At 38.8% G+C, this 144,179-nt stretch overlaps 1 protein-coding gene across 1 annotated transcript; it reads right to left on the bottom strand.

Moving 5' to 3' along the window:
- Positions 1-22,781: 22,781 nt before the first annotated feature.
- On the bottom strand, positions 22,782-98,729 carry large1 (LARGE xylosyl- and glucuronyltransferase 1). The gene is made up of 15 exons (XM_026363538.1): positions 98,184-98,729; positions 87,505-87,691; positions 78,031-78,329; positions 74,160-74,242; positions 71,794-71,917; positions 71,391-71,562; positions 49,180-49,284; positions 46,445-46,557; positions 43,861-43,986; positions 40,346-40,501; positions 33,436-33,599; positions 31,006-31,284; positions 30,625-30,771; positions 26,602-26,797; positions 22,782-25,470 (listed from the first exon to the last, which is right to left on the bottom strand). Exons 2-15 carry the CDS (start codon positions 87,608-87,610, stop codon positions 25,273-25,275), a joined length of 2,268 nt encoding a protein of 755 aa, XP_026219323.1. The 5' UTR covers positions 87,611-87,691; positions 98,184-98,729; the 3' UTR covers positions 22,782-25,272.
- Between the last annotated feature and the right edge of the window lie 45,450 nt (positions 98,730-144,179).

The following is a 144,179-nucleotide window of genomic DNA, read 5'->3' on the forward strand; positions in this document are numbered from 1 at the left end:
AACCCCAAGGGGGTGCGCGGTGCTATGCTAGGGGGGGCTTGTGTGACGCCAGGAAACGTGCTTTTTGGTCGTACCATACCTGCAGAAAAGTACAGGGAGAGGGAGACAGAGAGGAGGAAACACAACTACAGGAGTGAGAAGACACAAAGTTAATGACGTGCAATTGTGGCATTTGCATCGATACAGTAGAAAGGAGAGGAGCTCAGTTTATCAGTAGAGGTCCCCCAGCAGACTATGCTATATCAGCATAACTAAGAGATGGTTCAGAGTTACCTGATCCATCTCTAGCTATAAGCTTTATAAAAAAGGAAAGTTTTAAGTCTAGTCTTTAATGTGGAGAGGGTGTCTGCCTCCCGAACCTGAACTGGGAGCTGGTTCCACAGGAGAGGGGCTTGATAGCTAAAGGCTCTGCCTCCCATTCTACATTTGGAAACTCTAGGAACCACAAGTAAACGTGCAGTCTGAGAACGGAGAGTTCTGCTTGGAAGATATGGAACTATAAGGTCTTTAAGATAAGATGGAGCCTGATTATTAAGAGAGTTATAAGTGAGGAGAAGAATTTTAAATTCAATTCTGGATTTTACAGGGAGCCAATGGAGAGAAGCTAACATAGGAGAAATATGATCTCTCTTGCTAATTCCAGTCAGAACTCTGGCTGCATTATTTTGGATTAACTGGAGGCTTTTTAATGAGTTATTGGGACATCCTATTAATAAGGAATTACAATAGTCCAGTCTGGAAGTAACAAATGCATGAACTAGTTTTTCAGCATCACTTTGGGACAGGATGCTCCTAATTTTAGCAATGTTTCTAAGGTGAAAAAAGGCAGTTTGAGAGATATCTTTGATGTATGAAGTGAAGGAGATATCCTGATCAAAGATAACTCTGAGATTTCTTACAGTATTACTTGAAGCCAATACTAACTCATCAAGGGTGAGAACGTGATTAGACATAGTGTCTCTAAGATTTTTAGGCCCAAACAGTATAACCTCTGTCTTGTCTGGATTTAGAAGAAGGAAATTGGAGGGCATCAAGGCCTTTATGTCTTTTAAGCATGCTTGAAGTTTGACTAATTGATCAGTCTCTCCTGGTTTCATAGATAAGTATAGCTGGGTATCATCTGCATAACTGGAAATTTATTTATGATTCCTAAGGGGGACATATATAAAGTGAAAAGAATGGGTCCAAGCACAGATCCCTGTGGAACTCCATATCTAACTTTGCTGTGCATGGAAGATTCATCATTAACATGTACAAACTGATAGGTACGATTTAAACCACTCTAGTGCTGTTCCTTTTATCCCAATGACACGTTCCAGTCTGTGTAATAAAATTCTGTGATCTAGTGTCGAATGCAGCACTAAGATCTAAACAAGACGAGTATAGAGAGTAGACCATTGTCTGATGCTAATAGAAGATAATTAGTGACCTTTACCAGTGCTATTTCTGTGCTATGATGTACTCTAAATCCTGACTGGAAATCTTCATACAAGTTATTGCTACGCAGGTGGTCGTACAATTGCTTAGACACTACTTTTTCAAGAATTTCAGAGATAAAGGGCAGATTGGATATTGGTCTATAATTCGCTAAGACCCCTGAGTCCAGAGTAGGCTTTTTGAGTAGGGGCTTGACTACAGCAACCTTAAAAGCCTGTGATACGTAGCCTATTTGTAAAGATAGATTGATCTGATCTAATATGGACGTGCTGATCAAAGGTAAGACATCCTTGAGGAGTCTAGTCGGGATGGGATCTAAGAGACGTTGATGGTTTAGAGGAATTAATTACTGAAAATAATTCAGAATGATCTACGGGGAGGAAGCAGTCTAAGTATGAGCGTGGTCTTGCAGATGAATCTAAAGTTGTTGTACAGTCCATGCTGTATGCAGGGAGGATCTGATAATTTTTTCTCTAATAGTTATGATTTTATTTGTAAAGAAATTCATAAAATCATTTCTGCTGAGAGTTGACGGAATACTAGGCTCAACAGAGCTATGACTCTTTGTCAGCCTGGCTACAGTGCTGAAAAGAAACCTAGGGTTGTTCTTATTTGCCTCTATTAATGAGGAGTAATATGAGGTTCTCGCTTTACGGAGGGCTTTTTTATACATTATTAAACTATCTTTTCAGGCTAGGCCAGATTTATCTAAATTGGTGGAACGCCACCTCCTTTCCAGCTTATATGATTTCTGCTTTAAGCTATGGATTTGTGAATTGTACCATGGAGCTAACTTCCTCTGACTCACTAGGCAAGGAAACATGGAAACTGTGCGGCACCCACAGAGTCACACTTTGAATTGAGTGTGTCATTACACTGGAGTGACATGCTTCACCAGCTCCATTTGGAGGTTGGTTGATGTGCTTTCCACGTCAATCAAAAACTGATTACTGAGCAGTTCAAATCTGTATTTCTGTGCTTCAAAGTCAGCAAATCTAGTATGTTTTCAGCAAACTGTGCACTTGGCTTGTTTCGTTTGGCCATTTTTGGGGAGGGTTGGAATAAGTTTGTCCAATGTGACTGGTTGCATGGATGCTAATGATTGTCAGCAGAAAAGGAGGTAAGTTGGCACTTACCAGTCTCGACTGACGTGCCAACATACTAACAAGATCTGGCCCGAGTTTACTCAACTCAATGAATTAGGTTGATAAAATGTGTATATTAGTACACCTCCCAGCATGCAATGGTTGAGTTAATACTCTCTAAATACCTAAGAAGAACAGTATTTTATTAACATAGTAATCATGGTAACTTTCTATGTGTCTTTAATACACACATATATTAGATCACAGTTATTTTCTTTCACAACAGTATAAACTATAAGAACCATGATAGAAGTGGGTGTTAAATTCAGTCCCTACACCAGCACTCTTCAAATTTTTAAAGGCGCTTGGTGCATCTTAACATGATTGTTATGTATTCATTATTGTACATTTTGGCCCAAGCAGAAGCCTGTATATTATGTTAAATGCAGTACTATGTTAAATGAAGTGTTATTGTTGTTCTCCTCTTGCTGCTGAAGATCACAGATTGCCCTGCATATCCTTTCTTATTCTAATGAAAGGTAAAAAATTTCCCAGCAGATTTCCTGGACATGTTTTTTAGTTTAGGTTTGTTTAGGTACACAGTGCACATGAAGGACTTAGCAATGGTTTTTATGATGTCAGCATTAGTGTTTAGCTTTGAAAGAAAACGGTCTATAAAAAGGTCTAGTAACAGCGCTTTGAGTTCAAACTAGAATCCTTCTGAAATATCAACTGTAATCTCAGTTAATTAAATCATATTTAATAATAAATCATATTCAATCAGTCTGGTTCCTCTACCAAATACACAAAACAAAGTTTCAATGTTTCCCCTGTTTCTTTATGAGGTTAAATGAGGCATATCATTAGTGACTGCAGATCTACATGCTGTTATATATACATACATACATATATATATATATATATATATATATATATATATATATATATATATATATATATATATATATATATATATATATATATATATATGCTATATATATATATATATATATATATATATATATATATATATATGTATGTATATATATGTATATATACATACATATATGTATATATGTATGTTTGTATATATATCACACATATATGTGTGTGTTTGTGTGCATTGGTTTTTGTTTATTCAGTTTGCATGTAGACATGAGAGACACACAAATTATTTAATTTTAATATGATTATTTAAAGTTTTAAAGTTGAATTATGGTAGTATCCTAAAATTTATTATAATTTTTTGGAGTCCTCCAAAACACAACAACATAGAAATCAGACATATGAATTGTTTAATCAGCTCCCTCTTGTTTTTATTCTTTTTCCTCCTCATAACACAACTTTAATAAAACCCCTGGGTTTGCCTGAACCTGTGCATAAGAATCTTAATAAGGATTTTAAACACAACCTTAACATTAGTGTCTATTTAATATTTACCCCTAGCCTCTCACTTCCACAAATTAATTTCCTATTAACCTATTTTAGTTCATCCCCAACTTTTACCCCTCATTTCCAAGTCCCTTCCCGAATCCCTATTACTCACCCTCACTCTTCACCCCTAACACTAACCCCGTGATCTTATCCCCTACCCTAACCCTAACCTTAATCATCACTTTTTACCCCTTATCCTAACCTACTAACTAACTTAACAACAACTAAGTTTCAAAAATACAGAATAAACTGTATTTAAAATTACATGAAAGTGGGGTATGCAGAAAAATATATGGCATTTACTGTGACACCAATCCGGAAGGAGTTGAGGTGGGAGTAATTTTATATGTGGTACATCTTTGAACAATTACTGCCCAGGGATCGACTGAGAGCAGGTTCCCAGAGGAAGGCCCATACATTTCAAGTCCCTTGTGAGGGGGCACTGGTTACTTGCCTTTTTCCTATCCACCTAACCATAACCCTTACCCTAACATACCCAGGATCATTAGACAGGCCTGCTTTGAAAAGCTGTCTCAGAGTCTTCTTGGGGGTTGTAAGGAAAATTTTGTCAATTTTGCAATTTTTTGATAAGAAATATTATAAGAAAAACCTTTTTTTTTATGTTCCAGCTGAACCGAATTATATATGGTGCAACTTTATCAGAGTTTATTGATGAGTCGGGGAATACAGCCACCAGCCAGTGCACTGCTGTTGACTCTCTCCCCTGCTCTGTGGGGGGGAAGTCAATTGAGACAAAGTACTTCACCTAACCCTAACCATTGTGCAACTTAACATTGATATAATATTGATAGAACATTGAAAATGATAAAAAAAAAAAAAAAGGTATTGAGAAACGAACTCCTTCAACAAAAGGTGTATGGACTGAAATCGGGGAAGGACCGTGCACAATCCTGTCTCAGGCTACTTTATGGTCTTTGACAGGGTTTTTTTTATACCCCTAATCACTGGATACTTATGCTTAAATCTAAATGTGGCTTACTACTTAACTGACCCTAAGCCTAAGTTTGACAAACCTGCTTCATACAGCTTCATACAGTCTTCTGGGGACTGGAATGAAAAGGGTTTGGTAAACTATGTTGACCAATATTGATTATTATTATTATTATTATTTTGGATCCAAGTGCCAAGCCAATAAACTCTATCAGAAGCACATAATGAGTGAAACAAATGTGCCTGGGGACATAAGTTACATGCATCGGCCCGTGCCTTGACGTTGACTCTTTACACCAAACAGCACTTGGCATATACCAGGGCGGGGAGACTCAAGTGAGACACACTAATTCACGTAAACCTACACCAACTATTTAAACACTTTAGAAAGTTATTATATTACATCGTGGTGTTTTCAAGATGATTATGGAAGACACACTTATCGTTCTGTCAGCTTACAGGGCTGCCATGCTGACATGATCTATACAATCTATTCAAAAGCTGATAAAAACAGTATATTTTCCTAGTGCAGTTTAAAATTAGGATTTTGCAAACTGTCAATATTTATCTTCATTTAAAAACAAACATCCAGATTTTCTGTAGAAGGTCGAGGAGTAGTTTGACAAGTTTGCATTATGGACTGGGGCTTTTATGAAAAGAGCGACAAAAACAATTTTTAAATAATTTAGCATATAGTGCCTCTTTGAACTTCTATCTGGCTCCTAATGATGTTATCTGGAGGATTGTTTCCAGTTTAGATGACATCCTCCTAACTGCAATTATGTAGTTCATTTACAAGTAGAAAGGTATTTTAATATAGGGAAGAAAGGGGGAGATTTAATACAGCTCATATTCTTGTACTTTCCAAATTAAAACCATAAGACAGAAAAAAAGAGTAAAAAAATTGTAGGAGCTATGCAGCACAAGCAGCTTGAGTAAGGACAGGTTTCTATAATGATAAATAACCAAAGGTAAAACTAAAGAGGTCACAATTGATTATGATTGAAACAATTATGTTTTTATAATCTCAAAAAACTCAAAATCGTTTTTCATGTAAATTTGGGATTAGAGGTACTTTGAGTAAAACAAACAAACTTTAAGTCTGAAAGGAGCTACTAATTTGCACTGCCACCTAATCATCATAAACACAGCCTAACTGGCCCTTTCCCGCTACATTGACACATGTTTGGGGTGAGCAAAACTGCCAAACAGGTGTCTGTGGAAAATTGTATAAAACACTGCATTTGCACCAGCTCTTGGCATTGTACCTGCAGTGCTGGGGGACAGAGCCAACTGTGTGCACCAGACCACATGCGCGCGTGTGTGTGAATAAGGTGATTAGTGATGCAGAGCTGCTTTGCATCCCTGTTGTTTGTTCTCTTATCAGAGGGTCTCAGCACTCTGATACTGGATGGCCTTTTGTGCAAGACAAGCAGCAGTGTTATTACTTCTCACTTGAATAGAGAACTTTGTAATGAATAATGATGGAAATTCAATTATTGACTAAACTATATTGTAGAACTTGCTCCATTGAGTTGAATCATTTCTGTGGTTCTGGAGACTATACTCTTAGTGATGAAATTCTGCTTGGCACTGAAAATCAGCATCCCAAACTGCAGAAACAGTGTGTTGAACAGCCAGGGAGGATTCATAAAAGATGAAAAATTCAAGATGCACTTTTTACACACACATGATTTTCTGGTGCATGTAGTCACACACCAAGTGTGTTAGAAGTGCACCCCCTCCTTTTTTTTAAAAAACATGATCCTGTTTTGTCTTTGAATGGGTCATTTGAAATTAGCTCACAAACACACCCCACAACAAACTTGGCTTAATGGTTTATGGCTGCAGGATTTATTTCAAGACTAAAATCTTATCTAATATCTGTCAAATATAATATAATTAACATATATCAGATATAATATCTATCAAACAACACAAGAGGATTGATTCACAAGAACTAACTTTTAATAAAAATTAAAATGACTCCTCTCACAGAACAAAATAAAAAGAAACAATCAAATGTGGACTGTTAAATATCAGAATCTCTCTCCTCTAAATCTCTGTTAGTGAATTATTTGAGTGACTGGTGACTATCAAGTAGACTTATTTTGTCTTACTGAAACCGTGCTGCAGCAGTAAAAATATGTCCATCTGATGAGTCAACCCACCCCAAGTCATGTTAATTATCATGTTCCTACAAGCACAGGTCAAGGTGGAGGAGTAACAGCAATCTTCCACTCAAGTTTATTATTCAAACACAGACCTAAACATAGTTTTAGACTTTATATCTGATTTAGTTCTTAGTGCAGATAAAGTCATGATAGTGGGTGACTTTAATATCCATGTACATGTTGATGATAACTGATGTTGATGATTTAATTCACTATTAGATTCCATTGACTTTAACCAAAATGTAAATAAATACGAGCACAGGTCAAGGTGGAGGAGTAACAGCAATCTTCCACTCAAGTTTATTATTCAAACACAGACCTAAACATAGTTTTAGACTTTATATCTGATTTAGTTCTTAGTGCAGATAAAGTCATGATAGTGGGTGACTTTAATATCCGTGTACATGTTGATGATAACTGATGTTGATGATTTAATTCACTATTAGATTCCATTGACTTTAACCAAAATGTAAATAAACCCACTGTCACAATTAAGTGAAGCCACGAGGCAGGGGTAACAGATTTAATAACAGGTAAACTCAAAAAGCAGGAAAACAGGTGAAACAATCTGTAATTATGGCCAGGGAGAGTGGGGAGTGAAGTGGTCCATATATGGGCATCAAGTAGTGACTGGTGAGTAGAGCAGTGGCAGTGGAGTCGGTGGAAGAGGGAGAGAGGGGGACAAAACTCAGCTGGGCAGATAGCAGGCAGGAACTGTAACACCCTCTGGCTGTTTTAATCACACCCTTGATCTTGTTTTGACATATGGTGTTGAAATTGATCATTTAATAGTTTTTCCCCCAAACCCTTTTTTATCTGACCATTTTTTAATAACAATTTAATTTTGAATTGAATTTACAGTACCAAAATTGAATTTACAGTACCAAACTTTACTTCACCTCAGTAGATTCACTACAGTAGATGTTTATCTGAAAATGCTTTTGACAAATTTAAGGAACTGATTTCATCTTTTATTTCAGAGCCATGTACCAACACAAAGGAGGATCCTAACATTACTCTAGCACAAGTCAACTATCTTGTTGATAATATTGCAGCCTCACTCTGAACAATACTCACACTGTTGCTCCTCTAAAAAAGAAGCTAGTGAATCAGAGGAGACTAGCTCCATAGTACAACTCACAAATCTATAGCTTAAAGCAGACGTGTAAGCTGGAAAGGGGGTGGCATTCCACTAATTTAGATGAATCTTGCCTAGCCTGGAAAGATAGTTTAATAATATACAGTACTGTGCAAAAGTCTTATGCACCATTTGCTGTGTCCTTTTATGAACAATGACCAGTATTTATTTCTCTTTTTTTTTACATTAAAGAAACAAAAAGTGTTTTTTTGGCTTTTGCCTTTCCATAAAAAATATTTCTGGTAAAGCTTCCTTAGGCTGCGGAAGGACCAACTTGGCATCCACATGAAGCTGCCAGATGCTGAACCAGGTCCTTGCTGGACTTCTGATCTCTCAAAGAAGAAACTCTGGGAAACTTCTTATCAGATCTTCCACTTCTGTTTTTGTCCTTGACCTTTCCAGATTCCTTTACAGAGGTTACATTTATTATTTGTCACTTTAGCCAACATAATGTTAAAACAAACATGTTCATACTGATATTTTTGTGTTTTTTATCAATGTGAACATATTCCTATGTATTCTAATCAAGTGACTAGAATATAAATAGGTATATAGTTATAATAGCACTGCCAAACCAAAGAAAAATATAATGGTGTCTAAGACTTTTGGATAGTACTGTATATAAAAAAGTCCTCTGTAAATCTAAAACCACATATTACTCCTCATTAATAGATGCAAGTAAGAACAACCCCAGGTTTTTTTTCAGCACTGTAGCCAGGCTGACAAAGACTCGTAGCTCAGTTGACCCTAGTATCCCCTTAGCAGCAATGATTTCATGAATTTCTTTACAAATAAAATCATAACTATTATAGAAAAAAATCATCAGATCTTCCCTGCATACGGCATGGATGGTCTCATATGTACAATAGCTCTAGGTTCATTTGTGAGACCACACTCGTACTTAGACTGCTTCCTCCCCGTAGATCATTCTGAATTAATTTCAGTAATTAATTAATTTAAACCATCAACATGTCTCTTAGACCCCATCCCGTCTAGACTACTCAAAGATGTCAGCACATCCATATTAGAGCAAATCAATCTATCTTTACAAATAGGCAATGTAACACAGACTTTTAAGGTTGCTGTAAAGTTAAACCTCTACTCAGCCTACTCTGGCCTCAGGAGTTTTAGTAAATTATAAACTAATATTTAATCTGCCTTTAATCTCTAAAATTCTTGAAAAGGTAGTTTCTAAGCAATTGTAACCACCTGCACAGGTGGTTAATAACTTGTATGAAGATTTCCAGTCAGGATTTAGAGTACATCATAGTACAGAGACAGCACTGATAAAGGTCACTAACGATCTTCTATTAGCATAAGACAATGGACTACACCCTACACTCTATACTCGTTAGATCTTAGTGCTGCATTCGGCACTATAGATCACTTTATTACACAAACTGGAACATGTCATTGGGGTTAAAGGAAAAGAACTAGGCTGGTTTAAATTGTATCTAACCAAAAGTTAGATACAGAGTTCCACAGGGTTGTGTGCTTGGACCGATTCTTTTCACTCTCTCCTGTAGTTGTGCTTCCTCCTCGCGGTCTCCAGCTCTCTCTGTACTTTTCTGCAGGTATCCTCGACCTATATATCTCCAGAATCCAGTTGAACTGCCCAATGATTTTGCTGCTTGTTGTGGTTTTTGTTGCATGCTGTTCTTTTCTCTTTCCTCTTTCCACTCACCCCAACCAGTCGTGGCAGATGGCCGCCCACCGTGAGCCTGGTTCTGCTGGAGGTTTCTTCCTGTAATGCTTGCTTAAATGAGATTGTTAGGTTTTTATATCATGTTTTATACAGTTCTACTCTGTAAGGTACATGAGTGCCTTGAGATGACTTCTGTTGTGATTTGGTACTAATAACAAAGAAAATTTAATTGACTTTAATTTTATCTGCAGGCCTGAAAACTTTTTAAATATTTTTCACGACAATGGTGGATTGGATGGTGATAAAGTAGCATGTTTATCTTACACCAGTATAACTTGCAGCTCAGCTGGGTCTGTTGCTGCTACAGTATCTCCATGATCTCACTGCTGTCTTTCTAACTCCTAGTGCTATCTATTTTTTCTTCATTCGTGGTTTACAAGTGTCACAGCCATGTCAGCAAAGACGGTGTAGGTGGGAGCACCACCTCAAAAGCAATTGTTTTTGAGAGCACCTGTTTGCAGACATGAAAATTATCAGTCAGTTAAATAATGTCTTTCCCATTTAAACTCATAATACTGTAAAGAGATTCATAGACCCTGAGGAAATCTCAGTGTGTAAAGATCCAAAACCAACACGTCCTTAAGTTCTGTCTCCCACACACTATCCAGTATGTTACAATGTTTCAGGCATATTTTGTCTCTGTTCCATTGTCTGTTTCTGTTGCAGCAACAAACTCTAAACTTGCTTCTCTTCACAAAATATAATTCTGTTCATCAGTGAAAAGACTGATTTGTATGTAGTTTTGTTAGATAAAGATTCAAGCAAATGAACAAATCACAGATTTTGTTTTATAACTGTTCTAGAAATGAGGTTTGTATGTTGAAAAGTGTGCTGTTTGTTCTTTATGTTGGTCTTCAATTCATTTACACGTACATTTGTCATCTATAGACATTTTGTACAGTTTGTCTACAAATAATGTGGACAATAACTCTTAACTATGTTTTAGAAATTCCAGATAGTGTTGTATCAGGCAATGACACATATGTTTCATTCGCATCTCCACTGCTATGTGGGACAGATATTGAGAATGTTCCCTCATACAATGAACCAGCACTGTATCTCAAACCACATTAACAGCAACAAAACATATGCATAAAATGTCACAGCAATTTCTAAAATTTCAAAAGTATTTCTCTAATAATAAATACAAGTGAATTATAATTTATGTTTTATGTTTTAGCTGTTGTTCTGTATGGCATAATGTCACACATGTATCACAGATGAGAGCATGAGGGGATGTACTCCCAGGGGATGTGATGTAGGAGGAATAGTTTGGCTTTTGTTATAAACTGTGTGCATGTTGCTGCTGGCTGTGCTGCCCATTGGGGAAGGCCTGCAGATAGTGATTGATTGCTTCAATTGCCCCACTCCAGACAATCTGCATTACAGCTCTACGCGAGGAGACTGCACCAGGCACAGAACATACATCACAGCTCTCAGTACATGACAGCTTTCTGTGTATGGTTGCATGTGGTAAGTGTGTACATATATTTATATGACATTACCTGTAATAATATTGACCACTAGGTGTCATTATGGAAACATGATATAATCTGAGGTTTCTACAGGTGCACTATAATTTTAAACATGTGAAAAGCGTCATATCAATCTATTTGAAAACAATTACTAACTAACTAATTCACAATTGATGATCCACAATACTGTATATGGTTGGCTGTAACAACTGTCCTTAGGCTGAAATGGGCTGTGGGAACCTTGTTACCACCAGAAAGATCACAACATTAACCGCGTAATGTCCTTTGGTTCTCGACCATGGTTTTAATATCAGACATATCAAAAAGAGCACAGATTAGTCCAACTTGTCATATATCAGCACGGGGACAAAAAAAAGCAGTAATGATCAGATACAGATCAAATTCAGCAAAAATACAGGTCAAGGTCAGTGTCAAACTAGATAGTAACAGTCTCTTTTACCTGAGGGAAGTTTTTTAGACTCAAGTGTGGGTAAGGTGCAAAAGGCTAATCTGGAGGTTATGGATAGTAAAAAGACAAAAATGTGACAGTAAGTAACTGAAGTTGGTAAAAAAGGCAAGTTTTACAAGGGTCACTTTAAGTTATAGCAAATGTCAGTTTCATGAAACAAAGTTTCATGAGGTTCGTCACTCACATGATGTGAGGCAGCTTATTTCTATAGTAGAACTATGACCATGACCAAACCTGTTTTGGTTTTAAATGACTTGTCATCATTCAGTATTTCAAATGTCACAGCTGCTAAGAAGATGGTAGCCTTATCACTACCTCTCTGTTAACCACTAGAATGTCTCTTTTCTGGACACTATACTGTATAGTTGGAACTCTCCACTAGTGTATTTAGAATAACATGGCAATAAAATAACTGTCACAACACAGGGGTTACAATTCAAAATATTTCAATACTGCAAGCAAGGTGACATATTTTTTTAAATATAATTTTAGAAAAACTAAAAAGTAAATAAAGAATACACATACAGTTCCTATACAAAGTATTCATCCCTTGGATGTTTTAACCATGCTAAAAGTTTTCAATAAAAAAAAGTAAAAAAATAATAAAAAAAATATTAAATAAAAGTAAATAACAAATTTTCGAAAAATACCTCATTTGCAGGGTTGCTTGGGGATTGTGTGTAAACAGTCCTTTTCAAGTCCATCTACAAATTCTCTATTGGATTGAGGGCTGGGCTTTGACTCAGCCACTCCAGAACATTCACCTTGTAATAATAATAATAATAATAATAATAATAATAATAATAATAATGAATACTTTATTGATCCCCTTGGGGAAATTGTGGGCAGACAGCTGCTAGACGGTTCACATGCCTATTGTGAACTCTATTTGTGATTTAACACAAGTTTTCTCTTAACTTTCTCCTTGCCACTCTGCCATAAAGCTTTGACTGGTGAAGAACACGGGTAACAGTTGTTGTGTGTACAGTCTTTCCTATCTCAGTTGCCGAAGCGTATAACTTCCTCAGAGTATTCATTGGTGTCACTTAGTTTGTGTGGATGGCCTGTTCTAGGCAGATTTAGACATGTGCCATATTCCCATCATTTATGGTGATGGATTTCACTGAACTCCGGGGGATGTTCAATGCCTTGGAGATTTTTTTGTATCCATCCCCTGACATATGCTTTTTAATGTCTTCTTCTCTGAGTTGCTTGAAGTGTTCTTTTGTCTGCATGGTGTAATGGTAGCCAGGAATACTGAATAACCAGTGACTGGACACAAGTTTTTTTATACTGCAATCACTTGGGACACATTCACTGCTAGCACCAAATATCTAGACCTCTGTTGGATTAGGTCAGTGATTTTAAAGGGGGTAAATATTAATGCAAACACTGACCGTACATATTTTTATTTAATTGTCATTACATTGCAGAAACCTGTTTTAACATTGACATCAAGTATCAAGTATCTCAGTATTTGTAAATATATTTTTTTGTTAAAGTCACTAACTTTTATTGACCATGACTGATTAATGTCAATAAAAGAATAAAACATCCAAGGGGGTGAATACTTTCTTTAGGCACTGTACATAAAAGCAGTCTTTTTTTTTTGCACTCTGAATATCTATTTAGTTTCAACCCAACACTAAATGAACTACTGTGTGCCATAAATCTCAGCATGCAAACTGTTAAATTGATATAGTAATACAAAACATAAAATCACATAATGTTTGAAAGTTTCAATATTTACTTACACCCCAACTTTCCACAGTGAGAAGGTAGCTACATAATCTGTTGTTTGTATGTTAAGTTAGTTATAGGTTAAGCTCCATTATCCTTACTCATCACACCATTTATACTTGCCTAAATTAATTATATTTAAATGTTTATATAGCGCGAAATAATAGAATTATCTCAATGCACTTGACAAAAGGAGAAATGAACTTTATAAACTCATAGAGAGAACCCAACAAACCCTGTTGAGCAAGCACTAGGCATCAGTGGAGAGGAAGTTTAAGGAAGAAACCTCCAGTAAAACCAGGCTCAGGGTGGGCGGCCATCTGCCTTGACAACATGATAGTAGACAATATAAAGGAAATAGATAGGGTACAATCAGGGAGCATGCCAGCAACTTCCTGGTGCATCCAGCCAGTGGGAATCTGAAACATTCAGCCTCCTCCCATGATGAGGACCTAGAAGAAGGATAGAAGGCTGCTCTCTCTCTTCTCTTCTTCTATCTCATGAAACAGAAACACTTCTTTGATAGCACTTTGATGTTTTTCTTCTTAAGCCAAAGGACTAAATGTAAATGGTCCTTTACTAAATGTAAATGTAAATGTAAAAGAGAGAGAGAACAGCACACAGCCTATGTGCTCATGTGCTTGGGAGAAAAAAAACAGAGTTATGGGGCAGTATTTGTCTCGATTAATGCTGTGATCTTGTCTGCAGGTCTAAATGGGCTATGCTGGAATACTGGTTCAGTATTTCATTGAGGCTGAAACACAGAATACTGGTACATGACCATGTCACTAATTGAATGTTAGGGCATATAAATGCGTTTTAAGTTTTGATTTAAAGACTCCACAGAGTGGGATTGTCTGATGTCAGCAGGTAGGCTAATCCAATGTTGGGTTACAGTGTCCTTCTCGTTGCCCCTCTAGTTTAATTTATTACTTTGTCCTCATCTATCATTTCTTAAGATATATGTTTTGAAGTTGGTATATGACTCTGCTGTTAGTAAGATGTTTTAATTGAATATGAACATCTGAAAAGGTAAACAGTAGTAAAAACATTGACAACTATTTGACCAGAGATAACCTGCCATTGTTACCCTGCTAAGATAGAGCCATATAAAAATCAAAGTGCTGTAGGTGCACATAGATTCTTTACACTTTACCCTTTACTAACAAAAAACACACTCACGTCAAATGATTTTATTATCTGAAACTCAGCTAAAATTTTTGGATTAAATTGAAATAATGAGCAGCTCCTTCTAAACTTTTAATAGCCTGTGCAATAAAAGAAATTGTGTCATGGGTCCTTTAATAAAGGAAGTTAAGGAATTGCTGTAACAGGGACAGTCAGACATCAGGGAGCTGACAAACTGGGTTCTCCACTCTCCTTGTTCTCATTTCATTTAGTCAGGTCAGCCCACTTCCCTCAGTTTCAAGTCAGCTTCAGCCAACAGCAAGCAGGGGCAGGTCTAGACATTTTTAAAGAGGTAGCCAAACTGGGGCAGATAACTGTGCTTTTAGAAATTAATATACCAAATATTATTAATAATGAATTTGTTCGTTCAAAGTAAAAGAAGATGATTTTGGTCATTTAAATCTGATTTTGAATGATAAATGTATGTCCCATGATGCTCACCTCCACTGGCCTGCCTAATAATGTGTGGCTCAAGCACCCTGACAGAAAAAGTTGTTTTGGGTTGTGTCTCTTAGAATGCAATTGAAAATGATGCATTGAAATTGAAAATGTCAGATCGAGATGTCAGGTCTTCTAATCAACTCTATCATATTTCTGGAGAATTAAGACGCACCACCTAAAGTGGGGTGGATGCCGTCTCTCCTAATCAGCCCAGGTTTTCTCCTAAAAGTTTTCCAATTGTCTATGCAGCCCACGTTGTTTGCGGGACATCACAGATGTGCGGTTAAATGACGACATTACTGGTCAGACTGGGAAGGGGTCCAGAGAAAACTACAGAGTCCGACATCGTTTTTGCAATGTTACACACCAATTCCACGTTAATTTTTGTGACTTCCGATTGGTGTACTTAGGCGTCATTATCTCATGTGTGCATTATTATCTTACTGTATTTACATCTATCCTTACACTGGAGTTTTTAAGTAAACCTGGTCGTGGAGAACCTTTGGCGAGTGTCTGGTGTTATGCTTCCTACGAACTGTCACCCAATTCACAGCTGCTTGAGAACTGCCGGAGGACAGCCAACGGGAGCAAGGCTGGGTGGCTTGTTTCCATGGTGCAGAGCCGAGTCTCCAATGCTGCAAAAAAGTAACTACGACTCTTACTCCAGTCGCTGTGCACCAGAACTACGTATTTAGTTTGTTAGGGGTGGCTGTGGCTCAATAGGTAGAGCAGTCTGCCAATCATAGGATTGGTGGTTCGATTGGAAAAAAAAAATGGACTGGACTAAGAACTCAGCACCGGCTGTACTCTCTGAGGAAACTCAGTTCCTTCAAAGTCTGCAGCACCATGCTGCAGATGTTTTATGAGTCTGTGGTGGCCAGTGCTATCTTTTATGCTGTTGTCCGCTGGGGCAGCAACATGAAGGTGGCTGACACTAACAGATTAAACAAACTGATTAGGAGGGCTGGCTCTGTTCTGGGAGTGGAGCTGGACCCTCTACATGTTGTGGCTGAGAGGAGGATGCTGTCTAAACTCCTCTCAATCCTGGACAATCCCTCCCACCCACTGCACAGTTTGTTGGCTGGACAAAGGAGCACATTCAGCCAAAGACTTATTAACATTAAATGCTCCACAGAGCGCCATAGGAGATCCTTTCTACCTGTGGCCATCAATTTGTACAATTCCTCCCCCCTCTGTAAGGGGTGGGGGAAATGATAGTTGTGTCATACACTTGCTTTCAATCCACATAGAGTATATATATTGACCCAATTTCATTTGTCCATTTTACATATTCTGTATATATATTGAATTTTTCTGTATTGATGTTATTGGTTATGTATATTTATGTTGGTGTTGGATCTTTCATGGTTGTGGTTCCTTTTCTTTTTGTCTGTGTTGAGAACAATGGTAATAAGGCAAAACAATTTACCTCTGGGATTAATAAAGTTTTTTGAATCTTGAATTTTGAATCTTAAAGCATACAAACTCAGCGAGTCAGCGTCGACATCAGGAAGTGATGCAATACGCCTATCGTAGGAGGAGCAGCAGGATAAGAGTGGAATCCCATGGCATAGCTACCGTTCTTGACGAAAAGTGCTCAGTTATTGCATGTTCCAATCCACACCGAAGTCTTTTTAACTTACTGTCAGAGCAAGACAGGAGGGTTGAAGAAGGAATAAATTCCGGGATTAATTTGCTACTCCTCCAACAGTAAGTTCGTTTATGATATATTGCTGCGTAGTAACTGTAGTGAATTATCAGTCTATGCCAACTGATGTGCTTTTCTTTCAAACATGAAACGGTCCTACAGTTTATTTGTTGTCAGTCTGTAGTTAGTTTAAGAAACACTGAGGTTATGTCTCTTACAACCATCAGATCTGTTTGTATTTCACAGCTAAGTTGGCTTGTGGATTTGGGTTACGACACCCCTAACACAGGGGTGTCAAACTCAAATTCGCAGTGGGCCAAAATTAAAAAACTCAATCTTTATTGAAAAATTAACCACAATAGTGTATGTTTTCCCATCTCTCCAGATATGTAATGTTGAACCTCTTCATATGGAAGCAAACTTTAGTTTTGCGTAAACAGTGAATCTGGAGCAATCAAAGCCAAATATTATAAACAAATGAGAAATTTAATTTGAAATGGTGGTATTCGTTTCTTATTATGTAAATGGTAAATGATCTGCACTTATATAGCGCTCTTCTACCTAGCTGTTACTCAAAACGCTTTATACTGCGTCTCATTCACCCATTCACACACCGATGGCAGAACTGCATGCAGTGTGTCGGGACGAAAATGTGGAAACTGTGCAGCACAGAGTCATCCTTTGACTTGAGCGTGTTACTACACTGGCATTCAATCAGCTCCATTTGGAGGTTGGTTGGTGTGCTTTCCAAGTCAACCGCAAAAAAATTACTGAGCAGTTCAAATCTGCATTTCTGGGCTTGAAAGTCGCCAAATTGCCCGGTAAACGGAATACGCTGATCTTTTTTTTGAGACCTCTGCACTTGGCCTCTTTCATTTGGCCATTTTCCAAGTTCCTAAATCGTCATCTCCTCCTGCTCTAAATGATTACAAACCAGTCGCCCTCACCTCACATATCATGAAAGTCCTGGAGAGACTGGTTCTGACCCATTTGAGACCTCAGGTTGAGACATCACTAGACCCACTACAGTTCACCCATCGCCCCCGGGTTGGAGTAGATGATGCTATTGTCTACCTGCTTCAGCGAGCTCTCTCACACCTGAACAAGGCAAACAGCACTGTGAGGATCACGTTCTTTGATTTCTCCAGTGCCTTTAACACCATCCAGCCTGTCCTGCTGAGAGAGAAGCTCCTGAAGATGCAGGTAGACTCCTCCACAGCCTCCTGGATAACTGACTACCTGACAGACAGACCACAGTTTGTACGACTGCAGGGATGTGAGTCTGAGCAGGTGGTCAGGTATTATTATAATCATTAAGATGGTGCAGATCTTTTACCAGTCTGTTGTAGCCAGCGCGATATTCTTTGCTGTTGTCTGCTTGGGCAGCAGCATCAGAGCACCAGCGACACTAAGAAACTGAATAAACTGATCAGAAAAGCTGGCTCTATGCTGGGGGCTTCTCTGGAACCTTTAAAGCAGGTAGTGGAGAGGAGGATGCTGCACAAACTGCTGAGCATCATGGGGAACAGCTCACATCCTCTCCACAGCCTACTTGTCAAACAGAGGAGCAGTTTTAGTCAGAGACTTCTCCAGCTCCGCTGTGACAAGGAAAGGAACAGGAAGTCATTTGTGCCAACAGCCATCAGCCTGTACAATGGTTCATTGAGAGAGAGTCAGTGTCCACTCTGACAGTTTAACAATATGTAACTAAGTCACTTTCCATTCAAGTACTGTATGTTATTCATACTTTCATTTGTGGATTGTCGTTGTGTAGATTTTTTTACTGTTCAAATGTTTTCTGTGTAATGGCTGCTGCACCACCAAAATTTCCCCTTGGGGATCAATAAAGTATCTATCTATCTATCTATCTATCTATCTATCTATCTATCTATTTTTGGGGAAGGGTGGATTAAGTTTGTCCGATGTGACTGGTTGCATGGATGCTAATGATTGTCAACAGAAAAGGAGGGGGCGTTTGGCGGTCTCAATGAACGCACTATAAACATTCTGGGGTTTGTAGTATTAGCGGTGTATGCACTATATACTGGCAGGCCAGCTCTAATACACATTCAATTCAATTCAATTCAATTCAATTTTATTTGTAGAGCGCTTTTTACAATTGACATTGTCACAAAGCAGCTTTACACAACCAAAGAACAGTACATGAACAGTGAATGTGTATGAGTCATAATAATGTGATTGTCCCTGATGAGCAAGCCGAGGGCGACAGTGGCAAGGAAAAACTCCCTGAGAAGGCAACAGGAAGAAACCTTGAGAGGAACCAGACTCAACAGGGAACCCATCCTCATATGGGTGATTACATGCTGTGTAGGCAGCAGTCCAGTATAACAGTTAAAGTCTTTTAAGTTAATATGGAGTCCAGTTAGTTATTGCAGGCAGACTAGTTCCATTCCTTGACTATCGAGCGTTGAGTTGAGACCTCCAAGAAACAGCTTCCGACGTCCGCCGAGGCCGGGACCGACATCATAGTAGCTTGTGACCAATCCAGTCTCCAAACACATCCCAAAGGGCAAACGGTGGATCCAGGCGACGAGATCTCCAGCCAGAAGTTGGGCATCAGGACGAGTCAGACAGGTCCAGAGGGCAAAGGGTGGAATAACGTGTAGCTCGACAGAGAGACAGGAAGAGGGAAAAGAGAGAGGGAGAGGGAAAGAGAGAGAAGAGGAGAGATTGCAGTTAGTTGTATTCACAGTCAGATAAAGTTTGAGGTGAATGTATATTTAGTGTAGTGCAGCAGGGACTCCGGCAGGACTAATTATGACAGCCTAACTAAAAGGGTGGGTTCAGAAGAAAACACAGACATGAGGGCGCACTGGGATGTAGAGCAACCAAACACTTCACCATCAACAAACCCGAGTGATCAGTGAGAGTTGGGAAGACAGCATCTAAACATACCAGTTCACCATAATGCTCTACGTCCATGAGTCCTTCCCAGATCTATTTACTCAAATGCTTGACTAAATAGGTAGGTTTTCAGCCTAGACTTAAACACTGAGACTGTATCTGAGTCCCGAACGCTATTTGGAAGGCTATTCCATAACTTTGGGGCTTTGTAAGAAAAAGCTCTGCCCCCAGCTGTAGTTTTTAGGATACGAGGTACTGACAGGCAGCCAGCATCCTTTGAGCGAAGTAGGCATGGTGGATCATAAGACACTAGCAGTTCACTTAGATAATGCGGCGCAAGACCATTTAATGCTTTAAATGTCAAAAGTAGTATTTTAAAATCAATGCGAAATTTCACGGGGAGCCAATGAAGTGTAGATAAGATAGGCGAGATGTGATCGTATCTTCTGGTTCGAGTGAGGACTCTCGCTGCTGCATTCTGAACTAACTGAAGCTTGTTTATGCACCTGGTTGAACAGCCAGACAGTAAGGCATTACAGTAGTCCAACCTAGAGGTGATGAAAGCATGGACTAATTTTTCTGCATCATTTAGTGACAAAATATTCCTTATCTTGGCAATATTTCTGAGGTGAAAGAAGGCTGTCCTGGTGACATTATCTACATGAGCTTCAAATGAAAGACTGGAATCTAGAATCACACCAAGGTCTTTGACTGTTGCACTAGATGTAACGGAAAGGCCATCTAGAGTTACGGTGTGGTCTAACATCTTGCTTCTAGCTGCAGATGATCCTATAACTAGTACTTCTGTCTTATCAGGATTTAGCAGAAGGAAGTTAATTAGCATCCAGTCTCGTATATCCTTTACACATTGCTCAACTTTATTAAGCAGTTTGATCTCATCTGGTTTTGATGAAACATATAACTGTGTGTCGTCAGCATAACAATGAAAGTTAATACCATGTTTACGGATAATGTTGCCCAGAGGAAGCATGTAGAGGGAAAAAAGCAGGGGGCCTAAAACTGAACCCTGTGGAACACCAAACTCCACTGGAGAGCATGTGGAGTAATCGCCATTTAGATCTACATACTGATAACGATCAGTCAAATAGGACCTAAGCCAGGAGAGGGCCGTTCCCCTAATTCCAACAACATTTTCTAGTCTGTGAAGGAGAATACTATGGTCAATGGTGTCGAAAGCTGCACTGAGATCGAGTAGCACAAGCATAGAGACACTACCCTGATCAGAGGCCAATAGGAGGTCATTTACTACTTTAACAAGTGCCGTCTCTGTGCTGTGATGAGGCCTAAATCCTGACTGATAGAGTTCATGTATGTTATTTCTATGAAGATACGAGGATAGCTGCCCAGCTACTATCTTTTCGAGAATCTTTGAGATAAAGGGGAGGTTTGATATCGGCCTGTAATTTGACAGCTGACAAGGGTCGAGATCAGGTTTCTTGATTAGCGGTTTAATAACTGCTAATTTAAAACACTTTGGGACATACCCACAGCTGAGTGAGGAATTTATGATTGTCAGCAGGGGTTCTATTATTTCTGGCACTATCTGTTTTAGAAAGTGTGTCGGTATAGGGTCTAATGTACAGGTTGAAGATTTTGCAGAAGAGATGAGTGAAATTAGTTCATTCTCTTCAAGAGGAGTAAAGTAATCTAGGTACTGATCTGCTGAGGTTAGCTCGTCACCTGCGTCAACTAAATTGTCTGGTTTTAAAGCTTGAATTTTCTGCCTTATACACATCCATCTTTCCGGCCAAATATAATTACACCTGGCCTGGGCCTGAATTTGACACCTCTGTTCTAACATCTATGCTAAATGTGCTTATTGTGTTACTAGGTTATTTCATGCTTAGTTGTTACTTCTTGTAACATTGCTATTACTATAACGATATTGCAATTATTTTGTATTATATTGTATGGTTTCCTGTCAAACAGAGACATCACTGTGGACTGTTGGTACACAGCTATCTCTGAGGAGTCTTCAGCCTCACATGAGTGCAGACATTAGCAACATGCTACAATTAACACAGTTATTTATACAAACTTGTTTACTGACCTTCCAAAACGCAGGGCTGGTTGCAATACAAGAAGGACAGTGGCCCTCGAGGACCAAAATTGGACACCCCTGGTTCAGGGTATATCCTGCCTCTCACCCAATGATAGCTGGGATTGGCTCGAGCAATTCTTAAGAGAACAAGCAGTTAAGATAATGGATGGATGGATAGATACATATGAACATCTTTGTTGAGTGGCAACAGATGCATTTATTTTATTCATTACTTTCGACTCTTAATTGCAGCAGGTGCTGTTTAGTTGGTACCATTGACCTAGGTTAATTCAGAATGTCTTCCTGTGCAGTTCATCTAGAAACAGATTGTTTTTTTGTTTTTTTTTAATTAACCAAACAAAAACAGTTAAGTGTCCATTTAAACATATGTCTGTAGTCATACCATTTGTTTTTTACGCCAATCCCAAGCAGAGAGGTGAGAAAACAAAGACCCTGAAATCATGCATGATATGACCTTTTTCAGAGATTCCACCAACACAAGCTTCCGGCATGTACAACTGCAGTGAGAACTGTACACACATTTATTACGGACATCAATGGCAATGTTTGCCTTTCAGTGATTTATTTCTGGGTCAGAATGACATTCTGTGTATCTTTAATAGAAGAAAACACCAATAATTTGGTGTCTAGGAGTTCTGAATGACAGAATTTATCAGAATCTTTCATTAGATCCTCACTACTCCTGTTTGTAACACAACAAATATTTGTGATTTTATAGGCACCACCGATTCTTTCAGTTATTTTCTTAGTTCCCCCAGACTGAGTGGTGCTGTTTGGTTTAGAGAAACTGAGTTTGTCATGGAACACTGGGCTTGCCCCTTTAAAGTCTAACTCCAGCACCGCTGTGTATATTCTGCATGTGGGAGGCATAACACTTAAGGGCTTTCAAGGTTAAAAGGTTAAATTAATAAATCAAGAAAAATGAAAAGACGGGACAAAGGAACAGCATTGTTTGACTCTTTGCTTTTATTCAGGTAGCAGCATCAGTCATCACTGTCCTACTTACACACTGCAGCTCCTTCCAGCCCTAAAAAGCCACAAACATTCATAACAGAGTCAAACTTCTCTCTTACACAGGCACGCGCACACACACAAACACCTGTGTACTGAACAAACTCACAATCAGACACACAGCTTATTCAGTGATGCAAAGACTTGCATGACCGCCCCAAGCCTTTCTGCAGCGTTCCTGTACAGAATGAGAGTCTGCTGTCATTAGAAAGAGAAAGAGCAAAAGATAGAGATAGAGAGAGAGAGAGAGGCCTCTTGTTTAACAACAGGATGCAGCGGGAGAGGAACCTGACTGGACTGAAATGTTGAGGCTTTAATGGTCTGCAAGGAACATTCCTCAACAGACTATCTTAGCTACTAATTGGATCACTTTTTTGAGATACATTTTCAAATTGAGTAAATCCATGTATTTCTTTCTCCTACTCTGTGTAACCACACTAGTCTGTTAGCAAGTGCAATTGTTTCTCCCAGCACTGTGAAGTGAAAGTAAGGAAGTGACTTCAGCACTGGTAGTCACACTGAGAGTGGACCGAGCTGTTGTAGCATTGACCTAATCAGTCTGAGTCTATCGCTGTATTTTATCGTTAGTCATGAGCTACTTACTAAATAGTACCTAAATAAAAAATAGCTACTGTGCAGGTGTCTTTTTCTGGCAATGGTCTAACTTGCACATGGTCCAAGAATAACTTTTGTTAAAACATTTGGCAGACAAATTTAAGCCAAATTAAATCTGACTATGTTTCAATGTTGTAAACCAGGGTAAGAATTCACACTGACATTCAAACATTTGACATCTATGGACAGCTACACTAACTTTATCATTTCTCTGTCATGGGTGTTGCATTTATCCCTCTAGACGTAATTAGGTAACTACATACATAATGTGGCTTTGCAGTGAGGTTATGATATATTTTTAATCACATAATATTATAACATTGGGTTTCAGTCCTCTCTAGAGTCGCTGCAAAGAAATGTGAAGAGATTCTTTAGAGGTTATTTTTTAGCTATGACCACCATGATGTCTTTGGTCTGTGCTTGACAAAGGGCAGTTATTAACTTATTTCAGTTTTTAGTACATGCTCACTATCAGACTACAAAGTACTGCTAACATACACTGCTTAGACAATTACTGGATAACACTGCAGTGAGTCAAAGCTATTCTGTCATGTCCATTCCATTAGCATCAGCAACTAAATGCAGTCCCCCATTAGGCTTTTCTTTCAGTGTAATGCTTTGGATTTTTTGTTTTAAGTAATGTAAGAAATCTCAAGGGTATTTATGTTCTAGTTGCCAAGTTGTTTTATCCAGAATGTAAACTGGTGAAGGTCTGGTTTCACTTTAGTTGTCTATAATAGCCTATAAGTATATTATATATATATTATATAAGTCTAATAGACTATAAGTCATTAGAGGCCTGAATAAGAAAGAAAAAAAAAAGAATGGAATGACTGAAACTCCTGAACATAAACCACTTATAAGCAGAAGAGCTTCACAAAGTCTAAACTCTCCTTCCTATCCTCAGATCCTCTGAGTGTGTGGATGACACAGTAGCTTCAATAACCCTCCATGCATCAGCCATTGCGACTCTTAACTGTGATTAAATAATACTAGTGCTGAAAAGTAAAGTATTATTTACTTTCAGTAAATGATCATCAGTGATGGGTGTTTTGGTTAGTGTGGGCGACTTCAGCAAGTAACAGGACTGTCAGCAGGTGTGTGTGTTTGCATCGATCACTGACATCAATTTAAAATACCAAAAAAAGTCCACCGCACCACCTGCTATTAGATTCTGTAGTCATTGCAAAACTGGTAACACTTGCTAGCAGCAGGCTCAGGCTAATGTAGTGATGAGATTTCAGTATCTGTGTGGATATGTTTACAGCTTTGTCTTATCTTGGTGCCTGATGATGATTTGCATTTGAGTCAGGGTGTGCTGTCCATCAAATTGTTGTGTTTTTTTTTGTTTGTTTGTTCACACACACACACACACACACACACACACACACACACACACACACACACACACATAATACACATAGCCCACAACTCTGGCCTTACAAATATGGCAAGGCATGAACTGTCTGCCTTTCTTTGCTTACTGTCTGTTAGATTCCACAGCTGGAGCTCAGGGCCCACACAGCCAGGGCCGAGGTACAGAAGTCGCTCATGTCATTTTTCACAGCTTTAACATCCTTGCAGAAGTGAACTTCTCCTGGATTATCTCTTCTCTTCACAGCAGAGGGTAAGGAATAATTAAAAAGACTCTTGAAGTCCCACACTGTGCAATGTTCTTATAAAGTTTGACGGACTCAAGTCTCAAAATATCCCAGTGGCCGTATAGGAGTCATCCATTTCTTTAGCCCCCCTCCCTAGCCAGTGAAACATATTAGTAGTTCAGAACCAGCAGTGTGAGGGTCTGCAGTGGTGGCTAGCTGTTATTCTCAGCTGTCATGTACTTAAGGGCAGCGAAGCCAAAGCGCCGTGACATGTTCTGTTGGAACTCCTCCTTCAGAGTTTTGAGACAGACCCGGTACTGCTTATTAGAGCGGAACTTGGTGATGTCGAAGCTAGGCGCATGAGGCATGTGGATCATGTAGGCATTGGGCAGAACCACAAACTCATACTCCTGCAGAGAGACAAGAACGAGGAGAGCTTTCATTGTCAAACACAGCCTCTAGATTCACATTCATTGTCCAATGAATGAAAAGTAATCATAAATAATTAATGAAACACACCTTTGTGCAATTATAGCACAATCTGGTCTTTTGTTGTTGCATTTTTACTTGGTCCGTATGACCACTGCTTTAAGGTGGCTAATGTTAGCAAACCACTGATACATATCACAGTATAAGCTTACTGTGACTAATGCTGACAAACAAACGCTCCTGTCTTTTGCTGCTTGCTGAATAATGCTGTTAGTATTTTTACTTCACATCATCATCCACTATAGTTGGGGTGGCGTGTAGCACAGTTGGTAGAGCAATTGTTTATAAACCTAAGTGGTTCTACTGGCCATATCACGAGGACAAGACAATGAAACCCCACAGTAGCGCTGTCATTTACTGCAGATGTCCAAACAACAATTCCCCAAGGGGATCAATAAAGTATATCATTGTTGTTATTGTGTACAGTACAATTACTGCTTTAGAACTTCTGCTATTACACACAAGTAATGTAATAACTATAGTATTTATGTAACACTGGATTTATGCTATAATTAATTGCTGTATAATGATTTGTAGACAAAGGCATGTGGGATTTACAGAGAGACACACACTCATATTGTCTAATTATCAAGATCTCATCCTAAGTGCCTGAAACCTGATACGTACCACTGGTAGAGTAATGTGACAAGGACAGATTAAAATTTTGATAACATTGTGGAGATAACCAGAGAGCATGCATCACAGCTGTAGAAATTCTACAAAATACAAAGAGCTGAATCAGATGATTTCCTTTGGTTTTTCTTTTTAATATAAAAATAACAAATTAGTGGTGTAAGGATGTGAAAACCTCTTAATCTGCCTAAATGTACACTCGTGATTGTCTGGAATTTTATTTTTATAAGCATGATTTTATTCCTAAACTGGGTAATAAGTGTGATGTACTTAAATTTGAACACATTTACTGTAGTGAACATTTTTTGCTCCGCTGTGTGGTTCAGTATAGCTGTATATGATATTTACACCGAAACATACACAGAACCTATAGGGTCCTAGTAAAGAGATGGTATAATTAGATTAAGTGAGTTGGTTACCTGTGCGTCCAACTCCATGATGTGAGCCACCTTGTTCCAGCCGAACCCCACAAAGCGCCGGTCATACTCAGGACAGTCCCTCCTCACCATGACGTACGGCTCAAAGTCTGCCTCCCATTGCACCCTGTAGGGTGTGGTGGCAGTCCGCCATTTGGCAAAGTTAGTTGGTGCGTGACCTTTGGTCCACACATGATACCTGGTGTCAGAAAAAAGACAAGGCTTCCATCAAACTACTATAGGAGTAAGTGTGATTTACAGTTTCTAAAGTACTAGGTGTCATTCCAGTTAAAATCTGTCTGTAACATGGAAGTTCTTCATCTAGACTTATCTTATTATTATTACTACTTATTATTACTATTTAAAGATGTTTACCTCACACAAGAAGACCAAATTTATTATGAAGGGAAAAGCTGTGCTCCTCTTTATTTTTCTTGTCTGTGCTACTAAAACACCTACCAACAAGATAAAAGATGAATTCACTGACTGCAAATATAAGGCAGGCGAAGCAAAATAAATGTGACTTAAGGAAGTGTGACTGTCTGTAAGGGCTACACAGATAAGAAAAATCCCCCTATACCCCAACCTTACAGAAAATTACACAAACTTGTTGTCGCTTTTCATTGGTATCTATGTTTCAAGTATAAAATAAAAATAAAATACACTGTGTCTCTGAGGTCTCTATCAACTAAATAGAGGCACATTCATGGCCGATGAATATACATATATTGTTCAAAATAATAGCAGTACAATGTGACTAACCAGAATAATCCATGTTTTTAGTATATTTTTTATTGCTACATGACAAACAAGTTACCAGTAGGTGCAGTAGATTCTGAGAAAACAAACAAGACCCAGCACTCATGATATGCATGCTCTTAAGGCTGTGCAATTGGGCAATTAGTTGAAACGGGTGTGTTAAAGAAAAATAGCAGTGTCTGCCGTTGACTGTACAAACACAAAACTATTTTGTATAAATGTTTTTGTCTCTAGGATTTAGCAGTCCTGTGAATCACTAAACTAATATTTGGTTGTATGACCACAGTTCACAGCAACTGCTTCACTTCTGTGTGGCAACTTTCTGATCTTACCACTAAACTAACCAGCCGGTAGATATACGGACCATGACAGCAGAGTAGAAACATTGGGAAAACCACATCTCACCTAATATTTCTAATGTGTCAGGTTCACGTTGCTTTATAGGCCTACAGAGAATTAATAATATCAAATACACAGGCCGGTGAAATATTAATTTGTTCATTATGTGTTTTCATGAGAGTTGTTTTCTATAATTTTAAACGCATTGGATCAGAGGTTAGTCTGTAGCATGCTCATGATCATCATACATTTAATTATTTGTTCTTCAGAACTTCTCTTTCTTGCTCCTGTTCACGAAAAACTATTATGATTATTATTTATGACAGAATTTGAGCTGATATGCAGCTGAGAGCCGGCAGCGTCGCTTGGAAAAACTATCATGTGACCTAAGTGTGACCTCCACCGTAATCAAACCCGTGGTAAATGTTTAAAATATTATTTTTTAAACTGTTGCAAGTCATGCGTTTTTAACGTGAAGGTTGGAATTCTTGTCTTTAATACTCTGCAGTAATTCTACTAGTGTGTACTTAATCTGGAAACCTCCATGAGTCTATGTAACATTTTCATTTCAGCTTTGTTACCGAAACCTCTGTTCCGGCACATAATCAATTATGTTTTATTAATTATCTGATATTAATTTGTAAATAATATATAATTATGGTGGGTGTGGTCTCACATCCGGGGGCGGGGTTGTGACGTCAGGGTCATCCATCAAATTTTGGCATAAAGTTGTCAGAATATTCTCTTGTTTGGGGTCATTGTCTTGTTGAAACAACCATTTCATGGGCATGTCCTTATCAGCATAACCTCTTCAAGTATTCTGACATATGCAAACTGATCCATGATCCCTGGAATGCGATAAATAGGCCCAACACCATAGTAGGAGAAACATAGCCATATCATGATGCTTGCACTACCAAGCTTCACTGTCTTTACTGTGGCCTGAATTCAGAGTTTGGGGGTTGTCTCACAAACTGTCTGTGGGCCTTGGACTCAAAAAGAACAATTTTACTCTCATCAGTCCACAAAATGTTCATCCATTTCTCTTTAGGCCAGTTGATGTGTTCTTTGGCAAATTGTAACCTCTTCTGTACATGCCTTTTTTTTTTAACAGAGGGACTTTGCAGGGGATTCTTAAAAATATATTAGCGGCACACAGACTTCTTCTAACTGTCACAGGTAACAGGTACAGGTAACTCCAGACTGTTTTTGATCATCCTGGAGCTGATCATTGGCTGAGCCTTTGCCATTCTGGTTATTCTTCGATCAATTTTAATGGTTGTCTTCCACGTCTCTCTGGTTTTGCTCTTCATTTTAAGGCATTGGAGATCATTTTAGCTGAACAGCCTATCATTTTTTGCACCTTTTTATAGGTTTTCCCCGCTCCAATCAACTTTTTAATCAAAGTACGCTGTTCTTCTGAACAATGTCTTGAACGACCTATTTTCCTCAGGCTTTCAAATGCATGTTCAACAAGTGCTGGCTTCATCCTTAAATAGGGGCCAATTGGACAGTCTTAAGAGCGTGAATATCATGAATGCTGGGTCTTGTTTGTTTTCTGAGAATCTACTGCACCTACTGGTAACTTGTTTGCCATGTAGCAATAAAAAATATACTAAAAACCTGGATTATTCTGGTTAGTCACATTGTACTGCTATTATTTTGAACAATACTGTATATATACATATATACAAATATTATATTATAACCTATTAACTGTGTTGCAGCATTTACTTTTATTTATTCCACTGGTGAAGGAGATCAATGGCATACACTCATACATTTTCTTTGTAGGAGAAATATGTCTTTTCATCAAGCTGTGCTAACTTGTTTTCTCATTAGTGACTGAGCTAAGCTAATTAGCTAAAAAAAAGATTTTTCTAAATTATTTTATTTATGTTTGGTTGAATAAAATGGTGACCAGTACAGGACAGAATACCAGGGGAAGGTAAGGACTAGATACTAGAAACAACAGTAGAAGTGTATAAAATGGAGGGAGCTCTGGGAGCTGTTATAACTAACTAGAATTAGTGACTTGAAACTTAGCTTGCTGGCTGCAGCAACACAAGCTGTTTATTTTGCAAGGATGAGCAATTGTCACTTTGCAGTGTCTGCCTCTTCAAAAGTGAGTCACCATGCTTGTGCAACTGTATCAACTTGTTAAGGCAGTAAATGGTAAATGGTCTGCACTTATATAGGGCTTTTCTACCTAGCTGGTACTCAAAGAGCTTTACACTGCGTCTCATTCACCCATTCACACACCGATGGCAGAGCTGCTATGCAGCTTACCTGACTCACCGGGGGCAACTTGGGGTTCAGTATCTTACCCAAGGACACTTTGGCATGTGACGTGGCAGCTGGGAATTGAGCCACCAATCCTATGCTCGACAGTCAACTGCTCTACCTATTGAGCCACAGCCACCCCATACCTGAATATATTTTTTACATTGTGTTTAGGATATATATTTTTCACTTAAATAAATTTAGTCAGCTGCTTGGTGGTACCAGAAATTAAGATAAATGTTGTGTCTCAAGGAAATACTAAACAGGCTATGTATTCTCCACACGTAAATATGGATCTTATCAATTTTGTAAAAATGTGTTATTGTGTTTGCTTAGTTTTTATGTTAAAGTTTTCTGTGGCAGTAATTCAACTGTACATTCTAATGTCACTCTCCATCTTTGTAATTGCTTAACTTTTCACTCAATTTTACTTGATCTATGTGCTTTATGAGCTCCGCTTGAGTGTAGGCGGGTCTCTTTTAGTATGGGCGCGAGAGCTAAGTAAAGATCTAAGTTAATGAGTGCAACAATAGGAGATTTAATTAATGAATGATAAACAATTCATTCATTCTGCACAGACAGGGAAATGACCAGCTGCAGTAGAGTTGAACACTGGCTGGCAACAGAAACAGAGATGTAATTTACCTGAAGGTGAAGAGGGTACCCATGTCCAGCTGGGAGAGCAGCTCAGCCTTAGATTTTGGGTAGGAGAGGCGATATCGCAGCGTCTCAAAGGCTGGAACCACCAGAGCTTTCTTGGTGTTGGCCATGTCTAGCTGCACTACTGATTTCCTACACACACACACACACACACACACAATCACACACACACACACACACACACACACACACACACACACACACACACACACACACACACACACACACAAAGCATGTTTGCTTTTTTAGCTAAAGCAGGAGTCCTGCACATGTAATAATAAGCTGCTTTCAAAAGCCAACAAATGTGGAATGCTTGTTTAAGTGTACTGGTGGCTGCTTTTTATCTGTTACTCTGTTACCCCTTACCTGAGATATTCAAAGAGGCCATACATGGGCAGGAAGTCGATGTCTGATAGGAACATGTAGGGTGTGTTGACTTGTTGCATGGCCACGTTACGCAGGAGGTTGACTGGGTAGAACTGTCCCTCTTTATAAACAATGTGATAACCTACATTCCCACGGCTCATCAGCACCTCTGAGCCCTGAGCATAGCGTAGGAACTGCTGGGCCTCAGCATCAGACAGGTACAGTGCCAGGCTGATGGGGCCTTCCCAGTGCTTACAAATGGCCTCCAACATCTGGAGCCTGTGCCGATGTGGGAAAGGTAAAGAGAAAGGCCATGTAATCAGAACATGTGCAATGCAAATTTCTAGTTGCTTCTGCTTCTTTGCAACTAGAACAAAATAAGGAGTTACTCAAGCTTGGCCGGAACCTTGGATGTGAAAATATTTTATTTATATTAGTTAAATTTAAGAATTCCTGAGAGAACCTGCACTAGAGGGAGACTTTGAATACCTGGAACTTTAGATTGGGAGAAGTGCAGTTTGCTTGTGGTTACAACTAATTAGCACAGGAAAGACAACCAATTAGTGGAATCATTTGGTTCAGTGCTTTTTTAACTGCATGCTCAATACCATTTTCCTGTGTTATTTCATGTTAATTCACATAACCTTATTTTAATTAACTGGAATGTTTCTAAATGATTTCTGATTTGAAAACTATGATATATGATACTATGAATAAAATCGTATTTCCCCTCTGGACCTTGTGGAGAAGAATGCTGAGAAAGGCAGTGGTTATTGTGGTAAAGTATGTGAACCTGTGTGTTAGTAACAAATTTTGCACACTGACATTAGTGACTGTAAGAGAGCCCTATAGTTTCCTAGATGTTACACTGGGGCTTTTTGTAACTTCCTGGCCTATTACACACCTTGCATTTGGCGTGTTCCTTTTTAATCACCCACTCCTGAGGAGGGTAACATTGGTGCTAATGAAGATTTTTAGTCATCCAGATTAAGTTGTCTGGAAGCTGTGTCATGGCAGCTAGACTTTCTTCTTGTTAGGTAGAAATGTTTCACTACTCATCCAAGTAGCTTCTTCAGTCTGAGGAATGTTGGTAGGAGACACTAATTTTACCCTGCAGGTTTTCCTTTACATTGCCCATCTAAGGAACCTATTCAGGTCAGGTTTTGAATGTTCTCAGCTTGTACATGATCTGCCTGACAGTCAACTGGTGGAGTCAATGCTGTTTAAAATCTCTTCAACTATTTCCAGCCTGGTGAGGATTAACAGATCTTCAGAAATCTCCTTCTGTTTGAGCCATGATGCACTTTTACAAACCTGTGTTGTCGGGACCATACTGCGATAGTGAAAACCCAGATTTCTTTTCTTAAATTAAAGCAAGACCTCTCAGAATCATACCTCATTGTCATCACATACACTGAAACCCCTTAATCTAATTTCCCCATGGCAGATTGTTTATGTTTGATTTCTCTGTATTTTCAGAATACATTTTCTTTATTCAATCTAACAGTAGAGTGTTTCAAATACACTAAAAGCTGAACATTGTATTGCTCATCAGATACTGCAGATTTGTCAATATGCCCCAAAGTGTCTTAGCTTAGCATTAGTACAACACTGACAAAAATTCTGCTTCATTACTTGTAAATGACCACCATCAAATGAAATACAGTACAAACCTGATTGGGTGCTCATTAAAACGCTAAGCCTAGATTCTGTAAAGGCTTTCATATGTGTACATGTACATGGAAAATACCAGGAGAAATGGTTAAAATGGTATGGTGGGTAGTTGAGGAGTCACATTTGAAAGTGTAACACATATTTGTGTCACAAATGACAGAATAGATTTGCAAATTTAGAGACAACTATAGGTAAATACATGTTAAATTTCAACATATTCATTCCGTTAAATATATCTTAATGTTCCTAAACACAGAAATGCTGGAGTCTCCTGCATAACTGAATGTTACACTCTTACACAATAAATATTTTTAACTGTTTCTGATATGGTGGATGGGTCCAGATATTACAACAACCATAAAGCCTGGCTGCTGTTGCAATCAGGACTTGAATGTTCACTGCAATTGTTAAGAAAACTTAGCTGCTGAATTAGGCACATATGACCCAAAAGTGAAAAAGTGAAGATGCTTTTGCATAATATTTAGTTTTAAATTAAATTAAATTAAATTCTTATATATTTCTTTGTGTTAGATTAAATTATTATTATTATTATTATTATTATTATTATTATTATTATTATTATTATTATTATTATTATTATTATTATTATTTCACACAAAATTTTCACTTTTGGAAGCAATATTACTACATAAATACAACATTTTCAACAAGGATCTTTCAGAATGCTGTCTCAATACATACAAGTAATGACTTTTAAGCTGACTGATTTTTGTTTCTGCAAGTGCAGAACCATACCTGTCCATAGAGAGCTGGGCTACTAGAGTGACATCAGTATTGTCAGAGCTGGGTTCATACTCATAATGGAGGAAGTAGAGGTGTGTTCGGTGGACTGTAAATCGTTCTCGACGAAACTCATAGCAAGGATCATCTTCATCGAGTTCTGACAAAGTCTTCTGGAGCTGCAGACAAAGAGGAGGGGGAGACCAACTGTGAGACAGTGTATGGGACACAAAATCAATGCCTTTCAGCGACTGTTCTACACTTAAAAGTGACAACACATCAATGATCCCATGAAATGTTTCGTTTTAAAATCACTCTTTAATTACTCAATCAAAAGTGCTACATCACATGGAAAGCCCGGACGCAAGATAAGTTGCGAGGATCAAATTAAGAGACTGAGAGAATTGGATAGCATTCCCTGTTTATACATGCAAATTCTTTGGGTTGGGTTGGTAATGCCAGATGAGTAAAAGTACATTTTGAAAGTTTTCTGTGTCCCATTTTGCCACTGGATGGCACAGACCCAGGATCTAATCCTACATGTCAATTTAGTACCAAGCTGATCCACTGTCATGCAGATAAAATGTATTGTAGTTCTCTAGTTAATCCTCAGTGGTTTGCTCTTTTTAACTTTCTGATAAAATGTCACACAAAACAGTTGCACTAGCATTGCTGAGCACAGGACTGGAGCATTCTGCACAGTGAGTGCAAACCGTTTAAAGTGATGTGCTAATACTGCAACACATCAACCTATATATAAATGGTTGCCATTATTCTGTTCTTAGGTTTATGATGTGGCTGGATGGTGTAGTGGTAACATTGCTGCCCTCTATGCAGGAGACCTAAATGTAAATGTATCAAATTTGAGTTTAAATGGAGATGAGGCCAGGAATTCCCTGAGGCTCAACAAAGCACAGTCACATTTTACTCTGGGGAACAGTGGAAAAAAGTAGCTGAAGGTGCCAGAGGTGAGTGGCCTTGCTCTGTTTTAAACACTGATTACTAAAGCTGCAGTTACCACTGTGGCCCTGAAACAGCCTGGTCTGCAATGTGTGGTGGAGCCAATCCCTCAGTGACTTCATTAGTTTAAACATCACCTTAATGAAATTTAAATCGCTACTCAAACTCTGAAAATCTAGTGAGCAAACTATTTCCTGAGTTAGGGACACATTCACACACCCAACCCGTCCATGATATCCTTCAGCATATTAGATGCTTACGGAGGTATAAAGGATCAACTGACTGAATGATAAAAAACATTTAAGTTAAAAGTGTTCTACTTATTCTGAATGGATATGTTGGAAGGTGGCGTGAATGTCCTGATTCTTCCACCCAGTTTTACAACATCCTCAAAACTTTGAATACAATTTAACACCAACATTTATGGCAGATGTGAGATACCCATGTGTTTTAGTTACAGAAGCGTCCATCTGTTCAGTCCACATGGACATGGACAGTGATAGAGCTGTCACTGTCCCCAGTCTCGCCCTTTTTTCATAGACAATAAAAAAAAAGACCTTGGCACGGCGTTAACTACAGATCATATTTCAGGCAACTGTCACTAGGATAAAGTAATCAGAACTTCTAAAATATTATAGCAACTTGATTCTGGGTTTTAGGACTCAATCCTACATGACACTATTGATACTATTGATACACTTGACTCAAAAGAAGCACTCGTCTGCTCAAAACTTTACACCAAGATGTTTGTCTTTGCATGTTATAAACTTGTTATCAATGTGAACTCTTAGATTAAATTGTAAAGGACTTACAGCAATCTCTGGAGAGATCAGTGTTCTCTCATTAAAACATAACTAAAATCTAATGATATCTACACTATATGGGGTACCAGAGGTGTGAATTTCTACCATCCATGCCCATATTAAAACTGAAAAACCCAGAGAAAAACTTGTGGGGAAATATAATAGTTATGGTTCATGAGTCACAATATGCACACAGGAGTTCCACCAACAGCAGACTTCAGCTGGTCAACCACAGAGAGCAAATAGATTAAAAAGGTGGTGTTCACTGTAAAAGGTAGTAGTAGTAGTTAGATACACGTCTCATCTGCACCATAGAACTGATGCATTATTAGAAACAATAGTACCGTATTTTCGGCAGCCGCACCTTCAATGAATGGCCTATTTTAAAACTTTTTTCATATATAAGGCGCACCGCATTATAAGGGGCATAGAATAGACGCTACAGTAGAGGCTGGCGTTACGTTATGCAACATTAGATGGAGCTGCGCTAAAGGGAATGTCAACAAAACAGTCAGATAGGTCGGTCAACCTTTATTAATAGATTACAAACCAGCGATCTGACAACTCTGTTCACTCCCAATATGATGTTGATGATGTGCTCTGGCCGTGTCATGCCTTTCAGTTCAAGTGACAAATGAATAACAATAAGTTGTGACAAAGGCAGCTAAAAAGTATTATAGTATTGTTCTTAAAATTTGTCAGAGTGAGAGTTGTGTAATTAGCTTCATTCAAGTCAAGCTAGCATGTGCGAGTGTAACATACAAAATGTGTAACGATGTGTATTATTTGTTAATTTAGTTTCTATTTCTTTCAGTTACATAAAGAAAAGATAGGATAAAATGCAGTTGAGAGCAGTGTACTCAGTCACAACTCCAGTAAAGACAAGAAACTGCACCATTGATTCACTGATGTTAATTCTCTCGCTGCTGGTCTATTCCCGTGTTCTACTGCGTGACTGATCGCCTTGAGTTTAAACTCTGCGTCGTAAGCGTGTCTCTTAATAGGAGCTATTTTGGGGATTTTGCACAAACACACAAATGGAAATGAAATGGTGTTATGACGAGTTTTGCATGCCTGCCGACATCTGTATCACCCACTGTAATCAGGGAGGAAGATGCAGATTTCGGCAACTCAGAGTTGCCAAATATTGCACCCCCATTCCCTATTAACTGTAACACACGTTAGCTTTGCATTATTAAAAATTGCTAAAGCAGATTAGTAGTGTTGTGTGTACAAGATGTGCAAACTTCAGTCTGATTTGAGCCACTCACACTTTTGCGTGTGTGAATTTTCACTGTCATTAAAATAATCTAAAAGATGGACAAATGACAGCATTTTGTTATAACGTGTGTTACAGTTAATAAGGGAGGGGTGCAATATTTGGCAACTCGGAGATGACGAGATCTGCATTCTCCTCCCTGATTAGAGTGGGGGATGCAGATGTCGGCAGGCATGCAAAACTTGGCATAACAACGGCACGCTAAGCGAAGTCATATATCCCAGCATGCACCGCGCGCTACTTCTTCTATGAGGGAAAATGGAGTCGGCGGCTGTTTACCGTAGTTGCGAGACCTGTTGCGGCTCAATATTGATCCATATATAAGACGCACCAGATTATAAGGCGCACTGTCGGCTTTTGAGAAAATTTAAGTCTTTTGAGAAAATTGAAGGCTTTTAGGTGCGCCTTATAGTGCAGAAAATACGGTATATCTGTTGAGTTGGTGATAGATGTGTCAGACTTCACACAACACACTGGTAGCAGAGATAATCTGTATTCTTATAAACAGCCTATGGATAGCACAGACATAAAAGAGAGGAAATTCTACTGGGAAAAGTAGTGGGAAAGTCATTACAGAAAGGTTTACGTATGGCTGTAAATCCTCTTTGTTAAGGGACAAGGCCAGTGATCTTAATCTTTTTGTTAGTGTTAATAAATCCCATAGAAGATAATAATCTGAATAATAATAATCTTACTATGACTACCCTTAAAGTCTGTCAATCCATGATTTGATTTAGCTTATTTATCTGTCCGAATTAACTTAATTACAAACAATATCAGTACTATATTAAATTCAATACATTTTGTTTATATAAAGTCAAATCTCAACAAAAGTAATCTCAAGGCACTGTACAGTGTAAGGTTTAAGACCATACAAAATATAACAATATAACTAAATTCTATATACAGAATTCTGCAGAAACCCAACAATTTACATTTAGTCATTTAGCAGACGCTTTTATCCAAAGCGACTTACAAGTTACAATCCCACTTGTTGAGAAGCACTAGATGACAGTACTTTGAATAGAAAAAACCTACAGATTCAGGGTCGACGGCCATCTGCCTCGACCTGTTGGGATAAGTGGAAAGAGTAGAGAGAAAAGACTATACATGGTCGACAGGTTAATAATGTTGTTCCACAATCATGTTTCACAACTTCTCAAGGTCGCTGTACAATTCTGGTCTTTCCTATCTTGCAGCTGTTGCAATATACTTTCTTTTTTTGTGGTATTATCTTGCTCGACACTGCTGTGGCCTGAACACATCTGCACCAATAATCTCCGCTAGTTTGAGTTGCTCAGCTCTTGACAAATAGTTAATTGTGTTTTGTTCATGGAGTTCCATATGGTTCTGTGCTTGGAGCGATTCGTTTTACACTTTATATATGCCCCACTTAAACAATATTATTAGGAATACATTTCCATTGCTATGCAGAAAATTAACCAGCTATATTTATCTATTAAACCAAAAGAAACAATTAATTAATTAATGGATGTCCCCTCCCTGAACTGCCACCTTACTGTGGTTTGCGTGCCCAAATGACCCTAGGAGCTATGTTGCCGGGGGCTTAAGCCCCTGGTAGGGTCTCCCAAGGCAAACAGGTCCTAGGCGACGGGCCAGACTAAGAGCAGTTCATAAGCCCCTTATGACGAGTAAAAAAATCAAGGTCGGGTACGTCGCCCGGATTGGCGTCACCGGGGCCCCACCCTGGAGCCAGGCCTGGGGTTGGGGCACGTAGACGAGCGCCTGGTGGCCGGGATCTCTCCCACCCTAGGTCAAAGGTCTATGATCGACTATGTGGTTGTGTCATCTGACCTCTGACCATATGTCTTGGACACTCGGGTGAAGAGAGGGGCTGAGCTGTCAACTGATCACCACCTGGTGGTGAGTTGGATCCGGTGGTAGAGGAGGAAGCCGGATAGACTTGGCAAACCCAAACGTATTGTGAGGGTCTGTTGGGAACGTCTGGTGGAATCCTCTGTCAGAGAGGTCTTCAACTCCCACCTCCGGGAGAGCTATAACCAGGTCCCGAGGGAGCCTGGAGACATTGAGTCTGAGTGGACCATTGGTGCATCGGCAGCAGTAATGCGGACGGTGTACCGGTCCGTCGTGGTGAAAAAGGAGCTGAGCCAAAAGGCAAAGCTCTCGATTTACCGGTCAGTCTTCGTTCCTACCCTCACCTATGGTCATGAGCTTTGGGTCATGACCATGACTCATGACTGAAAGGATAAGGTTGTGGATACAAGCGGCCGAAATGAGTTTCCTCCGCAGAGTGGCTGGGCGCACCCTTAGTGATAGGGTGAGGAGCTCAGTCACCCGGGAGGAGCTCGGAGTAGAGCCGCTGCTCTAGAGGGGCCAGTTGAGGTGGCTTGGGCATCTGTTTCGGATGCCCCCGGGACGCCTCGCAGGGGAGGTTTTCCGGTACTGTCCCACCGGGCGGAGGCCCCGGGGAAGACACAGGACACGTTGGAGAGGCTATGTCTCTCGGCTGGCCTGGGAACGCCTCGGTGTTCCCCCGGAAGAGCTGGAGGAGGTGTCTAAGGTGAGGGAAGTCTGGGCATCTCTGCTTAAGCTGCTCCCCCGCGACCCGGCCCCGGATAAGCGGTGGAAAATGGATGGATGGATGGATGGATGTCCCCTAATTTCCTTCTAGAACTGCCTTTGTCCACTTGAGAAATATTACTAAAACTAGGAGCATCCTGTGTGAAAGTGGTGCTGAAAAACTAGTCCATGCATTTGTTACTTCCAGACCAGGTTATTGTAATTCTCTATTGATAGGATGTCCCAATAACTAATTAAAAAAGCCTCCAGGTTCTGACTCGAATTAGCAAGAAAGATCATATTTCTCCTACATTAGCTTCTCTCCATTTGCTCCCTTTTAAATCCAGAATAGAATTTAAAATTCTTCTCCTCAAATATAAAGCACTTAATAATTAAGCTCCATCATATTTTAAAGACCTCATAGTTCCATTATGTCTGCTGAGGGATCTCTACTGATACACTGAGCTCCTGTCTCCTCTATCCATTCATATGCTACAATTGCATGTCATTAACTTTGTGTCTTCTCTCTCCCGTACTTTTCTACAGGTATCCCCAGCCCCCAGACCTGTATATCTCCAGAGTGCAGTTACTGGCCCTAGCAAACTGCCCCGTGTTTATGCTGATTGTTGCTGTTGTTTTTGTTGCCTGCTGTTCTTTTGTGTCTCCCCTTTCCATTCACTGGTCGAGGCAGATCCCTGGGCCTGGTTCTACTGGAGGTTTCTTTCTCTAATGGGAACTTTTCCTCTCCACTGTTGCCTAGTGCTTGCTCAAATGGGGTAGTTGGGTTTTCTTTATAATTCTTTATTCTTAAACCTTACACTGTAAAGTGCCTTGAGATGACTTCTGTTGTGATTTGGCACTATAGAAATAAAATTGAATTGAATTGAATTGTTGTTTGTGTTTTTAACCTCTCTTGAAGCTGCAGTATAATAGGCAGAAGGATTGTGATGGTCCAGGGCTCCCTTCAAAGTGCTCCTCCACCAAGATGGAAATCAAGCATCATACTGCATAATTTCCCAGCAAAGAGAGGAGGTGCCTTCACACAGATGCTGGTTAGGACCTAGCTTGAGTGTGTCTGTGTCTCACAGTGTGGAGCCTGCATTACCTCCAGCACCCACAGCTAATTGTTACAGTTTTTACAGAAATCTTTTTCTTTGGTTCTTATACAGTCACCTCTCTCAACACACCCAGCACATGAAGAAGACTTGAGAAGCCAGGAGCTACAATTTCCAGAAAATAAAGTTATGTTATCTGTTACAGTCGATTAGCTAGTTCACTACTACCCTTCATATCAGCACTGAATAGGCACCACAACTAAAAATACAGAAGTAGTTCTACTTACATTCTCACTGTTGTGGTCCACCTCACTGGGACAGCCAAAGAGCTCTCGCCGCAGCAGGTTGCCATCATACTCCAGAAAAGTTAGATAGAGATTCCGAAAAAACTCCACATGCTTGTTCTTTACTCTGAGCTTCTTGGGAGAATTCCAGTGGATCACCTGTTAAAAAAGAGTTGCACCGGTTGTAAACAGCTGCATTCTATAATTTGATACAGTATCTGGTCCAGGGGATTTTCAGTCAGCATGATTCTAACCTAAAGTCTAATTCTGTTTTTGACCCTTGACTGTCCCTTTGCAGCAAAGCATTTTCAAAACACTAAGCAGCAATTTGTATTGATAGGTCTACCATGTTATATTATATTAGCAGAAATTTAATTTAGTACTTATAAAGATGTTTTCATAATGTAATCTTCTGAAATGAGGTTCAACGTGTTTTATTTAGCTTGCAATGGTGAGGTTATGTTGCTGTAGCTCATCAAAGTGATTGTAAGCTTCTTTCACTAACAGCTTTAATTGCTCTGGATCAAATTTTCTCTTGCGTTTACATTGGTCATTCACCAAATTTTCCATGGCAGACACCAGTTAAATGTGCAAAATCCTCATTTAAATACCACCACCTTCACCCTGTTTGCATTTGCTGTCACTCAAATACAGTCCCTAAAAAGTATTTACCCCCTTGGATGTTTCATCCTTTTATTAACATTATAAATCAATCATGGCCAATAAAAGTTGGCGATTTGACAAAAATACTTCAGTAAAAATACCTTGTTAATGCCAAAAAAATATTTAAGTTGAAATCAGCATTTGTATTAATATTCACCCCCTTCAGGTCAGTATTTAGTAGATGCACATTTGGCTGCAATCACAGCATAGAGTATGTGGGCCATGACATTTTTCTTTGTAAATCTACTTAAGCTCTGTCAGGTTGCATCAGGATCGGATGAACAGCCCTTTTCAAGTCCATCCGCACATTCTCTATTGGATTGAAGTCTGGGCTTTAACTTGGCCATTTCAGAACATTCACCAAGTTGTTTGTAAACCATTTCTGTGTAGCTTTCACTGTTTCACTGCTTTCGGTCATTGCCGGAAAACATCTTTTCCCATGCTGTAGTTTTCTTGCCGACTGAATAAGATTGTCCCCCAGCACTGTCCTAAATTTTGCCACATTCATTTTACTCTCTACCTTATCAAGCCTTCAAGGGCCAGCTGCCGAAAAGCATCCCCACAGGATCATGCTACCACCATCATATTTCACAGTGGAGATGGTGTGTTTGTGGTGATGTGCAGTGTTTGGTTTGCACCAAATATAGCGCCTTGTGTGATGGCCAAAAAGCACCATTTTGGTCTCACCAGACTAAAGAACCCTCTTCTACTTCACCATGGAGTCTTTCATATGCCTACTGGCGAACTCAAGTTGTGATTTAACATGAGTTTTCTTCAACAGTGGCTTGCTGCTCTCCCATAAAGATTTGACTGGTGAAGAACCAGGGCAACAGTTGTTGTATGTACAGTCTCTCCTATCTCAGTTCCTTGTAACTTGTAACTCCGTCAGAGTAGTCATCTGTGTGGTATAGAGGCCTCTCTCACTAGTCTCCTTCTTTCACTGTCACTCAGTTTGTGTGGACGGCCTCCTAGGCAGATCTAGACATATTAACATGTGCCATATTCCTTCCATTTATGGATGATAGATTTCACTGAACTCTGGGGGATGTTTAGTGATTTGGATATCTTTTTTGTATCCATCCACTGACTTAATGACTTAATGTTCTCTGAGTTGCTAGGAGTGTTTTTTTGTCTTCATGGTGTAATGTAATTGTGGGACTACTAGCACCAAGTATCTGGACCTCTGTTAGATTAGGTCAGTCATTTTAAAGTGGGTGAATATTAATGTTAACACTGATTTCACTGTACATATTTTTATGTAATTTGCATTACTTTGTAGAAACCCGTTTTCACTTTGACATTAATATGTTTTTTTTTTGCGAACGAAGAAGTTGCGAACTTTTATCTTTTATTGACCATGATGGATTTATGTCAATGAAAGGATGAAACATCCGAGGGGGTGAATACTTTTTATAGGCACTGTAGTTTTTCTTATTGAATCTCCCACAAAGCAGCCACCTACAACACATCAAAGATTGAGCAATTTGCTGTAGTACCTGCTATCTGGGATCTTAGTATAAATCAGGCAAAATATCTCCGTTTAATACTCAGTTTAAAGTGAAAAAAGAAGACTAAGGTTAAACAGAGGTTCAGTGCATTTAATGATGAGAAAGAAAATAGAAGACAGAAAATAACATAATATATAGGTGTTTGACATGCCACCTTGGTACAGTAGACGAATATAAAGTCGGCATATAGTAGTGATGCCCACCATAGATTTGTACACATTGGAACCAGTATCCCACAGTTGCAGTTTATTGTCTACACCATTTTAGAGCCAAGGCCTAAAATAAAGGGTTTGTTGTGTTCACTTTGCTCTACTACCTCCAACCAAATGCTAGCTAGGCTCCCCTCTTGCTACTTAATGAACCACAAAAGGTAAAGGGTATGCGTTGCTAAATGATTTAGCATTTATCTCATAAAGCCGAAGTTCTGGGAGTCTGATTTGTTGTCAGTCTAGGAGCATCCAGCAGTCAACTGTCATTCCCAACTGTCAATCAGTGCCCACAGACCTTCAAAACCTTCTACCCTATAATTTTATTATTGGAGCAATAATCACTATTGATTTGTGAAGTTTAACCACTGCACTCATTAGAGGAGCTAAATTAAATGACTGAGACCTTAATAATAATGGAAATTAATTATTTATTTAGTATTACTAGTTCTGAATGAGACAGGATTTTAAAACATTTCTAAATCTTACAACAATTCAAAAATTGTTGTAACTTATTTTAAGTTCATGAACCCTGTGGAATCACTCAGTAATTAGCACTTGATGGAAACCTGTTGGTCCTGTTGTCTACAACTATTCCTTAAAAACCTTAACTAATTGTTCAGGTGAGATGAATCCTCGATTGGTAACCACTTAATATTGTAGATCGTAATAGATCTTAATTTGATATGAACTCATTTTAAATGATAATGTATGTTTGAGCAGCTATTTAAACAGAGCTAACAGTGGTATAACCACTACAAACACACTCAGACCCTACTGACCATTACAAGAACTGGAGACTAAATCTGTACAGATGGTTGTCTGTTTTGGAGCCTTGCCTTTTATGAACAGCTGAAGTCTGAGGAAATGCTTTTCATTGAATAGGCAAGAAGCTTAAGTCAGCAATATATTTGAAGTTCTATATTCTGTAGATATACACTCACATTTGTCCACATACTACAAAGTACTAACTGGCTTGGATAGCTTGTCACATCTCCTGGAGCCTGGAAAACACACAATGTCTTTTCAAGGTAAACAAAATCCTGCTTTTACTCTGCCTAAAAATAGAACTAATCATGTAGGTTGGCTTATGATTGATGTTTATGTTGAGTGCATACCCACTGTGACTAACAGGCCTCACCTTGAGATCTGAAACATCTTTGTAGCACTTCTCAGACCGGGTATGGTCAGACAGCTGGACATTCCAGAAGCAGGGCAGCTGGTGGACCAGGAATGGGTTCTGCTTGATCACAGCATTAAAGATGTCCTACATACAAATACACAAAACCATCAAATAACTCTAAAATAACTCTAACCAAGTATTTCCTCCTTTATTATCATTTTCTATTTTTGAGATTATTCTGTTCATATAATTTCTCTGCACAAGGGATATGCAGTCATGCTTAGATACACTGCTGATAATATCAAGTAACATTCTCTGCCAGTCAGTAATGTTGCAACATCCTTTAAAATGCAGCAATTTATTGAATAAACAGAGAATGTAACATTATTAGGCATGTGGCTGTAACACGTCATATCTCATAAAGCTATCAATAGGAAAAGAAAGTAGCAATAATAGCATTATTTTTAGCATTAACAATAGTACAAGTTCATGGTAATACATGACCTTAGACTGTGTGTGTGTGTGCGTGTGTGTGTGTGTGTGTGTGTGTGTGCGTGTGTGTGTGTGAGAGAGAATCTCATGATAGAATTATTCATGGTACACAACAACGATGTGAACAGGCATACTTTCAGCATGCTTAGAACAAGTAAGCAAATAAAAGATATATCAAAATACATGTTAAAAACAGGTTACGATTTAAAATTTAAGTTTATGTTCTAAAATGTGCTAAAATTTATAAAAATATAAAACAAACTAAATCTAAAGCACATAAGCATATATTAAATGCAGAACAGGTTCCATTGTAAACACTATTGGGGACATTAAGATTAAGGCAGTTCTATTTTACGGTTTCCACTGTGTGGCAACACTGACTGCTGGAGGTGGCAAATGTTCAATGTGCCAGTAAAAATGAGCAGACAGCAAACCGATATAAACAAGATGAGGTTTTAACATGGGGTTAGAAATTAAGGATGGTGGAAAATGATTACGTGACCATGAGTTGAGCAATTACAGAGGTCCAAGACATCAAGTCCAAGTTTTTACGGCTGAAATATATCATCCATCATATTATACTCTACAAGCAGTGTGCTTCAGTTCAGCCTGGCAGATTTGTTATTTTTGAAAACATTTTGACACAGTACAACATCAACATCCCGTAATTGATTTATTCACCTTAAATAAAAATATAAACTAGCTCATTCTCTCTAGATGTTACTATTGTGAGGGCAGTTTAACAAACCCAACTCTCCCTGTGTCTTGTTAAAGTTTTGTACTCCAGATATTCTAGCTTTAATTCTTAATTTATGTGTAATCACAGTTGTAAAGCCAAATACTGCAAATAGCTTTGAGGCTATGTCCTTTGATTACATCACAGAGCCTTTTTAGACAAAGATCCTTGTGAGATCATGAGACAAGAGTCTCAGTGACAGATTCCAGCGTCCTAATGGGAGACATAAAACCTCTACAGCCACATAATGAACACTGTAATAAAGAGGACTGACAGCCCATTGGAAGAGCTTATACGACAGAAGGCAGATGGAATGCTGAAGTGATTTCCAAAGCCCTGTTCGTTTTCCAAACTGCATACCTTGTAGGATTTTACTTAATGAAGATTTAATTAAAATCTCATAAATGTACCTCTCTAATACGCTCTGAATAGCCCCAAGATAACACATAGACCCTTGACCAAGGTTTCAGTGTCTGACCTTACGATGTTCGATTAGGAATTCCGCACTGGTAGCGATAACACCTGTTTCTGACCTTCAGGATACATGGGGAAGAATAGAAGTAGTACTAATACATATATCACCATTTTTGAGTGGGTATTTTATAAACCACAGTGGCACAAGATGAAACGTTTAGGTGCAACATTTCTTCCGTCCTGTGGCCTAAACCATGATTAGAAGTGCTCATTGTTGCTCTCTTACTCTACCACTTCTCGTCTCTGTAGATAAAATGGCTTCAGTCAACACACACTGACCGTATTGTTTAGTATCACCTCAACTGACACTTACAGCACACTGTATTCAAGGAATTATGTCCACATTGTATTAATATACTGCTCAAAAAGTATTAAAGGAACACTCTGAAAACACATCAGATCTCAATAGAGAAAAAAATGTTTTTGGTTATCTATACTGATATGGACTGGGTACCGTGTTAGAAATAAAAGGATGCCACATTGTTTGAAAATTGTACTTGTATTCATGCCTGACAATGTTGGGGCATGCTCATAATGAGATGACAGATGATGAGGTGCAGCATCCTAAGTAATAATGTAGAATGTAGGATGTGTTGTCAGGCCATGTTCATCAAAATTGTTTATAGTATAGCAGATTGGCATAAAACCTATTCGCACTTTTCAACAGCATAGAATTTGCATATATTCAAAGTGAAAGCATAAATAAAGCTTTGCACTGCCAAATATAGTGGTAAGAGGTTAAACCACTTCCCAGGCCACCTTAGGAAGTGGTTTAAGTAATCAGATTACAATTTGGTGATCAACTTCAACACATTGCCAAAGATGATTTGCCTGTGTGAAATGGCAACTTTTACCTAAAGCTGACAAATGCAGTATGTCTGAGGTGTAAAGACATGTTACCTGGTCTGCCAGAGAGGTGGACAGCATGCTCATTAGCTCCCTCTCTGCAGTCAGCCTCCACATCTGCTCCCATCTGAGCTTCCGTAATCGATCCAGGAGAAGCAAAATCACACCTAGAAAGTGCACACACACACACACACACACATATATATATATATAAAACATGCATGCATGCAGCAGAGATATGGTAGCTTCAGAAAAAATAGATTAGTATCTTGCTGTCTGGTTAAAGTGATAAAATACCATCATGAGGCTCTGACTCATAGTTTTGTGTTTTCTGAGATAAAGGTGTCAATTTGAAGCTTAAAGACAAAGTGACACTGGATGTGTCACCTTATGAGCTTCAGTTTTCTGCTCTGTCCACCAACAAAAAGGGAAAACTAAAACATCTCATCAGTTCCCTGGCTGTTGAAAGAAATCTTCCTGGCTGCTACAAATAAAATCAAGCAGCCAATTTCCAGAGGGAGAGACATGGTGAGTAATTTTTCACATTGGAACAAACAAACCATCTTTCATATCGTGCTGTGCTCCATCTGTTGCTGTGGCCCTTGCCACAAAGCCGCAACCACAGATAAACTGAAGGTTTTCTGTCAAAGCATTGTTTTGTGTACATGCAGCACATACTCCCAACCCCTCCCCCCAGCTGTGTTAGCTCTTGCTGAAATGTGTCTGCTGTAAAATTCACAGAGCTGCTGCAGCAGGACGTGCTGTTTGTTTTGGGTTGTAGTCAATATAAAGATTATCCATGTGCTACAAACAGCACAGAGAATCACGCATCTTCAGAAAGAAAGCCTGCTGCTGAATTTGAAAGAAAAAAAAACAATATATACAGGCAGGGGAAAATAATAACAACGTGTACTGGAAACCAATCACTTGCACGATCAACTGCTGGGAGGCTCTGTGAAATGATGCCCCATACCTTAAAATATTTTTTTCCATACAGCCTTTTAACAAGCCTGGTGGATATCTGCATATTTTATTAATGGCTGTGAAAAATACACTCCATTCTTACACTGAGAGAAACAGCCTCAATCAGCCCCACTACCATGCTTTAAAATGTGAAGACTATCTCAGAGGAAAAGTGAACATAAGTGAACAAAAGAATTAATGCAATCTGGTAGCTGACCAGTGTTGGACATTTTACTGCAGTCAATACTCTGGCACTGCAGTACTTTATTCATTATTATTCATGTAAAACATACTTTACATTACTTCACTTTTGTTACAGGCAGCTCCATCACCAGTGCCTTTAAACAGCTGCTAATCCACACACACACACCAGCATTTGTATTTGAGGACAGTGTATATCACTTTTAAGGCCAGTGTATACAGTACTTGCCATGTTCATGTTCCCAAAATCAAAGTAGACCGTTGTGCAAGCAAGTATTTCCTTGGCCTTACACATGTACAGAAAGAAAGGATCAGAAAGGTCCAAATGAACATGATTCTACTTACTTTACTTAATTAATTATAACCATCACCATTACTGTTTTTTTTTTTTTTTTATTTTATTATTCTAAAAAAAGCACTGGGTGTCTGTGTGTCTCTCTCACAGTGTTGCCAGCCACCTCCCTGAAGAAGCAATCTTTTCTGTAAAAAAGAAAACTCACTTGATTTCAGCAAGAGGTAGGGGCACCATGTGGGAGTCATGAAGAAGATCCAACCCCAATATTACCTGCACTATATACTGGGATAAAGTCCGGGTAATCACTAGGTCGTGTGTCTCAGACATTTGCATTTTGACATGTCTGAAAGATGCTAATGAGAGCCATGAAAGTAAAGCAGAGCAGTCAATGTACAAGCTAAACAATGAGCTGAAAGTCATCATCTGAAACTGCTGAGCAAAGGTGAAAAGATGCACATTCAGGAGATAATTATCTGTAGCTTCGTCACTATGAGCAATGCCTTTCACATTATCACAGTTATTTTAGCATTTCTTTAGTATTCTTTTAATTATCCGTTGGAAGGAAAAAAGGACCACATGCTACAAACCACTGCAAGCACCAAATAAAACATCTTATCTAATATGTATTCAAATGTGTATTTTACCAAGACTGTCTTTTACTTTACAATATGTGACCTGGAACCATTTGGAGGGGAAGAAAATGTGCCCAAATGCCATCATCACAACTAAAGGAGTGGTGCAGAATGTATGGGGTCACAGACAGAGAAAACATACATAGGAAACAACATGTTTCCTGCCTTGGGTGATCCCAGAGGTTATGTTTCTCTTCACCACAAAACTGTCAAAAGACAGATTACCAGAAAATCTGTGACACTAGCTGGACAGCAGATTCAATAACGTACTATGCAATGTTATGGTTGTCACTACAAACGTACATGAACTATATGTATATATGCATATACAACACTGTGTTGTACTCTCTTACAGAGCAGCACAAACTGGCCACAACAGAAAGGAGGGAAAGACCCTAGATCAGAACTAAGCAAAAGGACAAACGCATGCGGGTGTCTAGTTTCAAGAGGATCTAGAAGGCAGAATATTTTCTGGAACCTAACTAACATCCTGATGTGCTTTTGTATTTTGCAGCTCTTTACACAAAACAGTCAAAAATCAAGAGTTTTGCATATAGATTTTCATAGGATAATGAATTAAAGAAATGCCTACTAAAACAAACACAGACTGCTAATCTCTGTAGAATAAGTGTGTAATATACAATAAATGTAGGAACAGTTTTAGATGTGACCCAGCTAACATGTCATTGTGAACTTACCAGTGTTGAACCCTCTTCCCAGAGCTGGCCAGGGCCGATGGTTCTTCCACAGGTTCCCCAGGTACCAGTCACTCTGGTTCTCCACCAGACCCAGGACCTGCTGACCTGAACACAGAAAACACATCATCATTATTATTTCATTATTGACTTTTTTATCTAAAGATTCTCACAAAGATAAACTTTTAAATTTTCTCTCAGAGAACATAATATGTGATGGGGGAAGTTATATAGTTAAATTATAGAGTATATTTTCTTCTTTTGCTGTTCTGTCTACTCTAACATCTGATACTTTAAAATGGCATCAAAATCATGTAATCAAGTATATAACAATAGATAGTTTTGTATGTGCATGTTTATTATGTTCATAAGTACTATATATAAGTGCATAGATAGTGTATAGATAAGTGTTCATAAGATGGATTGCCTGAGGGAAGAAGCTCTCTGCGCATGGATCTCTAGCCTCAACCAGACGGCAAACAGTTCAAAAGGTAGTGGACTGGATGTGAGGGGTCTAGAGTGATTTTTTTAGCCCTTTTGTTGACTCTGGATAAGTACAGTTTTTTGAGAGTAGGGAGGGTTGTACCAAGGATTCCCTTAGCAGTCTGGACTATCCAATGTAGTCTTCTCAGGTTAGAGTGCTATCTATAATGGTGAATGTGGGGAGAGCATGGGGGTTTCTCCTGAAGTCCACAATCATCTCTATTGTTTTGAGTGTATTAAAGTTCAGGTTGGTAAGACTGCACTTGACAGTCAGCTCTTTAGCCTCCTGTCTCTAAGCAGATTTCTCACCATCCTAAATGAGGTCGAGGAGAGTGGTGTCATCTGCAAACTTTAGGAGCTTGACAGAGGGGTCCTTTGAAGTGCAGTCGTTGGTGGAGATTGAGAAGAGCAGTGGGGAAAGAACACGTCCCTGAGGAGCTGATTATACAGGTGCTGGATGTAAATTTCCCTAGTCTCACTAGCTGCTGTCTGACTGTCAGAAAGTTGTTGATCCACTGACAGATGGAGATGGACACAGAGAGTTAATCTGGGCAGGATGAGGTTTCGGTTGATAGTGTTGCTGGAGTCCACAAAAATTCAATTAAATTCAATTCAGTTTTATTTGTATCGCGTCAATTCACAACAGAAGTTATCTCAGGGTACTTTATAGTGCAAGGTTTAGGACCTTACAGAGAATAATTAGACAAAAAATGATAACCCAACAATCCCATTTGAGCAAGCTTTAACAACAGTGGAGGGGAAAAACTCCCTTTAGAGGAAGAAACCTCGAGCAGAACAAGGCTCATAATGGGCGGCCCTCTGCCTCGACCGGTTGGGGTGAGTGGAAAGAGAGATAAGAACAGCAGGTAACAAAGACAACAACAAGCAGCAAGAACATTGGGCAGGTCAACTGGATTCTGGAGATGTACAGCTCCAGGCCAAGCATACCTGCAGAAAAGTACAAAGAGAGGGAGACAGGGAGGAGGAAACACAACTACAGTATCAAGTATTGTTCAGAGTGAAGCATCAGCACTATTAACAAGATAGTCCCAGTAACGTTGATATAACTGCCCTCCTCTGTGTTGGTACATAGCTCTGAATTAAAAGATGGAATAAGTCCCTTAAATTTGTTGACAGCATTTTCACATAAACATCTACTGTAGTGAATCTTATCTGTAGATGTAATAAAGTTTGGTACTGTAAATTCAAATGCAATTAAAAAATGGTCAGTTAAAAGAGGGTTTTGGGGAAAAACTATTAAATGATCGATTTCCACACCGTATGTCAGAATAGGATCAAGGGTGTGATTAAAACAGTGAGTGGGTTTATTTACATTTTGGGTAAAACCAATGGAGTCTAATAGTGAATTAAATGCAGTGTTGAGGCAGTTATCATCAACATCTACATGGACATTAAAGTCTTCCACTATAATGACTTTATCTGCACTAAGAACTGAAACAGAAAGAAAGTCTGAGAATTCAGTTAAAAACTCAGAGTACGGGACAGGAGGACAATACACAATAACAAACAAGACTGGTTTTTGATTTTTACAGTTAGGATCAGAGAGGCTAAGAGTGAGGCTCTCAAATGAATTCAAACTATGTTTAGGTCTGGGGTTGATTAATAAACTTGAGTGGAAGATTGCTGCTACTCCTCCACCCCAACCTGTGCTTGTAGGAATTTGATCATTCACTAACAGGGATTTAGACGAGAGAGATCTGATATTTAACAGTCCATATTTGATTGTTTTCTTTTTATTTTGTTCTGAGAGGAGTCGTCTTTATTTGTATTAGGTTCTTATGAATCACTCCTCTTGTGTTGGTTCTTGATATAAATAATTTAGGTGGTCGGGGAGCAGACACCGTCTCTATGGGGTTATGGTAGTTTTTGGGAGGTGATGGCTGTAAGGAAGCTGCAGAGAGGTGTCTAAGAGTGTGTCCTGGGCTCCACTCCACATGTCAGGGTTTAGGTCATCTAATAAACTCTGCCATATTTCTAGAGATTTGAGACGCACCATCTAAAATGGGATGGATGCCGTCTCTTCTAATCAGCCCAGGTTTTCTCCAAAACGTTTTCCAATTGTCTATGTAGCCCACGTTGTATGCGTATTGTACGTTGTATACCATTTAGACAGCCAGCGGTTAAATGACGTCATGTGGCTTAAAATGTCGTCACTGGTCAGATTGGAAAGGGGCCCAGAGAAAACTACGGAGTCCAACATCGTTTTAGCAAAGTTACACACCGATTCAACGTTAATTTTGGTGACTTCCGATTGGCGTAATCGGGCGTAATTAACTCCTGTGTAAATAATAATTTTACTGTATTTACGTTTATCCTCACACAGGAGTTTCAAATAGGACTCGACCTCGCCCGCTCTGGCCCTGGGAATACACTTGACTATGGCCGCTGGAGTCTCTGACTTCACATTTCTCACTATAGAGCTGCCAATGACCAGAGTGGGTTTCTCAGCAGGTGTGTTGCTGTTTGGGGAAAATCGGTTAAAAACGTGAACCTGGTCGTGGTGAACCTTGGGCAAGTGTCTAGGCTTATGCTTCCTACAAACCGTAACCCAGGCGGCCTGACTTCCCGGCTGCTCGGTACCTGCCAGGGGACACCTAACGGGAGCTAGGCTGGCTTATTTTCCATGGTGCGGAGCCGAGTCTCCAAATCACTCAGCCTTGCCTCCAATGCTGAAAATAAACTACATTTATCACAAATCCTATTCTCACTAAAGGAGGGTGAGGTGAAACTCAACACATGACAAACCGAGCAAGAAAGAGCAGGAGAAGAAGAGGGAGAAGAAGAAGAGGTAGAAGCAGCCATGGCTAACAAGAGTAGAGCTATAAGACCTCACAACACAAGAAAACAAGAGTATTGAGTATTATGAACGGTCCTTAAGCAACACACGCCAGTAGTGCTGTTCACTAAAACTATTAATTTAATTTTAAGTTGGTTAAAGTTATCAGAACAAACACAGAGCAACTGTGTGTGCAATAGCGAGTCAGCGTCGACAACAGGAAGTGATACGATATGCCTACCGTAGGAGGAGCAGCAGGTCAGCCAATCATTCACCAATCAAAGGATCTTTAAGTCCCTCGTCTGTTGAGATGTTGCAGAACATAATGCAGTCCCAGATTGACTGCATCATCCACAGACCATTTTGCTCTAACTAACGAACTAGCAACAAACTAACAAGGATCCAGCAAGGGTGCAGTAATGTCCTTCAGGTGGGCAGCAGTTTTTCAATGACTTCATGACCACAGACTTTAGAGCCACAGGCCTGTAGTCATGGCTTGACGGAGTTGTCCGAGTTTTGCAGTGAACCATGGTTTGTCGTTGTAAGTGAGTCCTGGTAGGAATGCACATACATTCTCAGAAACTGATATTAGACGTTACAGATTCCGTGACCTTGTCCAGATCATTTACACTCCAATTAGTGAGGTCGAAACAGGCTTGTAAATCCTTTTGCCAGTCTGTGATCTGATGATGTTATAATCATGAACAGCACATCCTCTTTAACACAGTTACATCTGTACACCACCTTCCATCATATCCCGTAACCACCGGATTTCCCGTTGATTCTGCGCTGCGGTCTGCTTTAAACAGCTGAAAGCCCAGCAGAAGTAGCTCGCTGTCAAACAGATTTTTCCGTGAAACACAGAGCAGCAGATTGTGTAAAATCCTTGTTACTTGATGAGCGCAGGAGAAGTTTGTTAGGTAGAGAGCGGAGATTCGCCAGGTGAATGCCTGACAGCACCATTCTAAATCCGCGCTGTCTAAGCTTCACCAGCGCGCCGATTCGCTGTCTGTGCGTGCTAAAGCGTTTGATCAGTGCCGCTGCTCCGCCAATAGTCGAAAACAGGTGAAATATTGGGTGTGTACTGCCGAATGTCCATCAATTCGTCTTTGGTGAAAATAATTGTAGGAATATATAGCTAAAGACAGGACAAACTAACAAAAACAACTGGGGAGCACGCCATGTCGACATATTTGCAACTTGTCATTCACATTAATTGCAAACATATGATCTGCTTGCCAAACTGCAAACCTGCAAAACTGTATTTATGATTGCAGTTTACTTGTAGCCTATGGAAACATAATTGATAGGTGTTCTGATACCTGCTGATAAGAGCCAACAATAAAACCACAACACCTTGTTGTGTTGTCTAATTGGTGTAATCACTCACTTTAAAACTCCCCCAGTCTGAAGTTGTTTGTAAGTAGGTCTCACCAACCTGTCTTAATATCAGAGAGTATAGAAGTTTGACCATTTTAAGACCAAATCCTGTATTCATGCCTAAGTAAGAACTTTCTCTTTTAAATCTAGTGTGTTTACATTAGAGGGGGTTCTCTACTCCTTGCAGAAAACAAAATCAAATTGCCATTTCTGTCTATGGGACAAGTTTGAGTTTTGCTTAAATCACTTGGTGTTGAATGTGTTCAATGTCCGGCAGACCACTGTCATGAACAGGTTCATGTGTTTGCTGCAGACAGTTTGTAACGATTGCCTGTTTCTGTAATGCCAACAGAAGTTTTATTGTGCAATATATATTTGTATAAAATTCGATCTGCCAAAATGACTAGTGGAAGTGACTGTGTTACATGCCATTGCTAAAATTCACCTGCATTTGGAAAGTTGCTACATGTTACTATCAGGCCTTATCATGACTAACATCTGTGTATATAGAATTGAGTCCTTACTGTACAACATTGGCACTACACTGATCACAAAATATATAAATAGAAACTTGTGTTTTTACAGTCCTAATTCATAATTATGCTAATAATAATTCCTACAAATAAACTAACTATATGATTTATAATCATTTTATAGCATTGTATACCTGCATTGTATAACTTAACATGTGAGGAGACAGACTTGCAAGACAGGTCAAATTAGAATAAAAACCAATCTCTTGAAAAGTAAGGGGCTGGTTATCCTATCTGACAGTTTGCAGTAGATTTAAATATGCAGTTAATAAAAGCACAATTTGTTACCACTGGCTTTATCTGGACATAAGATGATATCTTGTCATGATCTCCTGATAACTGGCTGTCTCTGGCTTCCTATCCATTTGATAAATAGAGGACGGAGAGGTCAACTACTTAAAGATAGCAAGCAGAAACATAATCCCCACAAAAATTGGAGTCTATAAGTGAGTAAACAACATGCTAAGAGAGAACTTTAAGGAAGGCATGGTCGGGGAGATGGGTATTAGGGAGGAGATAGAAGCCTGGAGAGTGGGATTGGGTGTAAAAGTGGCAGCTTTAATGAAAGCTGTAAGGAAGATTAATGAGAGCCTATTGGAGCAGGCAGCAGAGAGCAGGCAACCCCTTTGAAAGACTGCAAAACAAAGAACACAGATCTGGTAAGAACTTGACAAGGCAGCAAAACAATTACAAGTCAAAAGCAAAACACTTTTTTTTTTTTTTTTTTTTTAAATGGGACTTCATAATAATAATTGATTTACTTTGGCTTCATAAAAAAAAGTGCCTAGAGTAACTTCATTTCACTGTCAACAGTGATGCTGACAAAATTATCATGCACACCCCTTCTCTTTCTAATTTACTTCATATTTTTAATAAAGGTTTCTCTTTTTATTGCAATTATCCGACACACTTGTGTAATTATCATTAATGCAATTTTTTTCATGTTGGAATTCCCTGACAAAGCCCACTATTGTATTTAGCACCATTTAGCAACACTATTTAGAATCACATGCAGTATTACACTTCTCAAACTATTTGTCTGTTTTACATCTTTAGCCACTGCTTACGTTTTGCGAAAAATTGTGGACATAACAGCACTACCATAACAAAATAGATGGTTTAACAAACATGAGCAGTCAGACAATCACAAAGTTTGGAAACAACAGTTTATCCAGTCAACATTGTTTCCTAAAATACTCACTTTTTAAGGTTGTACTTAGGCAGTTACATGGTTAAGGTTAGGAAAGAACTGTGTTTTGGCTTAGAGAAAACATGAACAGTCACTACATACACTCTACATACTTCTAACCTTAACCAATGTGACAACATCTTGTCAAAATTTGAACCCTACTTGGGCTCTGGAGTCAAACTCTGGTCTGCGGATGTGATCACTGTGCTGTAAAGGGGAGTGATGTTTCGACTGAATTGAAAGATTTGCTCGCTATGAAGGCAGTACATAGTGATAGATGTAGTAATACAGTATACTTTCCAGTATACTTGTTAAGTGGTAATGCTGTTTTTTTTCTGGTAAACAAATCATTAAAAACTGATAAACTGGACTGTTAAGTGGATTGTTGTTCCTGGACTGCATTACACTGGCAAAAAGACCTGTCCTGCCCATAAAGCTGCCAGCAGACAGGAACACATAAACTGTGCATATCACAACAGTAATGATGGGAAAATGTTTATTATCATATGAAGGAAAGCTGTCTGTTAGCTCAGAGTTCAAATAGTTTTTTTTTTTTTTTTAGATTTTTACCTTGATGGGGCAGGAATTTAATGTTAATTAAGGTAAGACGCTCACACTGTCAAACTGTTACTGTATGTTTAAGGCTGTTTAATGAATGTCGTTACTGCTAAGTTCTGTATTTGACATGTTTAGAGTTAATAGTCCTGGAAAACAGCTGAGGGGAGCAGATGGATTTTGGTGGAAAATCTATATCATTGTTAAGTATACATTCCAATTAGGAATATTCCAGGGGGGAAAAAACTAGAGTAGCATTTTTGTGATTTTTGTGATTGAAGCTGAAGGCTGCATTCACTTCAATTCCATTTTTCAATTCAATTTTATTTGTATTTCTTCTCTGATAGTTATAATTTTATTTATAAAGAAGTAAGTACAGTACGTTATAAGTAATTCCTGCTGAGAGTTAAGGGGATACTAGCTCAACAGAGCTATGACTACTTGTAAGTGTCAGGATTCAGGCCTCATACCTGCCTGTTTAGACGTTTTTGTCTCCCCCTTCTGTTTGTTTTCTCCCTTCCTGCACCTCCACCTCCACTCAACCCATGGACTCTTAATTGACTGATTCATTTCACCTGTGTTCCCCTTTTTGTTTTATAAGCTTCCCTCAGTCCTTTGTTCTCTGCTGGTTCGTCACGTTGTGTTGTGTGTCATGTTGCATAGTGTCCTCAGCAACTCTGGTTCGTCCGTCATCTTCCTCGTTTGTTTGTTGGACTGTTTCCCCACATGTGAGTTTTGTTTGCCTGCGACTGCAGTGATTTTCTGTTGTCACTTTGTATTTTTGGTTTTGGCGTTTGCTCCTGTGTTGCCTTGCCCTCGACAGTAGTTTTCTTTTGTTACTTTTGTATTTTTTTTGTCTGTCGGTTTTGTGCTGTGTAGTCCTGTGTTAAGTTAGTTAAGTTATTTGTGTGTTTAGTTGTTTTATATTTCTTTACCTGCATTCCTGCGTTGTTTTAGGTTGCTACTTGGTCTGTCGGTTCCTGGTTTTTGTTAGTTCTAATCCACCGTGGTTTTGGGTCTTTTTGTGTTGATACTTTGTTAGTGTTTGTTTGGTTTCCCTGTGTCCCTGCCTTTTGTTGTTAATAAATAGTTCCTTTTGTACGTACCTGTTTACTCCGTGTCAGTCCGTTCCCTCACAGTAAGCCTGGCTACATTGTTGAAAAAAGCCTGGGGTTGTTCTAATTTGCCTCTATTAATGATGAATAATATGTGGTTCTAACTTTACGGAGGGCTTTTTAAAAAATATAATATTAAACTGCTAGGCAAGATTAATCTCAATGGACTGCCACCTCTCTTCTAGCTTACGTGAATCTTGCTTTGAGCTACGGATTTGTGAATTGTACCTATCGACGATGATTGATTTAAAATATGTCAATAAAATGATTAAACATCCAAGGAGGTGAATACCATTTATAGGCACTGCATTTGAGTTTTTCCTGTTGTGGTTGTGCTCACTGTTAATGTTATGGTTGTTTACTCAGTGTTGGTTAACCACACTGGTTTGGTGAAAATGTCACTAACAATAAATAGATCGGTTTGAGCAAACTTAAAATAAAACTCAATTTATTTTCCCTTTAAATTACTGTATGACCACTTGGGCACTGATACAGTTTTACAAAACATGCGAGCCAGAAGTAGTTTATTCCCACACAGCATTTATCATTTGCTAGATATGTTAAAGTTAACAAGATAGAAAAACTGCATCTCCAGCTCAAAATTAGCTTGACAAGACCAAAGAGTGGGATAAAAAAACTAGAACGAGCTGAGGGAAGCTCAAATGCTCCAAAGAGTTGAGGAGAAGTTCAAAATCTCTATGCATTTGTCATTAAAAGGAGATAACAGAAAAAATACTGATTGGTACAAAACTAAGCAGCCTATAAACCACCACTTTTCAACCAGCAAATGAACAGGTAAAAGGATTAATTATAATGATAATGACATACTTTATTGATCCCCTTGGGGAAATTGTTGTTTGGACAGTGGATAAAGGTGCTACTGTGGGGTGTTGGTGTGTTGTCAAAGGAAACCTCGACACACCACTGACCCTGGGGTTTATAGACGACTGCTCTACCAACTGAGCTACATGTTGACCAATAATAAAACAATTCAAGACTCAACAATGTGTTCTTTTGAAATCCCCAAAGTGCTACAATAACTTTGACACCTCTGTGCCAGACTTACAAAAATCTGCTTTAAATCCAAACATCCACAAAGAGAAAATGTGACCAACTGACCATGAAGCCCTAACCACTGGCACTGTCTATAAAAGAGTGAGTTTCCAAGGCTTTTTGGTGACAGTCAAGAAAAAAGACTCAAAATTGATAAAGCTCTGTTTCTCTGTTTCAGCAAGAGAAATTTTAGAATTTATTAGGAAAATATTCCATCAAAACAAGGTAATTCTTTAACACTGTTCTATTCAAACAAAGCCACTGCATCAGCTTTTTATTTTCCTTCAAAACAGATTAATTCACATTATGTTTTGGAGTTGCTACTGATTCTGTAATTTACTCGCTGGCTATCTGGCCTATGGGCCTCTAAAGGATTAAAGTCAATAAATGCCATTTAGTAATTACAGCCTAGGTAGAAGGTATCACAAAACTGGGCATATGGGTGCATGTCTCACTAGGCAAAGTCCCCACAAAGCAAACCTCAGGCCATCCACAATCTATTTCCCAGCATGCAGGCAGCTAATAGGGTAGTTTTTAAATTAGCTGTGGAGAGGTACCAGGACATCAGTGGGAGTTTTGAGTGCTGAGTCAGTGGTGCTGATACAAGTACAGATGAATGCCAAGGTCAGCAGGCACAACACTCCTCACTCCAGCAGCTCATCATCCTACTGCACCTCCCAGGGAGCTTTATTTAACAGCCTTATCGGGAGAGATGTTAAACAAATCATACCTGAGAAAGTGTTTTGTAATGACATTTTGTTCCTGTGGAGGTTGTTTTTTCCCCAAGTTGGTGGAAATATGTTGTGATAATATGAACTGAAATTCATGAGTCCAAATAAAATGTGATTAACAAATTAACTAATTATATTATTAATGTTGTTAACTTTACATAGCGTGATATGTTGTACATGTAATATTGATCTAAATCTTAGATACCAGTGTTGCATTATGAGCATTAAACTGCAGCCTTGTGAAGCATGAAGAGAACCCAAGGAGATGAGGTTCACACAAATTAGTTACAAGTGAAGGCCTCAGTCATCTAAGTCCCAAGTCACAGAGAGACTTTGCCACTCAGGAACAACTGCAATTCCCAGGTATTAAGCTTCTGTAGGCTTGTTAACCTTTTTAAACTTTGAAAGCCTAAACGCACTTAACTGATTTTGGATATTCAATTCAATTCAATTAAATTTTATTTGTATAGCGCCAAATCACAAGAGAAGTCATCTTAAGGCACTTTACAGTGTAAGGTTTAAGACTTTACACAGTACAATTGTTTTAAAAATTATAAAGGAAACCCAACAATCACATATGAGTTAGTTGTGACAACTGGTCTAGTTAGTCTGAGTCTGTTCAAGTCTGAATCTGGTGGAGGTTTCTTCCTCTAAAGGGAGTTTTTCCTATCCACTGTTGCTTAAAGCTTGCTCAAATGGGATTGTTGGGTTTTCTATTTATTCTATCATTTTTATACAATTATACTCTGCAAGGTCTTAAACCTTACACTGTAAAGTGCCTTGAGATGACTTCTGTTGTGGTTTGGAGCTATAGAAATAAAGCAAAATTGAATTGAATTGCCATTATTATTTTATTTTGCTTATTGCACCTGGTGCGTCACCAGGTTATATGTTTGGAGCTTGCTGAGCTTCACAGAACTAGAGAGCTTAAATAAACCACTTGGTAAAATAAGAGGCTAGTTAAGTGAGCTTGTATGACGACGCAAGTAACTGTCTCTATCACAGCACCCCTTAACAATAAGAAATCAGCTACAAAGCCTTAGTATCCCAAGGAAAGAAATAGGAAAGAAAGAAAGAAATAGTTTCTCAATGCTTACAAAACTGCAATACACTTTAGTGTTCCTGAGTCAAGGAAGGGTGGTTAGGAGGTTGCACTGCTAAACCATCATCTGCCATTAGCTTTGTTGATGACAAACGTCAAGGGATTTAGGTAAGGCATGATGTCACTTTGTGGTGTATGATGTTATCATAGTAACACGCTTGTGTCATTCAGAACAGATAGCATTTAGCGTATTAACTACAGTAGCAGGACAGGTTTCAATTTGGTTCCCTGCATACGTCCTATGTGCATTATTGTCCTTTTGAGAATGTCCAGAAGCATCACAATATTTATGCCCTGGAATATTCTCCCTGCTGATTTGGATAATATGGAGAGTCACCCTGGATAAAAGGGGAGTATACCTGCCTTTTAACATCCTCAAAATGTAAGGATTAAGTACAGAAGGCAGCTGCTGAGAACATTTACATAATTCAACAACTCTTAAAGCTCAGCTGATCCTCTGGAGACAACCTAAAAAGCTAACTCTCACCTGCACAGCCTCCACGTCATCAATCACACAATTCCCCATATCCTTCCCTTTGATCTTCTTTGCTATCTTTGCAGCTCACACGCTTTCACCTTATGTATGTATGGTTTGTTTGCCCACCGCTATCAAAGTGTACCACTAAGGCTTGAGCTATCCTTGCTGTTAACTACGTAGTGACACACACACACCATAGCGTAGCCTGCATTAATTTGGTGCATCAATTGTGCACATCATCAGAATTAAACACTACGTACAGACAAAATGAAATACCACTATGGGGCAGTATCAAATGAACTAAGCAACAGCTTTGATTCACACAAAAATTATAGTTAGTGTTGAAAAAACATCTAGTTATTTTTCATAACTACCTGCATCTACAGTACATACCTGCCAGTTATGCCATCCCCGTCATTTTCTCAGTTGTTATCTTAACTTTCTGTCATCATGGCTTCTCTTCACAAGGAAATAAATCTGTTGGTCAAGGTTCATTAAACTCTAGCCTGCATCATTTTAGGTCCTCCAGACATACACAAAACACACAAAGGACTATAATCACATGTATACAGCCTAAGCCATTTAAAGAGTATCTCCAGGACATCCGTCTGAACAGGGTGAGAGTCACCCAAATGGGGCTAAGAGCAGGGCAGCATGGCTTATATCATGAACAATGTTTAAATTAATGCTTAAATTAAAGCACAACTTGTCATGAACATTAGCACCCATTGTTCTTAAATGCATTAACAAACTGCTCTGCAAATGATCGGCAAATTAGCAAGCTAAGTAAGCATGGGCAATTGGCAGAAAAGTTTATGCTGTAGTGTTCATTCAAATGACTCCACAGTGAGCACAGACATTTATTTCATATCAACGTGATAAGTTTGTTTTTATGATTTGTATAACCACTTCAGGTGGTTAAACACCTGTAGCTCCATCTCATTAAAGTGGCCATATTATGTTTAATTTAGGGTTTAGATTTTATTCCCATGCCATATCCCCTATTATAGCCAATGTTGGTGCATAAATGGTTCATGCATAGAGATATTTCTGTGACCACCTAGCCTAGTAATACAATGAAGCTTAGGAAACACAGAAGCTTGAAAAAGTTTGGAAGATGTTTGAACACTCTACTTTCTTCTACTCTACTCTTGAAATCTCTACCTGCCAATTCGGCAAGATGCAAGTGCATCAACATCTGGGGTTAGGATCTGAGCCTCCAAATGGATCCAGCTCCATTTAGAGGTTGGTTGGTGCGGTTTCCACGTCAACTGCAAACCGATTACTGAGCAGTTCAAATCTGCATTTCTGGGCTTCAAAGTCGGCAAATCGCCAGGTAAACTCGAGTTTTTTTTAACTAACTGTGCACCTATGCTCTTTTATTTGGCCATTTTTGGGGAGGGGTGCATTACTGTAAGTCTGTCCAATGTGACTGGTTGTATGGAAAGATTGTCAACATACAAGGAGGGGGAGCTTACTGGTCTCGACTAATGCGCCAACAAAACATTCTTTGAGATTTGTAGTATTAGCGGTGTGTGAGCTATATACTGGGGGCCTAGCTCTACTTTACATTTGATATGATCTCGTGGGCCAAATATAATTACACCCCGGGCCAGATTTAGTACCACAGTAGCTGTAGATGTAAATTGTAAAATCTTGCCCCAACAAAAAAAGGAGATTTCAACAAATTCAGTTAAAACTTGAAAGATAGATTAAGGAGAAATTCTTTTTTTTTTTTTTCAAATCTTAACATAAACGCCAATCAGAATAAATTGACCTTCAGGTTCTCTCTTTAATGTCCGAGACTCTTTTCAGTTGAAGTTTGAATATTTTGTTTTCTAATTTTGTCACTTTCATCATGCACTTTAAAGTAGTTTTTTAAAGTGTTGCTTGAGTTTTGACATTGCTAGTTAAACCTTGACAAGAATGTTCTGTGGAATACATCCTCAGTTCAAACTGTGCAGGGGCACTGACAGATTATTTAGCATGTGGTGAGGTTCAGAACTATATCTGACCACTCTCAAATGAGTTTGGCCGCCAGGGAAAGACATCTGTGAATCAAGAGATCCTCTTTTCAAAAGCCTTGGGCCTGAGGGTGCAGGATGTCAGAAAGGTTAGAATCCTAGTGTCAGTGTATAGAGCTTGTTCCAGCTCAGCAGCTCTGTGGAAAGACTTTATCACACCAATGATGGGCAATTATTGCTTAGGTCACTCAAAATTATATCAAGTCCCTTTCTTGCTGATAAGTTTCGGTTTTCCCTAGTCCTCCTATAACACTTCTCTTTCTGCCTCCATGTCCGGTATCTCCCATATCACCTCAGAAAACTGGGGGTAAATGGTAGGATAGAAAAGATGCAAGAGTGAAAGAAGAAGCTGTATGACAGCTGGTAAAATGGCTTCTTAGTCATTACTCAGAACAAAATAACAAGACAACAATCAAATGTGGACTTTTAAATATCAGATCTCTCTCGTCTAAATCCCTGTTAGTAAATGATTTGATAATTGACCATCAAATAGACTTATTCTGTCTAACTGAAACCTGGCTGCAGTAGGATGAATATGTCTCTCTGAATGAGTCGACCCCCTCAAGTCATGTTAATTATCATGTTCCTAGAAACACAGGTCGGGGTGGAGGAGTAGCAGCAATCTTCCACTCAAGTTTATTAATCAACCCCAGACCTAAACATAGTTTGAATTCATTTGAGAGCCTCACTCTTCAAATCAAATCAAAAACCAGTCTTGTTTGTTATTGTGTACCGTCCTCCTGTCGCTTACTCTGAGTTTTTAACTGAATTCTCAGACTTTCTATCTGATTTAGTTCTTAGTGCAGATAAAGTCATTATAGTGGGTGACTTTAATATCCATGTAGATGTTGATGATAACTCAACACTGCATTTAATTCACTATTAGACTCCATTGGTTTTACCCAAAATGTAAATAAACCCACTCACTGTTTTAATCATACCCTTGATCTAATCCTGACATACGGTGTGGAAGTTGATCAGTTAATAGTTTTTCCCCAAAACCCTCTTTTATCTGACCATTTCTTAATTACATTTGAATTTACAGTACCAGACTTTACTAACCTACAGATAAGATTCTCTACAGTAGATGTTTATGTGAAAATGCTGCTGACAAATTTAAGGAACTGATTCCATCTTTTATTTCAGAGCCATGTACCAACACAGAGGAAGGCAGTTATTTCAATGTTACTCCAGCACAAGTGGACTATCTTGTTAATAGTACTGGTGCTTCACTTGGAACAATACTTGATACTGTTGCTCCTCTGAAAAAGAAACTAGTGAGTCAGAGGAAGTTAACTCCATGGTACAATTCACAAATACGTAGCTTAAAGCAGAAATCACATAAGTTGGAAAAGAGGTGGCGTTCCACCAATTTAGATGAATATTGCCTAGCCTGGAAAGATAGTTTAATAATATATAAAAAAGCCCTGCGTAAAGCTAGAACTTCATATTACTCCTCATTAATAGAGGCAAATAAGAACAACCCTAGGTTTCTTTTCAGCACTGTAGCCAGGCTGACAAAGAGTCATAGCTCGGTTGACCCTAGCATTCCCTCAACTCTCAGCAGCAATGACTTCATGAATTTCTTTACAAATAAAATCATAACTATTAGAGAAAAAATTGATCAGATCATCCCTGCATATAGCATGGACTGCACAACAACTCTCGATCCACGCTCGTACTTAGACTGCTTCCTCCCCGTAGATCATTCTGAATTAATTTCAGTAATTAATTCCTCTAAACCATCAACATGTCTCTTAGATCCCATCCCGACTAGACTCCTCAAGGATGTCTTACCTTTGATCAGCACGTCCATATTAGATCAGATCAATCTGTCTTTACAAATAGGCTACGTACCACAGGCTTTTAAGGTTGCTGTAGTCAAGCCCCTACTCAAAAAGCCTACTCTGGACTCAGGGGTCTTAGCGAATTATAGACCAATATCCAATCTGCCCTTTATCTCTAAAATCCTTGAAAAGATAGTTTCTAAGCAATTGTACGACCTGCGTAGCAATAACTTGTATGAAGATTTCCAGCCAGGATTTAGAGTACATCATAGTACAGAAACAGCACTGGTAAAGGTTACTAATGATCTTCTATTGGCATCAGACAATGGACTACTCTCTATACTCGTCATGTTAGATCTTAGTGCTGCATTCGACACTATAGATCACAACATTTTATTACACAGACTGGAACATGTCATTGGAATCAAAGGAACAGCACTAGAGTGGTTTAAATCGTATCTATCGGATAGATTTCAGTTTGAACACGTTAATGATGAGTCTTCCATGCACAATCAAGTCAGCTATGGAGTTCCACAGGGATCTGTGCTTGGACCGATTCTTTTCACTTTATATATGTCCCCTTTAGGCAATATTATTAGGAAACACTCTATAAATTTCCATTGTAATGCAGATGATACCCAGCTATATTTATCTATGAAACCAGGAGAAACTAATCAATTAGTCAAACTTCAGGAATGCTTAAAAGACATAAAGACCTGGATGTCCTCCAATTTCCTTCTCCTAAATCCAGACAAGACAGAGGTTATACTGTTTGGGCATAAAAATCTCAGAGACACTATGTCTAAACACATTCTCACCATTGATGATTTAGTTCTGGCCTCAAGTAATACTGTAAGAAACCTTGGAGTTATCTTTGATCAGGATATCTCCTTCACTTCATACATCAAAGAAATCTCTAGAACTGCCTTTTTTCACCTAAGAAACATTGTTAAAATTAGGAGCATCCTGTCCCAAAGTGATGCTGAAAACTAGTCCATGCATTTGTTACTTCCAGACTGGACTATTATAATTCCTTATTAATGGGATGTCCCAATAACTCATTAAAGAGCCTCCAGTTAATCCAAAATGCTGCAGCCAGAGTTCTGACTGGAATTAGCAAGAGAGATCATATTTCTCCAACGTTAGCTTCTCTCCATTGGCTCCCTGTTAAATCCAGAATTGAATTTAAAATTCTTCTCCTAACTTATAAATCCCTTAATAATCAGGCTCCATCTTATCTTAAAGACCTCATAGTTCCTTATCTTCCAAGCAGAACTCTCTGTTCTCAGACTGCAGGTTTACTTGTGGTTCCTAGAGTTTCCAAATGTAGAATGGGGGGCAGAGCCTTTAGCTACCAAGCCCCTCTCCTGTGGAACCAGCTCCCAGTTCAGGTTCGGGAGGCAGACACCCTCTCTACATTTAAGACTAGACTTAAAACTTTCCTTTTTTATAAAGCTTATAGTTAGAGATGGATCAGGTGACTCTGAACCATCTCTTAGTTATGCTGATATAGCTTAATCTGCTGGGGGACCTCTACTGATAAACTGAGCTCCTCTCCTCTCTCCTTTCTCCTGTATCAATGCAAATGCCACCATTGCATGTCATTAACTTTGTGTCTTCTCTCTCTTTTAGTTGTGTTTCCTCCTCTCTGTCTCCCTCTCTCTGTACTTTTCTGCAGGTATCCTCGGCCTGGAGCTGTACATCTCCAGAATCCAGTTCATCTGCCCAATGTTTCCTGATGCTTGTTGTTGTCTTTATTGCCTGCTGTTCTTTTCTCTCTTCTCTTTCCACTCACCCCAACCGGTCGAGGCAGATGGCCGCCCACTATGAGCCTGGTTCTGCTGGAGGTTTCTTCCTCTAAAGGGAGTTTTTCCTCTCCACTGTTGCCTAAAGCTTGCTCAAATGGGATTGTTGGGTTTTCTCTATAATTTTTTGTATAAATATTTTCTGTAAGGTCTTAAACCTTACACTGTAAAGTGCCTTGAGATAACTTCTGTTGTAAATTGGCGCTATACAAATAAAATTGAATTGAATTGAATTGAATTGAATAGAATTACTATTGATTTGTCATAAGCCCTTACAGGGTGATATTTAACAGTGTGATCACAAAAATGCACAATGTTGATCTGTTTCTCACATATACATTGAAGTGATGAGAGACAGTCCCCTTTCTGATGTTTTTTTCTCTTTGCATATTTATCACATTCATGATTCAGGTCATGAAATATAATTTAATATTTTATATTCTACAAAAGATTAGGCCAAAATTCCTCCACATCAATGTGAAGGACTTATTGCCAGATATCACAAATACTGGATTTTTAGGTTTAGGGGGCAATTACTTTTTCACAATTGGCCAGAAAGGTTTGGACAGCTTAAAAAAGGAAATCATCAATTAAAAAATGCATTTGCAGTTACTCTGGTTATCTTTGTGTAAAAAAACAGTGATGGAATAAAAGCTTTATTTTAGAGGACAAAAGAGTTTTGTGCACATTATCTTTACAGGGTCCAACAACAGTTTGTGGCGATGGAATACCTCTGTTTTCACCCCTCATTTAAAACTCAAAATCTGTACCCAAACACTGATGTGACCACTAAAGTGTGTAAAAGGGTGATATTAATTGTAAACAGATCCTTGAAATAACATCCCAACACCCCAGGTGCTGATGGCTGATGGTATTTACATCCCAGAGTCCCGATTTGCACTAACCAATGCAAATTGAGACTCAAATTTGGGCAGTAGCTCAGGTAGTAGTGCAGCTGTCTACGAACCCCAGGGTTGTTCGATTCCTGGCTCCTCCTGGTTACTTGCTGAGGTGCCTTTGGACAAGACACTGAAACCCCGTAGTAGCACTGACATGTACTGTCTGGCAGTTGTCCAACCACAATTTCCCCAAGGGGATCAATAAAGTATAAAAAATAAATAAAAAAAAGTTTAATCAAGGGAAGATGAGAAAGGTTAACTGCTTTATGTAATGAATGTGAGAGACAGCCTAGTTGAAATCTGCTGCTTTCCTTTTGATTCCTTTGTGAAACACAGCTGTTCTTGACTCTTCTCAACAGTTATTTGCCTCAAAAGGAGAAATAGCTGATTATTGAGTCAACAACTTCCTATAACTTTAATAAGCTACCGGGACTTGAGTAAGAAAAACAAAGCATAAAAACACATTGCTGGAAAATGAACTACTTCAGCAGAAGCGGGTGCACCACATTTACACACAGGAGGAGGAAGGGAAGTGCCAAGTCTGTTAGGTTACACTGTATGCTATATTTGTGCATTGGAACAGCAATGTTTTCAGATGTATCAACAAAAACAACATGCAAATGCTAATGCTAACTGTTTCCTAAAGCTACTTTTTAAAATTCAGATATCTTAAATTAGACATGTTCTGAATAAAGACTTAAGGAAGTACACTTTGATGCTCACTGCAAAAATAAGACAGGAAGACAAGGGTTTAAAAGGCACTATTGTATTCTCATACATGGTTTTGTAGAAAAGGAGACCTAGAGACTATACAAAACACCTAAAGGATGCAGAGCTGGTCAGCAAACTCCCTGAGCAGTCCAGGACTGATGCTGTCGGGACCTACAGCTTTCCTGGTCTTTAGCCGCTTCAGTTCTCTCTCCACGTGATCTGAAATAAAAGCCATCTTCTTTTTCTTCTTCAGTAGGGCCTTAACCTCAGGGGTCACCCAGGGCTTTTTGTTAAAGAAACACTGCAACCTCTGGTTGGGCACAGTGTTCTCCACATAGAAGTTGATGTAGTCTGTGATGTGTTGGTTTAGGCCATTGATGTCTTCTCCATGATAGCAGCAGAGTGTCTCCAAGTCTGTGGTCTCGAAACAGTCTCTCAGTGTCTCACTGGCCTCATCAGACCACAATTTCACAGACTTCTGTGCAGGCTCTCTTTTCACCTTGGGTGTGTATTCAGGGAGCAGATGTACCAGGTTGTCATCAGAATTGCCCAGTGGGGGGAGGAGGTTAGAAGTGTATGCATCCCTAATATTAGCATTCAGTAAGTCCAGCGTCTTGTCTCCCTGGTGTGACACATGTACAGTAAACAAGCAATAGATCCCCTACAGTTTTCTGGTTGGTTTGATCCCTGGCGGTTGGTAGTATCAGCTCCAGATACTTGGCTGACATGCTGCTCCTCCTACGGTAGGCATATCGTATCCCTTCCTGTTGTCGACGCTGACTCGCTATTCAATTGCTCTGTGTTTGTTCTGCTAACTTTAACCAACTTAAAACTAAATAATAGTTTTAGTGAACAGCACTACTGGCGTAAGAGTTGTAACATACACCTGTGTTGCTTAAGGACCGTTCATAATACTCAATACTCTTGTTTTCTTGTGTTGTGAGGTCTTATAGCTCTACTCTGTTAGTCATGGCTGTTTCTTCCTCTTCTTCTTCTCCTGCTCTCTCTTGTTCAGTTTGTCATATGTTTAGTTTCTCCTCTGCCTTCTTTAGTGAGAAGGGGATCTGTCATAAATGTAGTTTATTTTCAGCATTAGAGGTGAGGCTGAGTGATTTGGAGACTCGGCTAGCCTAGCTCCCGTTAGCTGTCCCGCGGCAGTTCCCAAGCAGCCGGGAAGTCAGGGCGGCTGGGTGACAGTTCGTAGGAAGCATAACCCTAAACACTCGCCCAAGGTTCACCACGACCAGGTTCACGTTTCTAATCAATTTTTCCCACTCAGTGACACACCCGCCAAGAAATCCACTCAGGTCATTGACACAAATGGAGTGATTCATAAGAACCTAATACAAATAAAGACGACTCTCTCAGAACAAAATAAAAATAAAACAATCAAATGTGGACTGTTAAATATCAGACCTCTCTCATCTAAATCCCTGTTAGTGAATGATTTGATAATTGACCTTCAAACAGACTTATTTGTCTTACTGAAACCTGGCTGCAGCAGGAAGAATATGTCCGTCTGAATGAGTCAACCCCCTCAAGTCATTTTAATTATCATGTTCCTAGAAGCACAGGTCAGGGTGGAGGAGTAGCAGCAATCTTCCACTCAAGTTTATTAATCAACCCCAGAGCTAAACATAGTTTTAATTCATTTGAGAGCGTCACTCTTAGCCTATCTGATCCTAACTGGAAAAATCAAAAACCAGTCCTGTTTGCTATTGTGTGCCATCCTCCTGTCCCCTACTCTGAGTTTTTAACTGAATTCTCAGACTTTCAATCTGATTTAGTTCTTAATGCAGATAAAGTCATTATAGTGGATAACTTTAATGTCCATGTAGATGTTGATAACTTAATTCACTATTAGACTCCATTGGTTTTACCCAAAATAAACCCACTCATTGTTTTAATCGCACCCTTATTCTTATTCTGACATACAGTGTGAAAATTGATCATTTAATAGTAAACCGTCTTTTATCTGACCATTTTTTAATTACATTTGAATTTACAGTACCAAACTTTACAACACCTACGGATAAGATTCACTACAGTGGACGTTTATTTGAAAATGCTGTCGACAAATTTGAGGAACTTATTCCATCTTTTATTTCAGAGCCATGTACCAACACAGAGGAGGGCAGTCATTTCAACGTTACTCTAGCACAAATGGACTATCTTGTTGATAGTACTGCTGCTTCACTCTGAACAATACTTGATACTGTTGCTCCTCTGAAAAAGAAGCTAGTGAATCAGAGGAAGTTAGCTCCATAGTACAATTCACGAAATCCGTAGCTTAAAGCAGAAATCACGTAAGCTGGAAAGGAGGTGGCGTTCCACCAATTTAGATGAATATTGCCTAGCCTGGAAAGACAGTTTAATAATATATAAAAAAAAAGCCCTTGGTAAAGCTAGAACCTCGTATTGCACTGTGTAACAGTTGTGAAAATAACAGTATTCCAGTGTCAAGCACTATGAATCCAAACCAGTGTTGTGCTAACAAATTCTGTGAGAGGGAAGCTACAACATCAACTACCTGAGCATGAAATAGCAAGTCAATCTGCTGTCTGCAGACTGGCGAAAAACCCAGCACTCGACTAACAGACAATTCCACTGGCTCTTCAAACAAACACACTGCACATCAGTATACTTTAAAGGAGCCATTCTTAATGTCTGTTAGCAATAAAATGCTATAAACACATCCTAATTTACAGGGAGCTAATTGATATAACGTACAGCTGACATGGCTGATAAGGCTGCATTAGCCAAGGAGTTCCTATACGTGGTTCCAACCTACACTCCCCTTAAAAAGTATTGGAAAAGTGAGGCCTCAATCTCAGTCTCAATCCTATAGTCTGTGGCGGGAGCTCAAATTTATGTTCATGCTCAAAAAACATCCAATTTGGATAGACTGGAACAATTTGCCATGGAAGACTGGGTTCTGCCAAATATCAATAACTTGTGAACATTGATACTAACCAATAACCATCTAATTTAAAGTCACCAATTAACATGCACGTCTTTAGAGGTGGGAGGAAGCCAGAGTACCTGTAGAAAACCCATGCTGACACCGGGAGAACATGCAAACTCCACCCTGCTGACCAGTGTCCTGCTTAATGTGAGTGCAAACCACCACACCACCGTGCCGCCTAATGGTTAATATTAGTGTAATATAAACATCCCATTATGTTCATGTGCATGGTGCCAATTAGAGTCAAAATGTAATGGCCTCCTAAAACCAAATCTGCATCGTGTACACATTTTGTGGCTTAACAGGTCTACTACATATTGATTTCATTCACATTAGACAGGATGGATGCAAAATGTGAAACAGGCACACATATTCTGTGTGAATTATTTTTCAACAGCTTTTATGAAATAAATCTGTAGTATTAATAAAACCTGCATATTGCTTACATCGGAAACTGTTGGAAAGACACTAGCATTACACTGGCCATCATCAGTTTCAAGACAAAACAGGCTTTAATATAAAAAAATATAGACTTGGCAAAGCTTTAGTAAAATATTCATACATATATAATCAACTTGCAATTAGTTATAAAACAAGAGCTTTGAACCTTTGAACTTGTGGAACACAGCCCAGAGTTCAGCGATGTCAGTGGCAAAGGTGATGTCTGTGTCCAGGACGATGACTCTCTGCAAATTGGATGGCAGTGTCTTGGTGAGCACCAGTTTCATCAGGCCATAGATTCCAGAGTAATGTTTGTTAGGGATCCATGACACCTCAGACTGAAAGACGAAGCAGGGCTTGGATAAGTCACTTTTAAATATACTGAATAAAAAAAATTAATTTGCAGAATTGCATTTTTAAGGATAATTTACAGCACTCACAACTTAGTAAAATAAATTCTTAGAATTCTAATATTCAATGGTCACAGGATAATAAGTACAGTATCTGCAGCACTGAGTATTTCTGACTGAAGGATCAAGGTGAGGTGAAGAGGAATCTGTGTTCTTCACCTTTAGTTCATCTGCATCATAGAAGTCGACCCTGACGGCAGGAACCATCCAGGTATAGAACAAAGAGGACAAGATCTGCTGAGCAATGGAGTCTGTAATGAAATGAAAATGCAAGGGGTTCCGCCTGTGGACACACACACACAAAAGTTTATTTTTTTGCATATATAGTCCCACTTAAATGCTTCAGATCATCAAACTAATCTCAATATTACACAACAACAATCTGAGTAAAATCTTCGCAGCACTGTATGTGTTGTTTGCCAACATACTGTATCTAATCTCACAGTACACCAGCAACTTGTATTGACTACAGCACTACTAATAAAGTGAAATCAATTTTGTATAGCATGTTTCATACATGATGGCAAATATAAAATCTAAATCTCAAATATCATCACCTATAGTGGCTTTATGATCTATAACACAACAAGCTGATGCTATGGGTACACAGTATAAATCATCCCAAACAATTTAAGTGCTTTTGGGTCCAGCAGCATTTATTTAATCATCTGTTGTACTGGGAGCCAATGAGGTGCTTTAAGAACTGGAGTTTGCATTCCAAATGAGCTGCACGCTTGAGATTGTCTGTTTTGGTAGTCGAGCAATAAGAGCATTACTGCAACCGATAAATGTATGTACCAGTTTTTCAGAGACAGCTTGACATTTCAATCTCCTAACTTTAGATTGCATTCTGTAAGGTATATAAAGCTGTCTTAGTTTTGGCTCTGATGTTCTTTAAAAATTAGATCAAGCTTCTTGACAGTCAAATTGAGTTCTGTCTTTTCTTTTCAGGGACTACAGGTAATATTATTATCAAGCGGTACCAAGTTTTTGGTTTTGCTAATGGACTATAGCCGAGTCATCAGCATATGACTGATGATATGATACAATTATAATGATAATAATTCTGTCAAGTGTAAGTGTGTTTAGTGAAAATACATTATTCATTATAATTGTATCATATCATCATTCATTCATTATAAATTGATCCCTGGGGAATGCCTGAACAGAGTTTGGTTTCAACAAATGTAAAATAGCCAAAAGAAACAAAAACTTCCATCCTTTAAGTAGGAAGTCAGTCGGTTAAGTGCAGATCCTCAACCAACAGAATCCAGTCTGTCAATTAAAATATTTTAGAAAAATAATAAATTTAATCAATTTTGGAAAAAGGCTGTAACATAATACGTGGAAAAAGTTAAGCGATGTGAATACTTTCAGTATGCAGTGTCCATGTGGATTTTAAATATTGCTTCATGGGGATTGTCATTACATACATTGACAGTATAGGGAAGAAATACAGTTGCAGAGACTGTTTGTTGTTGGGTCAGACTTTGGTGACATTTAGTGTCTTATGTCCCATCGCATCCTTATGGTCATTTAGCAAGATGCCCCACACAAGCAGATGAAAGACCAACAGGCTGACCTCTTAGGCATCTGTTCGCTCAGATATTTGTCATTTAGTTGCAAAACCACAGTGAGTAAACATTTAAACTTCACATCTGATTAAACACAGCCCGCAAATTAGAAATGCTACTCCTGACATCAGTTTTCCTCAAATCATCAGCAGTCATCTGATGAAATAGAGGGGAATCTATAAACTCTACCATGCTGCATGATCTACTCGGTAGGCATGTACTTACTTTACACTTTGACATTATGTAGTTACATTCCTGTCTCACTTTGTTGTCTAATATTTATATACACTAAATTTATGTGCATATACAGAAATGTACATAAAAGAAAACTGAACATATAACAAATTTGCATCATATCTCCCTAAGTGTCTAAGTTGTGCACATTTGTGCATTTCAAATATTTCCTATTTGACTTAGATGTTGGTAAAATGGATATTGAAGTCTGTTTCCTGCAGATTTTTATTTTGATATGGGTGGAGCGTATTTTGACAAATGCAGCAGTAGAAGTATTCATAATCTAGAAAATGAAATTACTAGAGAAAATATGCCCAGCTTATTACAGCTGTAAGTCTTTGACCTACAGTATGTGTATTCTTATTTAAATGATTCCTCACAAAAGAAATATCATATTTAACGGAAGTTGCTTTTTGTCGCAAGCTAGCTGGATGTTGAAGTTAAAGCCATCCTAACACTTACAGTAAACATAAATAAAATGAGCAAGTTTACAAATAAGCACAACACTAGCTAGATACTTGTTATGAACCCCTGTGGTGTTAGCAGTGAGAACAATTTTTACCACGTTATTTGAGCCACAGTAATGTATAATTAATTTAACTGCAAATCTGCATATTGCAATGATGTAGTTGTTCTAAAATTAACTGTGTTAAATGAAAATTCTTAAAAACAATGGTGATATAAGAATGGTAAAGAAAAATAAAAACATGGCTGTACCTGTGGAAGAGGACTGATTTAACTAGTGTCACCACATCTCGACTGGCATTGTAACCGGCACATACAATGGCCACATGGATGGTCTGTGGAGGAGAAGTTAGAAAGAGGAGAAATCATTCCACATGATACAGGGTAGAAAAATATTGGTGTAGATTATTTTAGGTAGGAAGACAGTGTTTGTAGTAAATTCTACAGTGGAACATAGATGAACTAGTAGTATCAAAGGTAGAAATATGTTCCAGATTCAAGATTTTTGAATGTTGAATCTTGAATCACCTACTGTCTTGCAGCTACACATTATTAGACAGTATTTTTAAAAATGCTGCCTGTAGATTGTTGTTAATGAACTAATAGCTGAAAAATCCTCCCTTAGGATAATTGTTCAGAAAAATTATGTAATATGTACCTTTATACCCTGATTCTTTTTATTTTAACAGCTTTTATTAACCAAAGGAACCAAGATGGCAGCATGCACAAACGCTGCGGCTCACTGCTCCTCACTAACGGTGCTTTATTTACTTTATTTACTTGTGTGTATGTTTGGTTTGGTGTGCTACTCTTTGGAAAAACCGTCAGATGCTGGGCACAGTATAGATACAGTCGTCAAGATCTTCTGAGCTTAGCTTCGTAGCTAAAGTAAACTAAAGAGGTCCAGGTCCTGCTGAAGCAACGTGATGTTGCCTTCAGATCCGGTGACAAAGCACAATACAGTGCAGCCAGAGCTAACCTCAAAAGAGGCATCAGAGAGGTCAAGGCAGCTTACAAGAGGAGGATTGAGGATCACTTCAGGGACAACAACACACGGCAGATGTGGCAGGGGGTCCAGCACCTAACCAACCACATGTCCTGCAACACCATGACAGCTATGGGTGATGTTGTGCCCGCAGAGGAATTAAACCACTTCTTTGGGGGCTTCGAGGTGGAAGGACCTGAGGCAGCTGAAGCTCAAACATCAGACTGCAGCAGCTCCAGTCTCACAGTGCAGGAGCACGAAGTGAGGTGTATGCTGAGGGCAGTGAACCCCAGGAAGGCTGCTGGACTGGATGGTGTGACTGGGAAGGTCCTCAGGGAGTGCGCAAACCAGCTGGCTGGGGTCTTCACCAACATTTTCAACTCATCACTGTCGCAGTCCTACATCCCACCATGCCTGAAGACCTCCATCAGCAGCCTCAATGGCTACCGACCAGTAGCTCTGACACCTGTAATAATGAAGTGTTTTGAGAAACTGGTCCGACGTCACATTATGTCCTACCTCCCACCCACACTCGACCCACTGCAGCTTGCATACAGAGCTAACAGATCGACAGAGGACACTGCGCTCCACACCACCATTTTTCACCTGGAAACACACGGGCGTTATGCTAGGCTGCTCTTTGTCGACTTTAGCTCTGCATTTAACACAATACTACCGGACAGACTGTCAGCAAAAATTGTTGGACATTGGACTTCCTACCACCACCTGCTGTTGGATCAGAGACTTTCTCTCTGACAGAGTACAGAGAGTCAGAATTAGTCCTCATCTCTCCACAGCCCTGAGACGAAACACCAGTTCCCCAAAAGGCTGTGTGCCGAGTCCTCTGCTGTAAACCCTGTACACGTATGACTGTCAGTACACACCCAGACAACGTCGTCATTAAGTTTGCCGACACTGTGGTGGGGCTTATCTCTGGTGGTGATGAGACAGCATACAGGGATGAGATCCAGAGGCTGGTGGGGTGGTGTGCAGACAACGTGGACTTCAGGAGGAAGAAGTCAGATCTGCAGTCCATCCTTATTAAGAGAGTGTGTGAAGAGGGTGCCAAGCTTCAAGTACCTAGGTGTGCACATGGATGAAGACCTCCAATGGAGCTCAAACACCTCAGAGGTTATGAAAAAGGCCCAACAGCATCTTCACTTCATGAGGATCCTCAGGAGGGTCAACCTGAAGAGAGAGCAGCTGGTTGCCTTCTACCGTTGCTCCATTGAGAGTGTGCTAACATACTGCATCTCTGTGTGGTTTCAAGCTGCACCATGGCACACAAGAAGGTGCTACAAAGGGTCATAAACACTGCCCAAAATATCATTGGCCATCCTCTTCCCTCACTGAAGGACCTCTACAGCACCTGCTGTCTTAGGAGGGCACGCAACATCATGAAAGACTGCACACACCCAGGACACCAAGTGTTTAAATTGTTTCCCTCTGGAAAAAGACTCAGGATGCTAAGGTCACGGACTAACAGACTCAGGGACAGTTTTTACAAGCTTTTTCTTATCTTATCTTATCTTATCTTATCTTATCTTATCTTATCTTATCTTATCTTAAAGCAGTTATCTGAACTATTTAATTCAATTCAATTCAATTTAGTTTTATTTGTATAGCGCCAATTCAAAACGTCTTCCTTAAAGCCCATGGTTATGGCTCAATTTTAGTTTCGAGTATCATTCAAGTATGCCTCCCTGATGCCAGCTTGACATGTAAAAAATCTGTGTGCAGTTCCTTTTCCCTCTCAGACATTTGACAGGGCAGCCGGACAAACGTTCCAAATGAGCAGGAGTCATGGTCAAGCATTGCTAGAAGGGCGCTACACTCAGACTGCCCTCTCTAGACTTATTCTCTTCCAATCCTAAAGGAGCTCTGCTTTCCCTGCACTTGGCTGTTTTTTTGTGCCTGGCTGTACAGACATGGACAAAATTACTGGCACCCTTCCCTTAAAGAAAGAAAAACCTACAAATGTCACTGAAATAACCTGAAACTGACAAAAGTAAAAATAAATAAAAATCTACAAAAAAATTGGTCATGAAAATAAGACAACAACTGAAGGTATTTAAAAACAAACTAATGTGGAAGTGCACATTTGCATGTTGGAGGGAAATCCGCTGTGAAGCTGCTGTTATTCTTGGTGTGAACAATAAAGGGTTATGAAAATGTATTGTGTAATGTATGTGTAAAGTTGCTTCATGATTTTAAAGTGTAGGGGGCAGCACTTGTAAATGTATGTATTTCTTTCTATTATGATTTTTTTTTTTTCTTTCTGTACTGCATCTTTCCCCTATTACACACTGTTGTCAGGCTCCTACACTAACACAATTCTAAATGATCTGAAAACAGTATAAGTTTCTGCAGTGTTAATATAAGCCTAGATAAATGTAATTTCTTGTTATTTTACCGGGGAATGACCATATTCCTATGCAGTGTTTAAGCAATAAATTGATTTAAAAAAGGCCAGGCTAACATCCAGACTCTAATAGCTCCTCCTCTTATCAGTAAATTCTATAGATGTAGAGTGGCCCTACCTACCACAAAGAGTGCCTGCAATCAGAAGAAATGGATAACAACCTATCCATGAAGCCTTGTAAACCCAACAAGCCAACAAACCCAACTATTTTATCAGGTGATGAATTGGTTGATCACATAGCAATTATTAATTAATGTTGCATTTGAGAACATCAAATTAGAAAATTTCTTTAAAACAACAATACTACAAAAAAAAAAAAAAAAAAAAAAAAAACTAAAATACTGCATATTTCATTTTTACACTACTGAGCCAGCCTCTTATATCTGTATTAAAACACCTGACCAGTTACAGGTACAGGTTGTTTCAGACAAACACTGAGCTTAAAGGTGATGTGATGTGAGGTATTATCAGTGTGGGGTTCACAGCATGACCATTCTAAAGCTCTTCCAACAGTAAAGGATTAGGCTAATATTAAGGCAGACTATGGTCTCACAAAGTGTTAATGGCTTTCTGGTTCTTGGAAACCTTCAAGGTCATACTGCATCACCACATAAATAGGTTTTGAGTGGCCAGTAACAATGGAACATTTTGTAGTTATAAAAAAACAGGATTTCTTCCTAAATTGTTACTACAAATATACATCAAGCATGTCTCACCTCACATTTATCCACCACTGGCTGCTGCACACAGTCTGAGCTATTTCCCACTGCAGCCGCTTTCTGGCCCTCATTGTCACCCGTGCCCTCCTCTGAATGGGTTCGGCTTTGGTTGCCACGGTGACTGCTGATTGGAAAGTGTGCAGATGGGCTCTTGGGTGGCCGACTGAGTTCTCGGCGCAGAGCACGATTCTCTTCTTCTACTGCCCGGACTCGCAACTCTAAGGCCTGCCGCTCCCCAGTTCCTCCAATTGACGCTGATGACTGGGCTTCCAATGGAGACAGGGGAACGGGCTTCACTGTGGGTTAGGTCACAGACAAACAAATATGAAGAGGACTGACACCAAAATTTGATGTCTACCACTGCTGAGCTGTCACATTTCCCAGAAATTTGTGCCATTAAATATGAGGTGGGTGATTTGAGTTTTACTTCTGATCATTTTACTATATTGCTGAATCAGTGAATCTACAACATACTAGTGTGAATGTGATGCACACATTCGCCGTTGCATCATTTTGATAAGCTTTTGCAATGTCACATTTTTTCCCATTGCATTCCTTTTTTGCTAAGATCTTGTATTGATGATGGAATAGTCAGACCGCTGGGTAAAGTCTTCTCAAGCACATCCCAAAGATTCTCAATGGGGTTAAAGTCCATGTGTGAAAATGATGTGTCTTGATCCCTGAATATAATAATATGCCCTTGCCATCAGGGAAGAAAAAAAAAACATTGATGAAATAATCTGGTCATTCAATATATTCAGGTAGTCAGCTGACCTCATTCTTTGGGCACATAATGTTGCTGGACCTGGACCTGACCAACTGCAGCAACCCTAGATCATAGCACTTCCTGCACAGGCTTATACAGTAGGCACTAGGCATGATGAGGAAGCATCACCCCCTCTCTTCTTACCCGCCGATCACTCTCTCTCCCCCTACATCTTAGAAACCTCAGATCCTAAAGGGTAAGGGTAAGGCCTTAACTGAGATTCTCACTGGTCGAAAGAGACAGTCTCGGAGAACTCCTCACATTACTGTACGACAAGGAACCAGCTGTATTATACCTCGAATATTGATCGGTTTGTGAAATACATGGTTTTGTAGTATAATGCCATCTGCCATCTGACAGCAACTGGTTGCTGTCACCCAGCTGGGATAGTCTTGTTCCCTTTTTAACAAAAGCAGTCTACTGCCCCTTTTAAACCACCCATTCACGGTAGGATCATTACACCAATTGGCCACTATGTCATACGATATAAAAGGTGGTATTGTTGGTCATTTTTGATCCACCTTTATGTCACCACAACAGATAGAGAAATTGGTGCAAATGTTCAAAATAGAGTGTTGAAATAGCTGAGTACATGGCTTTGTGTTGGGGGTGTAGGGGTGATTTAGTTTTACTGAGTGACTAGCCACCAGGGTCTCCCTGGGAGAATATCTCACATACACTGAAAGAGAAATAGCACTTACAACATGATTTAGACTAGACAAAAGCTGTTATTCCCAACATGTTAATATTCATAGTCACAGCAATCGCACATAATGCTTTGCTGACAAGAAAACACACACAAAAAAGTGCCCTGACATGCACATAGTTAAAAAAAAACAGGAGGACAGCTACTTTTTCGTAGCCAACCACCCATGTTATATAGCATATATGCTTTTTATGTTCTAATGTTACCTATATTTATTTGTAAAATTGGGTGCCCATGTTAGACAGTAATCGGCTCAAAGCTCCATGTGAATGTCTATTTGCATGCTGGGAAGAAAAAATTACTTTGTCTATTTTTCCTAAAGTTTAAACCATAAAGCAGAAATAGATACAGTTACATGACAGCAACAGACTTCAAACAATGCATTTATCTGTCCATGGCACGTCACAAACAAATGTTTTTACAACCTGCCCTGGTATGCAGCAGAATATGGATAGGTGGTTGCTCCACATGGGTAAGTAAAGGAATTATAAGTTGAAATACTGTATTTACCAGACATAATGTATCGATTTATTTATTATATAACTCACAAATCATGTTCTAATGCTGATATATGACCTCTGTGCTACTCTACAATGCAGCACATGTAATTTACAAAGCTATAGCAACATCAATAGATGAAATGGCATTCAGGATGTTTGCTTAGCAGTCGACATCACATTGCTATTCCTTACAGAACAATTTTTTGAGCTCAGTCAAAGACATTTCCACCATGTAGACCTCATAACAATGACAAATATAAGTAGAATTTTGGGTTATGTAGCAAAATCAATACACAAACACAAACTAATCAGATTCCAGCCGAAGCATGTATAATTGGATTTAAGACGTTAATATTTTGATTCAAAACAGACATATTTGTGTGACATTGCACTGCCACAATTTATTGAGATGGCACACGGACGTAGCCAGTGATAGGGGTGGTACAAGCAACCACTGTTTTGGGCATAATATAACTTGTCCACTGGGTGGCCAACAGAGGAACAGGAATGTGTGGACTGACTCCAATTCTGAATTGTCTTGAGGAATTTCCAAAGAAGTTGGCTCAGCCTGTCATATGACTTTTCCAATTTTATTTTGAGTATGATTCTGAATCCAGATCTCCAGGGGATAATGATTTTGATTTGATTTATTACCCTTATGTTATTTTGTTTTCAACACATTCTACTATGTAATGAAAAAAGATTTCCAACTGGAAGATTTAATTCATCAAGACCTAAGATGTATTGTTTATGTGTTTCCTTATTTCTTTTTTTTTTAGCAGTGAAAAAACACTAAACTAAGCAAGCAAAATATGGTCACTTTAACCTGAGTTCAACCCTAGTCCAACCCCAAACCATTACCTCTGCATACTATCTCAGCTGCAGGTTGTACTGGTCCTCAAGCGTCTCTATTCTCCTCCATCTAACTACATGAATGTTATTTGCTTGATGAACATATATGACCATAATCATTTGTGTCACGTCCTTGTTTGAGTCTGAATTACATTGGATAAGTGCAGGAATTAACAAGAGCAGAGCGATAATGTGCCATTGTTGTTTTAAAAGTAATACCTACGGTATTTCTAAAATTTGTGTTATATGTTATGTTGGAAGTTAAGTGTCACGTCTCAGGGATGCCAACAGGACCACTGGGACAACATTTTGTCAATCCTTTAGAGTTTCATGTAAAGGTACCTTATAAATGAGTTAACAAAAACAGCAAAATGCAGAGATCCCTGTGCTCAACAGAAAGACAGAGGAAAAGAACAATTAACTAAAGCACTATGGATTTTTCTCAAATCTTTTTACATGTAAATTCCTTGAAACCCATCCCATAGGGAACTAAACTAATGTTACAAAACTTTTCATTGGCCCTGGCTTAATTTGTTATCTAACCAATTACGGTCACATGATATAAAGGAGGCTAGTATATACACAGGTTCTTTTAACCATAGAGCACCGCTAATCCCTCTCTCGTTGAACCAAAACACCTTCTGGGCTCCATTTTGCCCAGACTGTAATTAATTTGCAGAGTGGATTTTCTGGGCCTAATCCCACTGAACTGGACTCAATGGCTGTTTGTGTTGCTCACAGATTGCATATGGCATTTTCAGGGCAGCAGATGCACCTGGTCTTTTATACAGCCAAGTCAGTTCATTTGGTTTTTAGGCATTTGTCATGAAGCTCATTGTCTTCATACAAACACAAGCCACTGCAAAACACATGAATTAAATGTTTCCAGCAGAGGACAGAAAATGGGCTGTTCTTTACATTACATTCAGAAAGATACTAGGAGGTTATTTGTTTTAAGACTGAGTAGGTAAATACAGGTTCATCTTACATGTATTGTAAAGTCCAGAAAGTGTACAAAATTTGATTTTGAAAATTTCAGTTATGTGGGCTTTAATTACTCCATGTACAAATGTACATTATGTTAGTATAGTAAAGCAAATTTCCAATCCAAATATTTAATAAGAACATTTAATTTAAGCTTCTGTAACTGATAATCCTTTAACTGCCAGGAATTCCTCCAGAGCAATATCAGTTCTCAAATAGAAGGTTTTTATGCAAGGCTTTTATTCCCAACTTTCTACTTATTTTTTTTTTTTTAGATTTGATTTTGATAGCCAATTATCACTAATTCAGCAATCAGCAAATTATTAGATATAGTTCTCCTGGTTGGATGCAAACGCTGGATTACACTGTCCCAGTTTTGTGGATTGGTGGTGTTGGAGTTGGAGGGGACTAAGAAAGAGAAATTTCACAGAAGATTTGACATTCAAACTGACTCAAATAATGCTGATGTAAGATCAGTGCATATGAGATGTAATGAACACCACAGACTTAGTGAGTGCTTGGATTTCTTACGATAACTATCAATAATCTTATAGCTAATCAACTAACCTCTTACCCAGCGAACAGACACTGTGCTAAATGATTCATTACTGTGTGGATGCCATGGTCCTGGTGCATTCATATGTGTCAGATTTAATTGTCCTCTCCCTCCTGCTCTCACGCAGACTTCTGCTGGGTGGTAGCAACAAATCACATCCATCTTGTGATTTCATCTGTTCACCTGTCAGACAGTTTGAAACACCTCTGAACAAGTACACCAGCTAGTCACCACCTAGTTAAAATCAGATATAGAAAGTGGAGTGATAGTATCATTATATATTTATTATTAATAATCAGAGAGGCAATAGAATTAATAATAAATGCATTGCCTCCCTGACCTTTTTACAAGATAGTTTCTCTTTTAAGGTTGGTTTTAGTTTCACTTGTGCATTCAACATAAGTACTGTTTTAAATGTGAAAACAAGATGACATATTGCAGTATAGTGTAGGTTTTGCATTACACTGGTCTAGAAGTGTAGAGTGTAGATAATTCAAGTGCACTGCAACTTGGGATTTATTTCATTCTGCAATGTCCAGTTCAATCACCTGACCTAAATCCAACTGAGCATGCAGTTCCTTTGTCAAAAGCAAAACACCCCCAAAAACTAGGAAGAAGTACAACCGCAGCAGTAAAGCCTGGCAGAGAATTACCAGAGAGGAAATACACCATCTGGTGATGTCTGTGGGTTCCAGACATCATGCAGTCCTTGAGATCTTGTGTATTAACACAGTCTTATTATTGTCCAAACTATAAAAATACACAGCCGTGTGCACCCAACAGGATGTGTGTGTGTGTCTTTGTATATCTCGGGACAGATAGATTTTGTCAGTACTGTAATCTTGGTATGATTAACCATCAAAGTACTAAAAGCTCATGAACTGTCTGGGCCAGAAACCTTCAATGTTGTGTAATGATTAGATAGATGGTATTCTGTACATCAGTAGCAAACTGATATAGTCATTCAGCATTATTGATTTATGCTGTATAACATATATTAAGCACACAATCAGCGTTTACTGTGCTGCCGCTGCAGATGTATGGATTGTATTCTATGCTATTTGGTTTGGCTATTTGTGCTGCTTGTTGTATAGCCCATGATATGTTGTGTATTCCGAGTCTGACGGTGCCTCACATGTTTCCACAAATGCAACAAGTATGGTGGAAGGCTGAGTCAAATATAGTGATGCTAATCCAAACTGTCCACAAAAGAACACATGACTAGTTCAAGATAGAGTGACATAAAAACAAGCACATAAAGCGAAACTGTTGTCCCTATTATTTAGAAAAATACAATGTTTTGTGGCCATCAACCCTCTTTTCTAATTTCTCTACAACATATAGAATGTAGCATATTTTTGTCTCAAGGAATCCAGTACAGGCTAGGTATGTGGATGGCAACAATTGTTTTATTATCTACTCCATCAGATTAGAATTAAAATTAGATCTAGGTTAGTACTCAAGGTCAACTTACTCAAGGTCAGCATGAGAACCCCAAACCATAACAACATCACCATAGCCAATAAGAATGCTTGGCTGTTTTTTTTTTAAACTCCGTGTGATCCTATAGTGTGCCTCCTTGTTAATAAGCTGACTAGCCATACAAGTAGAAACAAACAGTTGAACTGATCTGAATACCCAGTTTTGGTTTTCTTTTGTCTGCCATGACAATGCATGTAAACACAGTGGCCTCCAAACATTAAGGCATATTTTGACCTTGTAAAGCTCCTTACAACTGAAGAGACCTATAAAAACCTCTACTCCGCATAGTCCTTATGCGGAGGTCTGAGGTGCTGATATGATTTTTAAGTAATAAATGCGTGCGGCAGAGATAAGACAAAGAAGATCCTAACTGTCGTTTTATATCATCAGCTATTCTTTGCTGCTGGAAAATAAGATCCCACAGTCAGTCAATGTTGGCATTGGAAAGTGGAGCTTTGTGGCAGAGAGCTGTATGTCTTCTCCAAGTCTGTTGATGCAGAGCTAAATCAAGTTCCTAAGACCTGAAACTGTCATGTTCGGTACGACTCAAATTACAGTATTGTGGGGTGTGCGACACCTTCAAAGATAGTGATTAAATTATGGGAAAACTGGGACAAGTATGAGGTGATAGGATTAGAAAGTGACTGATGTGAGAAAAAGAAGTGTAGGGGCAAAAATATCTTTTTTTATTCTATCACAGTGTGTGTTTAATCATATCTACAGCTAATATTTTTCATGTGGCACTATAAATGAATAAAACATCAATCAACCAATCAATTTAATTCCTATATAATATAGTTTATATTAGTCTGTAGTTCTATAGAATCTAAATCCAGGCTTATGCTGAAGTCTTTTGCTAACAGCTTTGATCAACCACAGATACCCTACTAGAATTTCAGAGCCAGGGTTTCTGATTCCTCTATAGCACTGTATTTAGACAGATTCTGCCAGATTTTTACAGCTGCCAAACCATATCTAAACACAAATTCTGCAATGTTTCTCTCAAAGACGGTCTGTCCTTGGGGCATGCATCAAATTAGTCGTTTGTGGATTCAGAGCTTGTTGAAATGGGCTATGAGTGTTACCTCTGGGCATTAAAGCTTCTGTTTCAATGTGAATTTTTGCACAGGGTATCAAAGAGAAAACTGCTAAGAAAATTAAACAAGGGAGAGGATTAGATTGGCAGATCTAGAATAAGACAGACGGATTACACTGTAACTAAATTTAGTCCCTTTCTGTAAACCCCCAAAGACCAACCCTGGCTGCCAAAGGTTGAACTTTATCATAGCCACTGTACTGTACTATTGTAACTTGGTATATCATTTTGACAAAGGGGTTTTCAAACTAACAGCAGTTTCTATGCTTTTCATAGTGTATTTCAGAGCAGACCTGGAGATAATAATATCCTCCAAAGCATCACACTTAGAATTAAAATATACATATTATTCTGTGTTCAAATATGATTAAGTTATGACTCAAAGTAGGAGTGCAGTTTCTGACATTAATTACAGCAATCAGTCACCAAGTATTTTGAGAGTGCGTCAAAGCTACTGCTGCACCTCCAGCTGTCGACCAGGTTGGTGAGATGACCTATGTAAAAGAGTTCCTAAACTTAGGTCATGCTGAGAGCTTGAGAAAAACTAGTAAGTGGACACTGAGCATAGCATTTTTTTTATCTGTTGAAAACTGTGGTTTCAAATTTTCCTGCTCAACACAATTTTGAATATTCAAGCTCAACACAAAATGTATATCTTTACAAAGAGCAACTGTATGTACAGTGTTGTGGGTTTTCAGATGTTCATTATTCTGTCAGCAGGTTTGCTCAGTGTGCAGCTCATCCAGACAAAGTACTAGAGGCCCCAGAGACTTGCCATCGCTTTCACTTTGTTAGACATTAGCACAGCTGATGAAGAGGAAACAGGAAGAAACAACATAAAGAGGTGGGAGGCGAGTGAGGGACAGAAAAAGAAAGAGTAAGGTAAAGAAGGAGTCTCCACCAAGACAAACACATTGTTCCTGTCTCATACATTCAGGCCTCACCTATAGTTGATGCTCCCTGCAGCCAGGTTCTTTCACAACTTATCACACTCCCAGCTTCTGTTTGCTCCCCACGCCAGATCTAATAATTACTTTGTAGACCCTGGTCACTATTGCATTATGCAAGAGTATTCACATGTATAGTCTCCAATGACTGTGACCCTGAGTCAAAATTGTCAATTTAATCATAATTAATAATGGCACTACTGCAGCATTTCAATCCTGTGAGTAAAAGTCATTAAAATGGCTCCAACAACTCCTGGACTATATTGTCTGGGGGAAGTAATCAACTTTGGACAGGCCTCAGTAATTCATTAATATACCACCTCCAGAAGAAAGAGAGGAGGGAAAGGTGACTTTGTCTACTGGAAATTTGTTTCTTCAGAATTTCTAGGATGACTTTGGATGTTTAATGTTAAGGTAGGGGGAAAAACCCATCAGTGACATTGCTTTCCATTGTACAATGTGCTATTCCAGTAACATTTTTAATTCTGGATGTGACTGAGATCTTATTTTTTAACTTGTATTCAATTATTGTCTATCAGTTCATATTGCAATCAACTTTATATAGTATCAGTAGTTTGTTAATCTCAGACATAGGAGAGTAGTTATCACTCATTATAATCTTTTTTAGATAGGTGTGAACCTAATCATCCTGCATCAACACAGTTACTCTTAATGTTGTACAAATAAAGCAATAAAAATGAAAGCAGCTTGATTGGAAAATCAAAACAAGAAGATGTTTAGTATATCTGTAAAGAACATCTCTGGATTGAGCAAACTTAAAAGTTTTATGTTTCACCACACCCACTTGTCAGCACCACACCTACTGATTGGTTGATTCACTTGTTTCAAGAAAAAACACTGAACTGCCGTGTTCTTTTAATCAAAGTTAATGTTAAAAAATGTTTTTACCATCACTCAATGAATATGGACCATCAGCTGACTTTCATACCACAAAATTGATAAGTACAGACTTAATGCAGACCTAACATTAAGTTTGAATTTCAATGTTTTTTTTTTTGTTTTGTTTTTTTAAAAGGATTTTTAAACCTACTGTGCTGCACTGTTCATAGGTTCAGTGCCTATGCACTTCAACAGTGACTAAAGAAGATATTGTTACAGTTACAGCATAAAAGAAAAATGTCACAGCCTGAATTAGTTTTGTAGTTATGTTTATACAGCTGCTTGTTTTTATTAAGAAATACAAATGACTGTGGGAGACTCTGATGTATGAAATAATCATGTACAATCACCACAATTGTTCATTTTCTTTATGTGCGCACTGTTGCTGGTTGACAGGTACACCTACATGAAGCATTAGCTAGTTTACTGACAATCCCATGTGTTCAAGGACTCACTCTTTCTCACTTAATAGTGAGCTATCTTTTAGCTTTTGGAGGCATTTGATGATTAATCCATACAAATATTGAGGGTGAATAATCTAGACTATCATTATACAGTAGTTTGTTGTAGATATCAGTATCTGTGCTTTGAGAACAGAGGATACAGAATAGATTCAAAACTTTTGTGAATGCCACAAACTGGGAAAATATCACTTACATTTAGTAAAAACCATGGTACTTACCTTGGAAACTCCCAACTGACAGGTAAAGCCAGGTGAGTGCTGGAATGACGAGCAGGGCGAGGGAGGCCGCCAGAAACTTCCTGCGCCCACGACACATTCCCAGCATCCTCTGGACCAAAGCAAATAGAAAGAGAGGCAAAGTGACCTCTATGTGGGTAGAAGCTGTTGTCCAGGCCGATTCATGGCACTAAGACAGAGGGAAGAGAAGGTAACATAGTTTAAATAAAGAGCAAATATTCTATATCCTATCCTATATTATTATTATTATTATTATTATAGAAAGAAGAATTAGAAAAAGTTTTTACAGCCGCAAAGTAAATATGTTTCAGAGTTTTCACTGCTAGACAAAGCCTAAAACTGGTCATGTCAGTTAACTGACCCAACTTAGGAAGTACATTAAAAAAAAGATACAATTCACATTCAATATAAGTGCAAGCTCCCATAGAGCTTAAACTAGACTATTTATATTGATAACTGAAAGTGTAATTAGTAGGCTTTGCATTGGATTTGCAGGGTGAGAAAGATGAAGTCACTTAGACAAGGCAAAAGTGGCAAAAAAAGTAGACGTAAACAGAAAAAAACAATTAGCTAGAACTATTATAATTATTTGCTTTAAAGGCAAAAATGAAAGACACAATAACAGTACAGGGGATATATGATGGCTCATTTTTTGTGGTTGGTTTCTTCCTTGCCATTGCAGTCTTGTCATTTGTATTTCCCAGCCTCTGGTCTGAAGAATTATCTTAGCTAAAGTGTGGTGAAAAAGATGTAAATAGGAAAAAACATTCTCTAAAACTACTGGCATTTTGACAACATTTTTTATAATTTGACATCTAGTCTGATGGGATTCTTCCTGGAGCCAGCTTATCAAGTTTATTAAATTATTCAGAAAAAATTTAAATAAGACACTCAGAGAATGATAATGGCGAGTATGCAGCAATTCAGCCTTCTTAAGCTGTTGACCAAATATAAAAACAATGTCACATTATTGAATGTTGCATAAATCAAGCAGTAAATCAAGCAGTTACAGTGGCAAGAAAAACCTTTGAAATTTCATGGTTTTCTGCATTAATTTGTCGTAAAACGTGCTCCAATCTTCATCTAACTCACAACAATACAAAAACGCAGTCTGCTGAAAATAATAGTACACAAACATTATATGTTTTCATGTTTTTATCGAACATAACATGTAAACATTCAGAGTGCAGGGTGGAAAAACTATGTGAACCATTGGACTTAATAACTGGGTGACCCGTCTTTGGCAGCAATAACCTCAACCAAACGTTTCCTGTAGTTGCAGATCAGACCTGCACAACGATCTGGAGTAATTTTGGACCACTCCTCTTCACAAAACTGTTTCAGTGTAGCAATATTCTTGTAATGTCTGGTGTGGGTTGAGGTCAGGACTCTGACTGGGCCAGTCCAGAAGGCGTATTTTTTTTTCTGTTGAAGCTATTCTTTTGTTGAATTACTTGTATGCTTTGGGTCATTGTCCTGTTGCATCACCCATCCTCTGTGGAGCTTCAGTTGGCGGACAGATGGTCTTACGTTTTCTCTGAAACTCTGGAATTTACTTTTCCATCAATATCAACAATCCGTCCAGGCCATAAGGCAGCAAAGCAGCCCCAAACCATGATGCTCCCTCTGCCATGTTTTACAGACACATCAACATCAAGGCTTTTGGAGATACTTTTGTAACCCTTTTCAGCTTCATGCATGTCAACAATTCTTGATCGTAGGTCTTCTGAGAGCTCTTTTCTGCGAGACATAGTTCACATCAGGCAGTGCTTCTAAAAAACCAGTAAACCCAAAACTGGTGTGTGTTTTTAAGGGGCAGGACAGCTTTCAGCAACACATCCAATATCAATATAATTAGGCTAGGGGTTCACATACTTTTCCACCCTGCACTACGAATGTTTACATGTTATGTTCAATAAAAACATGAAAACATATCATGTTTGTGTACTATTATTTTAAGCAGACTGTGTATTTCTATTGTTGTGAGTTGGATGAAGATCAGATCACACTTTCTGACAAATGAATGCAGAAAACCATGAAATTCCAAAAGGTTCAACGTTTTTCTTGCCACTGTAGTTGATGACCCAAAATAATTTGTAAGATACTAGTGCAAAGCTGTGCAGAGGGTATAGAAGTCTCATTATGATATAACCACATTTGTCGAATTACTTGGTTAACCTCAGTTGACTTCCTCAGTTGACTTCTAATCTGTACCAGAGACTGCTCAGGGAAGACAATACCACTGGCTAGGAATGTGGAGGGTGCTACATACACAAGCAAAATGCCAATTATCATAGTGTCACACAGTAAAAAGCAGTAGAGGGAGCAGATTCACGCACTCTGTCAGCATTTACTGACTCTCCATTTTTCCTTTATTGTGAGCAATGTGGAGAGTTCACAGTAAGACTAGGTTAAATGAGGCTAGAGGAGATTAAGCACGCCTCTCAAGTATAAAACCCACTCTGTTGATAGACTGACTATGAATAATCTCAATGGCTCCTTAGCCTTTGACCCATATGTGATACTAGCCCTCCACTGGATACAGCGATTTACATAGTAATGGCTACACTGAAGACATTTAAGTCTTAACTAAGCAGATCTTGTTATGCAGCAACATACTACGCACTGTGTTGCAAAAGGGAAGATGTAGGAGCTCACACGAGAGACAAAAACTGTGGGACATTTTTGGCCATTGTTATCAGATGTCTGCTTTATGACCAAGATGTGACATTGTTAGAAAAATTGTACAGAGAGTAACCTTTTACATTTGTTTCTCTCATAAAACTGCCCTTAGTTATAACTTAAAGTGACTGTTGTGAAACTTGCCTTTGCCCTTGTGAGATTTATCTTAGGGATTCAGACAGGATGTTCAGGCATGGAATTCAACTCGAGAGGAGAACCAACTGTAATGTCTCACAATTCTTCTCTATTGACCTATCCCTCCTATCTGAAATCCATAAAAAGAACTGTATGTGTTAGATTCTTTAAATTTTTGCCTCAATCAGCTGCTGTGCTGAGCAGTGCATGCTCCCTTGTGCAAAAGAAAATAAACTACTGCCTTATAAATCTCATCAGTGGTCTTGAGAAGTTTGTTACAGAAATGTTCCTATTAGACATGGTGCAGTTATGATGTTTCACAACCAACTCTATTAAGGCAGCAACACAAGGAGGAACATAATGGGGGTTAAAACACTACCTAAGTTTAATGCACTTATCCAATCCACTTATCTGGAGTCAATATTTTTCATAATGAAGGAACATGACATCCTTCCATCCATTTTGCTAAACGTTTTTCCTGTTAATGGCCGTGGGGGTGCTGCAGCCAATCCCAGCTGTAATTGGCCATGAGGGAGGTAGACCCTGGAAAGGTTGCCAGTCTATCACAGGGTTGACATATAGAGACAGACAAAGATACACACATGCACACCTACAGTCAATTTAGAGTTACACATTGACTTAATGTATTTGAACTGTTGGAGGAGGTACCCAAAAAAAAAACATAAAGACAAGATCAATATAATTCTTTCATTTGCATCACTAAGGCAGCAATTCTTCCCAAAACTGATGTTCAGCACATTAACATTTATGATAATAGAGGGAGAATCAATCATGTAGTACATGTAGTAACAATAATAATATTGATAATTGATACTTTACTAATGCACTTGGGAAAATTCTTTATAGACCAAGGGTTCAGGGTTCAGTGTCTTGTCCGGGACAGTTGGACATGTGGTCGGGAATATATTAAAGTAGATTATTGTGGCCATTTCACGAAAGGACATCAACATGTCCACTAACATCTCTGATTATATTAAATCTTTCCTAATCTTGAGTACTATATGTAGTGTAATATCCATAGCTTTAATTCAAATTTATCCTTGCTAGACATATCAATGAGGAGCTTTCCCTCTTGGCTCAAAAAGAAGTTAATAGAAAATAGTCTCTCAATAGTAAATTGCTGTGTGTTGACACTAAAAGTGATGAGCGATGATTATGAGAGCAGTGGTTTATTGGTTGAAAAAGGCCATAGGGAAACATGCTGAGAGTCTGATTAAATTGTTTGCACTAAAGAAAGGCACTGAAGTAGATCACAGGGAAATTTTCAAATATGGTAGATTTTTAAAAGTTAGAAATATAAATGTTCTGACACAAATTAAAAATTGGTCTCCAAATAAAAACATCTTAAACAAAGAATTGTGATGGACTAACAAGCCTACACACAAATACATTTGTAATTGGTCCTGGTCCAGTCAAATTTACCATTTTTTTTCCCCCCCCCAATAGTGTGCTGGGGTGTCACCACTGCACGCTATACATTTAAATGCACAAAATACAGATTTTTCCCTTTCCCTTTAGTGGTGTGTTTTATTTGTCCAGCCTTGGACATACATATTTACATTGTACCTTGCTTTTTTTAGGTACTTGAAAATCAAAATCATCTAAATAAATATGACCTGAAACAAGATGAGATTTTCAGAAAATGATCCAATCCTAATGCGAGTCCAGAAGGAAAATTTGTGTCTAGGTGTAAACAAAATAAATTTTTAAGACTTTTAGAAGCTGTTAACATTTACCAAGTTGAAAAAAAGGTTACAATTGAACTTCCAAATAGTTAGGACTCAACGAGTTCACTGTCAGGCTTAAAGAACATTTAACACCTGTATTACCCTCCCCAGGAGTGTTCAACCAACAAAGATCACTTCAAGTCAAAACATATTTCACATGTTTAACATATTCTGTTGTTCTAGTAAAAACAAAAACTCGAACAACTAAGAAGGAAAAAAGTCCCAACTTTATGAAAGCTTTCAAAGCTGAACAGAACAGTTAAGTGATTAAAACAAACAGTGAGCATGAACAACTGCACAGAGCAGAAGTACGAAGATGAAGATCTGCTGCTTTTCTGTGAAGGCCGACAGAGGGGAATATCTCCCTCTCCCTCTTTCTGAACATGATAATCAAGAGTGGCAAGAGGTCAAAATAATCCACATTATCTTGACAGGAGTACAGAGTGTACTGCAGACTGAATGGCTTCTGCCCTACCCACAGAGCAGAGAAAATTTCATTTATGGGCAGAAGGAGTTGCTTTCCATTTCATTATGTTACCTAAGCTGCAGACCCATTGGGATTCTGTTACAGTGGGGCGGGATGTGTGCACTGCTATGCAAATGAGGCTCAACAATACATATGTCACTGAGGCTTTATAAGAACATAAAGACACACAAATCTAAAAAAGCAAGGTACAATGTAAATACGGGCACATGCTGCTTTTCATATAAACCAGCTTAACTGTGCTGAAAAGAGCTACTTTGAAGCTGTTCCTGATGTCATCATAAATGTTCACATTTCCTCCACGATTCATCCCAATTAACTGTTTCGATTGTCTTTTTTACATCCTGTTTTTCATTTGCTGTATGTCAGTGGGGAGGGTGTCATCTATCTATCACTTTGCCACAAAGCACAAAGATGAGGGAAAGAAAGAACAGAAGAGGAAAAGGAGGCAGAAAATACAAATCCGATCATGTGAGTGGGTTACAGGTAACACCGTCACTCTTTTAACTGAGACCATGAAGGTGATGAATGACAACCCTTATTCCTGCAATAATTGTGTTTTTCTGCATCTCTTTGTTAACCTAAATGAACTTAAACCAAAGTTGAGTGCAGTATAAGTGCAGACCATTTACCATTTGAAAAGAAAGGGACAAACCTACAAGGAAATAACAGATGTTGTGATAAAGCATCCTGGAATCAGAAAAGATTGCCATTGTGACAGGGCAATTCTCAATCAAGTTATCTTACATAATGAACACTTTGCAATCACAATCATTTCAGACATTGACTGCACGTGAATCATGATCATCATGATGGCAGACCTGTAACAAAGACATTTCTTCAGGCCATCCTAATTAATTAGGTTGATATTTTGTGGAAACAACTTCAATAACCAAATTAAAATCATCACTGGGTCATAGTCTGTATTCTTATTGTCCTTGTATTCCCAATGTACCTAAAACATGTACTTTAGTTCATGGAATAAAGTAGGGCACAATACTAAAAACAGTAATGTGTCATCAGTTCCTTTCCCATGCAAGCTAGAGAAGATCTCAGGAGCACTGACATAATTGTTTACACAGATCAATCCTGGTGTCATTCTCAAACAACAAAAAACCATGTTAAACTTTTTAATTCCGACTATATTGTCTCTTTTCCTACTTTGGTCTGCCTTTACTATCAGGGCTGTGACACTCTGAGCCGACACCACCAAAGTAGGTGCAACTTAGACCAACATCTGCGTTGCCCCACATCACCCTTGGGGTGGCTGTGACTCAATAAGTAGAGCAGTTGACTTTCAATCACAGGATTGGTGGTTCGATTCCTGGCTGCCACGTCACATGGCTTGGGCAAAATACTGAACCCCAAGTTGCCCCCCCCCCGGTGAGTCAGGTCAGCTGCATAGCAGCTCTGACATTGGTGTGTGAATGGGTGAATGAGAGGCAGTGTAAAGTGCTTTGAGTACCAGCTAGGTAGAAAAGCCCTATATAAGTGCAGACCATTTACCTTTGCCAAAACTGGCGCTATGGAGTTAGATATACTATCTGGCTGTCTCGAGTACCACCTTTCGGGTTTAGAAGCTTTGGTTTTGTTATTCTGCAAATATCCAGATGTTCTATGGACCTTTTTTCTCAAATACTGCTGCATTATGCTAGATGTGCCATTGTGGCAGGCAAGTTTCAAATGGCATATTTGGCACAGAGCTCTTGCCTTGTTGTGGTTTGAAGTGTTTCAAATTGAATTGCAGTGAATGAGAAGGGTGTCAGGCTCCCAAGTTGAGATACAGACGATTTTGTTTGTGTCAACGTTTTTGTATTGTTGTGAGTTAGATGAAGATTTGTGCTGCAGAATCAGTCAAAGTAAAAAGGCTGCACCTTACGATCGTGCGCTCCTGTGCCCAAAGTGGCAGAATAAATGCCACTTTTCCTAAGTAGAGCTTATTCTGCATAGGTTTTAACTTTGGTGATAAATAGGATCATAAGGCGAAAGTTCCTTCAGTAATAAATTTTGATGTTAAAACAATGGGATATATATTTTTTTTTTTTTAAAACCAAAATTCTGTACTAGAATGTACACTTGGTTTGTTTGTTTTTCAGCACCTCTGTCCTGTCATATGAACCGTCTTTCAAATGCATTCCTTCAAATTCACAGCAGTCAGTCAGTTGACAGCAAAAATGAAAATTAACTGTCAGTGTAAATTGTAGCACATCATATGGTACAGTTCTGAATTTGGATATGAACAAATCTAGTGCAGACAGTAATAACATCAGTGTAAAAGTGTATGTGAAAGGATTTTGATAAACTGAAGTTATATTTATTCAGTGCTGTCCAGAATCTTGATCAGCTCAGCTAAGCATTCACATAATCAAAATGCAGATGCAGTAATAAAACATAGTTATATTTTGTCTTTCTGGTCCCTCTCAGTCCTTTTAAATGAAATGACTATCTTGATAAGAATCTGTTAGGTGCAGTAAATCTAGTGAGAGGCATGCCATCACACAGTTCCAATTAACTTGAATTAATGACTTGTTTATCATCTTTTCTTCAACACAGGAGCACTAGATCAGTATACAGTATAAAGTGTGTCTGGTCTTTTTTTCCTCTATAGTTTAATAAAGATACAAGTGCATACCAATGTACTGTACATGTATAAAATATCACACTGCAAAAAGACAGATTTGTTGTGAATATGCAAACTATGTATTAAAAAGTCTAATAGTGACTACATTTAACATGTCTAGCAGTGAACTGTGTGACGCCCCAATTTTCCACACAACTATCTGGAGAGGTCAAGTTCTACTATCAGCTACATCACTCAGAAAGCTGTAGTGTCAAAGCTTAAGCTTGTCTCCAGTGGAGGCCCATTAACTTCCAGAATATCTCCAGTGATTACATTGTAATGAGTACATTACCTGAAATGTGGCTGTTTAATGCTGCCAGGCCTGAATTGGGAAATTAATGAAGCAGCAGAGGAACAGGCTTGTTTGCTGTTCCACCATACATTCCCCTGAGAGGCTGACTCTACACTCTTTAATGAAGACAAACAGACATAATACTGATACACTATACATCCAGGGACAGACTGAAACATTGTTTTGACTGTCTAGAGGTTATTGTAAGAGAAGATCATTTTTAAAGTTGTGTTTTGTATCTGAAGAGAAATAAATGTGCTAATCAGTCAGAACTTCTCAACACTAACAAATTAGCATTTAAAGTGACATAGCAGGGACAAAGCTACAGTGCATTTCTGAGGTAAAGTCAGGCAGACAATGGAACATGTATAAAAAAATTATCAATTGTACAAAGTCCCTCTGCAGCCTCTGTTGTATTTTCACTTTCAGGTTTTCATTTAAATGTGTAATGGATTTTGAAATTACTATGAAAGCCAATACTACTCTGCAACATATTGTATTTCAAATAAAATCATAAAAATTTTGTGTAAAGAATTTAACTAAAGCACTGAGGCATGTTATTGCACTTACAAGATATGTTGATTAAGTTCAGCTGACTGTTTCTGTTTTACAGATACAAAAATGTTTTCAGCTGTTGATTTGAGGGCCTACATTCAATGTGCTCTTTCATCCTCTCTGGAATCATCATCACTTCAGCCCAAAAATAATTTCAGTAGATTGCAGTTTGGGTCTCCTTCATTTTGGATGTGTCTGGAAAGCCTCCAATGGAAGGTCCCCAGGAGGATACTCATCCTAACCCACCCCATCAGCTCTGCAGTACATCATCTTGTCTGCAGTATTGCAATATAGCCTACTGAATCATAACCACCGTATCTTCATATGTACCATATTAAGAAATTTCCAATGAGCGAGTCCTAATTAATGTTACCACAAGATGCTTGTTTACAGCTTGGGCCTTGGTCTCAGCACGTGGAGTGGTAACTGTTCTGTTGTCACCTGCATATTTTGAAATGGATATCACTTTTTTATCTATCTTCAGAAATCAAAACCTCTTCCAAATGACTGATGTTGTGTGACCTCTGTTGTGTGTGTGTCGTTTTGGTCCAACATGTTTTATTTACTGTATGTAACCCAAGTACTGTAGCCTGTTAAGGTTATGGTGATACATCTAATGAAAATTGCTCTGTAAGAAATTCTGTAGTAATTATATGTCAAGGCATGTAGTGTTGCACGAGTATAAAACAAAGATAATCCAAGACTACAAACAGACTACAGAAAATGGTTTGAGAAGGTTAGTAGATAAATTAATTAGTCAAGTCATGGAAAATTATTCATTTAATTCCTGTATTTCCAATTTCTCACATAATGTTTATTTTTTTATACCTTACTTTAAACTCAATATGCTTGGGTGGGAGGAAAAACAAGCAGTCTAAAGGCATTGCAGTCTGCTCTGGGGAAATCTGTGATGGGATTGTTAACCATTTTAATAGACCAAATAATTTATCAATTAAACAAATTAACATCACAACCAACAAAATCAACAAAATGTTGGGGGTCTGTATGTGTTATTATGTTTACCATTTAGAGAATAATGAACAAAATAATGAGTATTCACTGATGAAGTTACCATTAGTTGCTGACCTGTGCTGTAGTTTGTACCAATTCACACACCCTGTTTGCCCTCCAACAGGTCTGTATTTGCACTACAGTTGCACGCATGCTTCTTGTCACACAACAACTGGCAACTCTGGATGGTAGAAGCTGTGAGAAGAACTGCTTCTTTATCATCAAGTGCAACAATCACCAACATCACAAAGCTGAAAACAGCAGTCATGGCTCATGTTCAGTTGCTAATGCTTCTCAATGAACAGGTGTAAAAAGAAGTCTTATTAATAAAAAAAAAAAGAAAAAGTTAATTCTTACTAAACTTAGCTGATAATAATAATAATGATTCATTATCAGGCATTTCAAGCTTGGTGTAGACAAAAACCACTAATGTGGTGAACAGGAGAAATAAAAAAACTGAACTTACCACAGTAACTAGCTAGTTATATGAACACAAGCTATATTTCCATCATGTGTGTAACACCCCCAATGTTTAAAGTTATCATACATCGTATATGAAGTAAATAGAGTAGGCTAGTATACGATATATTTACTTATAGTACTTATATAGTAAAGTGTTGTAATAAAAAAAAATAAATGTGTGTTTTCAAAGTCGTCGGTCCACAGCATTGTTAGTGTGTGTGTGTGTGTGTACACAACTGTTGATCCTCGTGCTCACAAGCCGCACGCGCAGGAACTAAAAAGGCGCACGCATTAGCATAGTTGGAGAAAAGCACGAGAGACGTTGCTCGCGGTGTCCCCACACGTTCGCAGTGTGAACGCGCCCGCTGTCAAAGTTGGTGGAGGGCTGAGTCGTTATTTAGAGCTCTTTATGTGGAATTAAAAGTGTCTGAATCCAAGAGTCTAACCTGCTACGTCTGTAGTGAAATAGATATACACACATATATGTATATCTATTGACCAATTAATGAAAATTTAGGTACAAGGACTTTTTAAGGTTATGATAACAAATGAAAGCCACTCAAGTCGTGCCGAAAATATCGCGGGGGCAAGCGGTTTAAAGCAGCCAGCATCGGGCTGGTGAGCTAAGGTCGTTGTGCTAGTCCGACATGAAAAACTGCAGATCCCACTCACCTGATACGGAGAGGTTTCAAACAGCAGTTTTTACTGTGTCTTAGTCAAATTAATCCACACAAACAGCCCACTGTGCAGTGTCAAACAGATAATTGTGTCGCCAGGTTAGTCCAAACACTCTTGCGCAAAATGAAAAGGAGGTCCACCGCTGACTTGTTCCATGCACTTAGACCTTAATCGGGATGTTTATTCGGCTCGCCAGCCTCATCCGTTAGCCCCGGCTATCGTTGTTTCCTCCGGCTGGGTTAACACTTACATCTCAGACAGCTTTGTGGCTGCGTCGCCACACCGCAGCTCCTGCCTCCCCTCAGCCTCATTAATAGCAGCGGCTCTGGATTAGTGCTGAGACCAGCAGGCAGCGAGACACCATCGGTATCGTGACGGCCTCGTCAACAGGAGCACGCACACTCCGGCTCCCCGCTGACGCCCAGCAAGTTAAAAATGTTCTGTGAGCGCATAGAGGAGAATATATCCCTTCCAAGGTGTTTGGGTATCCAGTATCGTCCACGTCCTGGTTATGTCTGAGTTCTCGGCCTCAACACAGCAGCTCTTTCTTCCTGCCAAGCATCCAGCGGCCAATCACGGCGCTGCATTCAGAGAGGGGGTGTACGGGAAAAAGGAATGGATCTGAACGGAGCGGAGTCAGAACTGGACCACGGGACTGATGGATTCAGCAGTGTAAACAGGGCAGGATTAACACACAGTTTGACCCGGGCTAAAATTTAGCTGTGGGTCTCTACTGGTTCCATGTGTTCCCCTACTTAGCTTGGTGTTAGGTTCCATATTCACTAACATTTATTATGGTATGTATATGCACTAAAGGCTACTAAAGGCTACTGTTAAAAGACAACTCCAACATGAAGAAGCTGTTCCATTCCATTTGAGTTTACTAGAATCAAATTACCAGTAAGTGTACCACACACTGAGCTTGGGTCAAAGGATAAAGGACCTGCCAATTTGGGCCTTTGTCTGAACAGGCCTGTCAGCAGCACTACTTGAAATAAAACCCAAGATATGTCATACATTCAATTTCCCCAAGGGGATCAATAAAGTATCTCATTATTAAGACACTACATCTGGATATCTTTGTATCCTTGACATTGTGTGACATTCTGGGTGCCCTACTGTAGATTCACTTTTAGAGTAAACATTGCTTAACGTTAATCTCATGTTCTATTAAAGTCAAGCAAAACAAATTTCCTGAATACTCACAAAATAAAGTTTGAGTCATGCTTGAGCATCATCAGGCCTGTCTTGAAATCCAGTGACTTCACTTTAAGTCTTTAACTGGCATTAGACAGATGCTAAGATGCTGGTGTACTAGTTATTACTCATTTAAATATTTGTAATACAAAAATGTAATTAGTTTATAAATAAATTAATATGTATTCATCAGGTGGCACGATATAAAGTAGATTAAATCAGAAATCATATATATTGTTCTGAAATTGGCTGTTGTTCATTACTATATTAATTATATATTTATATACTATAAATTAGACATTATATGAATGGTGCTGATTTCTTTTAAATGACTCACTCTTTCAATCTGTTTCTGTAAGTTAAGATGTTATCAACAGCATCAAGTTTAATCAGGAACTCATTAACACTGATGCTAAGTTTGATACTTAAAGTACATTTTGGAGCATGATGTGACCCTTACCTGTGATTCTGTAGTACTTCTACTGTGGACTATATTTTTATTATTTGTACTTGCACCTTTACTATTTGGTTTGTGTGCTTCTTCATCCTCTGCTCTCTTGCACACAAGCTGCACTTCATTGACAGACTTGGTAAATGGACACATGAAGTCCAGTGGTGATCTGGCATAATGGCACTTATATAGCGCTTTTCTACCTAGCAGGCACTCAAAGCGCTTTACACTGCATCTCATTCACCCATTCACACGCACAAGCACACACACATTCACACAGATGGCAGAGCTGCTATGCAGCTGACCTGACTCACCGGGGGCAACTAGGGGTTCAGTATCTTGCCCAAGGACACTTTGGCAGCCGGGAATCGAACCACCGGGAATCGACTGCCAATCCTATGATTGGCAGTCAACTGCTCTACCTATTGAGCCACAGCTACCCCATAATGTACAGTACTTTTCAGATTGGATCCACACAGCTTCCCACCTCAGCTGAGTTCCAATCAGACAGAAGTTATGACCTTTAGGTGTATCATTGTTATTGTTAGTATACTAATATTTACAACCAACTTCTTTCTGAAGACAAATAATCATCTGACATACTGAATTATGTATGTAAGATCTTTTTAATACAAACTTTAAGGCTGGTGCAGAATCTCCACCGCAGAGATTCTATTGGACATTTCATACAAATTAATACTTTTGCTTAGATTGATGGTTAATATACAGTAAAAAAGGATGTGGCTTAGGACTTAGACCAGGCCCCTGGTGGTTCCACATGTTGTATCTTTGGGCACCTGCACATATCAACAACCTCTGTCCTAAATGACTGTTCTCCAAATCTGGAAATACTGCCAGCTAAATGAGTGGGCTTGTTTTACCATACCTTATTATGTCCTCAAAATGTTTTTCCATATAGAGGAATCTTTCCACAGATGTTCAAGCATCTCTGTGATTTCATAAGAATTGCAGTATATTTATCCCCTCTCCTGTCTGTAAAATACATTCAACACCATTTGGAGTGAAGTGTGTTTGTCTTTGTGTCCTCCACTGTACACCATTATTCAGTGCTGATAATCTGACACATTTTGGCAATATTTAATAACAGCGAGATGGGTTTGGTTAATTTAGGCATTTCACACACTGCTACTGCCTGACAGACTACACGGTAACTCATTAATTATCTAGATAGCAGCATGATGAGAGCATTCATTAGAGTACATATTTAAAGCCTTATAGGGAAAATGGACTTTGTTTGTGTGTCACAAGAAAACCTCATTCATTTAAACCTCAGAATGTAGTTTGGGTCACATCAAATAGTTACAGTAAATAAGCATCTGATAATACTGTCTATTGTTTCTAACTTTAATTAACAACATTTCCCATTGTAGTCTTGGCCTAATCTAGATAAACTATGCAACTACAGTACAGTATCAGTGCTCTATATCCACTTTTCTGGCTTGATACTTTGTTGGGCCGGTGCATCGTCCACCACTTTTGTTCACACTAAAGTATCTCAACTATTCAGTTGATTGAATAGTTTAATCATTTGATAAAGTGAGTCATGGTCCCCAGAGGATGACTCTTCTACGTTATCTCTTAGACTCAGCAGGTTAAAAGTTACAATTATATGGAATTATTACAATTATTTTATGAGAAATCTTAACATCTATTAGACTAATCTATTGATTTTCAAGTGAGTTTGACTTTAATTAGCAGAACATACACTGATCAGCAACAATATTAATGTCAGCTGTAGCTGCAAGCTGCAATTTAATTAAATTTTATTTGTACAGCAGACTAACCTATATCAGCATAACTAAGAGATGGTGCAGAGTCACCTGATCCATCTCTAACTATAAGCTTTATAAAAAAGTAAAGTTTTAGGTCTAGTCTTAAATGTAGAGAGGGTGTCTGCCTTCAAAGAACTGGAAGCTGCTTCCTCAGTAGAGGAGCTTGATAGTTAACAGCTCTGCCTCTTGTTCTACATTTGGAAACTCTAGAATCCACAAGTAAACTTGCGCTCTGAGAACCAGAGTGGAGAGTTCTGCTGGGAAAATATGAAACGATGAGGTCTTTAAGATAAGATTAAACTTGATTATTAAGTGCTTTTTATGTGAGAAGTAGAATTTTAAATTAAACTCAACTCTACAGGGAGCGAATGGAGAAAAGCTAACATAGGAGAAGTATGATCTCTCTTGCTAATTTAAGTCAGAACTCTGGCTGCAGCATTTTGGATTAACTGGGGGCTTTTTAAGCAGTTATTGGGACATCCTATCAGTAAATTACATTAGTCCAGTCTGGAAGTAACAAATGCATGGACTAGTTTTTCAGCATCACTTTGGGACAGGATGCTCCTGATTTTAGCAATATTCCTCAGGTCAAGTTCTCAGTTCTAGAGATTTCTTTTATATATCGAAGATAACTCTGAGATTTCTCACAGTGTTACTTTAGGATAATTAACTGCACTGTTAATGTTTTTCGACTAACAGAGAATCAGATTAGTTCTCATTTGCAAACCAGTTGAACATTGACCTATCTATCCCTATGTTTTTGGACTACTGCTTGCATTTGCCAATGAGGGAAATTCAGTGCAAATCTGCCAGTAAAAATATATTTCATGTTCATCAATGCTTTAGATGTGGCTTAAATTTTACACTGTGGTAGGACTAAGTACATCATAATTCAATAATCATCACTAAGAGTGCTCTAGGACTTGTTTGTCTCCAGCAGAGACAGAAAGAAAGAGAAGGGAGGGGTAGAAAAACTGACAGTAGTTTACAACCCAAATTCCAAAAGGTTGTAAAATCTACATATGACAATATGTTCAAATGTGAACATAGAACTGTTCTAAAACATAAATGCACCATTTAGGAAAAAAGCAATAATTATAAACATCACTGGGTATATAAAGATGCTCTTAGAAACACTGTTTTTAAAACAGGCATCATCTTTGAGATACAGTCCTATATCAGGCAAGAATGGAAGAACATTCCTGTCCCAAAACTCCAGCAACTGGTTTCCCCAGTTCCCAGACATTTCGTGTGTTGTTAAAAGAAAAGGGGATGCTACACTGTGGTAAACATGACCCTCTGCCAACTTTTTGAGACGTGATGCTGCCATCAATTCTAAAATGACTTAATTCTTGCACTTGAAATAGTGCATTTTTTCGCAGTTTAAACATATTATTAAGATTTGGTACGTTTTTTATGTTCTATTGTGGATGAAATGTCAGTCTGTTCTTATGTAGATTTTAAAGTGCAGGGGGAAAAAGTAAAAAACGGGAAACAGGGACTATTAACCAGAGAGCAGAGGACTCAGGGAGTTGTAGTCAGATGTGTGCATACAGAACCAGGAAGCTGAGGATTCTGGGAGACGGAGTCAGGAGTCAAAGGACCAGTAAAATGTGCCAGACAGAGAAGATCGGAGCCAGGGGAGTGAAGTGAGTAAGGTGACGACCAGGAGAAAAAGAGTGACTGAAGGTAAAGGATTCAGAGGGTTAACCAAAAACTCAGGAGTGCGAAGCTGGGTCATTAGCCAAAAATCACACAAAGAAAAGATACCCAGTCTGATATCCACAATCGTAGTGCAGTAAGAAGATCAGGATTTGGAGTTTCAGGTTTCAACTGAAACTGAAATCAACTGATCCTGGTGATTAGATTGAATGGAGAGGAATGTTAATTAGTAACTTGCAGATACCTTTTTAAATCAAGTGTTGTAAAAATGTAAATGTATTCCTGAGTAGTAGATTTGCGGGGGACTATTTTCAGTACTGAAAAAATCAATATTTAGTACTTTATGTTGGGCAGCAGAAAGGTGTGTGTAGGACTGAGCAAAAAGAAAAAGAACTAGCTTACTGATAAAATACAGTACATCAGACTTTGGATGCACAATATAGTGTGTACTACAGTAGGATATCAGAAGCAGTCATTGCTTCTTTGACTCTGCAGTTGGGATTTGCTTATTAAAAAGAACATGTCCTATGGGTTTCCTTCCACAATCTACAGATATACAGGTTAATTGGTTACTGCATGCCTGTACAGTATGTGTAGATGTGACTGTGAATGGTTGTTTTTTTCTCTATGTGTCAGCCTTGTGAATGGGTGGCTGTTCAGGAGGGCTCACTAATTGCAGTATTGGTCGTTTGATCCCTGACTCCTGTGGCCCACACTGGGCAAGACAATGGACACCAATTTTGGTCCTGGTGTCTGGCAATTAATTCTAATAATGTATACATTTGTTACTTTGCTTTAATCAACAATAATTATTTGAATTATTTTATATGCAGACTGGTTTGTGAATTTCACTCTATACGTTAATAATCTAGTAAGAGTCTCAAATCAAATCAAATGAAATCTTACAAATTTTATATAAGTACAATATTAAAGTAAATGTACTTACTTTACACCACAGTACCCCCACCTCTGTTTACCATAGTCAGTTAAGATTGAATTCTGAATCAACATCACTCTGAGGGATAAACAGTTCTAGTTAATGTGTGGATGGATACAAACAATATTACAGTGGGCTGAAGGTTGAACCAACCAGCTTAGGTCACCACCAGCTTTGTTCTTCTGACTGTTGACTGTCTTTGCACTGCATCATGTTCCTATATTGTAAAGTTTCACTTCACAATATAGTTAGGTTAATAATCTATGGCTTTTCTTAACAGCTCTTTTGTAGGTGAAATCAACATTTCTAGTTCTTTCTACTGGCTGTTGACCTTGCAGTCCTTGCAGTAGGATCAGTGGTGGCAGCCTGCTTTAAAGCTGAGGTGCTTGCTTTCAAAGCCGCCAGCGGGGAGTCGGTCTCTGAGCTGCACTGCTGGCAGGTAGGGGCTCAGGACTCTCTAGCCCTGGAAATCCTCATGGAGATCTAGTAATGCGTCTCTCTGCTCGACTCCACCCTCTTTCCAATTGACAAGCCCCTTCTAAGCTTCCTCTGAAAGATGATCCTTTTTTAGCTTTGAAAAAAACATCAAAAGTTACTTTTGGATGAACAGGCATCATGCTATGCACCCTGAAGAAGACAGTTAAAGAGAAATTATGAATTATGACAATTTCAAAGCTGAAAGCTGGTACTGACAGCCCACAACGGTATTGAATAATTTGAATATTTTCATCATGCTTAACAATGAGGCTGATGAAGATGATGTATTTTAGGTTATACAGGTCTTTTATCATCATCGTCATCATCATATTTTCATTTTGCAATTACAAATTATAAAATATTTCTTTTTTCTCTGTTTTCCTACTTTTAACAGAAAAAATGTGTCCCAATATTGGAAAAATGTAATAACTGCAGTGCAGATTTTATAAACTCATGTGCTGATAAGTTCATGTTTGGTTCCAAGTGGACATCTGGATGTGCCAGGTGCCATGAAATACCCTCCATGCACCTCTGAAGCAAAGACTACATTTACATTTACATTTAGTCATTTGGCAGAAGCTTTTATCCAAAGTGACTTACAAATGAGGAACAAGGCAAGCAAACAAAACCTAAGTCAAAGAGAAAAACATCAAAGTAAAGTGCTATCAAAGAAGTGTTTCTGTTTCATAAGATGCAAGTGTAAGTGAGAGCAGATTTTTGTGCTCTCCAAGTGCAAAGGAAGATGCGGTAGAGTTCTTCAACCCCATCAGCAAGTGCATTGCAGTAATCAAGACGAGATATGATCAATGCCTGTACAATGAGTTGGGTCATGTACTCCGAGAGGTAGGGTCTGATCTTTCAAAGGTTCTGGAGGGCAAATCTACATGACCTAGAGACTGAGGCGATGTGCTTTACAAAGGTCAGTTGGTCATCGATGATGACCCCCAGATTTCTGGCTGACTTAGTGGGGTCAATCACCGCAGATCCCATTTTGATGCTGATGTTGTGTTGTGTCGAAGATCTGGCAAGAAAGACAAGAACTTCAGTCTTGGAAATGTTAAACTGAAGATGTCTTTCTCTCATTCAACAGAGATGTCAGAGAAATAGGCAGAGATGTGTGACAAAACAGTAGAGTCATCCGGCGGAAAGGACAGGAAGAGCTGTGTGTCGTCCACATAGCAGTGATAGGAAAAGCCATGTGAATGGATGATAGAGCCCAGGGAAGAAGTATATTGACATTTTTTTGTCAAAGTTGCCATATTGACCATGATTGATTTATAATATCAATAAAAGGATGAAACATCCAATGGGGTGAATACTTTTTTATAGGCACTGTATTATTGAATGTCTATGTAAGTTGAAAGTGCTTTCTGTTTAACACATGTGAGATGAGACTACAGGGCTGTATGCACACAAAAGACTCTCACACAGAAAACAAAAAAATAAGCTGAAAACTGTGGCATACAGGACTCAGTGGAGCTCTGAGGAAGAGACACTGCTGCACAAAGTGAACACAAACAAGCCTTGTATCAGTAGCGGATATAAAATAACACACACGGAACTGATGAAGTAAAAAAATACATCTGATCTCAAATCTGAGAAAAACATTGCTTTCTTATCATAAGGACATGGCCCAAGCTACCTGAGCGAAGTGTGTCAGCTGTCTACACTGGCTTCCTGTTGCTGCCTGCATCAGATTTACAGCCTACAACACTCAACTTAACAGCACCTTTCACCTGAGCTCCCTCATCAAGGTCTACAGTCTGGCCCACTGCGCTCTACAAATGACTGACATCTTGCACCTCATGAAACAGAATAATTTCTTCCAAGAGCACTTTACTTCCATGTTTTTCTCCTTGACTTATATACAGTATTTTGCACTGTACCAAGTCACTTTGGATGGAAGTGTCAGAAAGTGGGGGTTTAAGAAAAAACTTCTTAAGAACACTGTGAATGAGGTCCAATGACCTTAATTATCAAAGTAAATCCACTACAGAATGACTTCAGAGACTGTATAATCCTAATATTACAATAACTGAAAAGTATAGCACGACTTGCAGAATGAGCTACAGCATTTCTATGATATATACATAGCTAGCATATAAGAACAGTAATTCATCACTGTTAGTAATGGTCAGGAATCTAAGCAGTGTCCTCTTTGACATCTCCACCACATAACCTGGCCATCAGATTTCTTTAGTTTCTGGAGGGACCAAGAAAGGATGTTATACTTGCATTATGTCAATTTTTGTAAGAGTGTGACTCATGTTAGGCACTAAACAGAGAAGCTTGTTGTCTGCTGCTTTATTTTTGACTATCCAGTGTTTCTCAACTTTATGGATGTATAGAATTTACACTCATTCACCAATGTTAGGTCAATGTGGTACATATACTGGGTTCAGTATACCCATTGCAATGGTTAGACATTGACCCAGGATAAGGGTTTCTTTTGATCCAGTGACAGAATGATGATGTATAATAGGTCAATACTGGGTCACAACAACCTGACTGACCAGACACTGGCTCAGTTGAAATACTATTGTACAGCTTAAATGTGAGCAATTCATAAAAACACAGTCTTAAAATATGCTAACATTTTTGTTTTTTAAAAAAATGCCTGTGTCAAACCTATAACCTTCACAGTTATTCACTGGAGTGTGCAGGCTCATACAGCTGTGCATTCTTTCTTGCTGATAGTTATACCTTGTTACATTCATTCAGTGCTGCAGTGAGTGGGTCCTGCTATAAGTGCTCTCTCTAAAGACTGTCTCTTATCCACTCAGGTCAACAGGGGCTGTTGTGCTGAAAATATTGTGCATTTCTCACTGTATCATCTGTCCATGGTCCTCTACATGCACTGACTTTGAACCCATTCACAGCCCTGCTAAATAGGTGAGGGTTTGTTAAGTGGACTAACAGAGCGTCATGCCAGAGAAAGTTGCAAAGGGAATGGAAGTCATTGCATCAGTCACAGAGGTTTAATTCAGAGTGACAGCTCCTGGCAGGCGAGTGTCACTGAAGCAGAAGGCTGCAAGAAATGCCACAATGGCAGCAGAGCAACCAAGCTTGAAACTGTCAGTTACTCTGGGAGACAGGGCTGACCACCTCTCCCCCTGCCATGATAAAAGATGATCACCACTGAAATTATTAGTTGAAGTTCCCCTGAGTATATGAAAGAAATGACTCAGACTTGCTTGCTGTCTTTGCATTGTGGTCCGTGCCTCTTCATCCACAATCTCACCCAAACTTTTTTCTTTTGCTTTGTTGTTCACGTCAATCTGTCAGACAGGGGCAGTTCTAGGATTTCTTCCTTAGGGGGTGTTAGCTGTTAACTTAAAAGTTAATCTCCATTAATGTGTTAATGGGGAATTCCATTATGTATTAGCATCGAGTTAATAGGCTAGTTTTTTTTTCATTTCACTTTTATTGTCAAAAAAAAATGCTCCCTATAGAGGTTATAAAGAAAATAAAAATCAGGAGAAAATAATCAGTCAATGACTGACTGAATCAGAAGACGAGACTAACTCCGAAAGATAACAACATAACGAAATGCGAGACTAACTTACGTACTAGGAAGGGAATAAGCTAGAGGTTGGGGAATCAAACAAGAACAAGTAAAACAGGATACATAGGGAGACACACTAGCAACAAACAATAGGAATGAGAGTCCTTAGAAAACAGAGAGACTGGAGTCAGACTGAGGTGGAACTGAGTGGTGGGATGCCTCTGCTGGCAGAGAGGAGAACTGCAGGGACACATACAGACTCAACTGTTTATCTAGGATCTTTTTAAACTCACATTTAAAATTCTCCTTTGTATTGTCATGACCAGCTCAAATGGCAACAACAAACAAAAGGAGAGGCACCAAAAATGTCAAGAGAACAAAGGAAATTAGAAGAGACATTTTGTGAATTAAGGGAATATAGGGTCTTACAGGAGTGTTTGCACAAACCATGCTCACACTGTTGATTAAAAACAGAATCATATTCATATCAGACACAGACGCAGAACATCTAATATAGCTAAAATCATAGAATTATAGATAAACTTAGTATTTGTCTCAGTCTTTTCTATTGGGGCAAATATCTCTGGGGGAGGAAAACTCCCTTAGGGAATATTAAAACCAACTGCACAACATGTTCTCACTCAAATAAACATGCACACTCCTCTGTATCTCATAAATTTGATATTAAATCAAACAACAAAAATAAAAACTCCCTAAATAGAAGAAAGCAATAAAGGGCACAGGTTCTGCTGATCTCAATAGGCGCCTGTTTCTCATATGTGTCTTCTGCACACTGCTGGGGAATGCAGGGATCCAGGGAATGAGCTGAACGGCCCCCTGAGGACAACAAAGGCCAATTGTGACTGAACCAACTATTTTGTTAGCTTTGCTCTGTCCTCTGATCTCTCAATCTGGATTAATAAAAGGATGTCTGGCTTGAGACTGAGAAATACAGAATAAAAAGCAGAGTTTTTCTCTGGAAACATACTATTTCAGGTTATGGTACTGTTGCTACCTTGCAAACTATTCTGCAAATAAATCAATAAGTCTTAATGAGACCTCAGGGGAGTCAAACTAATGCACAATTCATATTTGTTTTGAGGACCTCACACTGCTTGTTGTATTTTTGCTGACCTTTTCAAGTATTCAGCAGCATTTCATGCAAACTCTCAGCTAACACTACCACTAGCATCTCAAATGCAAATTATGCAGCTGACTTTAGAATGAGTTCATAGAAACTAGAAGTGCTGAACAAAACAGCTTATCACTGTTGTGGCGTGGAATCTTGTCGTGGAAGTTAATCTGTTAAACTAGCAATTTCTGTACTTTTTATAACAATAACAAAACTCTTTCGTGAAATTACTGTTTTTGGTCGCTGAATGCTCCAGACGCGTGCAAAAAGTCAGTGAGCAAGATGGCAGTAAGTTACAACATTCACCTTGTGGAATTATTCACACTATTGTGAATTTGTAGGAGAAAATAAGGGAAAAAAATATTATGGTAACATTCAAGTTATGGATGAACTTCTCCCCCCTCTGCAAGGCTTGCAGAGGGGGAGAATAACACCTGTAGTGCTACATCGCAGAAACAGCAACACAACACAAAAGCAGTTACTCAGAGAGAGATTCTTGTATCAGGTTATGTGGTGGAGGATATGCTACCATTGTCAACTGGGGAGTCTCCAACTTTTCATAAGATTATCAATAAAATTCCCATAAGGTAGGGAACAGTACCTGAAAGAAAGACATTTGCTGGCTACCTCGACAAAGCTTACTCGGACACAGAAAAAGAACTAAAAAAGACATTTAAGAGTTTGGAATATGTTTTTTTTACCACAGAAAGAAACTGTTTTTTATGTGGATGTTATGGTATAGTGGGGTGTCAATGGACTAGTTAGAGAAGAGTCCCTGTCAACCATTACTGACTTGGTAAAAGTGGACTGACATTTATAATCATTTTCATATGACATTACTCTTTGTGGAAGTGAGCATTTGTATTTCCTGTGACAAAGAGAAGAACTGCTGCTGTAGATAGACGCAGTGCAGCTCCCTTACTCAGCTCATTAGATTTTTTTAGTCTTTAAGCTTTTATGTTAGTCTCACAAATAAATGATTTTGTCTGAGGAAAGTGGCAACTGAGCTTTCCAACTCCTGTAAAATACAACCTTGAAGCACCTGACCTGAAGTTTACTATCAAGAGCTGTGACTGAATGCAAGGGGACACACTTACTTAAGGTGCAATTCATTTCTATCTTGTTCTGTTAGATGTGTTTAGATCTGTTTATTATGTGTTTTTCAGGTGTTATTTTTTCATGTATTATCTTTTGCATGTATATGCATTTGACTCTGTGTGATAGCTACTACAACAAATTTCCCTTCTGGAATTATTAAAGTATCTATTTATTTGTAACCCTCTTGCCACATGTTTTAAACTGTACGGTTTGTCTCACCAAACAATTTATAGTTTATAATGTCAATGAAATTACAAATTTAAAAACAACGCTAACTTAATTAGCTCGTGTTAAAATCAGCTGACGTTGATAGCCATTATACTTTGATGAGCGTCCTGCATCACTTAATATTTAGTGTTATCATATAGCCTAATGATCAGTGGTTGACTGATTTATTGGAGCACAGGTTCAGGAAACCAGAGGGGACCCAGGTGATCTGAGACAGTTCGTTATAGCTGACCTGTCACTGTACACACAATAAAAGTGAGTAACTAGTTAAACATGCTTAAACTATCAGGATAACGGTGACATCAGCTCTACCTGTCTCCAAGTCTCTACCATGGTATTAACCACAATGAGCTTGTTTGATAATTGCTACTTATATAAACATGCTAAAGAGAAAACTGACTAGTTACAGGACTGGACTGTAATCTTCGAGCCTCTTTTGCTACACATTTAAAAACTGAGAAAATTCTGGTGACTGTGTGTGACAGCAGCCTCTACACCCTCCAATCAGCCGTTCCTTTGCCATGTGGAGGCTACCTGCTCAGCAGTGAATCACATCAGCAGTGGAGAGGAGGAGGATCAGTAAACAATAATAAGTGATTTATATTGACTCTTTATTCTTTTTGATGACCAAACTCCAGACATGATGCCAAAATCCACTGGTGAAAACATACATTTTTATTTGATTGGCAGTGGACTGATCCAAAAAAATTGGATCCCTGACTTAAAATTCAATTCAAATCAATTCAATTTTATTTGTACAGCGCTTTTAACAATTGTCATAGTCGCAAAGCAGCTTTACATAACCAAAGAAACTATGGAAGTTTACATGAACAGTGAATGTGTATGAATTATTAATAATCGGATTGTCCCTGATGAGCAAGCCGAGGGCGACAGTGGCAAGGAAAAACTCCCTAAGAAATGCAACAGAAAGAAACCTTGAGAGGAACCAGACTCAAGTCAAGTCAAGTCAGGTCAAGAAGCTTTATTGTCATTCCAACCACATATAGCTGAAGCAGTACATAGTGAAATGAGACAACGTTTCTCCAGAACCATGGTGCTACATAAAACGGCAACAAGACAAACATGGGGCTGAGGACTGCTAAGTTGTCCTAGCAAAACACATAAAGTGCATCCTGTGCAACCTAGTGCAAACAGTGCAAGAACACAAAGAAAAAGTGCAGACAGACGTCAGAAGACAGTGCAAAAACAGAACACAAAACACAAAACAGCAGCGACCAGTAGCGGAAATGAATACAATTTACAACTGAAAGATGGAAACATGTCAAATCTAGCGAGTGTGTGTGCTCAGTTCAGTTTGTTGTGTGTGTGTTGAGGAGCCTGATGGCTTGGGGGAAGAAACTGTTCAAAAGTCTGGTTGTGAGGGCCCGAATGCTCCGGAACCTCTTCCCTGATGGCAGAAGTGTGAAGATTGGGTGTGAGGGGTGGGTGGGGTCGTCCACAATGCAGGTAGCGTTGCGGATGCAGCATGTGGTGTAAATGTCCGTGATGGAGGGGAGAGAGACTCCAATGATCTTTTCAGCTGTCCTCACTATCCGTTGTAGGGCCTTGCGATCCGAAACGGTGCAGTTCCCAAACCAGGCAGTGATGCAGCTGCTCAGGATGCTCTCAATGGTTCCCCTGTAAAATGTAGTCAAAATGGGGGGCGGCAGATGGGCTTTCCTCAGCTTCCTCAGGAAGTAGAGACGCTGCTGGGCCTCAACAGGGAACCCATCCTCATATGGGTGATTACATACTATGTGTTAGGCACCAGGCAGTCCAGTATAACAGTTAATGTCTTTAAGTTAATGTGGACTCCAGTTAGTTACTGCAGGCTCCGGTAGACTTGTTCCAGTCCTGGACTATCGAGTGTTGAGCCGAGACCTCCGAGAAACAGCTTCCGACGTACACCGAGGCCAGGACGACTTCATGGTAGCGTTTAACCAACCCCAGTCACCACATGCATCCCATAGGGGCCTTATGGGGGATCTAAGCGACGACATCTCCAACCAGAAGTTGGGCACCAGGACGAGTCAGACAGGTCCAGAGGTCAGAGGGTGGAACGATGTGTAGCTCGACAGAGAGACAGGAAGAGGGAAAAAGAGAGAGGGAGAGGGAAAGAGAGAGAAGAGGAGAGGGGAGAGCAGAAAAGGAGAGACAACAGTTAGGTATGATCACAATCAGATAATGTATGAGGTAAATGTATATTTAGTAAAGAGTGCAGCAGGGACTCTGGCAGGACTAACTTTGACAGCCTAACTAAAAGGGTGATCCATAAGGAAACACAGACATAAGGGCTCCCTGGGATGTAGAGCAACCAATAACTTCACTGTCAAAAAACCCGAGTGATCAATGAGAGTGGAGAAGACAGCATACCACCTAAACATACCAGTACCATAACTGCACTAGCAGTTCACTCAGATACTGTGGCGCAAGACCATTTAATGCTTTAAATGTCAAAAGTAGAGCCAATGAAGTGTAGATAAGAAAGGGGTGATGTGCTCGTATCTTCGGGTTCTAGTGAGGACTCTCGCTGCTGCATTCTGAACTAACTGAAGCTTGTTTATGCACCTAGTTGAACAACCAAACAGTAAGGCATTACAGTAGTCCAACCTAGAGGTGATGAAACCATGGACTAATTTTTCTGCATCGTTTAGTGACAAAATATTTTTCATCTTGGCAGTTTTTCTAAGGTGAAAGAAAGCTGTCCTGGTGATATTATCTACATGAGCTTCAAATGAAAGACTGGAATCTAGAATCACACCAAGGTCTTTTACTGTTGCACTAGATGTAACATAAAAGACAATCTAGAGTTACAGTGTGATCTAAAATCTTGCTTCTAGCTGCATGTGATCCTATGACTAGTATGTCTGTCTTATCAGGATTAAGCAGAAGGAAGTTAATTAGCATCCAGTCTCTTATATTCTTTACACATTGCTCAACTTTATTGAGCTGTTTGATCTCGTCTGGTTTTGATGAAACATATAACTATGTGTCGTCAGCATAACAATTAAAGTTAATACCATGCTTATGGATTATGTTGCCCAGAGGAAGCATGTAGAGGGAAAAAAGCAGTGGGGATAAAACTGAACCCTGTGGAACACCAAACTCCACTGGAGAGCATGTGGAGTAATCGCCATTTAGATCTACATACTGATAACGATCAGTCAAATAGGATCTAAGCCAGGAGAGGGTTGTTCCCTTAGTTCCAACATTTTCTAATCTGTGAAGGAGAATACTGTGGTCAATGGTGTAAAAAGCTGCACTGAGGTCAGTAGCACAAGTATAGTGACGCTACCCTGATCAGAGGCCAATAGGAGGTAATTTACTACTTTAACAAGTGCCGTCTCTGTACTGTGATGAGACCTAAATCCAGACTGATAGAGTTTGTATATGTTATTTCTATGTAGATACGAGCATAGCTGCCCCGCTACTATCTTTTCGAGAATCTTGGAGATAAAGGGGAGGTTTGATATCTAGGTTTGATAGGCTTTTTTATAGTTCAGGATGCTCTCCTTCCATACTATCTGAAATACTAACAGTTTAGTTTGGCACCATTTACGTTCTAATTTTCGAGCGGCCTGTTTTAAAGCTTGTGTGTCATCGTTATACCAGGGAGCGAGTGTCTTATCTCTAATGTGTTACAAACAGACGGACGGGGACCAAACAGGTAAGAACAAAATAAGGTTTTATTAACAAAAGGGCAGGAGGCACAGGGAACTAACACAAGGACCAACAAAGTAACAACTTAAAGAGACGCGAAAACACAAACAAAAACAAACAAAACCCTAGACCTGACATACAAAGTAACAACAAAAAACTACACACTGGACACACAATGTGGACAAAACTAACATACAAAGCAGATGTACAAAGTAACAAACCAATATCACTGCACACCGCAGGAGAACATTATCAAACAGACAAACCAACAGTACAAAGTATCAACTCAAAATGCTGTGCAAACGCAGACCAAACAATTCAAAATTACAAACAAAAACAGAGGGGTGCCTCACGGACAAACAAACAAACTGACCAGATTCGTGGAGCATGAATGATGAGAATGACATGGATGACAACAAACCAGCAATTCAACTGAGGACTGAGGGGTGCTTATAAACCAGAGGGATGACCAGGTGAAATGAGTCAATAATTAGTCCGGTGTGAAGAGAGTGGAGGAAGAGGAAGTCCATGTATGACACAGAACAACACAAAACCAAACCAACAGATAGGGGCAGAGGGAGGAAGTGTAACATAATGACTTTCTTTTAACTGGAGCTACGTTATCTAAGGTATAACGGAATGACGACTCTAAATATTCAGTCACCTGGTCAAGTTCTGTAGCGTCCGATGGTGATCCAGTCAAAGTTGATAACTCTGGGAAGCTACTGATAAAGCTCTGTGCTGTAGTTGATGTGAATGTACGTTTAATATAACACACTTTAGTTGAGATAAGATAGTAATCGGAGATAACTTGAGACAGTGGAAGCGTAAGTACATTTCTTATACTTAATCCGAAGGATAATATTAAATCTAAAGTGTGACCGACTTTATGAGTGGGTCCTACTACACACTGATTTACTCCTAGCGAGTCCAGGATGGACATAAATGCTGTTCTCAGAGGGTCTTCTGGATTCTCAAAGTGAATATTAAAGTCTCCAGCAATTAACGCTTTGTCTACAGAAATGACTAGGTTTGAGAGGAAATCTGCAAATTCACAAAGAAATTCAGAGTAGGGCCGTGGGGGTCTGTAAATGATAATTAGCGGGATCGGCTAAGCAGATTTTATATTTGTATCTAAACTTGTTATGTTACTATAGAGACATTCAAAAGCTTTAAATTTGTGTACATGGTTTTGTACGATAGTCAGATTATCATTGTAAATAACTGCGACGCCGCCTCCTCTACCAGTCAGACGAGGGTGGTGAATGCAGCTGTATCCAGGAGGAGTTGCTTCATTCATAGCTACATACTTGTCCTGTTTAATACAGGTATCTTTTAAACAGAGTATATCAAACTCCTGATCCGTAATAGTTTCATTAACAGTAAGAGCTTTTGATGTAAGAGACCTAATATTTAACAGTGCTAACTTCAGATCACAAATTACTGAAACAGATTTTCTGGGTTTTTCTAACTTTTTGTTTAGCTCAGGGGACAGACACAATATCAATATGCTGAACCCTGAGTGGCGACTCTGTGCAGCTAGCAGACGCTTGGATTAGCCTGTTTGTCTGCTCCCTGGCCTGGGCTCTGGGTAGTCACCGACTAGCTAGGCCTGTTCTCAGACTATGTGCTATACTGCAAGAAATGAGAGCAGCACATTCCCGAGTGGGATGGACACAATCCCGTCCTAGCAGGCCAGCTTTGCCCTCAAAGGTACTCCAATTGCCTATAAAGCCCACATTATTTTCGGAGCACCACCTGGACATCCAACGGTTCAGTGACCATCTTTGCTTGATGCATGCCAATAATTTGACACTTCTGAAACAGATTAACATTTTTTCCACAACCACAGGATGATTGTTTAAGAAATTAGAAGCTACTCACTAACTATTTTCTTAGTTAAATCCAGGTGGTGACTTTTTTTTTTTTTAGACTGGGCAGTGTATTACTCTCTGATGTCAACATCATCAAAGTCAATGCTGTTTAAAATAGATTTTTGTTTTCTTAGAGGAGTACTTAAACTTTTGAACTTTAATTTTACACTGTGTACTACTTTATAAAGCAGCTGGAGAGAGCAGTGGCAACATCGCCTCCCTCTATGTGGGAGACCAGTGTAGGCAAGCCCTCCTTATGCTTCCCCTGCCTTTGCCTTGTACCTTCTAAGTTGCTTTGGATAGAAGCATTGTTGTAAAATGTTAATGTACTTTAGCTGTACTTTAGTTTGTGAAATACAGTTTGCTATTAACTGTTAATTGTTATAATTATAGTTAATAATTTGGAATAAGAGTAATAAGTATACATCAGTTTATTGCAATTATATATATCATATATAAGCAAAATACAATTTTTTTCAAGGCCTGGTTAGAGCAGTGTAGTAGTGTGGTAATTATCATATCAGAACATGAAATGAAAGGTGCTGGCTGCTGGAAACATAGACAAATAGAGACGAATGAAAAGGGGTTGAGTCTCAGTGTCACCTCATTACTCTGATAGCTTTCACATTATTTCAGAGTCACATCCTCACTGGAATATCAGGCACCTTGCATCATTCACCTTACACTTTCTCATCATCTCCATTTGTCAATACTGTGGTGTTCCAAGTGAGGAAACAGAGGAGGAAATGTATTGTCATTCATCCCACAGCACTAGCTTTCAGTGACATTCACATGAACCCATAATAACAAGCAAAACAATTCTTCCCTGACCTGCTTGGTGCCCGCTGATATTTTCCCTAGGTAGAGAAAAAGTCCACGCATAGTGATGCAATACAAGACACAAACAACATCTCAGAACCAACCAAAGCTTCAAAGTCTGCTCATGTGCTCAACCTTCACATGGGCTGCAGAGGATGTAATCAGACAGAGTGCTTGCATCCCTGAGCCTTGATGATGAATCCCCTGTCAATTCAATTCCAAGGGGGAAACAACAGCCTGGAATTCCCAGATCTCATGTGAAGTCATGTCAACGCTGTTGTGTACCATCTTGCATGCTGATTAACATGTGTTCTAGATGACACTGGTGCTGACACATTTGACACCATGTATTTTACCACTAACAGTACATTTAACACACCAGCCAGTCACCAGTCATTAAATCCATTTGGTAGTGTAAATGTTAGACAGGGGTCAGCATAACTTGCTACATACATAACTTGTAGCAACGTAACATACGTAACTACAGCTACATTGGCTCATACACATCAAGCTGTGACGCACTTTTTATTCCAACACCAGTGATCTGCCACCATCTTAAACAATTACTAATGTCTTGCAGATTACACTCAACTCTATTAAATCAGGCCAAATCACAATATAAATCACTTCAAAGCACTTTATATTGTGAGGTTAAAACCTTACAGAATACATACACTTACTGTATACTACCATACAGAGTTGTGAAAAAAACCCAACAAATCCGGGTTCATTACTTTGTAGAAACTTTTCACCTTTTGAATTAATGAGGTATTTTTTTGAAATGTTTTGTAAAAGTTTTATCGACCATGATTGATTATTGTCAATAAAAGGATGAAAATTCATTCAATTGGTGTGAATACGTTTTAAAGGCACTGTACATACATAATTGTCTTGTGAAATTGTACTGCTTTCTAAATTACTATCAATTCACTTTCAATTTTGTGATGAAATGTTCACTTTCTACCATGATGGCAACTAGATAGAAAATAAACAAAACAACTTTTGCTAACACTCGCCTTCATTTTGCCAATGTTTCGAAATAGGCTGGGGAAGACAAAAGTGCTTAGCTAGCTGAATCACATGTAATCCAATCCTCCCTTTCCCGCTCCCACTCTGCATCCTTTCCCACCTCCATCAGCTCTTTACCTGCCTCATGCCCAAGCAGTCTAATTTCTAACAATCTGTTGTGGCTGTTAGGAATACCTTTCTGCCCTCCTTGCTGTAGCTGGGAGACTGTGATGTAAGATGAGGGAGCCCGAGGGAAGCCTCCTCCTCATAATAAAGGCTCTAGGAAGTGAGAGTCTCTGTCTCCATCAGCTCTCCACACAATCAGTGCTTTGACCCGCAACCAACGAGCGCTCAGAATGGAAATGAACTTGCCCATGAAGTGATAGTATGATTGAAAGAGAGAGGGAGCAAGACAGAGAGAGAGGGAAAGAGGGTGTGTGTATTTGTGTGTGTGTGTGTGAGTAATAGTATGTGTGTTAGAGGGGTGGGCAGACTTGTAAAGTGTCTAGACTGTAAGGAAGCACTTTTGGACTCTCTATGCTCTCATTACTTATCATTTTTAAGTATTTGGAGTTAATCACTGTCTGGGCGAAGGCATCTTGCATACCTGACAGAAGCTAAGGGTCACATCATCAAGATAGCACTCTCACCTACACAGCATCCATACTAATGCAGCAGTCAGCGGCCAGCAGGGAATTCTTAATCATGCTGCAGGGCATCGTCCTTGTCTCTGCACAGCAGTCCAGTGCAAACGCTGAAGGTCGTCATTATCATATGTACATGACACCGAGTTATCTCAATAACAGTCACCTCCATTAAGTGACTTTCTCTAAATTGTTTTATTTTTTCAATGTCCTCTACTGACGAGGTGTTTATGAGTGGAGGGGTTAATATTGTCAGACTGGACTAATGACAGAAGAGGCAAATAAACCTAAAGTGTGCAGACTGAAACTTTGCATCTATAAACATACAGGAGCCAGCTGGCCCACACATAATCTGACCATCTTAATTAGGGCACATAAACTACATCTTTTTTGTGTGTAGACTTCCACCACATGGTACTGTCTCAATTTTAACTGACTGCTCAAAAGTTATGGATCATGTCAGGAACCTGGTACCTTAGTTCAAGTTCCAGGTGAGCTGAGAAAATACCAAATGGTGATACTGCAGCCTACTAATTGGTCAGAGAGAAGCATCACTACCCCAACCACAGTGGTCTTTCATCTTGCTGTCTTCATTCTCTTATGATACAAAAATTGTCTCCGTGCTGTGACAAACAGTCACATACTGAGAAATAACAACAGCATTCCTTCAGTTCTGCTCCATGTTACTGAAGTATGCAGTAAGAAATATACTACCAGTTACCAAAGTGCACAGAGTCGAGTTGAGTAGCTAGAGAGAACCCACAAAGAAGACACCTGGCCAACTGGCGGATTTGAGCCCAAGTCCTTCAAGCTGTGGTACACACCATTGTCCCACCCTTTAAAATAAACATTCTCCCTAAAATGTCTGTCCAGACAAAACAAATACAGAACAAACCACAAAAATAGGTGAGGACAAATTAATCATTTATTACACATTGTCTCTGGGATGAAGTAGTTCTACTGTATGTACTATTTCATTGCCCTTCAGACAGTGCAGACTGTGCAGCTCCTTCAGTAGCAGACTACAGACAGATTACTGAGTTTCTGATTCAGTACTGAATTAAATTTCAAAACTATCTTCTGTGTGTCAGCAGGATATGTAGGCTATTCTAAAAGTGTTTAATGTTCATTTATATTGTCAATTCTTTACCTTAAAGTCTCTCTTATGAATTGTTCTAGCTTCATCTCCATCAGTGTGGTATTTGTAAGATCAGCAGCATCATGCACAGTGAGTACACAAAAAAATCCCTTTCCTTTTTCAAGACAATGCTTTTTAAAAATTTCTGGCTAACTTATCCAAATGTCTATTTCATGTCTGCTAAGGCTGACTCGCAGTTGTTTACCTTAATTTCTGTCTCTTTCTGCTCCTGTGATAAAACGTGCTCTAACTAAATTGTCACTGAGTGATTTATTTTTGTGAAGAGGCTTTTCTCTCACTCTGTCACATCTTGTAGCCTCTGCTCTGTTCGTGCTGCCCACATTCGTCATGGTAATATCTCTCATAATATTTCCTAATTTAATATATTTTCATTAAGACTACATCAACTGTGCAAATGAGAATGACAGCTGGCATTGTGGCATTTTCAGCTATCATAGTGGTAATGTTGCCTGTAGGTCCACCACTTTGGCCACTGAGATATAACACAACTACTGGTCAAATCAAAGGTGATTTTCTCATCTTTTCTTTAATGTCACCAGAAGGTAGTGTTCCTATGTGTATGATGGCACAGCAAGAACAGCTCTGACTACACTAGGTGCAGCTTCACAGATATGCTAGCTGTTGGTCCATGTATGTGGTCCAACTGGCTTGCCTGCTGATATACTGGACCTTTCAAAAATGATGGAAAGGTTGAGCCTACTAATCAGACTTAATTGCCATTTCACTTAGTTTCATGGTTTCAGTCTTTAGCGAAATCTGTCATTAGTCATCTATGAAGAATAAATCCAATAGTTCAACAAGAGATTCAAGTGAGAGAAATTGTTGATTGTGAAATTGTGTTTTTAGCCCATTTAGGAAGAACATATCTCTTAACAGAGAGGTGCAGGACACATGTAGTGACAATGCTCTGTGTCAATAAGTTTCCAAAGCTGCCCAGTCTCAGAAAAAAATGTATAACCAAAAAGAATAGACATTTCAGTGTGACCTAACAGATGACTAGATGTACAAGAATTTCTCTAGCATGGCTGAAATGAGGCTTTTGATGTCTTGCCACACACATTTGGTATATAGTCTCTTTTCTCCTCACTGGATTGCTAGATGGCACTCACGCAGGGTAACTCAATGAGGGAACATCAAAGTGAGTTTGTGACTTCCTCTGATAGACAAATCCAATTTAGTTACACTTGTGTGTGGAAGAGACTATAAAAGAAACCACACAGTCAGTGGAGATACACTACCAAATCAACATTATATGTGTGACCCACTGCAAATATAATAGACAAAATATTTAGAACTCCACAATTGGATTTAATTAATTCATTAATGTGACTAAAATGTGAAAAACCTTTTTGAAGTCGCTGAGATTCAATAAATCACATGTTGCCAGTTTGAGATAATGTTTTATAAAGAATTCTAAGGCTGTATCCAAAATCACTCCACAATCACTATGTAGTACAGTATAAGGGATGTTTGTCGTTTTGTAGTGGAGTTTGAATGTTGAGTACATTACTTCATTATGTAGTGCTATATAAAGCTTTCATTTACTGCTCATTATTGAGTAAACTACTTAGTGTACATTATTATAGGAAGCGTTGAACTAGTGACCATGCAGTGATTTGGACGTGTGTCTGTTGTAATCATTTAATACTGTAGACAATTTTGCTAGAATGTGTCAACTCATGCTTCCTGCATAAGCTGTCACGTGACAATTCTGTAAGCATAGGCAGCATAGCTAGCTTGTGAAATCCTGTCCTTTTGAAACACTGCATCATTCTAACATGCAGATCCTCATTTTTGGTTGGCTGACTGGTGATGTCTGGTGTCTGGTCTGACTGGTGAAGGTGACATGACACTCCAACCCATTCATTTCCTTCTCCTCCTCCTTTCAGCATGCTGATGCATAGACCTCCGCGTCAGGGTGTAACAATACTAACGAGAGAGGGGCTTTCACAAGTATAAAGAAATTATTGTGGGCTGAGCTCACATTCTTACAGAGAAACTTGTGTGTGATCATAGGAAGTACATGTTATATCCGTTAAGCTTTGTTATTCTCTTGTGTTCTCTCTCATCCTCCTAGTTCCTCTCAATATGCAAAACACAGCATTACAATAAAAAAACAACGTATAGAGAAAAAAATTTAAGGAGACACTGAAGTCATTAATTGTTCACTAACAGGGGATCTTAATGAGGTTAATCACTCATTTAAATACAAATTTGCAACATATTTTTATCCAGGTGAATTATTATAATACTTCTCAAGGTAGATTTTTTTTGTGTTCCGGCCTCTGTTTCTTGTAGGCATAGTGGTGTTTTTATTTATACCTATATTTTCTTCCCTGCATGTTGTCAGAAATCCACCTTAATCAGATATTGACTAGATCTATCTAATATCTGCTGCAAATGTAATATCCAGGTAATATCCAAAAGCGTATCTGAGTTTATTTCTTTCCTGTCGTTCAGACTATAATAACACTTGCACATGACAGATAGTTAGAGAAGTCTTTCCCGATCAAAACACTGAATGTAGTCTTAGTCCCTCAGATCTTACTCAGTGGTCCCATCAGTTCCACAAATAAGTTTGATGGGGGGACTTTTCCTTTCCCTCATTATGAGAAAACTGACAGTTGAACCTCTGTGAATGATGATGATTACGCAGGCCTATTTAATGCTCTTCAGCAGAATATATGGATAGGTTGACTGGTGGTGAAATGTGAACTGGCTGACTTGTGGTTAATGTTCCATATACAGCACATGTAAAAAGATAAATTTCAAACATGTGTTGTTTACTTGAGTCCACTTCAGTTATTAGCTTCTGTAAAACAAACAAGCAAATATGTTTTGATATTCATTGTATTTTGTTATGTGATGATCTACTTCTTGTACTGACTGCATTTGGCCTGACAAGCGTTGCTCTTAAAAGCTGTAAATCTATGGGAGTTCCACAGTTCTTTAAGTCTCCTGTATTCTTGTCGAAAACCTAAAGAAAACATGTAGCAGTCCTCAGTTAGCCTGCAGGTCTTACGGGTTATGGGGAGGAAACCCATAAGCACAAGGAGAACATGCAAACTCCACAAATAAATAATTTAACCTGTGGACCTTGTGGCCTAGCAAGGATCTTCTCTAACATATGAGGGTAATATGCAGTGGAGGCACTGACCTCTTTACTCCTATGGCTGCACACTGATGCTGACACTATTACAGGATTTTAATATCTTATGCAAGTGCACCTCGACTTTTGGCCATCAGGAACAAACCACCAACCATAGGGTTCGTAGATAGCTACTCTGCCAACTCAACCACAGTCCCATCATCTATTGTATTTTATGAGTGGATTTTTTTTAGCATCATACAGAGATGAATGGTGAACACTGATGTCCAGACAGGTGAAGTCAAACTTAACAACCTGCTTGGCGAAGCTAATTTATTTAATATTTGTACATCAAACAATCATCTGTTTTAAGTGAATGTGGATATTCTAGTGACATGAACCAGTGAGCTGAATATGTTTGTTCAATCCTGTTTCTAAAGCTCTCTCCTGTTAATACAGTGACTATGATTAATGCTGGCAGGAGAAAGAAGAGTCAGTGCCATAAAGAGATTATTCTCTCTAAGACAAAAGGAGAACATTTATAGTAAGTGCTGAGCACTGAAAATTTTTATGACCCACCACCCACTCCTATGGATTGTTATTAATCCAGCCTTCTGCCAGACTGCTTTGTTTAATGCAGCACAATGCCAAATGCCAGATCTCTTCCAGCTGGATTTGCTGTGTCGTGCTACCACTCTACCTCTTTAAGTAATTTGGTCGATTTGCTTTCTCAGGATCAGCTACTCATTACTGATCAGAGCTTAGGTCCTAATACTCAATTTGGATTTTTTTTTCCACTGAGATCTGATTTGTGTGTCTGTTCACATTATTGGTAAGATGTGATACCAGTGTGATACAAATAATATATCAAAAAAATTCCCTTGTCCCTTCCTTGGAGCAGTCTTAATTCTACAAGCTCGGGTCCTCTATCAGAGGCCTGGGAGCTTGAGCTTATTCCTAGGACTGCACTCTTCTGGAGAGAGATCTAGGACGGCACTCTGCACGCACACACACACACATATATATATATTTATAAATACATGTACATGTATTACATGTATTTTACATGTATGTATTACATAATACATGTATTACATGTATTATGAATTACATTGATGTTAAAATACAAAAGAATGTGATGATTCTCAGAACTGTTCAATTGGCGTTGTGGCCTGTATTTTAAAGCTCCTTTAGAGTAGGCTGTATGACAACAAACAATAATAACAACAAAAAACAAAAACAGCCAGTAACAAAAATACATGGTAATATCAGTCACCTTCCTGGAGATCCTGGTTATTATTTTTATTTTTAAATAACTAAATAACTGACATATTTTTTTCTTTTCAACTTAATTTCAATAAATGACTTCTGGTATGTAGCTGCAACATTTGCTTTTTCATTGACACTAAATAAAGTGTACGTTTGTGAATAGAAGAAATGAAATGAATTTATCAAAGTAACTAGTCAGAAATTAGGTTTTTAAAGTCTCTCTTTGAATCTGTTCATAAATTAAACTGAACAAGACACAAAACCTTATTTATAAGCCACAAGTGGAACAGGTTTACATTGAGTCTACATTGGATTAAGTAGACTCAAACTTACATGTTATCAACAACATCACCTTCCATGTTGGTTGTTTTCTCATAGGAGTGGGTGCTTTTGTACTTAAAGCTATAGCATGCAATTTTTTACTAGAAATATGCTCCCAAACATATTACATATTACAATTTCAATAAGAGATAAAAAATGCATTTCATAATGACAGCAACCACTGGGCGCTGGGCAGAGCGTAGCAGAGTGTAGCAGAGAAGGTTAAAGGAGGGCTGAGCATAGCAGAGTGGACGGATTTTTCGTCTCATGCTAGTGCCAGCTTGTTTTGTATTGTAGCTGGGATGTTCATATCCGTGTTCTTAACTGTTAACTCAGGGAATACAGTGTATTTTTCCTGACAAAAAGGATGAGAAAAGGTGGAACACCTCGGATTTGATAAAGCACATTGTGTACATTGTGTTTTATATTTTTAGAGACCAATTTTAGAAATTATTATAGTGTGTATTACCAGTTTGATACAAGTACATGTAGGACTATTGTTGATCTATCATGTAGGAAAAGGAACAGTTGCAAGGTGACTGTATGATTGTAAGTATAGCATCAAAGACCTTATTCAAGGGTATATCTGTGTTTTCTGTAATAGAAATGTGGAGCTGCTCTAATCTCTTATTACTGGAGAACCTGCACATGCCTCACTGTGCCCCATCCTAATTAGAGAAAACATGCTGGCAAGCAAAACTATTGAGTTGGGTTGATGCTTCTCTAATTAATTTGTCTTCCTTCCCTGGGCACATTATGTTATTTTCTCATCCTCTCATGCAGACTGAAAGTTTAACTTGTGCGGCTGTGGCTCAATAGGTAGAACAGGTGTCTGCCAATCATAGGACTAGTGACTGCCATGTCACATGCCAAAGTGTCCTTGGGCAAGATACTGCACCCCAAGTTGCCCCCGGTGAGTCAGATCAGCTCTACTATTGGTGTGTGAGTGAGTGAGTGAGTGTGTATGTGTGTATATGTGTATGAGATGCAGTGTAAAGCGCTTTGGGTACCAGTTAGGGAGAAAAGCGCTATATAAATGCAGACAATTTACCAGTGCAGCTCTGAAATTCTCTGGACCTATCGGAAATGTTCCATTGTTTTTGCTCTGACATAGTACAAGTTATTTAACATGAAAGGAAAACGAAACCTCTGAGTTGAAATGACAAGTTAATTACAAAACAAACCTCATATGAAACATTGTTCATGTCTTTCATGTCAGTGGAGTAAACGGTGGGCTGCTTTACCACCTCAGCAAACTGTACAATGATGTCCCACCGGTGGAAGTTTACTTATTCCTCTTGTCAGGAGAACTGGAAGGGGAATAGAAGAATGAGGACCGGGGTGTTGAGAGCAGCCACAGAGGATGATAAATCATGCAGGAGAACCAAAGCCTAAGGGCCTCAGCGGGAAAGCAAGTTCTGTAGATGGAATACCTGATGAGGGAAGAATGGATGGAGGGTGTGAATGAATTGGCTCAGAAAGCATGGAAGTTTGGCTTTGGGATATCTATATGTAGCCGGCCTCTCCTGACTCTCAGTCTCTAGGCCGAAAAGATCATCTGCGTTGTGTTTCCTTTTATTGAGAACAGGACGACTGCTGCCTTGCCGACTGGTTTATTTGAGTAAATCTGTATAAAACAAAATAAACACAGTACAGCGACTCCATCAACCGGTCTCTCACATACACACCCTCAGCGAGGCTTGAAGCCGACTGAGCTACACTATGCATCACACCGCTTTTTACATTATACAAAATTAAAATAAACAAAAATAAATCACAGGGTGATCATATAGCTTAAGATACATATACTTATTTCAAACAACAATTTACTATTACTCTTTAACATACCAGTGGCAACTTTTATAATTACATATTTCTACTAAACAACACCAAATGTTAACAGTAAATACAAAAATGAAAAAATTAAAACTCTTAATGAAAACAAACATAAAAGTACAATGAGGGAATAGACGTACCACTGTAAAATAAAATAAAAACCGTACAGCAACTCCATCAACCGGTCTCTCACATACACACCCTAAAAAAAACACAAAATCACCGCATGAAAGACCGACCACATGCTCCACAAGCCTAGCTTGCGAACGGCTAACTTTAGCATTTAATTTCAGTGCTGTACAGTCTTACAAAAATACATATAAATAAATACTAACGCTTAGACAAGAATAATATCATTTGTTAACTTCGAAATACAAGTTTAGAACTATCGTTTATCAACAACATGTATTAACATGGGCAGCAACATGAAGGTGGCAAACACTAACAGACTAAACAAACTGATTAGGAGGGCTAGCTCTGTTCTGGGGGTGGAGCTGGACCCTCTACATGTTGTGGTTGAAAGGAGGATGCTGTCCAAACTCCTCTCAATCCTGGACAATCCCTCCCACCCACTGCACAGTGTGTTGGTTGGACAGAGAAGCATATTCAGCCAAAGACTTATTAACATTAAATGCTCCACAGAGCGCCACAGGAGATTCTTTCTACCTGTGGCAATCAATCTGTACAATTCCTACCCCCTCTGAAAGGGGTGGGGAAGTGAAAGTGTCAAATACTTGCTGTGAATCTATATATTTTGACCCAATTGCATTTATCTATTTTACATATTCTGGATATATATTGAATTTTTCTGTATTGATGTTATTGTGTATTTATGTTGGTGTTGGATCTTTCCTGGTTGTGGTTCCTTTTCTTTCTGTCTGTTTTGAGAACAATGGTAATGAGGAAAAATAATTTCCCTCTGGGATTAATAAAGTTTTTTGAATCTTGAATTTAATCTTGAATCTTGAATAACATTTGTTTGCACTTTTTAACTTTAAAACCATCATCATGTATCAGTCGAGGCCTAATATAAAATATAAACCCCAAACTAAGTGGAATATGGCCACTTTAAGTTGTGCAAGTCTGCAGCTACATAGAAATGGTGCCAAGAAATCACACTGGTCTTATTCGTCACAAGAAGTGAATAAGCACTGATTGATTAGAATCTCTTTTGAATCAAATCACTTACACACTAAGAAGGTTCTGTTACCATCTGTTCTTTAGTGTTTCATTTACCTATCATAAAAATGCATATTTTATAATTATTTTGATCTTGTTACTTGCATTGATTAGCCACTACAATGAAACCATTAGGATTTTTAACACTGTGGTGTACAGATTTCAGCATGGTCATAAGTGCCCTGTAGCTCTGCAGCTTCATGCACAGCAAACTGTGATGCAGCACCCCTAATTCTCATGGCCATGGTTTTATCCATTCTGAACAAAATTCAAGAAAACTGAGTAATAGACCAGAGACCCTTGTATCCTTGGCATACTTTGGGATCCTCTAGTATAAACTGGAGACTGGGGAGTAGTCTGGACAAAAAGGAGATAACAGTATACTGTCTGCTCTCATCAGAGATATGCTCCATGAACTACAAACTAATCTTTGTTATTGATCTTGTTATTAGTGGACAGACTATAAATGGTAACAAAGGTCAAATGCATCATCTAACATCTTCAAACACACATTATTGTGTGCATTTTTCTCAGCTGCAGCTGTACAAGGGCAACTCCTTGGTCTATTTCCCCCTGCAGTGTCTCTAATCTGGTCTTCATTTGGACCATGTGATGATGTGCTTGAGAGAAAAGGGTGCCTCATTAGAACATGTCCCCACAGCTGCCTGCAATTGTGACGATCTCAGTGGAGCATTTTGACCCCAGTCCACTCCCTCTAGTGGGAAAGCAATGGGCATAGCATCATTTCAGCACACCTCAGGCTTGCCGCAACTATCAGCAGACACAGCTGCTCTAAATCAAGCTCTCTTTGTCTTGGGCTAAACCTGCCTGTTTTCGGTGTTACGGTCTGTTAAGCAGTATCACAGACAGTCAGTGTCAGCAAATCAAACCCTAAGAAAGCAATTTAGATGTTAAACTATTCTGGTAAAGCTTTCCCACTGTATGTTATCTGATCTACAGATAACTTACAGTGGGTATAAAACTCAACATGGAACATGGAATCACTGTAGATACTATTTTAGACAGCAATGTATCCACAACAATGTAAGTTCTAAAATATTCTCATCTTAAGCACCGCTTAACAGGATTTCCTTCCATTACTGCTAATCAAACTGAAAAAGAGTTTGTTTCTTTCCTTCTGTACTTTTTAACTTAATTTGGCATAATGTTGTTAATGTTGTTTGAGCTACAGCAAAGATTTTGTCATGATTGGTTATTGAAAGTTTGCTGAACTTTGGGCATGTCAGCCAGTGGTACAAAGGCTAAAAGATACTGCTCTTTATACTTACCTGTCATTTGATATTACATTAAAATAAAATTCCTCAGATATTATGAACAAGCACATGAGTGAAGGCAAATGAATAAGCAGACCTGGGCTTAGAGACTCTTAGGGCTGAAGATGGGATTTCTGTGAGAATGTGTGTTTTGTAGTGTTTGACTTGAAGGGATGATGCTCTCTAATAACAGCCATTCCAGTAAATCACTGTTTTCTCCCACCCTGTCATTCCCACTGAACACGCTGTTCCCTCTTCATGCACCTCTGCAAGTGTTAGTTGGTCAGGGCTGAGAGTCACATCCAAGGTAAACCCCTTCACACTGAACTACCAGTGCTAAGCCATGGTTACATTACTCTGCTATTTACACAGAATGTTGATTCATAATGTTTATATAATAGACACTGGATATTGATTGGTTTGTCTGTATAGAGATATTTCTGACATGTTAGAGCATGTCATTAACTGCTGGAAAAGTAGCTGGGGCCATAACCAGAATGTATCATGTTAATTTACTGGTTATGTAGAACTGTTAAAACAAACATGTATATCCATTGCTTAAACGAGTTAGCAGGTAAAATAATTTGTACACCCCCTTTAAGTCAGATGACAAAAAAGCCTCCTATTCAACATTACAAAGAAAGACAAAGCAAAAAAGAGACACTCATCGGTAAAGAAATAGATTATAGAAAACGTCACTATTTAAAGATATGTCTACAAAAGGTGGGTCTTCAATTGCGTTTATAGACATGGAGGCTGCTGCTGTTACTCTACTAATGTATTGCTGGTTAGACACAATTAGAGCAATGGGGACAAAGGCACAGTTTGTTTTAGTTTAGGGTCTGGAGTGCGGAACAACAAACACATTACAATTAGAGACTCTAGAAACGGCCTAAGCAATTTTTTAAAATCAGTATCAGATTTATTGGCCAATTATGTTCAAGGAGTTTGACTTATTTTTAGCTGCTCTCCCTGTTCTTTGGCATCAGCACTCCAGGTTCTAAAGTGGATCATCTTTGGCTTCTGCCTATGAAAGAGCTGGCGCATATCTTTTTCACAGATCCTTAGTGCTTAGGGATACTGCTCAGCTGGTTATTGGTGCCTGGCCCAAAGGGACTTAATCTGATAATTAAACAGATTAAGAGAAGAGAGCACCTTAGGCACAAGACTGTAGGGCAATCAAATGAGGACATCCGATTTAAATTTAAAGTAATATTTAAAAATGCCAGCCACCCAACTTTTAGACTGTGTAAAAAATACATTTTCATCTTTAAGATAGACATTTAAAACTCCTTATTGGGAAGAATGTACAAAGCAACAAGAGAATGTTGTGGCACACAAATGAGGTGCATATATTGTTATCAACATAAAATGTCTTGTGAGAGTATAAGATTAGGAGAAGGCCTGACCCATAGAAATCCACCCTCTGACCAATTGGAAGGAGTAGAATGAATCAACGGACCTCACTGTGCTTTAATCAGGGCCACATCATTCAACACAAAAACAAGAAGACTATGTTCATAATAAAACCACTCAATAATTGAAAAGTGATATAAAACTTTGCTCAGCAGGAAAGATCACTGAACACTGTTATGGTATGACAAATCAAGTACAAAAACATAAAGAAACCGAGAGTAAAAACTGGTTTCAGCATGTGTGCATGTTGTGTGTCTGGCTTTTTAAGTTTAATTCTATTAATTAATAATAATAATCTTATATATGTGGGGAACCTGCCATGTTTTTGCAGCTTGTCGTTGTTTTTGTTGCCTGCTGTTCTTTTCTCTCTCCTCTTTCCACTCACCTCAACCGGTCGAGGCAGAGGGCCGCCCACCATGAGCCTGGTTCTGCTGAAGGTTTCTTCTTCTAAAGGGAGTTTTTCCTCCCCCCTCCACAAAGCTTGCTCAGATCGGATTGTGGGGTTTCCTATGTCATTTTCTATGCCATTATACTCTGTAATGTCTTAAACCTTACACCGTAAAGTGCCTTAGGACAAATTCAGCTGTGATTTAGCGCTATACAAATAAAATTGAATTGAATTGAAACTGAGGATTGAGTCCAGTCAAATTGTGACTGGACTTGGGAAGGTTGGGAATATGTGCATATCAAATTTAATGGCAATTATGGCCTTTAGCTGTCACATTATCTTCTTCCCTTTTGGAATAATTAGAAGAATGTCTTCTTCATAACAGGAATGGGATAAAATGTGAAACATTGAGAGATTGTCTGCTTCAATTCAGCTAAACATAATGGGATGAAATGTTAAAATTTAAGTATTTATAGAAATCCAAAAATGCTCATTAGCTTTCTAAATATTGACGCAGAGAACAGAGAAAGGAGGTATGTGAGGTACCCAAAAGCCACTATAAAAATGTATTAAGTAAAGATTGTAGATGTGTGAGAGAGAGGGTAGTCTTGACAGGTTTAATGAAAGCTGCAAGGAAGATTAATGCAAGCTTATTGGAGCAGGCAGTAGAGAGCAGGCAACCCCTTCAGAAAGGCTGCACAAAGAACACAGATCTTCCATAATGGTGACAAGTGAGCAGGACAATTAGAGCAAAAAATACAATGCTTCTTTTACTAGGGAGAGACCTCACCATTTAACCTAATCAAATATTAAACTGGTTGTAACTTCAATAAGCACGTTGTTCTCAGAGGAACTGCTTCTCGTGATAATTCCTTGTCTGCATGAACCTTCCGACTGACAACTCCCTGTTATCAAAGGTAAGAAATTAAAATTATGATTTCAGGACAAAAGTACATGATGTGTGTGGAGTCCTGTACAGAGCCCTGTAGAAGTCATAAGATAAGAATGAATGCTGGCATGGACAGAACACGTCTTAAACTGGAAATAGGGAGCTTGTTTCGAAACACACACATGCCATTTGGGATATCTGCTGGGTGTTATACTTCAGCTTTCTTTCAGTTTCTAGGTATTTATTTAACGTAGCAGCTCAATAAAAGACTGGCAACACGCTCAGAAAAATAGTGAGGCCATCGTAACATTGATGGAGCATCACTATTTTTTCCAGTTCACATGAAGGCCACTTGACTTAGCACACCTAGCAATATTTTTCTTTTTAGAGCTGATTTATATGTGTGCACAGTTTCAACTGCCCACTATGACTCTAATAGTGTTATAGCAGTTTAATTCTAAATCTGACATCTGAAGTCTTAGTGACAACAACTCAATACATACCACAAACCTTTGAGCACTGTAAGTATTCCCTGAGGACTAGCCACCTGCCCCTTTCAGTAGCCTACTTCTGTTTAATAGCCTTAATAGAAATTCTTGTGGGGAGGCAGGGTTCAGGGTTCAGTATCATGTCCAGACAGACATTTTGACATGTAGCCAGGCATTAAGAGGAACCGGTAATCGAACTACCTAGAGTTTGTAGTCAGCTGGTTCACGAACTGACACAACTATCCCCAAAGCATATAGCTCCACTTTGACTTTGTTTAAAGGGAACTATATTATCTATGAAATCAACTCATAAAAAGGTTAGATTAGTACACAGTTAACCATTACAATAAAAGCGAACTGAGCATATAGTGGTGATAAAGGTGGAACATGCTGACTGCTAGCATTGCTGTGATTTCCAGTTTTGACAGCACTGGATTCTTTTGACAAACACAGATAGCTATTGATTAACTGGTGTTTTTCTTTCCTTTTGAAGGCTCATTAATGTGTCTGGTGCTGGTTTCAGAAGATTAGCTGCACAATGCTGATAGCTATCTTAAGGGTCTCCAATCAGGCTTCTAAACCCCCAATGCATCCCTTTGATATTGTACATGTTGTACAATGTTGCTGGAAAGTTTTCAGCAATGATATCAATAAGGAGTGTCTGCATTTTGGTCCTGTCTGGTATACTTCTATGTTAACAACAATGATATGTAGAGTAAGCAGAGACATTACAACAACAGCATTGTATTACTTTAAGTTTTTTTTTAATGTATTTTTATGGTTTCTTTTAGATTTTAGGTAGCTTTTTTTTTTTTTTTTTTACTGTTTTTTTCATTCATTAGCTTATATACAGAGACAGCCTTAATCCTAACCCAACATGTTAGGCTAGTGGGAGGAAGCCAAGCCATACAAACTCAACACAGAAAGGCACCTGGTTGACGGATGGATTCAAACCCTGGCCCTTCTTGTGTGAGGTGACAGTACCACTACACCACTGTGTCACCCTCTTTTTCATTTTGTGACAGCCTCTATTCAGATTTCCTCCATTTTTGAACTTGCATGATTTGTGGTTGCACATTTTTTTGTCTTTGTGCACATGCAGAAAACTCCTAGTATTCTCCCAGTGGATGCTTAGTGTTCTGTCTTTGCTAGGACAGGTTTGTGCAGCTATCTACACAGTTAAAAGGTCTGTGATTGGAATCCAGGAATTTTACTGTGACTGACTGTTACAAACTTTCATAGTTACTTTCTACAGGACAGAACTATATTGTCTTGTTCAGTTTGTGTTTGCTACATGCTCAATCATTTGGAGTAGAAAAAGAACATTTATTTAAATGGCATCAAAATGTTACATATCATTCCTTTACCCATTGCTGTTTATCTGATGTTGCTGCAGTATTCATCATTGCAAATGAGCTATAATGTAATGTCAATGGATTACTTAGCTGGTTATAGTGCTGGACACAGATAATGTCTCTCTGGGGGAAAAGACACTGTATTGCTGCATGATTTCTTGCCCATGCCAGATGCATTTGGATGCATCAATAATGGAAAATTGACTGCTGACAATTTTAACATCAGACTTTTATATATGCTTTGTGTTCTATATTTCATGCACAATATAGACTATTAGTATAGTGTATAGCACAAGATGGTGAGTATAGCCTAAAAAGCGATGAAAGCTGAAAAACACATAACAACACTGGTAACTGAGGCTTAGGGTTAGGAGGGTAATCCATTACATTGATGTACCTCAGACTAGTTCATATGAGACAACTGTCACTCAGTTCATGAACCTCCCATTCATCCTCATCCCTTCCTAGACATTAATGTCAAACGATTGTATGGTATGAACTGAGCATCTATTCCTCTCTGCCTCCCTCAATTCAATTCAATTCAATTCAATTCAATTCAATTCAATTCAATTCAATTCAATTCAATTCAATTCACCAGGCTCAGGGAGGGCGGTCATCTCAACCAGTTGGGGTTATCTGCAGAAAAGTACAGAGAGAGGAAGACAGAGAGGTCCCCCAGCAGATTAACCTGTAGCAGCATAACTGAGAGATGGTTCATGTGACCGATCTTTGACTATAAGCTTTATCAAAAAGTTTTAAGTCTAGTCTTAAATGTAGAGAGGGTGTCTGCCTCCCGCACCTGAACTGGGAGCTGGTTCCACAGGAGAGAAGCTTGATAGCTAAAGGCTCTGCCTCCCATTCTACATTTGGAAACTCTAAGTACAAGTAGTCCTGCACTCTGGAAACAGAGAGTTCTGCTGGGAAAATATGTATATGTAATATGCAATAACTATGAGGTCTTTAAGATAAGATGGGGCTTGATTAATAAGTGCTTTATATGTGAGAAGAAGTGTTTTAAACTAGCCAATAGAGAGAAGCTAAGAAATGGAGAAATATGATCTCTCTTACTAATTCCAGTCTGAACTGCTGCATTTTGGATTACGTGTAGGCTTTTTAAGAACTTATTAGTAAAATAGTGAATTCCAATGCTCCAGTCTAGAAGTATTAGCTAATTTTACCTATCAAAGGGCTGACACATACAGTGCGCTTACCAGAGAGAAAGAAAAAAGATTTCTCTGGCAATTAATTTACATACACTCAAAAAACCTGATTACTGGAAATTTGCATGCGTACATGGAGTATACATGCAGCAAGAAAGTAATCTAATTTCACCTTTATTGATTTTAAAAGCATAGTTCACATATATTACACACATATTTTAACTGTAAAGTCTCAGGAAACATCAGCTTCCTGCTTCTATCTTCTATACCTATATCTATCTATCTATCTATCTATCTATCTATAACTATCTCTCTCTCTCTCTTTATATATGTATATATATAAATATATATATATATATATATATATATATATATATATATATATATTTAAATAATGGAAGGACAAAACCCTGCACGGTATGTACCACTGGCAGATAGAAGAAGTGGCTGATGTCGACAAATCCTACCAGTTTCTGGACAAAGCTGGACTGAAAGACAGCAAGGCACTAATCCTAGCAGCACAGCAAACAGGAACAGGCTCTGAGTACAAGATCGATAGAGGCTGGGATCTACTATATATATATATATAGTGCCCTTGGCACTTGAATCTAGACTCATATACTCATGAGTACATGAGTACGTACTGCCAAGACAGAAGGGGCTGATGAGATCAACAAAGACACATTCTCTGAGGATGGTTTATTTAATAATGGCTTTCAAGTTGAGACATACACATATATAATGTACTGCAACCTTATAACAAGAACAATTTTCAACTCTGTCATTTGTTTGGAGTTTCCAGCTACTGATCAAACCCTGGTCTTTACCAAGGCCTGACTGCAAGGAGCACAGCTCAACAACCTCTGCCTCTCATTGACCACTCTAGTGAAGAGGTCAGTGTGGTGTGACTCACCCACCTGCTGTGTATGATGGGAATAAATGCAGGCAGGATGCTTTGGACCAAAGCAGGATGAGAAGCAGATGAAATAAAGGTGAACAAAGCATTAGGAGGACGGAGAGAGAGGCATGTAGCTGCTAAATGGATGAGTTAAAATAAAGAACGAATGCTAGGTTGGATTTTGAATTAGAATAAGCTCCAGGCCTTGTAAGCTTAAAGGATTAATGTAGAAGATGGACATTAGCCTTCGGCCTCATGGATGCCAAATACAAAGACACCTTAATCTGAATACAATTCTCATTAAAGCCCAAATTAAGCTTTTTGTAATAGTTCTTTCAGATCAGCTCCTCGACATGGGAAGTTAGTTTTTATTTTATTTATTTATTTTTTAACCATGTCCTAACCAGAAGTCTAGCATGCTCCATGGAGTACTGAATGCCTTGTTGTGCTGGGTTTTGGGTTGTAGAGTAGAGTATGTGTACACATAGTTATATACAGTATAATTTATGACTTTCAAACTCACACAAACTCAGTTCAAAAATGTATAAAGGTAGGTCATCAGGATCTGTAATCCCTTCTTGGGCTGACAAGTCATATTAATTTATTAGTTTGTCCAAATGTTATTGATTTGTTAATTTCTCCTATAGGGTTTCTTACTTCTTTTCTTTGTTTATTTTCTTCTTCATCTCGTCCTACCTCCATCAGATTGAAATGATGTTTAAAATACATATTTGTCCCCCCACAGTCAGCACATTGTGATGCAACTTCTTCTCTTCTCAGTAGTGAATTAAATCACTTTTTGTTTGATAGCTGTAGTATATGTACTTGTTAAAAATTCTATAAAATTATATAATTCTATAGTTGATCAATAAGATATCACTGTCCCGTTGAGAGATACAGTACTACAGTACATAAAGAGGTGTATTTGAAGCTGCTAGCTTTCCATGTGGTCTAAAAAAACTGATGCTTAGTATGAGAGTTTTTATCTGTCAGGTTCAAGTGTTGATACAGTTCAAATCATGGGGTTTGCAGCTGTCATCGAATCAATATGGGCTGCAACTCACTTAAACAGGCTGTGGGCGCTTGCTCTGTCACTCAAAAATGGAGTAAGAAAGGGCTTACATTTAGTTATACTCAACAGGAATGAAAGGAAATTTTCTTTTCATTCAGCACTAACTACAGTCTCCAGAGCATATAAAAACTTGTTTTCATCATTACATGCTGTAGCATCCTGAGGAGCCATTGTTCAGAGCACAGGGGAACCTGTGAGAGGAAAGTGAGAAGGTGTCATTACTCATGTATTGATCAGGATTGTAAAATACTGTAGATGGTTTTCCAATATGATACTATCTGTTCATTTCAGTTGCAACAACCAGTTGAGTCCCCCTCCCCCAGTGGGAGTGTCTTCCTCCTCCTTTCCCTGGAGTTTGGCACAAGAGAAATGCAGGCTGTCATGCAAATGGCAGGGGAGGAGGTGAAATCCAGGCATACAATAGACTGCCTGAGCTCAGGCCATTTGTTAAAGCATGGTTTTGTTCCTTCTTGTACTGCACACTCAACAGAAAGAACTAAGATATAATGATATAATGATACATTAAAAAAAGCACAACTCTGCTTTTACATACCGCTGTGAACACTGGTTTCTACATCATTGTCACTTAAAAAGACATATACAATTATTTTATGGCCATGTTTCTCTCTAAAAAGGCCCAGGAAAGTCCCAAATCACTTGTATAACAAACAGTACCAATACTAGATGAAATATTGGTCACATCAATAAACTATGGAAGGTTACGAGTGCAGTCACAGATATACTGTACCTCCCTTTAATGAAAAGCTTTAAGATACATCCTGCAGTAAGACAGTATTTTAGATTTATTTTTTTCATTTAATGTATTTATAGGTCTTTTACTGTATTTGTGAAGTATTTTTTTGAAGGATTTATGACTAGAATAGTGGCCATTGAGCATAAAGCTGACAGTTACAAACTAGGTAAGAAAGTCATAAATATGATAGAACACATTGTACTTTATTGTTTTTCACAGGGACATTTTTTTGAGATAGTGCTGCTGTGGTACATTGTTAGATATTAAATATCAAATATCAAATAGGCCTACTTACTGTAGGGCCTGATTTACTAAAGGTTTGTGTAGCTCATAAAAGTGATTATTAGCCTCTCCCACTAACACCTTTAATTCGTCTGACAGGCACCAGTGAAACCCTTTTTTGTGAATAAATTGTGAATACTTTCTGGATGCACTGTACTTAGGTACTATTTGGGATCTATTCAACACCAATAACACTACTAAATAACATGATAATAGAAGATAATAATATGTGTTCTTGAAACGGTCATATTCAGAGAGACCGATGTAACTTTGACTGGTTAATTGTGTTAATCTAGAATGTAATACCTATTCCTGACACCATCTGTTGATCTCACATATAGTTAAGGTGTATTAGAACACATATGCATATTCTGTGCTTAAAACAAGCTCAGGTGCAATAGATGCAATCAGACATGCACAACTAGGTAGAAAAACAGAGCTCTTCCCAGTTGGGAACCCGTATTGATTGGAGTGGATATAATTGTCACTGAGCCTTCTGGTTTTAGTCTGTGAGTCGCAAAATATGAAAGGAGGCATCCGCTGGAACTGAAACACTGGAGCATCCTACTGGAGCATCTGCTATGCTGACAGGTGAAATAAATCACCTGCTCCACTGCAGTCTGTCTCTGCACAGTCAAACCTTGCGTGGATTGCAACTCTCTGCTCTGGGCATACAACCCTATAGACTGTAGAGACAAAGAGAGAGACAAGAGCAGGTCTGAAAACAACTACACATAGAAAGAGCGAGACAACCCATACATGTATTTACGTTGTGGTTCAACAAACAAGAAAAAACCTTGATTTTCCAATTTAATACAATACTCAAATATTTTGTTCTTTGAATAGTTATTTTTGGAGCAGCATAAGTGATCTTTATACAGAATGTTAATTGGTTTCAGTACTACTAATGTCAATTTTTTTGGAATGTGAAAATTAGGGTCTTTAATTGGATGTTTGAAACGTCGAGAAGTATAGTTTTGTGCACCTGATTAAAATGCCAGACGCCTTTAAGATGAATCAGAAATTTGTTTATTGTAACAAGATTGAATGAACCATGATGGTAGAAACCACAGGGGATGATCTGGATGGTGGATTAGCAGCTGCAACTAACTTCTATTTACATGATTGCAATTTACAACAAATCTGTGTTCCCAGAACTGGTGCAGCAAATCAGTGCTGCACAGTGCAATGCAGCCAATCTAGTCTCAGTCCATCTGACAGGTGGTTTAGTCAAGTTTATTTCCAGAGGGCCACTTGGGACTACAGTGTGGCCATTTACCACTGCTTACTTACAGCTCTGAGGGCAGACGGAGGCACTGTACTGAGGAGTATCAGAATGACAGATAGATGATGATGAGACATACAGTAAGCTGGCTGTAAGTACACCTGACACTAAGGCTAACAGATATATCAACTCTTGGTCCCTGCCATTCACTTCTTATATCTTTTTCTCATGGTGGCAGTGCATTTGACCCCAATTTACAATGTACAAGGTGTAAGCGATGGCCTGAGCTGCTTTAAAAACAGACTGACCCATGCCCTCAGCAGACATTTACCTGAATGCTAATTTATGCAAAAAAATGAAACACAATCCTGAATAACGCTGTTAAGTATTTTTTCAGATCCATATCCCTAGAGAATCCAAAGGTTGAAAGACAGAACAGGATGAAACATGTTATTGCGGCTGTATTTAGCCAGGGTACATCATACTTTTCACAGCAGTGGCATGAATAAGAACACTTTGTGCTGTTCTTCTGAAAGACATTCACACTGTGACCTTTCTCTAAAGCATTCAATAGCAGGCATGTTGTCATAACAACCTATTCTGGCTGCAGTGGACTGCATTTGGAAAATCCAGCATCAGGCAACTATGGACACAGCCTGTAGCTTTTTAAAGTGTCTCCTGACATCAGACTCTGGTACCTTATGAACTGTTTGTCTCCAGAATATGTCTTGTCTTGGTGTCACACTCTCTAGAACTGGAATAATAGATAAGATTAGCACTAACTGTGTCTTTCTTCCTGGTCCAGTGATTTTTTTTTGTTAGGCATTGCCAACAAAGTAAAATCTTGTGACCGACATGAATTCAAACAAACAAACATGCATAATAATATATTTATTTATAGAGCACTTTTCTAAACATGTGTTACAAAGTGCTTCACATAAGAAACAAAAAACACAGGTAGCCCAACAAGTCCAACTTAAGCAAGCACTAGGCAAACAGTCAAACAATCTTTCAATTAATAACAGTCTATGCTTTGTAGTAGAAAAAGTGCATAAAGACAGCATTCATTCAAGCTCAGTTTGCTACACTCTGATGCATATTGGTTCAAGCCAGATACCTGAAATCTCTTCTTAGATGCAAGTGCGTCAATGTCTGGGGTTAGGCTCTGAGCTGAGGAAATCCTCAAGATTGATTGAATCTTAAAATTGAGTGGCATTTTGTTCATCTTCATCAACATAGATATGTCGTGCCGAACATAGAGAGCATTTGAGCAGCTTGGGCATGGAGTTGGGGCAGTGTGTCTGGGAGGAAACATGGAAACTGTGCAACATCCACAGAGTCATACTTTGACTTGAGCATGTTAATCCACTTGAGTTCAATTAGCTCCATTTGGAGGTTGGTTGGTGCACTTTCCACATCAACTGCAAACAAATTACTGAGCAGTTCAAATCTGCATTTCTGGGCTTCAAAAACGGCAAAATATTGGCAAATCGGCAAAAGTCCTTGTAATATCAAGGACATACAGAAGATCTCTACCAGAGGCTTATGTGGTGGTTCTTAAGGCTGTAACAGCTGGAATATTTAGCTATAACAATAGCAAACTTATGCAGTGCAGGGATTGTAAACTCAGCAGTGCTTGGCACTGAGAAGTTTACTTAGGAATTTACAAGACACTCCAGCAAATGGTGTTTTAGGATGACACATTAGATGCAGGAATCTTTCTAGTGAAGACGTATCATCAGATCAGCATGCAACAGAGCTGCAACAGAAAATGACTTTGAGATAAACAAGGATATCCCAATTACAGCAGAAGAGGCACTTTGTCATGCCTATGGCATAAACAATTTGCACATTTATGAGAGATGTAAATAAGAGATGAAGATGCAATGTGTAGGACAATCGGAATTGCACAAAATGCTGATTTGTGTAAAGAGAATTCTAGAGTAAATGGTCTGCACTTATATAGCGCTTTTCTACCTAGTTGGTACTCAAAGCGCTTTACACTGCTTCTCATTCACCCATTCACACACACACAAGCACGCACACATTCACACAACGATGGCAGAGCTGCTATGCAGCTGACCTGACTCACCGGGGGCAACTAGGGGTTCAGTATCTTGCCCAAGGACACTTTGGCATGTGACGTGGCAGCCGGGAATCGAACCACCAATCCTGCGATGGGCAGTCAACTGCTCTACCTATTGAGCCACAGCCATCCCGCTCTTCCATGATGTACACAAAGATATATTTTAGGTTTCATGCAATCAGTCCTTAAAAATGAAAAAAAAAAAAACAACAACAATCCATTGACCTTTTACAAATTCAAATCTGGACTTTCCATGAGAATTTTTTCTTTTTTCTAGTGCAGTTTCATTTACAGTAAAACTTTGCGAAATATGTGCCATTTGTTTTTGGAGCTGGTATAGCATTGTGGGAAATGAATTTGGGAAAAAAATTTCCCAATTGAGATCAGGGAGAGCAGGGGTGATTCTTTCTATGTCAAAAACATGCTTGTTTACTAAATGGGGAAAAACCCTGGAGGAGAGTTGACTAAACTAGTAAAATGTATAGCTTCTCTCACAACAGACAGATAACAGTTTTCTTCTTTGTCACAGATCATTTTGAGCTTTGACCCAAATAAGATGGTGGTGTTTCTGGACCACGTTCATATACTGCGTTTTCTTTGCATACTTGAGCTTTAACTTAATTTGATATTAATTTACAGACAGTGACTTTTTTTATTTATATCTGAGCCCATACAGCCTACCCAGTATTTAGTCTGTGAGTAACGTCCCTCAACAAATACATTGTTATGTATCAATCTGTGATCACTGCCAGTATACACTCCTAACACGACAACACAGCAGTATAAAGGCACACACTAACTGGTCACATTCAGCCTGTGCAAATAAGATCTTCTTAACTTTCTGTAGTTTTGTAGTAGTTATAAAGACAGTGTGTGAAACTCATTGAAAACAAACTGACTTTCTACAGCAAATAGATCGCAGAATATTAATTCAATTCAATTCAATTTTATTTGTATAGTGCCAATTTACAACAGAAGTTATCTCAAGGCACTTTACAGTGTAAGGTTTAAGACCTTACAGAAAATATTTATACAAAAAATTATAGAGAAAACCCAACAATCCAATTTGAGCAAGCTTTAGGCAACATTGGGGAGGAAAAACTCCCTTTAGAGGAAGAAACCTCCAGCAGAACCAGGCTCATAGTGGGCGGCCATCTGCCTCGACCGGTTGGGGTGAGTGGAAAGAGAAGAGAGAAAAGAACAGCAGGCAATAAGGCAACAACAAGAATCAAGAACATTGGGCAGATGAACTGGATTCTGGAGATGTACAGCTCCAGGCTGAGGATACCTGCAGAAAAGTACAGAGAGAGGGAGACAGAGAGGAGGAAACACAACTACAGGAGAGAGAAGACACAAAGTTAATGACATGCAATGGTGGACTTGCATTGATATAAGAGAAAGGAGAGAGGAGAGGAGCTCAGTTTATCAGTAGAGGTCCCCCAGCAGACTAAGCTATATCAGCATAACTAAGAGATGGTTCAGAGTCACCTGATCCATCTCTAACTATAAGCTTTATAAAAAAGGAAAGTTTTAAGTCTAGTCTTAAATGTAGAGAGGGTGTCTGCCTCCCGAACCTGAACTGGGAGCTGGTTCCACAGGAGAGGGGCATGGTAGCTAAAGGCTCTGCCTCCCATTCTACATTTGGAAACTCTAGGAACCACGAGAAAACCTGCAGTCTGAGAACGGAGAGTTATGCTTGGAAGATATGCTATGAGGTCTTTAAGATAAGATGGAGCCTGATTATTAAGGGATTTAAAATGAGGAGAAGAATTTTCAATTCAATTCTGGATTTAACAGGGAGCCAATGGAGAGAAGCTAACGTTGGAGAAATATGATCTCTCTTGCTAATTCCAGTCAGAACTCTGGCTGCAGCATTTTGGATTAACTGGAGGCTCTTTAATGAGTTATTGGGACATCCTATTAATAATGAATTACAATAGTCCAGTCTGGAAGTAACAAATGCATGGACTAGTTTTTCAGCATCACTTTGGGACAGGATGCTCCTAATTTTAGCAATGTTTTTAGGTGAAAAAAGGCAGTTCTAGAGATTTCTTTGATGTATGAAGTGAAGGAGATATCCTGATCAAAGATAACTCCGAGATTTCTTACAGTATTACTTGAGGCCAGAACTAAGTCATCAATGGTGAGAATGTGTTTAGACATAGTGTCTCTGAGATTTTTAGGCCCAAACAGTATAACCTCTGTCTTGTCTGGATTTAGGAGAAGGAAATTGGAGGACATCCAGGTCTTTATGTCTTTTAAGCATACTTATGCATTACTTATACATAAACTAAAACTGAAATATCTATGTGCGTCTTTCTGTCTGTGATGCAGTACAGAGCTGAACATGTAGAAAAGTTAACAATATAAATTACTATTACATACTCAACAATCCTAACATTGTTAATAATCATTAATAATAATCATTAATACTTAATGACATTGCAGAAATGTGCACAGAGGCTCTCACTTTCATCTATCCATGTTCATGTGCTTAATAAACTTATGGGAAACTATTCTACATACAGTTGGAAGCTACAGTCTGAACTTTAATGGACTTATTGATGTTTTGATAAAAACCTGATTACATGTGGGATTTTTGGTGATTCTCATTTTGTTTCTGTTTTAAAACAATTAAAACAGACAATTAACAGTCGATGTTTTCTATGTCCTGCCTGTTTTCCAACTACCGGTATACCAGGTGTGGTCCCTCAGAGTAGTCATAATTGTGTTAGTGGCCTTTATCACTAGTGTTCTTGCACGGTCACTCAGTTTGTGTGGATGGCCTGTTCCTATAATTTCTTGATGATGGATTTCACTGAACTCTGGGGGATGTTCAGTGCCTTGGAGAATTTTTGGATCCATCCCCTGACTTATACTTTTCAATGACCCGTTCTCTGAGTTGCTGGGAGTGTTCTTTTGTCTTCATGGTGTATTGATAGCCAGGAATACTGATTAACCAAAGTTATGGAATAGCCTTCCAAATAGCGTTCGGGACTCAGACACAGTCTCAGTGTTTAAGTCTAGGCTGAAAACCTACCTATTTAGTCAAGCATTTGAGTAAATAGATCTGGGAAGGACTCATGGACGTAGAGCATTATGGTGAACTGGTATGTTTAGATGCTGTCTTCCCAACTCTCACTGATCACTCGGGTTTGTTGATGGTGAAGTGTTTGGTTGCTCTACATCCCAGTGCGCCCTCATGTCTGTGTTTTCTTCTGAACCCACCCTTTTAGTCCCTGCTGCACTACACTAAATATACATTCACCTCAAACTTTATCTGACTGTGAATACAACTAACTGCAATCTCTCCTCTTCTCTCTCTTTCCCTCTCCCTCTCTCTTTTCCCTCTTCCTGTCTCTCTGT

Source organism: Anabas testudineus, chromosome 23, assembly GCF_900324465.2.
Source record: "Anabas testudineus chromosome 23, fAnaTes1.2, whole genome shotgun sequence".
Lineage (NCBI taxonomy): Eukaryota > Metazoa > Chordata > Actinopteri > Anabantiformes > Anabantidae > Anabas > Anabas testudineus.

Coding starts and splice junctions, on each gene's coding strand:
- large1 (XM_026363538.1), bottom strand. CDS start 87,610: ATGCTGGGAATGTGTCGTGGGCGCAGGAAGTTTCTGGCGGCCTCCCTC. Junction 30,772..31,005: donor GGCCTCTTTGAATATCTCAG/GTAAGGGGTAAC, acceptor GTGTGTGTGTAG/GAAATCAGTAGTGCAGCTAG. Junction 26,798..30,624: donor GGTACCCTCTTCACCTTCAG/GTAAATTACATC, acceptor TTCTGACACCAG/GTATCATGTGTGGACCAAAG.